The sequence below is a fragment of the Anolis sagrei genome, chromosome 4, assembly GCF_037176765.1.
Source record: "Anolis sagrei isolate rAnoSag1 chromosome 4, rAnoSag1.mat, whole genome shotgun sequence".
Taxonomy (NCBI): Eukaryota; Metazoa; Chordata; class Lepidosauria; order Squamata; family Dactyloidae; genus Anolis; species Anolis sagrei.
In genome coordinates this window covers 35,411,645-35,555,823 of record NC_090024.1, presented here as the reverse complement: position 1 = coordinate 35,555,823, position 144,179 = coordinate 35,411,645, and the positions used below count along the sequence as shown (strand labels likewise).

Sequence of the window (144,179 nt, the reverse complement as noted above, 5' to 3'; positions counted from 1 at the left end):
TGGAGTTAAATGATCAGAACAAATTAAATCACTGCAGGGGCAAACTTCGGGCAGAAAATGTTACTCCACGCATTCACTGTTATTGTACAGATGTAATCAGGTAGTTGCTGGTTTGTACATTAACCACAGACGTTCACTGAAAGTTTAGTACGTGCTGCCAAATATCTAGACATCTCTAAGTAAAATGTCCCAAGAGGAAGTAGCAGAAAGTTCCAAATTAACTTTTGCAGCTACAGTGGGAGATTAATTTCTATAGTCATCAAAAATCAAAGGCTTGGGATTACTGTATTAGCATTTTCTAATAATAAATAATCTAGCAGTTCTAGAGACATTACTACCTTATGCTTTTTATGTTCTGTAGCAAAGATGAACAGCCTCCAATTAGAGGATTCTTATCATATAATCTCAAATTAGCTAATATGACACAATATAAATATAGTTGATAAACTAGCATGCTGTTGTCTAGTCCAGGTACACTCCATGTGCTCTCTAGTAATGGTGAAGATCTTTTCTGGACAGTTTTGATTCTCTTTGGAACTCTCAGCTTTTAATGCAATAGAGGGTATATCTGCACTTTAGAATGTAGTTTCATTTAATGCTATGGAATTTGCAGTTTGCTGAGGTACTAGCACTCTTGCAGAAAAGGCTAAGCTGTTTGGACTTCTGGGAATTGCAAGCCAAAACATCTGGGGACCCACAGGTTGAGAACTACTGGGCTAAAGAAAACGACTTCATTAATTTTAGAATGTATGTGCACCCTTGGAAACATTGGTAAGTACTGGGATGTGCAGAGAGTAGAATAGAACAAAGGAGGGTGGTAAACAAAAATAGAGGGAGCCAGCAGTCTCTTTTAGACTGTGCTCAGATTCTTTTTAGCCACATAGCGATTGCTATATTTCTGAGTCCTTCATGTGCCACTCTGATGTCTATCCTCTGCCCACGTTCCTGTCTTTTCCTCTTAGTGTAAACTCTAAGTCTGGAGTGGAGTATCTGTGGCCTTCCAGGTGTTGTTAGGCTTCAGCTTCCACCAGTCCTACCCCATGAAATCCAAGTGGCCAGCTACTGGTCAAAGGACATTTAATCAACTACTAAGCTTGCAAACTTTGTGCTTTGTTTGTTAAAAAATGCAATACAACTGTTTGGTTTGCTCCTGACATGATAAATAAGTACACCATGGAAGTTGAAATTTAGCAATATTTGAAGGACCCATACTCCCTCTTAGTCCTCTGGAGAGGGGATGAATGTATTTTATTAAATGCCCCACCTCCCACACACACTTTTAGAACTAAATACATATGATTTATAGCCACAACTACTTCTGAACATGCACTTCAACAAAATGATTTGGGACTGTAACTGAAGCAACCTTAGAGGAAAGATTTCGGAGTGGTTAGAACTCTAAGAATCCAAAAACTGGAAACTGGTGTACAAGTATCATAATTAAATTCTGAGCGTAACAATGTGTTTTGGGAATCAAAACTTAGCAGATGTCACAGTCCTTTCCCACAAAAATCCACTCTTTGATACCACAAGCTTTCTTCATTCTATCATATCATAGGGAAGGAGAATTGAGCTATTTTGATGTTGTTGCTGGGAATCAGAAATCTTTGTCAATTTATTACAACTTATCCAGAGAGCTTGCAGTAGATCAATTTTTTTCTGTTGTACACTCAGTATAGGTTTGATGGGCTGGGGCTGCCACTGAAGTCATATTTCAGTGTCTGCACCTGTGTGTCCTGCCTTCCATGTTTCAGGTCTAAATAGCTCATGAGAACAAATAAAAGAGTGCATGGTGAAGTGGGCACAAAACATCGGCCATAACATATGCTTATCAGAATGTGAGAATATATGGAACAACCAACTGAAGTTTATAGACTCCCAGGATCTACGCGAGAACTGGTACAAGATGATGTACCGATGGTACATAACTCCAAGCAAACTATTCAAATGTTATAAGAACATGTCAGATAAATGTTGAAAGTGCCATTCGCAGGTGGGCTCCTTTTTTTTTCATCTCTGGTGGTCATGTAACAAGACAATTAAATTTTGGAAAAAAATTCGTCTGGCAATAGAAAAGATTATTGGACAACACATAACTAAAACCGAAATACTTCTTATTAGGCATGGTGAATTTTAACATGGATAAAAACAAGGAAAAACTATTCAGTTACTTGACCACAGCTGCAAGAATCTTTTACACGAAAAAATGAAAAGAGAGACACACCAAGCATTGAAGATTGGATATTGAAAGTGTCAGACATTATGAATATGGACTGCCTTACACAAAAACTCAGAAACAAACAAGGGAAAATAAAAGAGGAGACTGACTGGACTACAGTTACAAACTTTATAAAGGAAAGAATCCGATAGGAGAGAGTAAAGACACAGAGACAGAAAACAAAGAAAAAGACATGGGAACACACTCACCCAAAGGAAGAGAAAAGGAAGACCACAAGTGTCCCCCACTCACCAATCCTGCACCTTTGGTTTTAGACCTTTTTTTTTCTTCTCCCCTGCCCCGTCTTGATCTTATCACTTATGTTGTTATCAAAAACTTAATAAAAAATAGCTCATGAGAGATTTCATTTGAGCTTAGGCTCATTTTGGCTCAGTTTTTTTTAATCCGGCTTGCGATTAACACTGAATTACTGTGTTGTGAAACGATGCATGTCTTAAAAGTATGTCACCAACATGAAATGTTTGGAAATCTGAATTAAGTGATAGTCGAATACAAATACTTACTGACTGGCTACTTCAAACTAAACGAAACACCAAGTTATGTGTACCACCGCATTTAATTTTGCTAACTCCTGTGCAAGAATATAGTTTCCAAATGGCCACACATGTAATAATGGCAATATAAAGTTTTATAATAAAATGCAGCTTCAGAGGAAAGAAAGTACATGCTGTACAAGTCAATCTGGGCCCAAACTAGATTTTCCATGAAAATTAAAGCTATTTCTTAAGGTGCATCTACATTATAGAATCAATGCAATTTGACACCACTTAAACTTATATGGCTCAGTGGTATAGAATCTGGAGAGTTTTATTTTGGTGAGGCAACAGAACTCTTTAGCAGAGAAAGCCTTGATAAACTGGCAGGTAAAGTGATGTCAAACTATGTTAATTCTACTGTGCAGATACACATCAGTAACTGAACTGTTGACAAATTAACCCTTGCAGGTCTACCTTTTTTGGTGGTGTTTCCTAAAGACGTGATAAAAGTGGAAACAAGAGGTAAGGAACTAAAAAAGCCTTTCGTGGTTTTAAGTTAGTAATTGTTCAGGAGGCTTTACAATAAGGACAATAAGACCAAAGGCTAGATGTTTAACTGATTGTATGAATTAATATTGGTAACACAGTTATCTAAAGGAGGTATCCAGGTAACAAAGTTTTGCTTTGTTTGCTAGGTAGGGAGCAGCTATTTCATTATGCGGTGTCCAGGAAAGATGAAGCTTTTTATTGATAACGGTTGTTTTGTGATAATATACTAGTAAAGCTGATATTTAAGGGAATTTTGCTCAAGTACAATATTCTTTAATAAGCTCATTATGCCAGGTTATATTCACTTTGGGGAAGAACAAAGGAAAGTGACATCTTTATTGACTCCAGGTAGGACAGACGTATTTGGAACTCTCTTTCAAAAAGATATTCTAGGCGGCTATCAAGTACTATATAGCACTATGTATGTGTTGTGTTGTGGTGTGTGTGTATCAGCTTGTGTGTGTGTATCAGCTTTCTTACCGTAAGCCAAATATATTTTTTAATTCAGTTTTGTTTGCATGTGAGCAGGAATGAGTAAACTATTACATTTGGCAAGTTAATAGTGCCTTCAATTAGATTTGATGAATAGTGGCCCTGTCCTAGGAACTTAGTAAGATTTATCCAGAGGTTTGCTACTGCTTGCCTTTAAGGCTGAGAGTGTGTGACTTGTCCAAGTATAGGGTGCATCTACACAGTACGATTAATGCAGTTTGATACACTTTAATTTCAATAGCTCAATGCTTTGGAATAATGGAAATTGTAGTTTGGTGAAGCACCAATACTATTTGATAGAAAAAGGCTAAAGAAAACCTTGCAAATCTACAAGACACATAAATTCATTGCATTACGGCATGGAAGCTAAAGTGTCAATCTACATTAATTTTACAGTGTAGATGCACCCTCAGAGTTGTAATCTAAGACTCAAATCTGGATACTACACTGGCTGTCAAAAAAGTAGTACTTATTATTATTATTGCATAACATATCAACAATGACTTTCTTAAGTAATACCCTGTCTCCTTCTACACTTTCAGACAAAATCCAGAATATTTGCTTTGACCTGCATTATATGGCAATGTAGATTCATATGATCCAGTTCAGAGCAGATAATGTGGATTATCTGATTAGATAATCTGGATTATATAGCAGCATAGATCCAGCCCCAGATGTATTTCTCCGAAACAAAGTTGTGAAGCCTTGCATTTTTTAAAATTTGAAAATGTTTTGAATTGTCGAAGGCTTTCATGGCCGGAATCACTGGGTTCTGTAAGTTTTTCGGGCTGTATGGCCATGTTCCTGAAGCATTCTCTCCTGATGTTTTGCCTGCATCTATGGCAGGCGTCATCAGAGGTTGTGAAGTATGTTGGAAACTAGGAAAATTGGGTTTACGTATCTGTGGAATGTCCAGGGTGGGAGAAAGATCTCTTGTCTGTTCTTGTTTCCAACACACCTCACAACTTCTGATGACGCCTGCCATAGATGCAGGCAAAACATCAGGAGAGAATGGAACATGGCCACACAGCCTGAAAAACTTATAGCAACCCAATGTGTTGAATGTTTGTAGTTAGTGCAAAGATCGGTGGCCAGATTACTAACGAGCTGGTTATAGGGAGCACACAATGCCCCTATTAAAGCAGCACCATTGGCTGCTGGTGAGTTTCCGGACTCAACTCAAAGTGCAGGTTATTACTTCTAAAGCCCTATAAGCTTTGGATCTATCCTATCTTTGTGACCGCATCTCTTTCTACGAACCAGCACAGGCATTAAGATCTACTGGGGAGGCCCTCCTCTCGGTCTTGCCTCTGTCTCAAGTGTGGTTGGTGGGGACAAGAGAGAGTGGGCCTTCTCAGTGGTGGCCCCCCGTCTCTGGAATGCCTTGCCAAGAGAGATCAGATTAGCCCCCACTCTTCAAGCCTTCCATACACAATTGAAGATATAGTTTTTCCAACAAGCCTTCGGCCATATTTAGATTCCTTTAATGAATATATGTGAGGACACATAGATTTCACCAAACACTTTACATGACTGATTATTGTTGTTTTATACTTGCAGTCATTGCTGCATTTTACTGATTTTAACCAGGGGTTTTTGTGAAGTGAGATATTTATGTTGGCTGTTATTGTTTTGTTATTGTTTTCACAATTTTTGTAGTTTATGTGTTTGCACCTCTGAGTGCTTTGTAAACCACCCCGAGTCCCTCTGGGAGATGGTGGTGGGGTATAAATAAAGTTTATTTATTATTATTGAATGTTGGATTTGTAAGTGATATTTGTCTTTACTGTTCTAATGTCGCACATATCCTATGTAAAATTATACTATGTATTTTTGACATTAATATTGAAATCTGAAACATATACAACAAAGCTAGAAACAACATTAGCTGTTTCTAGCTTTGCTTTGGCTTTCTTCTCAGCAAATGCAGACGTGAGAGCAGAATGCAGAGCCTGGTAATCTATATAAATAAAAATGTAATGTTTGTGGGATTAACATAACTCAAAAAAGTACAGTAGACTTCCAGGCTGGATCTACACTGCCCTATGTCACAGGCTCTAATCCCAGATTATCAGTTTATCCCAGATGATTTGGCAGTGTAAATTTATATAATTCAGGTGAGCAGATAATCTGGGATCAGATCCGGGGATATAAGGCAGTGTAGATCCAGCCTAAGGTCGCTTCTACACTGCCATATAAAATCCAGATTATTTGATTTGAACTAGATTATATGGCAGTGTAGACTCATATAATCCAGTTCAAAGCAGACAATGTGAATTAACTGTTTTGGTAATCTGGAATATATGGTAGTGTAGAAGGGGACTCAGTTAATTGGCACCCATGAGGATTGGTAAAGATGCTGGATAAAATGTAGTTTCTGACCCCAAATTTGGACACAATAAACCTATCAGGCCAACAAGTGACCATCAGTCATAAATACACTGAAAAACACAGTGGAGGAGACTTAAAAAGCAAATGAATAAATACTTTACAATGCATGTGCAAAACCACATATATACACATAGATACACACCGAAAACACATCTACACAGACTGGGCCACAGCAACACGTGGCAGGGGATGGCTAGTAGGAAATAATGGGTAAGCCACAGGCAGATCTCTTTTTCAAACATGTCCAGGTTTTCTTATAAGGTCCACACTAGAGGAATTGGGTGGTCTGGTAGTAAAAGTACAGAGGAGGAGGAAAGGAAGCAAGCTAAGTTAAAGTAGGGCAAAGAGAGTCCTCAAGGCAACCAGACTCAGCCCTGTGTGGGTTACCAAAAGGACTCACCCGTTTCCATGGGTTGGACCACCATTCTCCACCATCTAGTGGTGTTGGTCCAGTAGAAACACCTCCTGCTGCTGTGATGCTGCCTAGCTGCAAGGGAGGTCTGTCTTGTGTCTGTTGGAATCACTCTGTTGAGAAATGTTACAACTGCCTGGTGCTTTATAGGATATTTCAAATGAGACTCATCATAGCAATCCGTAGTTCCAAGTAACCAGTTGGTAAGTATATCCTCTATTTTTGCTTTTCAAAATATGGTAACCACAATTGAGTAGGACATATAGCAACCATATTGCTGTAACTATCAAGGATTAGTAGCACTTCTTTATATTACTTAGAGCTATACCAGTGATGTTATATATCCCAGGCCCCTTCTCCACTGCCATATAAAACATCTGGGTTATATGCTTTGAACTGGATTATATGGCAATGTAGATTCAGATAATCCAGACCCTTTCCACTCAGCTGTATAAAGCCCTACATTATCAGCTTTCAACTAGAATATATGGCAGTGTGGACTCAGATATCCCAGTTTAAAGCAGATATTGTAGGGTTTTCTGCCTTGATATTCTGGCTGTATGGAGGGGATCCAGGTTCAAAGCAAATAATGTGGATTATCTGCTTTGATAATCTGGATTATGTGGCAGTGTAGAAGGGCCCCCAGTATCAGTTGCTAGGGCGCAGTACTAGGGAGTTGGCATTATGTTTACGGGCCTCATATAGGGTGCATCTTTACTGTAGAAATAATGCAGTTTTACATCACTTTAACTGCCTTGGCTCAGTGTTATGGAATCCTGGGAGGTGCAGTTTTAGAAGGGCTTTAGCTTTCTCTGCCAAAGAGTGCTGATGCCTCATCAAACTACGACTTCCAGGATTCAACATGGTAAAGTGGCATCCAGCTGCATTAGTTCTGCAGAGTAGAAAATGCATCTCTAGACATTTGATGGATTATTGGGGAAACCACAGTTCTGTACTATTAAGGCCTTTTGGTCTGATTTACCTTGGCTCTTGTGTTTCACATGGCCATTTGGGATGGTTGAAAGTGAAAACTGTTAAGGAAGAAATTTGGTAAAGCTGGGTACTTTTCACACAACAGAGTCATAACCCTTTGATTCTACTTTAACTGCCATGATTCCATCCTCTGGAATTCAGGTATTTTAAATTTCAAAAAGTACAATAGACTGTCCTATATCCCAGGATCTAATCCCAGATTATCTGTTTATCCCAGATTGTCTAGAAGTGTAGACTCATATAATCCAGTTCAAAGCAGATAATCTGGGATCAGATCCTTGAATACAAAGTAGTGTCGATCCAGCCTAAGACCCATTCTACACTGCCATATAAAATCCAGATTATTTGATTTGAACTAGATTATATGGCAGCGTAGACTCATATAATCCAGTTCAAAGCAGACAAAGTGAACTATCTGCTTTGGTAATCTGCAGTATAGGGCTGTGTAGATCCATCCTCAGGCCCTTTCTACACTGCCATATAAAATCCAGATTATGTGCTTTGACGTGGATTATATGGCAGTGTAGACTCATACAATCCAGTTCAAAGCAGATAATGAGGATTGGTAAATGCTGGAGAAAAAATAGTTTCTGGTTGCTTGAGAGTTACTATTAAAATAGGCCTAAACAATACTATAACATATTATACCATACATAAATCTTGGTATTAATATTGAAATACAGCAATTAAAAGCAAATTAAGACAAAATAATATAACACAGTTTTACTATATTACTAAAAACAGCTTTATGACTGTATTATGCATCATTTCGTCATTTTTAATGCAGGTTGATTGAAAGTTTTGTTGGCTGACGTTCGATTAACTGAGGCTGGATCTATACTGCAGATTATCAAAGCAGATAATCCACATTATCTGCTTTGAACTGGATTGTATGAGTCTCCACTGCCATATAATCCACTTCAAAGCAGGTTATGTGGATTTTATATGGCAGTGTAGAAAGGGCCTGTGGCTGGATCTACACTACCATATAATCCAGATTATCAAAGCAGATAATCCACATTAGCTACTTGGAACTGGATTGTATGAGTCTATACGCCCTCTCACTGCCATATAATCCAGTTCAAAGCAGATAATCTGGATTTTATATGTCAGTATAGAAGCGGCCTAAGTCTTTGTAGTTTGGTTCCTAGAAACCACAGCCAGCCTGAAGAGGAATTCTGGGATCTGAAGTCCAAAATAGCTAGAGGATAAATGTTTGGAAACTACAGCTCAAATAATAATAATAATAATAATTGATATTTACTTCTTACCTCCTCTCTTCCAAAGGAGGCTCAAAGTGGCTAACACTAAAAATCATGCAATATCCCCCCCCCCAAAAAAAAACACCAAAAAAAACAAAAAAACAAAACACAATCTAGGATTTCATTCATGGGATAGAGTCATTGTAGTTAGGGTGGAATCAAAGCAAGACAGTTGTATATTTCTTTTAACAAGGCTAACAGAGGCCCCTTCTACACTGCAATATAAAATCCAGATTATCTGCTTAGAACTGGATTATATGATAGTGTAGAACAGGGTTTCTCAACCTGGGGATCGGGACCCCTGTGGGGGTCGCAAGGGTGTATCAGAGGGGTCACCAAAGACCATTAGAAAATACAATATTTTCTGTTGGTCATGGGGGTTCTTTGTGGGAAGTTTGGCCCAATTCTATCATTGGTGGGGTTCAGAATGCTCTTTGATTGTAGGTGAACTATAAATCCCAGCAACTACAACTCCCACATGTCAAGGTCTATTTTTCCCCAAACTCCACCAGTGTTCACACTTGAGCATGTTGCGTATTCGTGCCAAGTTTGGTCCAGATCCATCATTGTTTGAGTCCACAGTGCTCTCTGAATGTAGGTGAACTACAACTCCAAAACTCAAGGTCAATGCCCACCAAACCCTTCCAATATTTTCTATTGGTCATGGGAGTTTTGTATGCCATGTTTGGTTCCATTTCATCATTGATAGAGTTCAGAATGCTCTTTGATTGTGGGTGGACTATGAAACCCTGCAACTACAACTCCCAAAATCAATTTGCCTGAACCCCACCAGTATTCAAATCTGGTTGTATTGGGTATTTGTGCCAAATTTGGTCCAGTGAATGAAAATACATCCTGTATATCAGATATTTATATTATGATTCATAACAGTAGCAACAAAAAAAATTATTGTTGGGGGTCACCACAACATGAGGAACTGTATTAAGGGGTCGCAGCATTAGGAAGGTTGAGAAACACTGGTGTAGACTCATATAATCCAGTTCAAAATAGGTAATGTTGGTTATCTGCTTTGATAATCTTGATCATATGGCAGTGTAGAAGGGACCAGAGTAACCCTATTTCCCGTCCTGTCACATGCTTATGGATAAGATTTAGAAATGAATATTATGCCTCCAAATGCAGATAGGATCTGAAGGACACCTGCCTCTTATGTCTAAATAATAGACATACACATCACATGGCTGTGATGGTGTAAAAATACAAATCAGAAGCCCAAACAAACAGGGAGATTAAGCAAGCAAGTCTTCATAACTCTCAAGGACAGGTCATGTACCAGTTCACAGGTCGGTCAAAGCTGGAGTTGTGTAGATAGGCAAAGTTCATGAGATCACAGGCAGACAACATAGCTCAAGATAGACTGGCTGCCACAATGCAGGAAGGTGAGTTAAGGCCCTTTCTACACTGTCATATAATCCAGATTAGCAATCAGATAATCCACATTATTTGCTTTGAACTGGATTATCTGAGTCTACACTGCCATATAATCCATTTAAAAGGAGATAATCTGGATTTTATATAGCAGTGCAGAAGGGGCCTTAGCCCACCTTCCTGCATTGTGTCAGCTAGTCTATCTTGAGCTATCTTGAGACACACCGATTGCAAGTTTAGCAGTAACTCTGGATGATAGTATGGTATTGTATTGGATGTTTATAGGACATAATGAATCCTGTTTGGTTTATTTGAATGAACTAACAGTATATGATCTGTGGGAGTCATCTGGCTGCATTAAAACCATACTGGAATCTAGCAGGCACTGATGGCTCATTCGATTGGTTCGCTGTGAAATCAAAAAACTGTTAGTCGGGAAAGGAAAAGTGCAGAAGGCCACCTGGTTTCTGACTACCTGTTCCACCTGAATTGGAATTCACAAATCAATGCAAATGTTATGAGGAGATAAAGCCTTCATTTTTCCATTTTTCTGAAACAAATGTGTGTGGGCTGTTTTCTTACCACGTAATAATTAACATGGGGCTATAGTCCCACTCTGTTCTATTTCACATTTGCAATTTGACGACACACATACATAGTCAACTGAGATCTAATATGAATAAATACACCACTCCAGAACCTTATCCCCAGCCTATGTGTGTGATCAAGATCTCCAAATTCACAGTGAAACTTCTTTTGTGACTTAAAGTAGTTTCCAACTTATGATTACTCTAAGGTAGTGGTTCTCAACCTGTCGGTCTCCATAAATTTTGGGCATCATCTCCCAGAAATCCTAACAGCTGGTAAACTGGCTGGGATTTCTAGGAGTTGTCGGCCAAAACACCTGGGGACCCACAGGTTGAGAATCACTGCCCTAAGGCTAATAGATAGGAGTTATTATTTTTTTTTTTGCAAGATATGTTCAGAGGGGGTTTGCTTTACCTTCCTCTGAGGCTGAGGGCCCCTCTATACAGCCCTATATCCCAGAATATCAAGGCAGAAAATTATCTGAGTGTGGACTCAGATAAACCAGTGTAGACTCAGATATTTCTGGGATTTTCTGCCTTGATATTCTGGGATATAGGGCTATGTGGAAGGGCCCTGAGAGAGAGTATGTCCAAAATCACCCAGTACATTTCTATGGTCAAGTGACAATTTGAACCCTAGTTGCAAGAAGCATAGTCCAGTGCTCAAACCACTGGCTCTCTATTGAGACGGACTTTATTTATATAAAACAGATGTAGCAAGGTTCTGGGGAATAGTACTTTAGAACAGTGGAAGTTCCCAAGTCAGACCACATATCTGCACAGCTGATGGCAAGCCACCTAGCCTTAGCTTCATTCTCTACCTGCAACATGAGGCAAGGTTGCTGGCCTACCGTTAGGATAGTTGTACAAAGATTACTGTTAATTATGTGAAGCAATTTGCCAAAGTGCAGTATAACATGCCAGCCCTTGAGGAAGCTCTGCTAGACAGTAGACATCATCTCACATTGCAGAATCCCACAGGATTGGTCCACTGTAGAAAGCTCACATACGGGACATTGTTGGGTTGGAGCAAGCAGCCATGACTTCCATTGAACATAATGGTTTGGGTGGCCAAGGTGTTTTGATGCCTGATTCAAAGGCCAAGATGGTGTCCTCTTCCATTCTATAGACCGAAAGTGACTGGACTGATAATCATACTTCAATGTTAGGACAGCATCTCACATTACATTATGGCAGCGGTCCTGCTTAGGGAATGTATCACACACCAAACTTGATATTTCCTTATCTGATCACGGGTCATTACCTCTGCATTTACCTTCTTCAAGTGGCTTGTCTCATGTAGTCTGATGGTAGGGTTGGCCCCGTTGAGGATCATGTGGAATAGATCACTCTTTAGGATTTTCTTAATATACATTGTGACTCAGTGAGTTGGGAAGAAAGGAAGCTATGTTGTGCCAATCCATGGCTGCAAGCAAAAGAAGAGCATTTCCTAGAGCAGTGGTTCCCAACCTTTGGGCCTTCAGGTGTTTTAGACTTCAGCTCCCACAGCTGGTAAGCTGGCTGGGATTTCTGGGAGCTGAAGTCCAAAACACCTGGAGGCCCAAAGGTTGAGAACCACTGTCTCAGAGGGTTTACAAAAATGTTCATGCTTAAACCCAAAGTATTTTTAAATCATATGCTTCCACCGAGAACTCAAAGAAGATATTTCTGAATCATATGCTCCGATCAAGCTAAAGAAATACCTAAGCATAACTTAGATGAGCATGCAACTTGTTGGGTTGGAAATCATTGGCACAAATTTGATGTAAATATATATCTGAGTACGTTTGCCGTCCCTGTGTATTGTACTGGTTTAAATGATCCATTTTGATGCACATTCCAGTATCCTTCCAGATTCTTAGTAGCTCCATGTGAACATCTTGTTTGTACAGGAATTAGTTGGACTGAGGGCATGAATAATTATAATCTAGTAATTTAGCAGTGGTGAAAGACTTTCCCGCATCATACCTTGGGGCATTTGGGCTGGGAACACCTTGTTTACTAGGATGGGATGTAGTTTCTTAGGTGTTTGGGTGAACCTGTCTCTCTTCTTCTAGTTTATATCATCAGCTTTCATGGAAAAGTTACCTAACATTATAATTTCTTTTAGGTTCTCTAAGGACATCTTGCATAATCTTCTCCCATTTTCTTGGAGTAGCATAAACTTTCCTTTGACTGGCTCTGCAACAATAACATGAGTCACTAGCTTCTTCTTTGTAGACATCAAACTCGAAGTCTCATTCTGTAGTGGTACATTGTGTAGCTTTGGAATGAAGTTAAGGTTGAAGAATTTTACTAATTGATAAAGCAGGATGCTCTCCCCTGCAATCCAAAAGAGAACAATCCGTAACTTTTCTGTAGAAACCACTGGATGTCACTGTTGCTTTGTATACCTCTAATGAAAATTATTTAAGTGCAGAAAATCTTTTGATAGAAGTTCACCTTAAAAAAATGAACCGGTTACACCAGTCCTTAATATTATATGGGGATATATCCTATTCATTGAACTGTTTATGTTTGGAACTGTAAATGATGCAGGCTTTGTATCAGCTTCAGAATTCTGAAGAGGCCTTTTTTTAGAACCGTTGGACTCTAGCATATAAAAGAATTGTTTCCTTGGTTAGAGCTGAACAAATAATTTTGCGATATAAGTATGTATCTATTATGTGTCCTTGTGATAAAATTTACCATATTAATGGAATGTGCTTGTGTACATTTTGATACCATTACTTAGCTTGTGCAAATAGCCCGTGATTCAGTGTTCTGTGTCTCATTTCACTGCGAAAAGAGCATATGACACACATACCTGCGTATGTGACTTCGTGGAAATGTTAGGTAAGTGTTTCTGATTAAAACGGAGACATAGATGTTTGGATTTTTTGATTTCCGGTTTCTCTATATCTGGTTTTAGTCTTGATATTTTTTGTCAGCAAATTAAGTTATTCTGGATTAGCCCATCACTAAAACATGGGTTACATTTCCTATGTAGTTGTTAGTATTACCTGAATTTTCGCTCATTTTCTCCATATATGAAGAGTAAACAAGTGTCTATGTTGCTGTTTCCTCCTTTAAAATAAATACAAAGTGAAGTTTTAGCTATTGGATATGTGGTCACATGTGTACTAAGAGAAAAACAAAGTTTTAGACACAGGATCGGGTATAGGCTATTTTGTATATATGATATGAAGGTGGGATGTATTACACTCTGATTAAGAATTATCAAAAGCTCATAAGTTTTGTATATTCTGTATGTATTGCGAATTTTTTGTTAATTAACTTACATTGTTGTTCTTGTCTGCCTTCAAGTCACTTCCTGTTTATGGGGACACTAAGGTGACCCTATCATGAGATTTTCTGGGGTCAAGAATGTGTACCTTGCTCAAAGTGGTACAATGGGTTTTCTTGGCCAAGTGAAGAATACTGCTACTCTTAAAAGAAAGACAGCTTTATTTCAGTTCATTGTTTCAGTTCTTTCTGTTCTTATGAGTTTTCAAAATGCCTGGGAATCATACACAAGCTTAACTGAAGTTCTTAAGAGAGAAAAATGACATCCAAGTGTAATATAAAAATAAATACATACATATGGTGTAGAGAATCGGTGAGGAAATCAGCAGGATAGATGCACCTGAAAAGTAATCAAAACATGGAAAAAGCAGTTAGAGGAGGTGCACTAGAGTTTGGGGATCTTCTCCCCTCTTGACCAATGGAACCACTAGTTCCTCTGTTGATTTCTACCTACAACATTCTTCCCTCCTTCTTCTCAAAAGCTTATTCAGTCTTTATCTTTCCTTTGTTAAAAAGAGATAATGTCACTGGAGGTCTTATTTCTATGTTGGCTGCTAACATTTGTGCATGCGTAGAAGCCAGTATAAGGGTGTTCTGTAGTGAAATCTAGAGTTTCTTTTCTTCCTGTACTATCTTTAAATGGATTTCCTGAAAGGATAGAATAAGGTTTCCTCCATCTCGTCTATTATGAGCACCCTATTGTTATTCTGCCAGGAGCTGACGATATAATTTCATTGGAGGACATAGAGATTCCTAGAGAGAACATTTTTACATATGTAACAGTCAAACCCAGGAATGTAAAATGTTGACTGTATATCAGGCATGGGCAAGCATTTTTGCTCTGGGACCACCTTGTGGGCCCAGTTGCAAGGGCTGGACCAGGAAGGAGCATGGGTGGGGCCAGAAGAGGAGGGCCATGGGCTAGAAGGGGCAGACATGGGTGAGAGGGTGGGACTGGGGCCTCAGAGGGGCTGGGCCCAGGAGAGAGGAGGGACGGATCTGTCTCCAGGGAGGCAAACACGCCACTGCTACTTGGCAATGGTGTGTTTCTCTCCTTGGCTCTTCTGGCCCCGGGAATGCAGTGGCCTACCTTTCCCGGGCCCAGAATAGCGAGACAAACATGCTGTTGCCAAGCGGTGGTGGTGTGTTTGTCTCCCCGGCTCTTCTCTGGGCCCCGGGAAGGCACAGTTCACCTTCCTCAGGCCTAGAGAAGAAAGAGAAACATGTCAGTGTCAAGTATGCTTGACAGATGCATGTTTATATCTCCGGCTCTTCTCTGGGCCCTGGAAAGGAAGTGGCCCACCTTCATTGGGCCCAGAAAAGGGAGAGAAACACACCAATGTCAATCATGCTTGGCAGCAGGTCTCCTCAGGTTTTCCCTGGGCACCAGCAAGGCAGTGGCCCACCTTCCCCTGGGCTCAGAGGAGGGAGACATGTATGCCGCTGCCAAGTGCTCTCCAAAGAATTCTTGGCAGAGGTGTGTCTCTGCCTTGGCCCTTCAATCTGGGGACGTAGGGGAACACTGCATCTACATACTGAAGGGGAGGTTGAAGTAGACAGGAGCTGGGACAAAGAGCCCAAAGGACCGCATCTGGCCCACAGGCCTGGTTTTGCCCATGCCTGCTGTATATAGTTCAGGGTCAAATAACTTAATGTCAGAAAAGAGCACCAGGATAGAGTAGAGGTGCTCTATCCTGAAATGAAAGACATATGTTTGTCACATACCATGTGATTTCCCTCATTTCATGTGTCATCTTTTTAATATACTTTGCTTTCTGTTTGGTTTTGAAATTGGAAACATGGCATAATATATATAAGACACATGCTTTGGTGAGGTACATACACCTTACCGTGTAATCATAGGAACCATGCATTTCTCTTAACATTTAGAGTAACCAACCCTGCAGAAAAAAAAATTCTGTTGTTAGGCTTATTTCACTGACTTTATGTGGAAATGTGACATTAATATAGTAGTCAAGCACTGACTGATTCGGAAAAAAGACTGCCACAAGAGATAAATGCCTATAACACTGAGCAGGTTAATACACAGCCCACAGACAACAAGTTAAACTTACACATCTGACTGAAAACATTTGGCTACAGTGAGAACTTACGTTGACCAGAACTTACGTTGTGTGAAGTGTGAGCTAGCACTTGTGCTTTTTTGCTGCAAAAACTGGCTGTGCCTTCAACTCCCTTTGCTGACGCAGCATTATTGGTCATATTTTGGTCATAGCCCGTATTTCAAATGTGGTTTTAAGAAGAGTGCTTGACAAAAACTGACTCATCAGATTGGGCAGCGGATGAGACAAAAAGGCTGTTTTCTGAAGCCTCAAACTGGCACAGAATCTGAAGTTTTGATAGGTGGCTTAACAACATTAGTAGTAAATGGTACAGCTGGGTTAGAAGCATTTCTGAGTGCAGTATTAATAAAAAAGACTCCTATTGCAGAAGTAAATTGGGTGCACCTACATTTCTGTCTCCTAAGAGCTCAGAGCAACTACATCTTCATTACTGCAATAACTTCTCCACTTTTCTCCCTCCTCTGGTAAGAAGAAGCAGTAGCAAGAGCTCATGAGGCAAGGGAGCTTTTTCATGGGTCCTAAGGGCAACAGAATATTTTCTGTCCAGTCCAGAAACAGACTGAAGTACATGTAAATTGCACATGACAGACATGTTAGATTGCTAAGATATCAGTCACAAGGTGGGCATGAAATGTTCCTCATGGTATGTAACCAACCCATGCCCTTCTTCAGCATTTCACAGATGAAAACTGGGACATGTTTGGCCAAGCAATATCTCAGTCTAGGTAAGAAGGCAAAAGTTATTAATGAGGAAGAACACATAAACTGCAACAGTTTCCTTTTCCCTGAGCCTACTGAGAAGGGCACAGTTCTGCCTCCCTCTTCTCTTCTACTTTTTCCTATTGAGTTAATTGAATCACACTATCTTTTCCAATGGAACTCATTTTGCAGCAATTTCAGTAAGCTGAGTTCAATGAAGGCAGAAGGAGAGATAAACAATTACATTTTAAAAGCTGCTGAAAAGTTGGATAGCAGAATTAATTGAGATTGTCCCTGCCAAATTGAGATAATTGGAGGTTATGCCAACCATTTGTAACATCTAAATATTAAAAGGTCTCTCGTGATGTCAGTTGAGACCTTGACATCAGAGCAGCTAAGCCAACAGCAGCCAGGAACGCTAGGAAAATATACAGATGGTTCACAAGGGTGTCTGTGATAGCAGAGATCATCCAAAAAGAAAACAGTCAGTAGATGCCACAGGAATGCTAGGAGGTTTTGTGCAACTCCAGATGAATTATAGTAGTTATAAGAGAGTGCGATCAAAGGGTACATCCATATAAGTCTTGTAATTTGTTATTGTCCTGCCTCTATGTGTGTGTGTGTGGCAATCTCAGCAAAAAATCCTTTTTATAACTCTTCTGTTGTATTCTACCTCTTCTTTCTTCTTTTTGTATTTCTATAAGTGATCCATAATGAGGGAAAAGCCAGTTGCGTGAAGCTGACGAACTCCACCTGGAATCCTGTTGGAAACCTACACCAGCATATGTATACTGATGCAGGCAATAAATGTAAGAGGTAGAAGGGCCCTGGTGCAGCAGCCATGAAGGCAAGACCTCATTGAGGTCATTGGGGCCCCGGAGCTCTTCTTAAAATAGGGATTCCTTTGTGTGCACATTTGTGCTATTCTAGGAGCAAAGGCCTAAAATTTAAAATGAGAAATAGACAACCACGTAAGTGCATGACAGTCCATTTTTAGCCCTGCCACTTTGATAAGACTGACAGCTGATGCCATGCATATGTTATTTAGTTACTCGTGTGACTTAACAAAAGGTTAATAGTAACAGAATCATTGGGCGATTTGAGAGTTGACTGGGGAAGATGCAACTTTCTTCTTCTTTTTTCCTTTAAACCATGGGTTCCTAGCTTGTGAATGGCCTGGTAGAGTTGCGCCAATTGAAACACTGATAATAATTTGATCCTGCATGAAGGGATTAAAGCATTAAAGAAATAGAACCACAGAGATGGAAGGGCCATCCAGTCCATGGAGGAACACCCAATCAGAGCACTCATGACAGATAGCTACTCAGCCTATGTTTAAAAACCTCTAAAGAAGGACACTCCACTACAATCCTAAGCAGTGTATTCCTGTTGAACAACTCTTACTATTCTTCCTCATGTTTAGGTGAAATCCCGTTTCCTGAAATTTGAATTCATTGCTCCGTGTCCTAGTCTCCAGAGCAGCAGAGCTAGAGATACCCAACTTCTAAGCCTCTGATCACAAGGCTTGCTTCACGGCATCATTTTGGACCTCCTGCTCTGGACAAGTTCCAGTTCAGGCTGGTTGGAGCTGGCATATTTTTCTTTCCATCTTCTACACCTTTCTTGCATCATAACATGACCTTGAGAAAAGTGTGACTGCTAGCAGAATGAACTAATGGAATTGTGACCTAGGGACCATCAGTCAGCTGAGTTCTATTATGCCTGCTAAAGTAATGTTAAAGCCAAACTTGTTTTAGCCTTGGGATGTTGGAAATTTCTTAGGACTAACTCTAACCTCTATCCTATTTTTGTGTCTACACAATGACGGTATCTATGGCCTTTTCCACACTATCTGCAGCTTTCAAACAGAAAACCGCTAAAATTACCTGGCACAAAGGGTTGTACCATGTACCTTCCAAGATTTCACAGCCAAGGAACATTTGAGTGACAAGATGACAAAATAAGAAAGAATACAGAAAGCTAAAATAGGCTGTAGCAGGGATGGGCAAGACTCCATCTTCTCCTCTCATCTTTCCCCACTGCATTAATTGAGGACAAACTAATTGTGTGTTTTGAACTCAGTTTTCACCATTGCAATAAGGCAAGGATAAAGGGGGAAAGTGAGAAGAGGAGTAAAAACTAAGAAATGTTAAATGCATTTATAAAGTGGTATAACAGAGAACCATAGTCTATTCCCTTCCTGCCCGATTTGGACATCTGGTGGGTATGGTGCCAGCATAAGGGCAGTTCATTTGACACAGAAGACTATCGCCTATTTCTACACAATGTCTTCAAGTTAGGATTTTTCTGCTTATTTCCATGCCATGGGCATTAAGTTCTTTCTCGCCTTCTGTGACAAAAACATAAGGCTCTGTGAAATTAGGTTTCTCCACTTCACTTCAGTGTTCTTTCGAAAAATCTTATACAACAAGTCAGCTGAATTCATGTAAATTTAGTTAAGAAACATAATCACATTTCTATTTGATTCTGGGACTGCGCATTGAACTCCACGAGGACTCCCCCCCCCCACCTTTCTACAGCAGCTTTTCCCATGTGTAATCTCAAAAATGATGGAATTTAGCAAATCTTTTATTCTTTCGTGCCCCCATTGTTCTTATTTCAGAAAAGGTGCCTAGTAAAAGCAAAACTGGCATTTACCTCCAAAATCTATCCCCCAGGACATTTGCGGTATAGGGAAAGTCCATAGAGCAGTGATTCTCAACCTGTGGGTCCCCAGGTGTTTTGGCCTACAACTCCCAGAAATCCCAGCCAGTTTATCAGTTGTTAGGATTTCTGGGAGTTGAAGCCCAAATCATCTGGGGACCCACAGGTTGAGAACCACTGCCATAGAGTGTAATGTTTGGCTAGAACAGTGGTTCTCAACTTGTGAGTCCCCAGAAGTTTTGGTCTTCAACTCCCAGAAATCCTAACAGCTCTTAAACTGGCTGGGATTTCTGGGAGTTATAGGCCAAAACACCTGGGGACCCACATGTTGAGATCCACTGGGCTAGACTATTTGAACAGGTGAGACCCAGTTTCCAGTTCTCAAGAACCTGTTGAACGCATTGGACAACATTGTAGCAGTTCCACACCACATTAACTGCCATGACTCAATTCTATGGAATTTATGGGTGTATAGTTTTGTGACAGAGCTCTAGTTCCACAACAAACTATAAATCCCTGGACAGTTAAAGTGGTGTCAATCTGCTATAATTCTCTCTATCTAATGACATAATTTTATATACTGTCTAATGACAGTATATAAAATAATAGTAACTGTCTGATAATGTAAGAATAATATTGGAACTAAGCACACATTTAAGATTATAAAGAGTTATGTCCTTATTCTGGATTATTTTTCTTAGTTATTTCTTCCCCCATGGTAATAGAAAAATAAATATTGTGGATTGAAAATGCATAGATAGGGTTATCAATGGAAAGCAGTATTTGTTGATACTTGAATTTCTTTACATAATTTCCACACTGAATTTAAGGAGATATTAAATGTCACCATCCTCCACTCATACCAACCACCACTACTTTTTCAATGGTTCTTCAATCTTTTGCCTTATTGTAGAAATGTGACAAGGGAAAGAAAAAAAGACCAAATAGCTTTATTGTACCTATTGTAAGAATAACCCTCCATTTGTAGATGTTAAATATTTGGACCTCCCCATCTCTAAACAGAGCAAGGAAATTGTATCCTAAAATCCTTGCATGGATGCAATGATTTTAAAATATTTTATGATTTTATGCTATACAGATTGCCACTTGTAACTATCATTTTTTGTGATTACAGGCTGAATGTGAATGTCCCATGCTTCGTTTTAGGAGGGAGAGTTCCTTGAACACATAAGACATTTCTTCACATAACCAGGTAACTCTGTTTTTCTAATCCAGGGATGGGATTCATGTGGTCTTCCTGATGTTGTTCAACTGCAATTCCCAGCATTCTTTACTATTGGGTGTGTTGGCTAGCAGGTTAATATGATTTCCAGCCCTCTAAAAACAATGCTAATCACAGGAAAACTGGCACTTTATACCTCCTTAGATGTACAATATATTTTAAAATGTTATTTATAGTTTACTTCTGTGCATGGAATCATGAATAGAGACTAGTGGGGTGACTTGAGTTCCCCAGATTCCTCAGGTGGGCTTACCCTAGGAATTTGTGGTCCTTAAGGTAAGACCCCGCCCCCACCGAAATAATTGAATACTAAGGATCCGGACCAACAAGACTCTTGCATTGTTGAGCCCTCTGAGGAATGCCCTAGGGCAGATCTACAGTAATCCATTATCTTGGGACCGATTTGGTATGGTGTATGCTGGATTGGTTTTCACAGTCTCCCCCTGGCTATTGCGGGGATGGGAAGGAGTCCAGATTGCTCAGTAGTGCTGAATAGCTGCACTTGCCATCCCTCCCCACTCTCTGTGTTACAGGCAGTCTCCAGGCACGACATGGGACCTTCTTGTCAGTTGTGGTGAGCAGTGGCATAAACCATGATCAGAGAAGGGAGGGGGTGAAGAGGAAAAACTCCATCCTTTCTTCCTCCCTTCTCTGATCATCCAATCACTTTGGTCATTGTCACTCCAGGTTATGACCAACTGGCTGGACTATGTTGCACCCAGAGACTGTCGCAACATGAACAATATAGAATGATTAGTGCCATCCCATATCACTGGGCCAACCAAGATCAGAAAACATGATATAGCTTCTTAGAAGTGGCCCAATTATTTATATAGGCACAAATCACTTGTTGTCTGAATTAAGAATATTCCATGTCTTTGGTTAATGTGGGTCAAAGATGTCTTTAAGGTGGTTTTGCCCTGTGTTAACCCAGATCCACTCGGTGTGGTATGGAATTGATCCAAGGCCCCTTCTCATTATATTGCCTAGGTAGATGTGTTCCTACTTGATAGTTATCTTTATACTGGATTTCACAGGTTCTTATGATATATTCCATGTATGTTTTAAACAATTTTACATTTCATTTATTATTTTTTCCTTGTCATAATAATCATGTTGATTTTTTAATATTATTATTTTGCATTATTTTAATTGACATATACATTTTTAATTGAAACAACATTTAAGGGCTAAAAAACCCCAACAAACATATTTACGCACCTAACAAAAAACAATAGTACATTTATCTACATCCACACACTATAGTGGACCTTAGGGAAGGCTGAGCGAAGGAAGATAGATGCTTTTGAGCTGTGGTGTTGGAGGAAAGTTCTGAGAGTGCCTTGGACTGCAAGACCAAGTCCATCCTCCAGGAAATAAAGCCCGACTGCTCATTGGAGGGAAGGATACTAGAGACAAAGCTGAAGTACTTTGGCCACATCATGAGGAGACAGCAAAGCCTAGAGAAGGCAATTATGCTGGGGAAAGTAGAAGGAAAAAGGAAGAGGGGCCGACCAAGGGCAAGATGGATGGATGGCATCCTTGAAGTGACTGGACTGACCTTGAAGGAGCTGGAGGTGGTGACGGCCGACAGGGAGCTCTGGCGTGGGCTGGTCCATGAGGTCACGAAGCGGAGATGACTGAACGAATGAACAACAACACACACTATATATCTAACACTAAACAAAACAAGGAGAGGTTAAATGTAACTTCCAACTTACCAGATCCTGATCAGTAAGCTAACTCTTCTTCCTCTACTAGGAAACTCTCCTTTTAAAACTTGTTTTAATGGTTGTAGTATTTTAATTAATATTTTCTAGGTTTTCAAATTGTATAGCTTTTGAGGCTGTGAGCTGTTTTAGGTCTCAGTCCTTGGGAGAAAAGCAGGGTATGAATATTCATAGTAATAACACCAATATTCTACTTTTAATCCTATGTATTGTTACATTCTACTTACTTTTTAATGAAAAACCTAGAGTTGATTTTGGCCCCTAATTCAATCTCATATAATGAATCACTAAGCTCCAGTTTTCTATAATTTTTTCACAGTTTTCTTTTTAATCAAAATTATTTGTTTGCCATCTCAGAAAAACCTTAGATTTTCATAATCTAGTCAGTCTGTGTTAGTGTTTTTCATTATTTCAATTTTTCCTCATAAAGCATCTTATGAAGCCGCAGTGGCACAATGGGTTAAACCCTTGTGCCGGCTGAACCGCTGACCTCAAAGTCAGTGGTTCGAATCTGTGAGATGGGGCGAGCTCTCGTCTGTCAGCTCCAGCTTCCCATGCGGGGACATGGCCGTCCCCTGGGCAATGTCCTTGCAGATGGCCAATTCTCTCACACCAGAAGTGACTTGCAGTTTCTTAAGCAGTTTCTGTCATAAAAAGCATCCTTGCTTCAATTATCATATACTGAAGAAATCGTCCTTGTTTCTTGTTATTCTGGTTCTTCAGCTTTTTAAGAATAAAAGGTTATGGTTTAAACTGGATTTTTATCTTCAATAGCTGTTCAGTTAGTATTGAATCCAAATCCAGTATTTTCTTGCTTTTTCACAAATCTATCAAAAAAGATAAGATGTCCCTTCTTTACATTTGCAGCATGTATTTGAAGAACCATAAAACATTTTGATATTTTCTCTGGTGCATTACCTACCTATATATCATTTTGATATTTTTTTCTGGTATCATCATCTTATAAAAGTTCTCTTTGAGTGAAGCATTTCCCACTGTGTGATCTGTGTACCTATTTTGTCACTCATTCAGTTACTAGTTCATTCTGCATTTCCCATTCTAATAACAATGTATATATTTTAGCTATCCCACCATAAGGTATCACATTTGATTCAGCCAATCCTTTTACCCAGTGGTTCTCAATGTGTCAGTCCACAGATGTTTTGGCCTTCAACTCCCAGAAATCCTAACAACTGGTAAATTGGCTGGGATTTCTGGGAGTTGTAGGCCAAAACAACTGGGAACCCACAGGTTGAGAACTACTGCTTAACCAAGCTGAATAATAAAGTTTCAGTTAGTCTAAGATCTCCTCTTTCCTTGTTATCTTGCAATAGTTAAATATTATTATTGATTTCCCTCCTTGTGAAATAAACTGAGACATATATTTCTGCCATTGTTTGAATGGTAAATCATTTGTCGAAACTGAAATTGTATGAAACAAACCTAACATTTTTGGGCAATGCATTCATTTTAATATCTGAGATTCTATCCAAAAATAATAGATTGACTTTCTTCATTTTCTGGAAGTCCAGTTTTACCTCATTCCATACTTTAACATAACTATTTTGAAACAATTTTGTGTTATTATTTAAAATAGTAACATCTTTAAATTTAACATTGTTTCTACTTTAAATCTTGTTTTTTTCCGTTAAAAGTTGCCCTTCTTCATTTTTCATATTTTCCAGTAACATTCTTCATATTTTTCAATAACATTCTTCATATTTTTCAATAACATTACTGTCTTATCTCTGTTTATTTTGGAACCTACTAGGTTTCCAAATTCTCTTTAAAACCTTCATCAGGTTTTCTGTATTTACCAATGGACCTTTCAATAGAAAAATCATTTAACCATCTGCAAAAGCAAGATTTGGGCTCTTTCTTCTCCCATCTTTCTTTAGCATTATTCAACACTTCCAAAACGTAAAGTAAAGGAGACAAAGGAGACAAAGGACTGTTTTGTCTATGGTATTTACATTGGAAATTGCTTTAGTTGGATATGATGATGACTGTATTGACTGTTTGTAGGACATGTGCAAAAGACGTATTTTTTTTTGTCAACATTGAACTTCCCGCCTTGAAAAACAATTCCCACATCCCTGAATTCCAGTTAATTTTGGCCTTACATTTTAAGTCTAGTGAATTTTAGTTTGTAAACCATTCTGAGTTTTACCTTTAGGGGAAAGTTGAGGTCTAATGACAATGATGAAAATGATATTAAAACTTCAACTAGTCCAGCGAGAAGCAGCCAGATTGCTCACCGGAGCGGCATACAGGGAGCACACCACCCCCCGTTGCGTCAGCTCCACTGGCTGCCGATCCAATTCCGAGCACAATTCAAAGTGCTGGTTTTGACCTACAAAACCCTATACGGTTCCGGCCCAGTGTATTTGTCCGAACGGATCTCCCTCTACATCCCACCTTGAAGTTTAAGATCTTCTGGGGAGGCCCTGCTCTCGACCCCGCCAGTGGCACAAGTGAGGCTGGCGGGGACGAGGAGCAGGGCCTTCTCAGTGGTGGCCCCCCACCTGTGGAACTCACTCCCCGGGGAGATCAGATCGACGACTTCCCTTCTAGCGTTTAGGAAAAAACTAAAGACCTGGATGTGGGACCAAGCTTTTGGCCATGCTGACAACTAACTAAAGGACCTGTCGATAGACAAGGACAATGGAATGGAATGGCTATATGGACTCTGATATATGGACTCTGACATGAGATAGTTTTTATGATTTTATTAGGTATTGATGTTTTATTTTAATTGTTGAATTGTTATATTTTGTATTGTTTGTTGTGTGATTTGGGCATCTAATTGTGCCTTCCCTGTAAGCCGCCCTGAGTCCCCCCCCGGGGTGAGAAGGGCGGGGTATAAGTAGATGAAATAATAAATATAATAATAATAATAATAATAATAATAATAATAATAATGGGGGAGAAGGAGGAGAAAGGAGAATTTATTATACCAACAGATGCTCAGAGGTGGATATTCAAAACTGGAGGTGGATATTCAAAACTGGATATTCAAAAATGGAGCTGAGCCCATCCTAAATTATGAAGCCATGAATTTCTGGTACTCATTCAGGATAAACAGATTATTTGGAATTCTAACAGGACCATTCCATATATCATTTCTCATCACTTGATTTCTCATTGCTTGGGCCTTTTATTGCACAGGGGATAAATCAAATGGCTTTGGTACAACACATTTTATTCCCTACCTGTTCTTGTTGGTTTGGATAATAGAAGAGCCCTCATGCCTATGCTCTTCTCTGTATTGAAATAATGATTTGTAAGTTGGCAGAGCCTTCCCTGCATTGTCTCTCCACTATTTCCTAGACAGAATAGCTGAAGAGAGTTTAAAGGTATGGATTAACTTTGCCAAAAACTTTGAAATAATATCAGAAGTTCTGTTTGCAGCATTTATTCATACTTGTTTCACAAATTTACAGAACCCACTGATAACCAAACGGATGGGTAGGTGGACTGAAGAGCCACACTGCCCCTCCATACAATCTTGCTGCACCACTTAGGAGTCATGGGAACAATGTTAACTTTTTAAACCCCCCCCCCTTTTTTTAACTTTAAAAGCCCCTATTCAGTGATAATAGAAAACATGTTTTGCTATATTTTGAACATGCCTATTTCAGTTTGAAGAGTGGCCTTTTTCTCAAAGGCAGGTATGAAAGAATTAGAAAGATCCTCAAATATACAGACATATAATTAAATAACAAAGGCAGAATCCTCTATGATATAGAGTTTCTAATGTCTTTGTAGGACTATGGAAGCTGAATAAAGAAGAAAACTAGTGGGAAAAATAATCTACTCATTTGAAAGTTGTGCTGGGGAAATGTTCTATGGACTGTCAAAAGAACAACAACAACAACAACAACAACAACAACAACAACGAAACAGGGCCAAGAATAAATCAATGCTCACTAGAAGTTTAAAATGGCTAGACTTATCTGAAACAACATAACTTATTGGAAAATATGAGGAAGATTGCATTACAGCTGGATTGATTCAATAAAAGAAGCCGTGGTCCTGAGAATCCAAAACCAGAGCAGAACTTTTAATGACTGGAACTCTTGGGGATCCCCTATTCATAGGGTCACTGTAAGTCAAAGTCAGGTTGATGGCTAGTAACAAGAACAAAAAATAAACTGGAAATCAATTTCTGGACCTTCAAATAAATAAGTGGCTAGCTGATTTTCTCACCATTAGACATTTTTTTAAAATATATAAAATATTCTAAGCATTTTTACAACATTTTTGAAGCTCTTGGTCACTTTGGGGACTACAGAGCAGGCTTGGGGTTAGGGTTAGGGTTAGACCATACTTTCTCAATTCTTCCTTTTCTGATAGGTGTTATTAAAATGAGAGTGTTGGTGGTTTACTTCCAATGAAACTAGCTGAAAACTGCTATGATATTGTCTATATTACAACACAGCTTAAAGCATGAATAAAGTCTCCACTTTTAATCTGCCCTCATCAGCATAATTGAAATTGCAATCCAGTAACATCTGAAAGGTCGCATCCTCTTTCCTTAACCCAAGGAATGCGCCCATGGTGGCGTAGTTGGTTAAATCCCTGTGCTGGCAGGACTGAAGACCGACAGGTCGCAGGTTCGAATCCGGGGAGAGGAGGATGAGCTCCCTCTATCAGCTCAAGCTCCTCATGCGGGAACATGAGAGAAGCCTCCCACAAGGATAAAAACATCAATTCATCCGGGTGTCCCCTGGGCATCGTCCTTGCAGACAGTCAATTCTCTCATACCAGAAGCGACCTGCAGTTTCTCAAGTCACTCCTGACACGACAACCCCCCCCCCCCAAAAAACCCAAGGAATATTTTTTAAAGTACTATTAAATTCTCTTGCAAGGATTGTTCATCAAATAAGATTATACATCATATTCAAAATGGTCGATAGGTCCCACTGGCAGACATGTGTGAAAGGGCACTCCAGATTTCCATTCCATACTCTTTTGTCTTTGACAGCCTTTACTTTTTGCATCCTTTAATGCAACCTTTTGCAACTTATGACATGAGATTTGAGCAGTCACTCTATTCACCTTTGGAGAGGTTTATTGTCGAAATGAGAAAACCCCATTCCAGAAAGAGACAAATGGCTCTGCTATGCCATGGAGATTAGCTAGAAAGTTATTCATTGCCCACTGAGATGGAAAAAAGCCCTCATAATGAGTTTTTATGCTGTGGATTACTTGACTAGCACCTTGTCACCTAATGGTTTCCATGATTTGTAAATGCCTAGTGTATATTTTTAACAGAAATGCCATTATTTCCCTGTTTCTTTGATGCTATTACAAAATGGATGTTATTTAAATACCTAGCCATTTATACTAGAGTCATGTATTCAGCAGGGTATCATCTAAGTACATGGAAGAAGAAATATGAGTTTGGGGACAATGAGATATCACCAGGCATTAAAGATATTTAGAGAATAATCTCCATAGAGAGCATATTAGATGTATCAACTGCCAATAGCGGTAGTCAGGAGAGGGCAGATTAAACAGCAATAAAATAAAACACGTTAGGCACAAACTGCAAATTATCAATTGTATAGATATTAAACTGCAGTTCTCCACCTAGATTAATCTTCATGCCAAATACTACAGCTCCTCAGTGATCTGCGTTATTGTGGTATGCTGCTCTTAGTTTTTCTGACTATCTCACTTTTGCAATGAGTTTCTTTAAAATTTGTGATAGCAATTTGTAATAGGGCTGAAAACCTATGGCATGTTTGAGGGCAGTATTCATATGGAGGGCAAACTAGGTTTTTGATCAACAGTTTGGGGGCTCAGTTTTCAAAGATAATTATTTAAAGTAAGGTGGAAATTGTGCAGCTAGCAGGCTGAAAGTGACCCACCATGTAGTCCCCAGATCTCCCCACTGCTGAAAAAGCAAATCATGCCCTGAGAAGATGCGCAAACCAATTGTGCAGATGTGGATGATTATGGAGGGAATTAATCTCAGGCCTCAATTGTGTATAAGAATATATTATAGAGGAGGCCAATTATTAGATGTAAATTAAGGTAACTGCCACCAACGTGAGGTATTTGAGGTATCACCGATGAGATCTGGCTCTACAGATGCAGGTTAGATGAGATGAGACGGTTTTTTAACAAAAGATAACAAGTTCATTGGGTACAAAGCGTATGGTTGCAGGCTGTTAAAATAACTTATAGAACTTTGAATATCACTTGGTTTTAATATAGTCCACTCTTTCAAATAACATAGCTCGTGGCCAACTTTTACTGAGGTGAAGCTCTTTAGTGAACAATGTTTCCCACTATAACTAGCCTTCCAATTTGATCTTTCCTTGATCAAATCTCTGATCTCTAGTCCTTCCTTGACTAGGGATCCTAACAGGCTTCCTTTAGTCTTTCTTGACTAAAGAAACTGGCCAGGTTTCTCTCTTCAGCCCTTCTAGACTGAAAAACCTCCAGCTGCTCTCACAGAGCTCTCTCCCCGGCTTTTTAAGCCTCCACACTCTCCCACACACTGGCCCTTTTCCAAAGATGCCTATAACTTTTCCTGCTTGGCTCCGCCCACTTCTCACTCTCCTGATCTAGCCTGCCTGGTCTCCTTGGCAACGCTCACTGTGGATTCAAACCAGATAACTCTAGTTTTAGCTACTGTTACAAACACAAATATATACTCTAACAGTTAAACACATACATAGTATCAATGACTTCTGCACAGCCCCTTATGCCTACAGAAGCCTCCTGGGGAGTTCACCTCTTCATTGCATGATTGGGAAGGCTCACAACTTTATATTCACAAAATTGCTGAGCAGCTGGGACTAAATACAGTGGGTTGGTTTGGCCCCTCTGCTCTTCATGATTGCCCAAACTGATAGAAAGTAGCCTATTGCCAACTCTTGCTTCCACAAATGGCAATTTCTCTAAATTTCAGCTATCCCTAATTGGTGACAAGCATTTTCCCTTCTTAAGGCAGTATACATGAAGATCTACAGAAAGTATGCCATCTAAATTTTGGCTGTTCCCAGTCCTGCTTAGCTTCAGCAAAGTCACTGCATGATGTGCTTTTGAACTATAGCTGTGGACACAATCTCTAGTGCCTCGGCAGCCAGTACAGAGTTCTCAACCTATGGGATTTAAAGCATCTAATCCTCCATGGATTGATCTCTGAAAATGCAAATTATTGATTTACTCAGGAAATGGGATAGAATTTCAGGTGATGCATGAGTGAACCCCATTCCAGAAAACCATGCCTCTGTTTAGAGCCACACTGCATTATTATGGTAATTTGATGCTACTTTTCGTGCCATGGTTCTGCTCTATGGCATCTGGATTTGTAGTGTGGTGGATGGATTTGCATTTTTCTGAACTGCTACACTATACTCCATTAGCAGATAAATATAAAATTCTCATAAAAGGACAAATTCCAGGGATTCCATAGTATGGAGCCATGACACTTAAACAGGCAATATCTCCTTAATTTGGTGAAAATAACTATATGTGGACATATGATGTGGCAACACTAGATGATCACCACCCATGAAATACACATCAGCACACTGTAAAATTTGTGGAAAGAATTATGTAACCTTCCAGATGTTGGACTGCAACTCCTAGCTAATGGTGAGAAGGCTGGAACCTGGAGTCCAGCAATATCTGGAGAGGCTTCATGAGTCCTAATTCTGTCTTAAGTGATGAAGCCTTTGCATACATATTTGTATGCCTGGAGGCCCAGCCAGATTCTGTGCAAGACTTCAGGGACCAGGAAAGCTTCTTTTAGTTCTTGGGCATTTGAAATGCCATTACATGTCACCATAATAATAGCCTGCTAGCTTTTAGATCAGATTGAAAATGCTGGCTATGTATTGGCCGCTCTAGTCGCACTCATGACCAGTTAATGATTTGTACCCCTACTTTAGTTTTGGATTTTCATTATTCCATTTGTTATTACATGTTAAAGATCCCTTATCCAAAATGCTCGGGACCAGAAGTGTTCCTTGTTTTTTTTTTTCTTTCAGATTTTGAAATACTTCCATATTATGTATTGAAATAACTTTGAAATGGGAGCCAAAATTCATTTATGTTTCATATCCATCATATATACTTAGTCTGAAGGTGATCAAATACACAATATTTTTCATAATTTTATGCAAAAACCAAAATTTGAATATATTGAAACATTAGAAACCAAATATGTTAGTCACTCACATGGACAGTTTTTTGGATTTTGGAATCTTTTGGATTTCAGAAGAATTATTTTAGAAGTGGATTTCAAAAGGAATACTCAACCTGTGCTGTATTTTTTCTGTCTTCGAAGAATACAGAGCAACAATTTAGAGATTTTTTCCCCTCAAGTGCTAAGATAACTTCACTCTTTGCACCATCTCTATTATTATTCTGCCTCAGGCAACAAAATGCCTAGGGACATTTTGGCAAACAAAATCTTGCCATGAATTCTCCATTGCCTTGATGGATTTATATTGCATCCTTTTGTTTACATCACACATAACCATACCCTTTACCTGTCCTTGACAGGGACAGTCCCAGTTAATCTCCTTTTGTCACACTTTTCAGATGCTTTTAAGATGTCGTGGTTTCTTTTTTTCCACTTTCCCCTTGTCCTTAGCTTGTCATTTTCCGGAACCTGTGGTCGAAGGACAAAAAAAATAGTTTGAACTCAACTCAGCAGCAGTGAGAGGAGAGGGCAAAATTTTGTTGTTTCCAATAGGAGAGCATTAGCAGTTTCTTAATAATGAACGGAAATGCTCCTGTTGGAACCACATTGTTTCAAGCATATTGCAAACTGTGTTTCTACTCATTTGGCTATATCTTTCAATGCATAGGAGAATCCAGTGAATAGTCTCCAGAAAGTGTTTTCCTCCAGTGTTTTCAGTGGTGTGGTAAACAGAAATACTGCTGCAATAAGTCTGGGAAATATGTTGTAGTCATGTTGTGGGTATCCCTTCATTTCCCTGTTCCCAAGATGCAGGCCATTCAACTTCTGGAGAGCAGACCGAGAGGACCTCAGACTGCAGAGCCATTACTTCCCATTTTTAACAAGTTTACTTCATTTTTAAAAATTCAGGGCAACTGAGTTATTTTGCAGGTTATTCCTGGCACGGTTAAAGATTTCCTTTGTTGTACAAATATTTCCTTATTGTAAAACTTCTAATATATGTTTCGCAAAAGTTTTTGTATTCACGGATATGCGAAAACATTGGGTTGTCGATTGCCTTTTGAATATCAATGCACAGCTTTAATTTTGAGGTTGTGCACTGTATTAAAATTAACTAAAATTATCATCTATAGGAACATTTGGAGTTTTGGGTTGTTGTAGGTTTTTCCGGGCTATATGGCCATGTTCTGGAGGCAATTTTTCTCCTGATGTTTCGCCTGCATCTATGGCAAGCATCCTCAGAGGTAGTGAGGTCTGTTGGAAGTAGGAAAAATGGGTTTATATATCTGTGGAATGACCAGGGTGAGACAAAGGACTTTTGTCTGCTGGGGCTAGCTGTGAATGTTTCAGCTGATCACCTTGATTTGCATTCAATGGCTTGGAAGTGCCTGGGGGGAATCTTTTGTTGAGAGTGATTTTTATGTGCCTGTTTGTTTCCCCTCTGTTGTTTTTCTGTTGTAATTTTTGAGTTTTTTAATACTGGTAGCCAGATTTTGTTCATTTTCATGGTCTCTTCCTTTCTGTTGAAATTGTCCACATGCTTGTGGATTTCAATGGCTTCTCTGTGTAGTCTGACATGGTGATTGTTGGTGTGGTCCAGCATTTCTGTGTTCTCAAATAATATACTGTGTCCAGGCTGGTTCATCAGGTGCTCTGCTATGGCTGACTTCTCTGGTTGGAGTAGTTTGCAGTGCCTTTCATGTTCCTTGATGCGTGTCTGGGCGCTGCGTTTGGTGGTCCCTATGTAGACTTGTCCACAGCTGCATGGTACACGGTAGACTCCTGCAGAGGTGAGAGGATCCCTCTTGTCCTTTGCTGAACGTAGCATTTGTTGGATTTTCTTGGTGGGTCTGTAAGTGGTTTGTATGTTTTGTTTCCTCATCAGCTTCCCTATGCGGTCAGTGGTTCCCTTAATATATGGCAAGAACACTTTTCCTCTGGGTGGATCTTCCTCTTTACTCTCGCGGCTTGTTCTCGGTTTTGCAGCTCTTCTGATGTCTGAGGTGGAGTATCCATTGGCCTGGAGAGCCCAGTTGAGGTGGTTCAGTTCATCTTGGAAAGGTGGGGTTTGCAGATTCTTTTTGCACGGTCTGCCAAGGCTTTAATTGTGCTTCTTTTTTTTACTTGGGTGATGGTTGGAGTTTTTATGTAGATATCTATCCGTGTGTGTGTGGGTTTTCTGTAAACGGTGTGACTCAATTGTTGATCTGGTTTGCGGATGACTAGAACATCTAGAAAAGGCAGTCTTCCTTCATTTTCTTTTTCCATGGTGAATTGGATATTTGGGTGGATGCTGTTAAGGTGTTCCAGGAACCTGTTGAGTTCTTCTTCCCCATGGCTCCAAATAGTGAAGGTGTCATCCACATATCTGAACCATATAGTGGGCTTTTTGGTTGCTGTTTCAAGGGCTTGTTTTTCAAAGTGTTCCATGTAGAAATTAGCTATGACCGGGCTGAGAGGGCTCCCTCAGTTTTGCTGGTCCCTGCACACCAAAACAAAGTTAGGCACTGATAAATACACCACCCCTTGGCAGAAAACACTAATGAGAAAAAGGCTTGAAACTGCAAAATCCATCTTTATTATGTCATCAATATTCATTACATTGGGAGACACAAAGAGATTCACTCAAGCTTGGAAATTGGAAGTGTGTTATCGTGAAACTGCAAAGTTGTGCATTAATGAAACCATAAAATGGTAGACTATCATAGGTATGACTCAAATCTTGAAATTGCACAGTTATTCCAAATAGCAGGCAGGAGGCATGACCAATAAGGGGCAATCCACAAGTTGGGGAGAGTTGTCTAAAAGCTGCTGCACCAAGCAGAAAGCACAAACCAGGCATGTTCTTGCTTTCTACATGGGTGGGTTTCCAGTGCCAGAAAATGGTTTTAGACTATCATGTTGTTCAGCAGTTGAACTCTCTGTCTCAGAGTGTGGTGGAAGCTCCTTCCTTGGAGACTTTTAAACAGAGGCTGTATGGTCACCTGTCTGGGGTGCTTTGATTGTGCTTTTCCTGCATGGAAGGGGTTGGACTAGGTGTCCCATATGGTCTCTTCCAACTCTATGATTCTATGCAGTAATCTCCTCAGACAAAAGCAAAGTTCTCTCTCAGCCTGTGTGTTCATCCTCATTAATAACTTTTCCACCTTGACTGCTCTCTGGTGTTTCTGGGCCACATGACTCAATTTTGATCTGAGAAATGGTGGAGAGTATGCATTACAAAGCAGCAACCCTGAATTTGCTACATAGCAGGATGCTCATCTGGGAGCAACAGATAACTAGGTTTTTGAAGATGCTATACTTGTTTCCATGAACCATATTTTTCTTGCATTCACTAAGTTTCTAGGAATGCTACATGAGCTGTGTAATATCTAAAAATAATTAATGTATATACACTTTCGAGTGTAGAGCAATAGAGCCATAACTAATTACGAGAGTAGCGGTTCTGTACAAAGAAGGTTTCAGGTTCAATCCCGATACCTCTAGTTAAAACCAGATAGAAGATAAGAAATCTCTCTGCCTATGAGCCTGAAAAGATTCTTCCAATCAGATTAGAAGTTGCTAGATTAGCTGGACAAAGAACCAGCTTAGTATGCTGTTGCTTCTTATGATTACTAGTATGTGTTTACACTAGCCAGTTTTCTCCTGAACAGAAATTCAGCTTCATTAAGCGCTTTCTTGGTGCTTTCACACTAGACAGTTATAGTAATCTTATTCTACTTTTACTGCCATGACAACATCCTATGGAATCCTGAAATTTGCAGTTTGTTGTGGTACCAGAGCAGCATTCCTCAACCTGGGGGTTGGGACCCTGGAGGGTCATGAGAGGGGTCACCAAAGACCATCAGAAAACACAGTATTTTCTGTTGGTTATGGGGGTTTGTGTGGAAAGTTTGGCCCAATTCTATTGTTGGTGGGGTTCAGAATGCTCTTTGATTTTAGGTGAACTATAAATCCCTACCATGCAACTACCATGGTCTATTTTCCCCAATCTCCATCAATATTCACATTTGGGCATATTGAGTATTTGTGCCAAGTTTGGTCCAGATCCATCATAGCTTGGGTTCCCAGTGCTCTCTGGATGTAGGTGAACTACAACTCCAAAACTCAAGGTCAAAGCCCACCAAACCCTTCCAGTTTTTTCTGTTGGTCATGGGAGTTCTGTGTATCAAGACTGGTTCAATTCCATCGCTGGTGGAGTCTGGTATGCTCTTTGATTATAGGTCATCTATAAATCCCAGCTGCTACACTCCCAAATGACAAAATTAACCCCCCCCCCAAAAAAAAAAAAAACATCAATAGTATTCAGATGTGAGTGTATCGGGTATCTGTGCCAAGTTTGGTCCAGTGAATGAAAATACATCCACCATATCAGATATTTTCATTATGATTCATAACAGTAGCAAAATTACATTTATGAAGTAGTAATGAAAATAATTTTATGGTTAATGAAAATAATTTTATGGAGGTCACCATCACATGAGAAACTGTATTAAGGGGTCATGGCTTTAGAAAGGTTGAGAAACACTGTACTAGAGCTTTGTGGAAGGCAGTTCTCTAAATGCTTAGTATGGCATTTACATTTGAAATCATAGAATCATAGAGTTGGAAGAGACTTCGTGGACCATCCAATCCAACCCCCTGCATTCCAAGCACCTGCATATTATAAATCATAGTTTTATAATTGTCTATATGAAATGTTCCTCTGTTAGCACATTTCCCTACCTGCTTTAGTCTTCTACATGGTGACCCCTTCTAGTAATAGTATTGGGGTGTTTGTACATGTCTTTCCTTGGCTATTTGGCATCTATGCATAGTGTGCTCCTTTGCCAGCTTACCTGAAAATACTTGCCTGTTTCTTTTTTACTTGATACAGTCAGTGCCAAGAGCGGGCAACCTAATTGTTCAACTTCTACTTCAAAAGGGAAGGTTTTAATTAAAGTCTCGCCTTACAGGGGAAAGAAGGAGGGGATCCACAGCAGTCAGATCTAGCCAAATGTTACAGAGCATGTTTTCTAGCATCAGGAAGACAGAGCACTATGCTCCGGTTAGGGAGAGATGAATTCTGTGCTGTTTCCTTCCTCTTTCACAGAAAGAAAATAATTCCTCTCCCTCTTTCTGTCATTCTCTCTCTCTCTCTGTCTCTTTCACTCTCTCCCTCTCTCCTCATTTTTGAAAAATACCGTAGTTGGCTGGGAGACTATGGACTAGCTGGGTACTTCCTGATTGTATTAGAATAGCCCATCCCACCTCAAACATACGCCCAGCACTACCTCATTTTAATGCTGGATCCAGGCCAAAAGTACAAGCACTTCACTGAATATAAGGAGAGGAATGACTGCAGAAAGAATCATAAACTGTCACATAAAGCTTAGGATCACATTCATATCTAGGGCAGAGAAATAAGAGGCTGCCTGTGAAGAGCCTTTAGATATTGTGATGGGTGACAGCAAACATCCTTAGCAAGCCTCTGACAAAGCAAAGACAGTCGAGGAAGAAAGCTGTGCCTGTCACATAGATCCAAAAGTACAACCTTGATAAAAGAAGTTGAAGTTCACAACTATTTGGTGCAATTCTGTAGAGGTGTTTTTCCCCCTCTTTCTTTTCATCTTCTCTCTTACAGAAGAAAGAGCAGTAGAAGAAAGACGGGGGAGAGTGGGAATAAAGCATGACAGGGACAAAGAGAGAAAAGAAAAATGCCATCTGGAGAAAGATCCATGCCCTTCGCTTCGAGGACGTCAAACGGTGGTGTGTCAGGAGGCTACCTGTGCTGGAGTGGGCACCAAATTACAACTGGAGAGCAGATCTCGTTCCCGATACGGTTTCTGGGATGATGCTGGCTGTTCAACAGGTGATACAAGGTACTGTATTGGAAACTGGCACTGATGTCTTGCATTGCATAAGCTGAACGGCTCTAGCCTCTTCCTCCTTGCTTGCTTCTTTGTAATGATTATTGATGGATATTGACATTTCCTCCCTTGGCAGATGCTGGACTAAATTATGTCGTCTGCATAATTATTTGGCAGTAAATCCTATTGCATTTAGTAGGACTTTCAGGAAAACATGCAGAAAATTTAAGACTTGCAGGGGGCAAAAAGAGAATTTGTTGTCTTGTTTATGTTAGAGTGCAGAGAGGAGAGGGACAATTTTACCATGTAACTAGACACTAGAACAAAACAATCTTGGCTTATGTGTGCATATTAAATTATTTTAAATTGTATATAAGAGAGGTTGATGCTTATTTTTATTTGCTCTTTTGAAAATATAGTTGTGCAGGACTTTCACCACCAAATTTGTTTTATGAAACAAAACTTAGAATACAAGCCTGTGTATGTTTACACAGAAGTAAATGGGCAGTGGGTTAAAGCGCTGAGCTGCTGAACTTGCTAACTGAAAGGTCGCAGAATCGAATCCAGTGAGTGGCACGAGCTCCCACTGTTAGCCCCAGCTTCTGCCAACCTTGCAGTTCGAAAACATGCAAATGTGAGTAGATCAATAGGTACTGCTCTGACGGGAAGGTAACAGCGTCCCATGCAGTCATGCCAGCCACATGACCTTGGAGGTGTCTACTGACAATGCTGGCTCTTCGGCTTAGACATTGAGATGAACACTAACCTCCAGAGTCAGACATGACTGGACTTGATGCCAGGGAAAAACCTATACCTTTAAGTAAATCTTTTTAGGTTCACTGAAGTGTGAAGTAAACCCTCATTTATTTAGTCATTCTTATCTGTGTTTGTTCTACACTGTGTGTACAACATCACATTGACCTGATCTGCCTTACAAGGTTGATGTGATGATGAATGCTATGAAGAACTGTATAAATGCTAAGGGGTAGATCTAATGTTAGTTTTAACTTCAGAAGTCCCACTGAATGAATGGGATTGGTTAGTCACAACTTATGTGAATCCTTCAGATTTCAGTGGTGCAAGATGTAAAATAAATAAAACAAAAACCAGTACTGTGCTTTAGTTATTGCTTTATCAAATTAAATTTGTTGTAGATCAACACAAGCATTAACATGATCCCCAGAGTTATAACTGTAACATCTGTGAAATCAGAAACTACCTAATATGATACAAGTTTGATGCACGAAAAGGGCTCCCATAAAGCTCTTAGTGCATGTAAGATTTTACTTGCTACAATCAGTCTTTCACTAGCATCCATATCTTCTGAAATGCATTGTTTGTTTGTCTCTCTTTCAAAGCTGTACTGTAAGGCAGGGTGGCATCCCAAGCCAGTCTCTCCATTACGGTCAGATGAGATGCACATTTGAGGAAAACCCTGCAGCTAAGTGCCTTGCAAAAATGCATTAATAGAGAAACAAACATTTCATTGAGAAACAAACATTTTATGACTCTTTTACAGAGTTATTTTTTAAAAAGATTCCCTAACAGCTAGCCTTAGTTTTCATTCATGCATTGACAATTATAAGTGCTCCTTTAATTGAATTATTGTGCAGCTGGAACCATCCAGTTTGTATAAGTATTTGTGCTTGTGGAGTAATTAGAAACATCTGCATTGGCATGATTTAACTTTAAAGACCTTAATAGTGTAGTACTGTAAAGGATCTTGTTTCACTGGTATACTCATAGACAATAATTGTAATTAAAATGCCGCTAATAATGGGATTTTAGAAGCCAAACAAAATATTGAATTAAGAAGTAAGCAACACTTGATAGTACTTCTCTTTAGTTTTGTTTTGTTTTATGGCATATTACTCTAGCAGTGGTTTGGGATAGGTTTTTTTCTCCTATTTACAGGTGTAAAAAAATCAGGTATCCCTGGTGCCTAAATCTTTAGGACTGAGGCCAGTGGCTCATGTCCCAACACACATGTTTCCTTGACTGGTTTGTATCTTGCACTGTGTATGGAATGATGGCTCTGGAGTCAAGTACTTCATGAAGGGGGTGCAACTGCCTTCACTTTCATAAGGGAAAATAGGACTCTCTCTAGTATCAGATGGTTGAAAGGGGAAAAGATGCTCAGAGTTGGGCATGGTGCTGGAGTGGAGTGGAACACAATAATAAGACTTCATGAAATGTTACCAGACTTCATTGTGAGATTCAAAGCATGGGATGAGTGAATTGCTTGAGCAAATGAAACAAATTAACTCATTTATAAGACTCTTCACAAAGCATTGAGAGCATGTGTCCATTCTGTAAGTATAGCAGTTTAACTGATTATGACTCTAGAAATCAGGGTTCAAAATGCCATTTGGCCATTGAAACTGACTGGGTGACCTTGGGCAAGTTTTAGAGGAAAGCAAAGGTACACAGAACAATGCTTGCCAAGAAAAACCCTTAGAGATGCCACAAGTCAAGAGGGCTTGAAGACACAAAACAACAACAACAGGTGTCTTTTTGGACACTTTCCAACTTTTTGCTGTCAGTAATGTTGGCATCAGTGGTGACTAGAAGTGAGATTTCTGGCCATCTTTCTCCTCTTTTTATGTTTTGGAATGCTCCCTGAAAACAACATTAACTGGCTAAAACAGGCTTCCTGGAATCTTCATCTGAAAGAAGTGGATAGAGTGGTACAAGAGCAGAAGCTAATCACTCCCCAAGAGCTTCATGCAACCTGCACTATTGCTACTCCTGGCTTAAATGATCAAATCTAGGATGGACTTTGGGGGTAAAAAAGATAATGGTGAAGTGCGCATGAGTGAAAGTAAAGTAAACATATTTTATGTACAGGTAATTAGTAGCTGATTCAAGGAAGATAAGTGTTTAAAGGAAAATATGAGAATTAAGGATGTTCAGCTTTGTATTGGTTGAACTTGCTAGCTAAGCAAAGAAATGGGGATCCTGTATGAGTTGTTCGTTCCTTTAAAATTGATTTTGATACCCTAGTGAAGATGTTCTGTGAGTAGGTTGGCTAGGCATTGGTCTGCCCATCAAGAAGTTTATGCTGATTGTCTCGGGCCAAAGGAGACATGTCACTTTAACCTGGCCAACATAAATTGGGCTCCTAGAAACACAGGTTTCTGCAGAACCAAAGATCAATTTACACAATACATTTAGCATAATTTTGTGGGGGTGCTCTCCTCAGTGTTGGAAAGACATCTGTTTGCCATAGCATATGATTTTGGTCCCACGTGTATCTTGTATTTAGCATGCTTTGTTTTGTGATTGGTCATTGGAAGCTCAACATGGTCTTAATTTGAAAGTCTGATTACTAAGGTACATGTGTCTGAAGAAATCCTGTTATGTGAGGGAAAACAGCCTGATCCAAGGCAATAACATTTTCCTTAATATCTAGTTGGACCATCAGCCATGTTCTTGTCATTATTCTGCAATTCTTCCCATCCATAGTACCACAGTATCCACCAATGGTTCAATTTCATCCTGGAAAGAAATGACTAGTGGAGTTCTGCAGGCTCCTGTTCTGGGACTAGTTCTGTTCAACAACTTTATTAATGACCTGGATGAAGGTTTAGAGGGCAAACTGATCAAGTCTGCAGATGACACCAAATTGGGAATGATAGTTAATACTCCAGAAGACAGGATCAGAATTCAAAATGACCTTAACAGATTAAAGAGCTGGGCCAAAACTAACAAAATGAATTTCTACAAGGAGAAATGTTCCCATCCTGTGGTCTGCTAGAATGAAAATATGGTCCGTGGCCTCACCATTACTACACTGTAGTCTTGAAACCATGCAGCAATGAGAGCGACTGGTTTCGCAAAACCCTCTTATAGCACCTAGGCAATTGGGATGTTGGGAGGGGAGAGGTTGACTACCCATGAAATATTACTACTACTACATCAGCTCTAGATTATTAAATATGGTTTTCTGTGGGCAAGCAGATGGTAACTACTGGATGGCATATGTTCTTTATCAGAAACTAGAGCTGATGTGGTCTATCCAGTAAAATTTTCTGAATCAGCACCCCAAATAACCAAACCAAATGTAAAGTTGATCAAGAACTGATTCGTAACCCTTTTTGGTACTAATGTTGGAGAGTGGTCCTTGGTCAAAGTGGTCCTTGGTCAAGTGGTCCCTAGACAAAAAAAGGTTGGGAATAGAAGAATAGCTGACCCTATAAGAAATATCCTAAATATAATTAATCATGCTACCAGGGAAAAAGAGAAACTTTTGTTACTAAAACTAGACGTGTATAAAGCATTTGATACGGTCAACCATCAATATTTGCATAAAGTTTGTGAAGACTTTAATTTGGGAAAACAATTCTGCGAAATAATAAAGGAACTCTCGTAACCCTTTTTGGTACTAATGTTGGAGAGTGGTCCTTGGTCAAAGTGGTCCTTGGTCAAGTGGTCCCTAGACAAAAAAAGGTTGGGAACCACTCCTTCAGATTTTCTTCACAATGTCAGTGCTGCTAAACAAAACAAAACAAAGCCTCCGAGGTAGACAGATAAAAGGGGCTGTGCCTTTGTGAAAAGGAACTTCTTTGTGAGAGGCTTTGTCCATTGACATGTACCTGTATATTTTTATCCTGATAGGCTGGATTGCTCTGGTCTGGGTTGTTGCAAATAAACCATCATCCACTGGCCTCTCCATCCACTGAGGTTTTTTAATTGCTTTTAAATTGCCTTATATTTGTGTAATGCTTTTCTAAAAACAAGTTTACATCTGATTTCCTATGACTTTTAATGCACAAGATTCCTTTGTATATCACTAAGCTATTAACTTTAAGGAAAGCCACTCTCATAAGGTGTCTTGTTCTTTCTGTCCCAAGTCATTTTTTTAACTCAAGTAATGTCAAAATTTTAATGTAAAACTTTGATATAAAGTAGAGAAAAGAAATTAAGATAGCCTGAATATTATACCTAGAGGACATGTACAAAAACATTCATAAAGGCATGTGAAATTAAATGGAATTTGAGGCAAAACTATGCCCCATACACATGAGGACGCCAAAAGTTCATACTTGGAGTTTTCAGCTTTCTACTAAAACAGGTGATTTTGATAGAAAGACCAATGGCTACTTACTGAATTTGTCTCTTCTTATCCATTATCCTCCTACTTTTTTGTGAAAGAGAGTCCACCACCATAGTACCTTTGACAGTTGAATGGGCTACTTCTGGAAGTGCGGGACTCTTATTCAGACTGGATTACCACCAGTAAGGAATGCTTTAGCTCTGGATTGTTAAACTTTAAGGTGTGTGTGTGTGTGTGTGTGCGTGGGTGGGGAGGGGATGACTCTTGGGGTTCCTTAAAATTATGCAATTTTGTGATTCCATGGCCTGATAAATATCTGCTCACTGACTGCCCATACATCTCCATTCTCTTCTATCTGGTCCTTAAGCTCCTCCTAGCTGTTTGTGCTCCTTATTAAAATCCCCCTCCAGCATGCTAACGATTGTCCTCTAAAATCTTTTTATACACCAAAACAGTTGTCTTTGCTAATTGTCATCCTAAACAACATTACCATCAAAATTGTCTTCTTCTCTCCTGACCCCGGACTACCACCACTATTGTCACCATCTTTCTCTCTTGGCCAAAAGATGTTGTCACATGGTCAACAGCATACTTCCTGCAGTCTTTAGGACTTGAGTTGCCAATATTAATGGTTGTTAAAGAGTTTGATCCCTAAGACATGCAGCTGTGGACTTTGAGAGATCAGCTCCTTTATTTCTTAGGCTTAAAGATGCTTCATTCATATGTGTGAAGTGAGCTAAGATTGTTGTTGGGCTCCTCAAAAGGGCCGTTGTATTATGCTTTTGTCAAAGCTACTATAGAAGCCTTGGAGGGGCAGATACACAATCTGATGTCCAAATAGCTCATGATGCACAACTAAACACCTACTTTATGTATTTATATTTTAAAAGCATTTTCTCTTTGTCTTTCAGTCTCTACCCCTCTTCCCAGCTCTCCCAAAACAGCTTATAAATACCAGAATGGGATTTGATATCTTACCCATGTAAATGATACCTTGTTTCTCCAAAACGGTCTGTGTACTAACTGTATAATCAACTCAGACAAGCATATTATTAAAGTAATCCTGTGGTGGTCCATATAGATGGATTAACCCAGAAAAGAACCATTCTGACTTGAATGCAGAATTCACCAGAATCAGAGGCAGAGATGATTTCATCAGTTGTATGGATGAATTGACATATTACCTGACTTGCTCTTATCTATTTCAATTGGTGTTTCATATCTCAACCTCTGAGTTGGTATAGTTCTCATGTGTGTATAACCTATGTCCTACTGCACATTTAGGTTAGGTCTTTACTGTTCTTGTTAAGAGGCTTTTTTCCTAAAATATTTTTTATCTATGTCACATCCCTTCTCCATCTGTCAGTTTTTAGGTGTACATTACAAAAACAAAGATTTGTAGTCAAATCTAACGCACTCTTTCCCTTCCCTGTCAGCTGAGAGGCAAGGAGAAGGGACCCTGAACTTGCCAGCCTGCCTGATGGAGGAGTGGTGGCTTCCCAACTCACCTCATTTAGGCCATTAATGAGGCCAGTTAGGAAGCCGTGCCTCATTGTTCTTTCAGCTGAGAGGCAAGGAGAAGGCCTGAATGAGGCCAGTTGGGAAGCTGCCGCTCCTCCATCAAGCTGAGACTGGCAAGTTCACTAGCCTCAGCATGATGGAGGGCACAAGCAGGTTTAAGTGCGTGATTCTAATGTGCCATTGTATTAATGTGCACCTCCATTTTGGCTAAACAATTAAGCCCAAATAGTTGTGCATTACATTTAAATAAATACAGTTCTACCATGCATCTGGATGCAGCAGAGGGAAGTACAGTGATGATGATGATGATGAATCTTTATTTGTATCCTGCCACCATCTCCCGAAAGGAACTCGGCACGGCTCACTGAAGCACTCCAAGTGCCGCATACAGACAACAATACATAAGTATTAATACAAAGACATAAGTACCGTCAACATATGACTGGTGATTTTCCTGCTTCTCTTCCAACTCTATGATTCTATGATTATTCAAAGACATATCCGTATTAGCCTGAGATATCGGTATGCCAGCTGACTGCATAAGAATGCTTCTCAGGCTTTTAGAAGGACAGTGCAATCTCGCCCTCTCTAGAAAAAGAGTTTCAAAGTCTGAGAGCACCAAGAGAGAAGGGCTTTCCTGAAAATCCTTGAGCTTTAATGAGCTCATAAAGAAATATATGGTCCTTCAAATAGCCTGGAACCCAATCTATAATTGTTGTTAACTAGTATCAAGTCCACTTTGATTTATGGCCACCCTATAAATGAGAGACCTCCAAGTCCCCCTATCATCAACTGTTCTACTCAAGTCTTGCAAACTCTGGAACGTGGCTTCCTTGATTGAGTCTATCTGTCCAGTATAACAAATCCATATGATAAAATTAATCCATATAGTAAAGCAGAAAGCAGAGATTTTCCACCAGCAGAGTTGACCAAGTGCTTGCCTTTCTTTTTCTCTCTTCCCATTTCCTTTTTCCGTATGTATTTTAGGGTGCAACCATGTGAGTAAAGGTTAGTTTTATGGATTTTATTAGATTGATTGAAGATTGAGATCAGTAAAGTATTGGTCATATTTGGTTGCAAAGATCTGTAAAGAGAAAATATGGCAAAAATCATCTTGTTTTCATTTGAACCCAGGTGATGCAATGGCAGTAATACTTTCATTTCACATCTCCTAATGAGAAAATATAGCCACGCTAAGCAACACCTTACATATGTAGGGGCCTATATTAGCAGTAACTTAAAATCACCATGCTTAAAAACAGAGGACAATTTGCAGAGCATAAGCCCCAGGTAGGCTATTTCTGCTACTGATGCCTGTATCACATTTCCATTTGGATGAAATGAGTTATCTGAACTGGTGTTAATCTGGTTAAATAATGGAAACTACAGAAGGGAGAAATTTCATCCTGTTGATTTTCCTGGACCACTTAAAGACATTTGATATTTTTCTGCATAACCTGCTATAATTTGAATGAGAGAGCAATGTATTGTGATGGTTCTACCCTTACCCAACAGATACGCTGTAGAAGGCTCTGTCAGAGGATACATGTTCTTTCTGACCCAAAGAAATCTGTCTGTGTGCTATCCAAGGGATCTCTCATAGCTTCCAATGTCAAGTCCTGCAATTATTCAAAGTGAGGTCATTACTAATTGACAGACTAAACTGAATTCTTTGTGGCATGGGTTCTGACTTGTGGTGTCTGAACGAAGTGACTTCCACCCAGTATACTGGAATATTTATTTATTTACCTTATTTATACCTCACCTTTCTCAACCCTGTAGGGGACCCAAGGTGGCTTGCATATATATAGGCAACAATTTGATGCCGTGTAAACATATATACATAGTAAAATAAACATACACATTAAAACAGAAATTAAAACAAATTAAACCTTAAAACACTGATTAAAAATCATGTTATCCAATATCATAATCCATGGCTGTTCCAAATTGTCATTGCACTATTTCATATTCTCTAGTAGGTTAATAATTGTAAATAGAATTCACTTGCTAGCCTTCTTCACTTTGGACATAGGATGAAGTGGCACATACATTCCAACTGTCCCAATTTGTCAAAGAAAGTCCTGATTACGCCGCACATCCAAATACACCAGACAGACAAGCAGTGTTAATGCAGTCTCTACGGCTGTAACTGAGGCATCTGTCAGTCATGGTTTGATGGATTCCTTTCAACTTATTCAGCCTGAGGACAAGATTTTGGGAAGAACGAAGGTGACCACTTGTTCTTTAGACCCTTGCCTGTCCTGGCTAATTAAATTGGCTAGTGCGAGGGGACTGGCAGAGTGGGTGAAGGTGCTGGTGAATGCCTCTCTGACTCAAGACATAATGTCAACTAGTTTCAGGGAGGCAGTAGTAAGACCTCTATTAAAGAAACCAGCATTGTATTCCACTCAATTGATTAATTATTGGCTAGTATCAAATCTCTCCTTTTTGGGCAATGTTCTAGAGAAGGTGATGGCTTCACAACTCCAAAGTTTCTTGGATGAAACCTATTGTCTGGATCTATTTCAATTTGGTTTCAGGCCTGCCTATGGGACAGAGACAGCATTGGCTGCCTTGGTGATCTACAAAGAGAGCTAGACAGGGGAAATGTGTTCCTACTAGTTCTCCTGAACTTATCAGAGGCGTTCAATACCATCAACCAAGGTATCCTTCTGAGCAGCCTCTCTGGGATGGCATTGGGAGGCACTGTTTTACAGTGGCTCCAATCCTTCCTGTTGGAGTGGACCCAGATGGTGGTGCTGAGGGACACCTGTTTGATACCCTGACTCCCCACCCCCGGCATGTGGTTTTTGGGGTCCCCCAGGGCTCCATCATGTCCTCCATGTTGTTTAATATCTACATGAAACTGTTGGGAGAGATCATCTGGAGTTTTGGAGGTCGGTGTCAAGTTTATGCTGATGACACCCAACTCTATAACTCCTTTCCATCGAAAGCCAAGAATGCCATCCTACCCCTTAACCAGTGCCTGTCATCAGTAATGGACTGAATGAGGGCTAATAAATTGAAAGTAAATCCAGACAAAACATAGGTACTACTGGTCAGTCAAAAGACTCACTAGGGTGTGGGGTTACAGCCTGTGTTGGATGGAGTCACACTGCCCCTGAAGACACAGGTTCGCAGTCTGGGGGTGCTCCTGAACTCAGCCATGACCCTAGAACCCCAGGTGTTGGTGGTGGCCAGAAGCTCCTTTGCACAATTAAAACTTGTGCATCAGCTGCACCCATAATCTTGAGTCGCCAGATATGGTCATTAGTTACATCCCATCTAGACTACTGCAATGCTGTCTATGTGGGGCTGCATTTGAAGATAGTTCAGAAGCTGCAACTGGTCCAAAGATCGAAGCCAGGTCACTATCTGGAACGCCATACAGGGAGAGAACTACTCCCATGTTATGGCATCTTCACTGGCTTCTGGGCTAAAAACAAAGTGCTGGTAATTACCTATAAGACCCTAAACAGTTTGGGCCCAGACTATCTGTAAAACCACATCTCGGAATTCAAAATGATTTTAACAGATTAGAGAGAAGGGCCAAAACTAATATAATGAAATTCAACGGTGACAAATGCAAGATACCCCACTTAGGCAGAAAAAATGAAATGCAAAGATACAGGATGGGGGAGGCCTGGCTCGAGAGCAGTACATGTGAAAAAGATGTTGGAGTCCTCATGGACAACAAGTTAAACATGAGCCAACAATATGATGTGGCGGCAAAAAAGCCAATGGGATTTTGGCCTGCATCAATAGGAGTCTGTCGGGGGTGTTTTGAATGCAGTTTTCCTGCTTCTTGGCAGGGGGTTGGACTGCATGGCCCATGAGGTTTCTTCCAACTCTATAATTCTACAATTCTAATCTTTAAAGAAGTGGTGTTAAATTTTACAATTTTTCTTCCTTCATCAAAATGTGATGGGAATTTATAGTGTGTTTGGTCCACTTCCACTTTGGCTATGGCATTTGCAGTATGTTGTGAGTTCATCTGATCAATATGGCCTTGTTACTGCTAATTTCTTTCCATGCATGGATAACCTGCAGTCTGTGTAAATCGCCACACTTGACATTTCTTTTCAGTGGGAGTTCCTTTTTTGACCGTTTGACCCTTCCCAAATTAGATACAGTAGGAAATTTCTTTTGAAAAATAAAAGTATTTTACACATCACTAAAGGTATATCTTCTTTGTAGAATTAATGCAGTTTGACACTACTTTTATTATCATGGCCCAATGCCATGGAGGCTCCTTCTTTGGAGGCTTTTAAGCAGAGGCTGGGTGGCCATCTGTCAGGGGTGCTTTTAATGTGATTTTCCTGCTTCTTGACAGGGGGTTGGACTGGATGGCCCACAAGGTCTCTTCCAACTCTATGATTCTATTATTACAGTCAGCCTTCCACATTTTGTGAGACTGACTTTTGCAGATTCATTTATTCACATATTTGATTAAAATAATCTCACTAGGAATTTCTTGGTCCTCCATTGCAACCCTATGGTCAATTTCTGAAAGTTTGTCATACAGTTTTGCTGGGGGACCTAAAGATTCCTCTCTAGGAGACTTTAGGTCCACCAGTGTGACTCTATGGCCAACTCCTGGCAACAGTTGGCAAAAATCACACTTGGCACAGAGGGAGATAAGAGGTGGCACAGTGAGAAATCCTTCACAAACTCCATAGCCTTTTCATATTAGTAGCATTGAAGACTGCTCTCTGTTTCTTGTTTTGTCAAACTTTTGTTTAATTAATTATTTGTACGAGTTTGTTCATTGAAGTTTGCAGCTGTACTTATAATTCATTGATGAGTCACCAAACAGCCATCTGACCAGATGTTCTGGCTGAGGACAGAGAGGTTTTATGATGAACCTGTGTGTTCCAAGTTTTCCTCCGCTTATATCAAAACCACCTTTTCTCCAAGACTTTGGCCACAATCACCAGGTAGAAAAATTGGCCATAATCCTTCAGTTCCCATGATGCTGACAATTTTTAAAAAATGATATAGCTTTCACTGGCTCCTTTCCTCACGCCTCCAAGCCATAAAAATACCCCTTTAACTATAGCTATACATATAATTGTAAAGAATAATGAAAAGAATAATGCTTTTAAAACAAAGTTAGCTAGCGAGGGATCCATGCCATGGATGGTGGGACAAAGCCCATCTGTTACCTAAGGTAGCTCTAAATCTTTTTCTTGGCTTATGGGATTCTCAGAAAGCCAAGGAAATTAAGACTTCATGAGTTGGCAAAATCCCCTAGAATTTGGCAATCTTTCTTAGGCCGCTGGTGTGCATGCTTCAGACTTGTCCTTAAAAACCAGAAGAGCGGCTCATGTGTCTCCATGAGAATTGTATCCAGCAGCTTCTGAAACTCTAGAAGTCTAAGCATGCCAATTAAAGTCTGGAGATACTCATGCTTGTGTTCAATGTGAGAGATTTCTAATCCTATAGCGCATCACCCAAAGAGAGTGAGAGATCTTTATATCTCTCTGAAATAGATAGAAATGCATTGTTAAGTAACAATGTGATCCTAGGCTTGTTTACACAGAAGTAAATCTCATTCTTTAATTGGACTTCCTCCCAATAGGTTTGAAACCTATAAAGGTACTTAAAACTTAATTTTATTTTAGCAATGTTCATAATTTTGACATACTATCTTAACCAAGATGCTCAGCGGAAAAAAAAAAGACATTGAGCACTCTTACCATCCCTAACTAGAGTTACTCTTCCTTAGCTTCAGAGATAACGTTTTTGATAGTACAAGTCTTTCAGATTATTTTGGGGCACAGAAAATTGCCTGCATTTTTGAGGCTTCTAATAATGAAAATTACGTTTTTTGGGCTCTTGCCAAATTATAAAATATGTGGGCTATACTTTTTTAAAAAGGTGAACTACAGATGAAAAATAGATAGAAGGAAACAAAGAGGAAAGAAGAAATGGATCACTCTTTAAGTGTTAATTAAGCACAGAGTCAGATACTATTGCTGCTTTGGGGCAATAATATTTTAATCCACCATAGGCTTCCTCTTTAAAAGTAGTATAAGTAGTTTAGAAATGAACCCATGGTTCAGTGAGACTGCATCATTACATCATCTCAAGTTGCATTATCACCATTTGAGCATGTAAAGAGATAATCGATTCATATTACATAAATCAGTTTAGAACAGTTTCACTTTGGTCTTATGTTTTCATCTCAAAATATGACAGTTTTGTGATCTAGGTATTGTAGACACTTTGAATTATTATTATTATTATTATTATTATTATTATTATTAATACTATTAGACCTTCAAAACCTAAATTTAGAGGACCAACAACCTCATCAGGCGGGGGAATTTGAGTGGCAACACCAGTTCCTTTTTAGTTGTGTGACAGAGCTCACTGGCTCTCATCCCATGATGTACAGATACATAACCTGTAGGGCTCCATCACAAAACTAAAGAGAACCTGCCACAGCGACAACACAGGAAGCTTCTCATGTTATATTGGGATCAATGGGGGAAAGCTGGGAGGCGGACGCTTCGCCCCATGGAATGAGATAGGGGGAAGCCTGGTGATGAGGGGTGCGGGCTGTTGTCCCATGCTGGGCATCACCGGATTTGCCACAATCTGTGGAAATTCCAGCTGCACTTATGATGAGGTCATAAGTAACCTGAATCTTATCTTGGCTCTCAGGATCATAATGTAGAATTTGTGAAAACCGAAACTTCTTCTCCAAAGTATGGAGTTCAACTGGGGGTGTGTTGTGATCTCTATAAGCATATTTTTATTGTTTGCATCCCAGGTGTACTTTATAGTTTGCTGCATTTGCTATTTGCACCCAATATTAGTGCCAGAAGTCATTTTCTTTCCATACCATGTGATTTAGTACAGCAGTTGATAGCAGCAATATTCCTAAAGGAACAAAAACAAAAAAGTATTCTTATGATCTATATACATGTGCTGCCTTTTAATGATATTATATCATTATGCTGTATTGTTTCCATTGTATTTGTGTGATTGCAAGAGTAAGGGGCACATAGATCCACAGTGCCTCTGATGTAAAAATCACAAAGATTCAAAAATGCCAGAGATGAAGGCACCTCATACTAGGAAGGCATGGTATATCTTTTTCTTCTTAAAGGATTTTCTCTGATAAGAAGAAAGATGGACAAAGCAGTGTTGCAACCAAGGAATGTAAACACTGCAGCATGCAAAGCCCTATTAAAATGTAATGTATGAGATAGCCTCATTTGAAATTACCCAGAGTTTCTGGGGAATATCATAGCCCTAAGTGAAGATGTTCTTTTTGGATTAAGATATCCTAGATGTCTAATTTCTGTCAAGAAATGTAGATGAGGCCACAGGGTTGTTTTCATATTTAATGATGAATAAACTATTTATGTGGATCAGTTTAGATAAAGTATTTCAATGAGTTATGATACAGAAATTTCATTAGTGATCACGATGACTGCAATTCTTTTTCTCTGTGTCTTAAAATAAGACTACCATTGTTGACTCATTATAAACATATAAGCCTAAATCCAATTGATAGTTTCATTTAGAGTAGACTCATTCAGTTAATAGAGTATGTATCTTGATTTACCCATTTCCCATAGATTCAATGACTAACACAATTATGTCTTTGAACTGATTCAGTGAGTTTGCTCTAGTTTGGAGAAACAGCTCTCTTCATTGATTTGCTTTTGGATAGAATGTGCTGGTGCTTACCATTTTAAAACTCAGTAAGGTTTGGTGGAGTGTAGAGTCTGAATATCCTAAAGGAACCAAATTCTGTTTGTTCTTGGATGCTAAGCAGAATTGGCCTTGGTTACTACTGAATGGGAGATCACCAACGAAGAGAGGATGCTTCAAACTATACTCATATTTCAGAGATAATAACTGGCAAAAACCATCCCTGAGGATTCCTTGCCTAAGAAAGCATTATGAAATTTATGGAGTTATCATAGGTTGACAGGAAGGGTGAAGGCACACCATTTTGGGGGGGGGGGGGAATCACATGCAGGAGAATCCCTTCCTATTTATGTTGTGAAAACTAAGGAAGGCAACTCTTTTATGGCACTATAATTGTGAAATACTCCCGCTGTATAGGTTTGCATAAAAAGTAGCCTCAGCCCATTTTGAGAGTTCCAATAACTCCCGTTAGCACTTTCATGACTCCCAATTTACTTGTTGGTTTTTCCTGGACTCAAGAAAGACCCACAGAAGGGAAAAACGGCAAAATCACTCCTTCAGTATTTAGGAACATTTTGTATTTTTATTAAGAGGGATTGGCGGCGGTGGCAGTAGTAGGGCATGTGGGTGGACAGTGTGGCCCCCCAAAGACTCTCACTTACTTGCTCCTGCTGTAGAACTATACTTGACTACCACAAATCTTATAAACATTTAGGTTCCAAGTCAAAACCTCCCTGAGTGCTTGACCTCTTGCAATTTTACTCCTTTTGCCATTGTATTTTATGGTTTCTAACTGCATTTCTGTGGTAATATGGCTGGGTTTGGGTCACATTTATTGTTCACTGCCTTAATCCTTCAACAAAAGATGGTTTTTAAATAACCAAACTGATCTTGGCAATTGAAATCATTGGGCTTTCAAAGGGCTTAGATTTGACTGGATTGTGACCTTGACTTGTGGGTTTAGGGCCAGTGGCCAGGTTGTTCCTCCTTGTTAATAATTCACTCATTTTCCCTCATGTGATATTGACGTTGGGAAGAAAATGACTTTTGAATCTGTTTGAAAAATTGGTTCTGAATAAGCCCAACGTTTCTGAGATTAGTAAACCTATACACCACATGGAATTTGAAAATGCTCTGTGAAGAAGGATAGTACCTCATTTAGCAGGGCACATATTTTGCAATTGGAAGGATATTAGCTTCATCTCTTAGCATCTTCAGCCTTTTTGCCGTCTGTCTTAGAAAACTAGTTATGACATAGGGCTTCCTGAGATTCTGGAAAGCCAGCACCAGTCAGAATAGACTGGTATAAAAAAGCTGGCAGCTCTCAAGCTGAGTTGGAGGATGTTCATATGTCACTTAACGTTCCAGGCTCTGCTCCTACCACACAACTTGCACTCCTTTATAATTTCAAACAAAATCTGTCTTGTTGCTAAGCCTTAGTTTTTGGTTCTCCTTCCCTCCTGGCTGGTGTGCAACTATCCTTGAGCAAGAATGAAAACACTCTCAGTCCGATTACATTTGCCAGCTGCCCATAGAATCATAAACTTTTAGAAGGAATCACAAGGACCATCTAGTTCAACTCCTCTGCCATTCAGGAATACCTACCCAAAGCACTCCTGAAAGATGCCTACCCAGCTTCTGTTCAAAGACATCCAACTGTCGAGACGTCACTACCCTTTAAGTCAATCTATTTAACCATCAAAGAAACCCTTACCATAATAATGTTTTGGTGGAACCTCTTGCATTTTTTTCATTCATTGGTTGTGTTGTAATCTCAGGAGTAACAGAAAATAAGCTGGTAAGCCCCCCCCCCCCCCAAAGTTTTCTATTCTTCGAACTAAATACTCCCAACTTCTTAAGTCGTTCCTCATGGGGCTTGGTTTTCAGACCTTTTATCATCTTGATCACCCTTCCAGCTTGTCAATATCCTTTTTCAATTGTGGTGCCTAGGCACAATATATCAGATGAGGTCTGACCAAAGGCCAGTACTGTGGCACAACTACTCCCCTTGATCAAGACAGTGTTGGTTTGTCAGTGTAGCTGGGTTGTATGGGCTTGTTTGCATGTTGCAACACACCGTTGGTTCGGGTTCACTTATGTTTACTATCATGGAAAGCAACTCATTTTGACCCATTTGTCTTTCTGAAGGTACCAGATTATTCTCCTTTTCTTCTAGCATGGATCAACCGATTGGAGTCTGGGGGAATCTGTGTCAGGGACAGGTGCTTCCAAATCTTGTGTTGAGTTGGACTACAACATGCATCATCTCACCTTGTAAAAATAGGGATTGGTTGAGGATAACGGGATTATGTATACCTGAATGGCTGAGGACTGGACTAGATGACCCTTGGCATCTCTTCTCAAATCTATCATTATAATAGCCCCATATTGTAGTTGGGTGCTTATACTGAAGTTTAGAGGGAGTGGCTGATCTATTGCTCTCTAATAGAGTGGGCACAATGCAGGCTTCTGGGATTTGTTTATTTATTATGCAAGAACCCCGTGACTCACCAATAAAAAATATAGGTCATGCAGGCAAAATGATATTAAAAATTAAGGAGCTAATTGTAGCTAAATGTTGTTTTATTTTGTTTTTATGCTGTTGTTTATGTATTTTAGTGCATTACCTTTTAACTATGCTGATCGGGCTCGTCTCCATGTAAGCTGCCCCAAGTCCCTCCAGGGAGATGAAGGGGGGTACAAAAATAAAGTTGTTGTTGTTATCTATCAAAGTATGTGCTTACACTGCTTAGTGCAGAGATTAGAGAATAGTATGAAATTAATGGGTTTGTCATTACATTGATAGGCAACTTGAAGACACATCAGAACCAAACTCATACATCCTTTCATATACAAATCATACACACCTTTGGCTCTTTCCTTCCCTTTTTTCTTTACTTTTTATTACATTTTAACATTTGGCTTTTTTCCCCTCAACACTTGAGACTCAATGGGATTCTCAACCTGGTTAAAAAAACAAGCATCCTTTTTCAGCAACCCAATGGTAGTGAATTTTGTTCATGTGTTATTTTTTAAGTTGATACTATTGCTAGGCAACTGAGTATCAGAAATCCAGTGTAACCTATTGCAAATCGCCCTAAAGTTTGCCCATGGATCTCAATCCAACTTCTGATCATCACATTCTAGTGAGAATTCGCCACAAATGTGAGGGTGAATAGGTCTCTTAGGCCCCTTACACACAGCTGAATAAAATCCCACATTATCTGCTTTGAACTGGGATATATGGCAGTGTGAACTCAGATAATCCAGTTCAAAGCAGATATTGTGAGTTATTCTGCCTTGATGCTGTGTGGAAGAGCACTAAGTTTAGAGTTGCCATCATCCCCAACATTGTCCGCACTCAGATAATGTGGGATTTTCTGCCTTGATATTCTGGGATATAGGGCTGTGTGGAAAGGCCCTGAGAGAGAGTTACCGACGCTACATAAACAAATAGTCTATCTAAGTAGAAAACTGAGAAATCTATCACTATATATTACGCTAGATGACTTTTTAAAATGGGCATAGCATGGGACTCCAATTGCGACTTATGCCCGATAATTACGTGAAATATAATACGACTCATAATTCCACTCTGTCTTCTCTACAGGGCTTGCCTTTGCTGTTCTCTCTTCAGTGCATCCTGTTTTTGGATTATATGGCGCGCTCTTCCCAGCTGTTATTTATGCCATGTTTGGAATGGGCAGACATGTTGCCACAGGTAAGTGCTTCTAAATCCTTGCAGACCAAATCTGAAAATACAACAGATGCATTTGTCTACCTATTTTAAGAACCTGTACCGCTTTGTTATAAAATATGACTTATCATATACAATGAGTTTAAAAGAATAACTGGTCCAAAAGAAGAACAACTGGTCTGTTTTCTGATGGAGGAACACTGAGTACCTTAATTTATTTCCATTATGTTTTGTGAAAGATGAACTGAACCCTCAGGCACAAGTCAAGCAGACAAGCATTATAATCATTTGTCGGAGGTTCAACAGCAGTGAATGGAGCATGGTTTGTTTGTGTGTGTGTGTCAGGAGTGACTTGAGAAACTGCATTAAACAAAACAGTGTTTAATGTGTTGTACCTTCATTGGCTGTGTTCGTAAAGCCATTCGCTCAATGACCATTATATTTAGTTGAGCTGTTTTGAAGGTAATGTTCCAGACTTGCAACTTGTAGGACGTGGGAACTAAAAGAACTACATGAATGTGTATGCTGATGTGTGCAGATTGCTATACTTCCTCTGCAACTACACCCTCCTCCCCATTTAAGAAATAATGGGGCCTAAGTACTCTAATGGCACCATACCCCATCTGCTTGTGGAAGCTAAACTGTGTCAGCCCTGGATAGTATTTGGATGGGAGACATCATCACAAGGCCAGATGATGTAGGCTATATTTCACAGAAAGGAACAGGCAGGACCCACCTCTGAATATTTCTTGTTTAAGAGAATGGGATGAAGTTCATGTAATTGCCATAAGCCAAGAGGTGACTTGAAGGCACAAACACACTTCAGAAAGTTAGTTTAAGTTTGTATAAATCAGTGTTTCTCAACTTTTCTAATGCCACAACTGTTTAATACAGTTCTTCATGTTGTAGTGAACTCCCCAAACGTAAAATCACTTTTATTGCTACTTAACTGTAATTTTGCTACTGTTATTAATCGTAATGTAAATATCTGATAAGCAGGATGTATTTTCATTCACTGGACCAAATTTGGCAGAAATACGCAATACGCCCAAATTTGCTGAGGTTGGGAGGGGGATTGATTTTGTCACCTAGGAGTTGTAGTTGCTAGGATTTATAGTTCGCCTAAAATCAAAGAGCATTTTGAAGTCCATCAACGATTGAATTGTACCGTTCTTGGCACATAGAACTCCCATGACCAACAGAAAATACTGAAAGGGTTTGGTGAACATTGATCTTGAGTTTTGGAGTTGTAGTTCACCTACCTCCAGAGAGTACTGTGGCTCAAACAATGATGGATCTGGACCAAACTTGGCACGGATACTCAATATGCCCAAATTTGAACACTGGTGGAGTTTGGGGAAAATAGACCTTGATATTTGGGAGTTGTAGGTGCTGGGATTTATGGTTCACCTGCAATCAAAGAGCCCCTTGAACCCCACCAACAGTAGAATTGGGCCAAACTTCCCATGACCACAGAAGTCCCATGACCAACAGAAAATACTGGAGGGATTTGGGAGGAATTGATGGTGATTTAGGGAGATGTAGTTCACCTACATTCAGAGAGCACTGTGAACCTAAACAACAATGGATCTGGACCAAATTTGGCACAAATACCTGATATGCCAAAATTTGAATACCATTGGGTTTGGAGGGTGAGGATTGATTTTGTCATTTGCAAGTTGTAATTGCTGGGATTGATAGTTAACCTCTCCCCTCGTTGCTTGGAGTCTCAGAAACAGCCCTCCCCTTGGCTGAGAGGCCAGCTGAGAGGCTGGCCAATCACAGCGGAGGAGGATTTGCCATCTGTTTCCAAAAAGGAAGAGAAGGACGGGAGGAGAGATCTTCAGCCTTCTCTGCCAAAGGGGTTCCAAAGACCATCAGAAATATGGCGATCTCTCTGAAACTCCCAGATGACCCCCACCATGAGTCCTGGCCCCCAGGTTGAGAAATGCTGGTATAAAGCATAATTATGATTTATTGCTTGTATTTGCATCTTTAATACTACATCAAGATTTTTTCTCTGCCAAACAAGTGTTCAAATGGCTTTTATTATCAGGCTGATCTTACATCTTGCTGTCAAGTAGAGACAGAAAGAATATTTGAAAATATTCAAAAATATAATTTCTGAGTTGTCAGACTATTTGAGATTTCTTTACAAAAATGGCACATAGTATTTTTGTGCAAAAATACCCCAATATTTTCTTCACAGAAAATAGCAAAACAAAAACTCCATACACAAATTCTGCATACAGTAAGTGCCAAGATGCAAATCATCTTTGAAAACGGTGTGGCTTTTGACATCTTTCTTGCTCTGGGAAGAAAATTGCCAAAAATTACTTGTGGCTTAGCAATTAGCAGTGAATTATGTCCTTATTGTGAAGAGCCAATACTAATGGAAAAACATCAAAGAGAGCCCTTCACTATCAAACAAATTATTAGATTAACTAGTCCAGCATAATGTTTCCAGAATCCTGTGAGCCAACCGAATGCTCATCTGAAACTTAAAAAGAATACAAGCGAGCTGCAGCCCTTTCCCATTGTCTTTTGGAAATATGTGTACAACAAATTGCTGCCTATGATTCTGAAGATAACATACAGTGATTCTGCTAGCAACAATATATGGCTTACTCATGTGAGCAAGCGTGAGGAGAAAACTCGTCTTAGATGTAAATTGGGTGAAAATCAAAGCGCAAGCCCATATTACTAATAATAGAGAAACCACATTTATATCAAATCATGCACATTGAATATCCATTGTTACTTGCTGTAGATACAGTTTCTATTTTCCTTGAATAAGTAAATTTCCAATGGCTGTTTCCAGTTAATCATTTATCGGGTTTATGCAGATGACTCTCACTGCATAAGATCAGAATGACCTTAACAGATCAGAGAGCTGACTCAAACACAACCAAGTGAATTTCCAATAGAGAGAAATGTAGGTTACTGTACTCAAGCAGAAAAAATAAATAAATGCACAGATATAGGAAGGGTTGTAATAACAATACACGTGAAAGGGGTCTAGAAGTCTCATTACACCACAAACAGTCAACAGTGTGATGCAGCAGCTAAAAAGCCAATGTGATTCTAGGCTACATGCATATGTATTGTATATAGCTGGCATCTAATGGTTGCCTTTTGTAAGCTGCCCTGAGTCCCCCTCCAAGGGTGAGAAAGACAGGATATAAATACTAAACAAAATCAATCAGTAAATACATCAGTTGAGTTATAGTGTCAAGAGCAAGGGAAGTAATAGTGCCACTCTGTTCTGCTTTAGTCAGACCTCACCTGAAATACTGTGTTCAGTTTTGGGCATCACAGTTCAAGAAGGATAGTGATAAGCTGGAACATGCCCAGAGAAGGGCCATCTAAATGATAAAAGATCTGGATGCCAATTTCTATGAGGAAAGGCTTAGGAACTAGACACATTTTATCTGGAGAAGACAAAGTTAGAAGGTGACAACGAGGGATCGCCTAAGTAAGTAAGTAAGAAAGAAGGTGACATGATAGCCTTGTATAAACTATTTGAAAGAATGCCATATTGAAGATGGAGCAACCATGTTTTCTGCTCCTGCAGAGACTCAGATACAAAGCAATGGATTCAAATTGAAGGAAAAGAGATTCCACCTAAACATTAGAAAAAACATCCTGATAGTAAGTGCTGTTTGACAGTACAATATGGTACTTTGGAAGGTGGCGCATCTCCTCTGGAGATGTTTAAACAGAGGTTGGATGGACAACAGTCAGAAGTGTCTTGGACATGTTTTCTGAATGGCTGGGAATTGGATTGGATGGCTTTTGTGGTCTCTTTCAACTCTATCATTTCTGAACTTATCTAAATGACCAGAAACTAATTCCCTTGAGATTGTGTGGCTGGAGAATGAAAAGTTATCTCTGTTATATTTATAGAAAATGAAGATATCAAGTGAGAAGGCTGGATTATTTCATCCATACAGTAACAGTTTGATGTGAGGGAGAATTTAGACATCTTTATGGTCTACCATCAAGAGCCACCCAGAACTTTGAGAACTGGGAGGAGTGCCTTCTTCAAATATCATACTCCACACTTTGTTGCCTTCACTCCTTCCCCTGGGCTGGAAGTTTTTACCTTACTATGGTAGGCTTGAAGACTTTGATTTGGAGTAGGTTGCCATTGAACATCAATCTTGATCATTCACATTTTTCATTTCATAAATTGGTTGAACTAATAAATTTCATTAGTTCAACCAAGCTCTTGTATTTTCCTCTTTATTTCCTTTCTCTCTTTGCAAATATTATTTTTGGGACAGAAGATAATGCACTTGGAGACTTGTTCTGCACAAAGCTTTAGCAAAAAGAGCAGCATTGTCTGCATATAAAACAGCATTTTCTATGCAAAAAACAATATTTTGGTCAAGAAACATTCTTTTCTGCATATGCAACAATATGCAAATTCTTCTTGTAGAAATTGGTTTTAAAATGCCACCCCTAGTAAAAAGTCTAAGTTTAGCAAATCTAAGGAAAAAAATCCAGATCCAGGAAAGGTGGTTGCATCCTAGTGATTGCTGTTTCATCGTAGTGTCTGTTTGAATCCATTTATGTCAAGGGTTTTGGTCTGATATAACATATCCTTCTTTATCTCCATCTCCCTTTGTAATGTAGACTAAGGGCCCTTCCACATAGCCCTATATCTCAGAATATAAAGGCAGAAAATCCCACAATATCTGCTTTGAACTGGGTTATCTGAGTCCACACTCAGATAATGTGGGATTTCCTGCTTTGATATTCTGGGATATAGGGCTGTGTGGAAGGGCCCTATGAAATTCTAGTGGTGGAGAGAGTGCTGTGTACATTGATAGCAGTACCCATATAAATGACACCACTAGTTTCATTGGTCATAGTACAGCAAATTGATTTGCAAGATTCTGTCCCATTGCTACAAGGAATCTACCACCATCTGTATTCACGTTACTGTTGGAGTTCAATGAACCTAGATTATAATTTATAACTTCTGATGGACATCCCAATTAGGAACAAAGGAAGGCTCCCCCTCTCAAGATAATAATTTGAGGCAATGACCTCCCAGAACGAGAAGCAGAGGACGCTTCCCCCTAAAAAAGAGACCATCTGGTCCCAGTTGCAGAAAACAATGGAGTGGGGTATGGGGGTCATTGCTTCTCTTTAGTTAAAAGAGTCTGGAAAGGATGAAGGAAGAGAAAGAACTGTGGGAGTCTTTCAGATATTGGGGAGGGGTGTTTTGCCTTGGAAATTCATAGCTCCATGGAACCACACACAAAGCTAACCCCTCAGGGTTTGAAAAGCCCAAGTATATGCACATTCCGGTTGGTTGTTATTATGCTTTCTAAGGAGCAATCATTGTCTTTTGAGTAATTGCGTGGTTTCTCCAAAAACGGTCTGTATGCCAAAACGTGCATTCAGTGCTACGTTTAACAGCTCTGTAGGAGCCATGTGGTCTACTGGGAAAGCAACTTTCTGTCCAAAGTACATAGAATTTGCATTGAAACGTATGCAAAGCATATTGTCAAAGGCCCCTTGCAACTCACTGGCAAGTTGGATTTGAATTTTGTGGCAAGTTCCTTGGAAGCTATGATAACTCTGAATCAGCAAAGTAGACATTACGTAGTTATTTCATTTTTAGTGAAATAATTGCCCAACTGGGACAAGCTTGGTTTCTTCATGAAAGGCACTTAAGCCATCTGGTACTTTGGAAAAATGTTGTTATGTGGTTGGATTTTCATTTTTTTAGGTGAGCAGTACAATTGACACACAATCTCCTCTGTCTAGCTCACCTTTAGATGAAATAAACATTTCCAAAAGGAAAGTGTTGTTCATCAGCAAATTCTGATAGGTGAAGGAGTTATATTGTCCATTGAATGTAACTTTGGAGATGCTATATTTGTTTGTTTGTTTTTTGTCTCTGAAGTACAATTTCTAATCCTTGTAAGTCTGAGTGATTTTATGATTCTTTAATGAAGGGAATGTGTATCCCTCCAGATGCTCCTGGACAGCAACTCCCATCATCCCTCAAACTACTGGTTTTTCTGCCTAACTATGATGGGAGTTACAGTTTAATCTCTGGAGTGATATACATTTTCCATCCCTGGTTTCACAGATCAGTGAGAGCTATCATATTGTTTTATTATGTTTCCTTTAAAGAGTAATGCAGTCAACCTTCCCCATTTGCTGGGGTTAGGAGTGCAAGCCTCCGTGTAAATGGAAAATCTGGGAATTAAAAAATGCTCTTCTTTACCCAAGAAAACACCTCTCTAGGAACCTCTATGTTCTCCAGCATGGATCTAGAGTTAGATATACACTGGAAAACCTAGAGATTCCTAGGGATAACATATAAATCAAATATGTGACTAATCAAATCCACAAAACTCAAACATGCAAATCTGGAAGGATAACTATTCTTTTATGAAATGGTGAAAATAAATTAAATATAGTTGAATGACTATAATCCTAAATTGGCCTAATAAAAAGGAGAAAGCTCTACTGGATGCATTGGGCTTTTTTGCAAATAAACAGGACAGAATTTCACTGAATGAAAATGCATAGCAAAGACATCTCTGTTTGATGATTTGCCTTGGCCATATTTGCATCTGTAGATAGACAGCCAACTCTAAGTACCCTTCCCTAAACTGGTAATCACAGGATTCCATGGGATTTTTTTTTTTTTGTGTCGGGAGCAACTTGTAAAACATGCTTCTGGTGTGAGAGAATTGGTCATCTGCAAGGGTGGCACAATGGGTTAAACCCTTGTGCCAGCAGGATTGCTGGCTGATAAGTCAGAGGTTCAAATCCGGGAAGAGCAGGTTGAGCTCCCTCTGTCAGTTCCAGTCCCCATGTGGGGGCATGAGAGAAGCCTCCCACAAGGATGGTAAAACATAAAAACATCTGGGTGTCCCATGGACAATGTCCTTGTATTCCACAGGATGAAACCATGACACTTAACAAGTGGAGATATAGCAGGGTTATTTTGTAATGTAAAAGGGCAAAAAGTCTTTGTTGCAGACCTCTCTTTTGAACAGTGCTAGCTGTGGCCTCTGTCAATGGGGCGGTGAATCCACTGCAGCCTTTAATCTGAATTTTAGAAGAACAGTCCATGGTGCCGAACCTTGTTTGAAGATTGGCTTCAGCATCTTTCAGAACTCCATTAAAGTTTTAATTCACCATTTTTAATGAATTCACATCAGTTGCCACCACTACTGTTAGGTGGAAGCTTGTCATACTACTGTGCTGTCCAAATCTGTATAAATTTCAAGTGTAATACAGATTACACCACAGGTATGCAGCTGCATACAGGCAGAAAGGTTGTTTTTATAATTATTTGCATTGTGTGTGCATGGGCTTGGAATAAGCAAATGCATTTTCATGGCAAGGAGCAAACACCTAAAAGTAATGTGCTGAGGAAACAGAATATATACTTAGAGCAATGCAGATGTAGTTGTAGGTTTGTTCCTGAACCCCAAACTGACAGTTTAAGCAAAATGTTTTGGACATAATATTTACACATTTCAATGCTACTTCCCTCTTAGGATCACAACAGGAGACATCTTGAAGTGGAAATTAAATTATTTATCTTCTTCTTTCACAGGAACTTTTGCTTTGACTTCCTTGATATCTGCCAATGCTGTTGAGCGTCTTGTTCCACCTGTGAGGAACAATTTCACAACAAACAATACCTCCGCAGTCTTGGGTTTGTCTGATTATGAGATGCAGAGGATTGGAGTTGCCGCAGCAGTTTCATTATTAGGAGGGCTCATTCAAGTAAGTGTAACATGATTCCACCAATGTTGACTATATCATTCCAAGTCTACTCAAACTGATGGAAATCCTATCACAGGGCTTTCTTGACAAGAATTATTCTGAGAAGGTGTGTCATTGCCTTCACTCAAAACTGAGTGTGACTTGCTTAAAGTCAGCCAGTGAGTTTCTGTTTCTGGAGTCCTAGCCAAACACTTACCATGCCGGCTCTAATTCCTTCAGTACATCAGTGTAATATCAGATAAGCAGTGTAATATCAGATAAGCAGTAAATTAAAGTTCCTCCTTTTGCTGCTGGTCCCAGGGGACACTATGAAGTCCTCTCAGATGATCTGAGGTATAAAATTATGTAAGCAGTATGAAAAGAGAACCTATTGCTACATCTCCAATACCACAAAAACTAAGAATGAAAGAAGCTTTGTTCCTTCATGTAATTTTACAAATAAAATCGGCACAACATCTCTAGTATTTCAGTTGAGCTGATTCCTGCTTAGATTTTGGGAAATGGCTCTGCTTGATCCACCAAGTTATTGCTGAACCCAGCAGCTATTGCTGTTCCCCATCTTTCCTCCAATTACCTAATGTTCTTTTTGCTCCCCATGTTAGCCACATGACAACCATGGGAAGTAGGTCAGGCAGAAAAAAGTGGGTTTCATGTCTCAGTGGGTCCAGAAACCAGTTCTTCCAAACCCACTCCAGCTCTTTAATCACTACACCACATTGGCTCCGCACCATGTGTAAGACCACACATTCTAATTCCCAAGGAGGCACCTACAAAGAATAAATGGTGGTTGATTCAGATGATAGCCCTATGAAGATGGAAGAAGCTGGTGTATCATGCTGCGTAGACAACAGTTTCTTTATTCGTAGGAAAGTTTATTGCAAATATCACATGCTGTGGTACACCCTATTGCTTCGTAAGACTCTTCCCAGGTTACGGTCCATTTGACCAATTTAACAAGGAGATCTGAGCCTTTCACTGTCTTAATCTATTTGGTGCACTTTTCTATAAAACATAACTGAAGATGAATCTTGAGCTTGTTTGGAAGGGTTCTGTAATTTCACATAAAACAGCCAGTAGGTCCAATCGACCTGCTTAACATCCTTTGCAAATTGAGAATACTGATGATAGCATCTTTTTAACAGGAGGCATAGTGCATGCCACATTTACATCACCAAGGGGCTAATAAATAATTATCTTTTTCAGATACTGAGGTATGAACATTGTAGATGGTTTCACATATAATAGTGACTTATCTTTATCAAAGAAGAATATGAATACAGTTCATAAAGATATTCTTAACAACCAGGATATCTTGGGGCGGTGAAATCAGAACTGGTGTTTCTATAGACTCTGGACTCTATAAAAGGCCTCCTGGAAGTCTGTCGAGGGTGCTTTGAATGATGACCCACAAGGTCTCTTCCAGTGCTATGATTCTAGAGTGTTGGTTTATCAGCTAGTGGCTGAACAAACCAATGTCAAAGATACTTACTCCAAATGGTGAGCTTCTATGTGTACTTATGAATTTGTGCAGTATTGTTTACAGCTGACAAAAGATACATTATATCAAATGTATATTGCTTGTGTAGATGTGAGTTATATCCAAAATATATTTTTAAGAAATGGACAAAGCTATTTTAGTTTTTTATGAATGAAATTTCATCATTCTCTGTCATGTACAAGTCACCCTTCAAATAATTCATTCAACACCACATATGCACACAAGTGCACACACTGCTATATGAAAATGTTGGATACATAACTACATAATAGGCTGTGAATGGTCTACACCATTGATTCTCAATCTATGGGTCCCCAGGTGTTTTGACCTACATCTCTCAGAAATCCCAGCCAGTCTACCAGCTGTTAGGATTTCTGGGAGTTGAAAGCCAAAACATCAGGCTGAAAACCACTCGTCTACACAAATTCTTTTACGGCAAAAATGCACAACTTGGTGGACTGTTTTGTTGCACAGAAATAATTTCCACCACTTCTAACACATGCACAATTTTATGTCTACCACAAATGGGCTGAACCACACACTGGACTCTTGTGGTTCTCTAAAGAAAGATTTTTTTGGGTCATGTTTTGTAGGAGCCTGGAAATCAAGAGCTTGTGTGTTTTTCTATGGACATTTTACATTGTTGTGTATATGAAACTGGCTTAGTCTTTTTGTTTTTGTTGTTCTAAATTAGCTTCTCCACACAGACTCTTGTAAACAGCCCTATGTTCAAAATACTTTGTTATTAGCTACTGATAGACTGTATCGGAAAGAAAACATCTTTTGTTCTCATTCAGCCTGGCAACAAGAGCTAATCAGGCTATTCTGTTGTAATCACTATTTATCTAATGGCAAAGTAAGGAATGCTTTTGAACTAATACTCAATAGCTGGTGAACTGTGGGAAAATGTGTGCCGTTTTTCTCCAAAATTTTTCTTCACTAAATCTCTGAACAGCAGAGGCAGGATTGCTGCCTTTTGTCATTTTCAGCTTTATGTGTTTTCTCTCCTATTTCCTTTCCAATTAACACTTTACCTCACCAGCATCAGACCCTATTTTTTTCTGGGCAAGTGTGAATGTCAGCAGTTTCTTGCACAATCATAAGCAAACCACACAAGATGTTGGGTGACTAAAACCACAACTTTATTTGGTTACAGCTAATCAGGGTTGGCACACCCATTGGGTCATGGATTTCCTTTCTGTTCCTGGACCTCCTGGGCAAATTGCAGTGTTTGAGCCTAAAATGAAAACCTCTGCTGAATAAGTTTTACTAAGAAACCCTTAGGATAGGGTCATCATAGGGCAGAGTTGACTTGAAGGCAAATAACAATACATTTCAGTGGAGCCCTGAAATTCTCCAAATGCTGACTGATTTTAGCGTGCTTGGTTATTACTGAGAAGACCTATCTCTGCAGTACAGAGATTTAATTGGATCTGACTTAGAACTTGGAAAAATTACTTTTGGAAGATGGCTCTCAAAATCCCTCCACTCCTGTGGTCATGCTGGCAGAGATATTGTAGGAACAAAACCCAAAGGAATTCTGCTACTTCCCCTTCTAGGTCAGTGCTATCCCTTTGTTATTTTGTGGTGTTATATGCCACTTGCATTATACAAACTAATGAATCTGTTGGACCCATTCAACAATCCAGTTCTGATTTGTTTCCGGCCCAAATATAATGGTGGCCACAACACATTTTTCATATACCCCGACCTATTATCCTGAATAAGAGACCTATTTGTGCCCACTTTAAAGTCCATTTCTATTGAGCAGGCTTGCCAAAAGTGAGTGACGCCCTACTAAAACACAATGTATTTTCATACTATTAGCTTACCCTTTCTTTTTTGTGATGACTGATGGCCAGCAGTTCATCTAAACAAGGTATCTCTTTTTCACATTGCTGATGTTGGAAGGGCACAGTTATTTTCCTGTGTCCATTTGTCCTTGAAGTTGTTCTTTTTAATTTTTAATTTTACAGTAGTTCAGTTTTTCTGGGGGCAACAGTGTTAGGATTTATGCAATGAACATTTGTAAAATGGTTTAACTGTTGGCTTAGCAGTGATGAGAGATTACCACAATCCAACTGAGTTCAGCCTTTTTAAAAAAAGCTAATTGATGAACAGTGGCCAGTGGATCCAATCAGTAACATTAATAAAATGAAATATACACCTTCTCCCAGATTTTAAATGTGGATATTGGACATCCATAGCATCTCTTTCTACAACATTTCCTCCATTCAACCCTTCTTGGTATAGTGTTCTTGGGTTGGCCCAACATGTTTATGGTAGCAATTAGTACAAAGTTGACAGCTGCAAGAACTAGCCCAAGATTAATTCTTCCCATGCTTTGCTGGATTGCAGGGTGGGAAATCGGTAGGGTCCAGCGACGAATAGTCCTCCATGGGTCACATCACCAATACAAACTCAAAATACCCCTGTTTTATTCTGTAATCGCTTCCAAAATGACAGTAGGGAAAGAGGTACTTTCTCTTCTTTTTTGCATCTGTAAAGGAAAAAAGATTTATTTCTTCTGCAGATATTCTCAAAATGGAGACAGGAAGTGAAGGCCAATCCCTTTGAGTTTTCTTAGCATTTAGCACCTTAATGAACTTAACTAAGTCTTCTGAAAAATGTTTTGTTATCTTGAAGTTCACCAATTCCATTAAACTAACTTTTGAAAAATATGTAGAATAAAAATGTCCTTCTTTGCCCAGGTGCCTCCAATATATTGCAGGGTTATGTTATCTGTTTGGTCTCATAGAATCATAGGATCATACAATCTTAAGGTTAGTAGAGCCATCTAGGGCTTTGAATTCCAAAGGCCTCACCCAAAATTACATTTCCCAGAATTCTGCAGGAGCTAGAAGATGCCAAGGAAGCAGGGGTGCATGAATTACAACGCTAGTCTAATGAAGCCCCTAGTCTAACCCAGGAATACACAACTAAGCCACTCATGAAAAATGCCTGACCTCACCATACTCCAATGCTCTTGGAGGACTCATCTACATTAGCATTATAACCTGAACTCACTCTGAGATCACTTCTGGAAGTCCCCATGATGGACCTCTGAAGCAAACCTTTGGTTTCAGGACAGTTATGGGCAGCAGATTGGGAACTGATTTAGACTGGTCTACTTTCCACAGAGCCACTGCCATCTCCTCTTTATCAGGCAGGGTCTGTTTAATCATTGAGAGTGTGGAGACTGGCCTACTTTTTCTTCCTGGTTGCATAGGTACCTCTGCCAAATAAAGCACAGGAAGCCTGTGATGGATCCAAGCTCATATGGAGCACTATGGTCATCTGGGAGCAGCAACAGTACTTGGATGGTCCACCAGGGCTGATGTGATTTTGGTTTGGCTGGATTATGCAGACTCTGACACACCACTGTAGTGTGTTTGTGAGGGTGCATGTGGCCACCTTTGTGGTCAGTCTAGAGCAGTGGTTCTCAACCTGTGGGTCCCCAGGTGTTTTTGCCTACAACTCCAGAAATGCCAGCAAGTTTACCAACTGTTAGGGTTTCTGGGAGTTGACGGCCATCTGGAACCCACAGGTTGAGAACCACTGGTCAAGAGCATTTCTGGCTACACTTGGCTACAGATTTACCAATAAATGCACAACCTAAAGAAGTCAAACCTAAAGAAGCTCTTACAGTCAGGAAGTTCCACCTAATGTTTAGGTAAAATCTATTTTCTTGTAATGTGAATCAATTGGTTCATGTTTCGGTTTCTGGAGCAGCAGAAAACAAACTTCTGTTCACTTATTTAAACACAGGCATTACGTCCCAACTCCCAGTCTTCTCCAAGCTAAACCTAGAGATGCCTAGAGAGGTATTAAAAATGTTTTTTAAATTTGTTTTCCCACTTACCGTATTTGGAAGTCCTGCACCCCTCAACCCCATGAAGGTGGAGGGCCTACTATAAAAATGCTTTTGTCCACAGGGCAGTTTTTGGTGTGCAATACACACCATTAAAATGCCCTGAGCCAGAAAACATACTGTCACATAAGATAGAACATTTCTTTGGAGAAGTTGTGTATTGTTTTTGTTTGTAAAAAATGTAACCACTACAAGTAAAACAGATTTTTCTTGGGTAATTTATTGCTCAACTGGAAACAAATTCTGTTTGTCAGAGGGCTGTAAACTGACAACACTGTAGGCCATAAAATATCTACCTTGTATATCTAGTTTGGTGTGAATTTGTCAAGAAAATCTTTTAATGAAGCAAGAGCTGGAAGAAGTTATTAAAATATAGAAAAGTATAATAAAGTAAAATTAAATAGTGGCAATAGCTCTAATTAACTATACAGTTTAAAGACAAAAAAAAAAAAAAAGCTAAAGCCACAACTGAGACCATACAAAACTGCTAAAAGCTAAGAGTGACTCTCAGTAAAAATGTAGGCTTGCAGTAATTAAAAATAAAACAAATGAAAATCCTTAAGCTCCCTTTATATTCAAAGAATGGAGAAATAATGGAGGACTCACTGAACAAGTTCAGCAGTTTACCGAAATTCAATCGAGTGCAGCTACTTGGAACAATTAAAACAATTCAGAAAAAGAAAAGAAAAAAAGACACAAGGAGCAGTGGAGCTCAGAACAAAATAACTTTTCATGGCACAATTTTGTTCATCTTCCCCCTTGCCAAGAAAATGTAATTTTGGGGCATGGATGGGGATTGAGTTGAATCGGGCTACCGTACTCAGGGTGGCTTACTTTTCTTCTCTAGTATTCTGTATAGTTTTAGATGTTGGTGTAACTGAGAAAACAACAGTGTAAGCCAATATTCAAAGAAGTCACTTCACTGAATACATATTGGCAGAACCAGCTGTTATTCTAACTAATCTCAACACAGAGCCTGGTAAACCAGTGATATTAAAGAGATAGCATTTAGTAAATGTATGGAAGTGGACATGTGTTGAACATTTGCCTGTGGTCTATGCAATGCGTAATTCAACAACTTTACTGTTTGACTAGCTCATGGAGCTATCTCACCCCCCCCCCTCTTTTTTTGTTTTTTTTAAGTGGATGGATATATTGCTTTATTGAATTAGTACCAGTAACTATGTCCTTGTGTAACCACTGCTATATATTTTTGGTTTCTTAGGTAGCAATGTTTGTGCTGCACTTGGGCAGTGCCACCTTCTTGCTCACGGAGCCAGTGATAAGTGCAATGACAACGGGAGCAGCGACGCATGTCGTGACTTCACAAGTGAAGCACCTATTGGGAATGAAAATGCCGTATATCTCAGGACCCCTGGGATTTTTTTATGTGAGTTTATATGTAAAGCCTTGCTCCCCCCCCCCACATCTTTGCATTTCAGCTTAAATTGTAAGATCCAGTCACAGTACCAATCTTTCCTCATGTGAAAACACACAAAAATATCTTGAGAACTCTGTACTACTCCCAACCACCTCTGTTTTCCCCCATATTCTCTCGCAAAACGGTGACAGGAGACTAGACAATGCCACTTCTTGTCACTATTTTGAGAAGGACTGCAAAGGAAAATACAAATACTTGAGTTTGGCATGTGTGTGCATGTGTCCAATAGGAGGAAATCTGAAGGAAATGTCCACTCAACCACACACAGTTGCCCATCCCTGTCTGAGTGCAAGGTTACACTGGCCGGTAAATTTGTGGCCAGCTTGGAGCAGCAATTGCGAGAGGTGGGAGGTAGCCAGACACACTCTCCAATACCTGAAGCAGTAGTGTCTATATCAGTGGTTCTCAACCTGTGCGTCCCTAGATGTTTTAGCTTTCAACTCCCAGAAATCCTAACATCTGGTAAACTGGCTGGGATTTCTGGGAATTCAAGACCGAAACACCTGAGGACCCACAGATTGAGAACCACTGGTCTATATGGTCCAGCCGGGCCAAGTCCACAGCAGTCTTGCTGGACCATCATGCTACTGTTCATGTTTCCGGTTTCAGGTGACCAAAGAGTTCCAAGAAGAATGGAGGACTAAGTTTCTCCACCTTCTTCTTGTTCTTTTAGACACTTTTGTGACCATTTGAGAATAGTGGTGGCTGCAACACCACATTAAGTTGGTTTTAGATGTCTGGTTTGTTCTGGGTTTATTGTATTTGTGTCTGTGGTCATATCAAAGCATCAAATGTTTGCCTTTTTTTACCCATTGGAATCTGCCCTGGATCCCCTCGGGGAGATAGGGCAAAATATAAATAAAATTTGTATTATTATTTTTTATAACATAGGCACAATTTGTTCCCTTTTCCCTGTGCTGATGAGTAATCTGGTTTCATAAGTCTTGAATCCCACAATTGTTCAGTGTAGGTAAAATTATGTGGATAGAAGGATTCTAGCTGCTGAATAAGTGCTGAGGAATTACAGATTATAAAGACAAATTATAATGTCAGGCAGTCATAAGGAATGCAGATAAGTGATATTTTTGGCTTGATGGTATAGTAACATGATACATACTTTTATAAAGTAACATTTTGGTTTTGATTTCACTGAGTAATGACAGTGGGTCATTTCTCAAAAGATTGCTTTGAGTAACAAATTATTTTTTGAAAGTAATGTACTAAACTTTTTGTTAGTTTGAATTGCTACCAGAAACATGACTCCTAAACCACATTGTTATATCTCTAACAATTACTCTGGTATTAGCGATTCATATTCAGGATCCAAAGAATTGTGTTTCTTCAACTCATGCCATATCACTTTTGAGAGCAAGAGGGTTTTCCATAGCATACTATGATGCCTGGGTCTGATGCATGGAGAAAAACACAATATAAATAAAATAAGTAAATGATTTGGGGTGTGGGAATGTATCAACTTTACAAAAATTAAATATCCCATTGATCCTAGTTTCTTAGCTGAATGTCTAAGATGGATCCCTCATGTTTGCATATTTACATATGCTCTTTTTCCCACTTGTGTTATCACTTCTTACAATTTCTAGTTACTGCTTCTCTTTTATCTGCACGTTATAATAATCACATAAGTGATACAATAGGTTTCTTTATTTCACTTTACTTTTTTGAAAACAAAAACAGAATCATGAACTGCAATACCTAACTTCCTAATAGTTTGTTCTAATTTCCAACAATTTTGTTTTGTCTTGACTAGCCTTTGTTTCTTGTGTAGCTTGTTGTTTATTTGTTCAGTTGCTTCTGACTCTTTGTGAACTTATGGACCAGCCCACGCCAGAGCTCCCTGTCAGCCGTCGCCACCCCCAGCTCCTTCAAGGTCAAGCCAGTCACTTCAAGGATAACATCCATCCATCTTGCCCTTGGTTGGCCCCTCTTCCTTTTTCCTTCCATTTTCCTCGGCATCATTGTCTTCTTCAAACTTTCCTGTCTCATTATGTGGCCAAAGTACTTCTTCTTTGCCTCTAATATCCTTCCATCCTGTGAGCAGTTGGGCATTATTTCCTGGAGTATGGACTGGTTTGATCTTTTTGCGGTCCAAGGCACTCTCAGAATTTTCCTCCAGCACCACATTCAAAAGCATCTCTCTTTCTTCGCTCAGCCTTCCTTATGGTCCAGCTCTCACATTGATAGGTTACTACGGGGAATACCATTGCTTTAACTATGCACATCTTCGTTACCAGTGTGATGTCACTACTCTTCACTGTTTTATCAAGATTGGTCATTGCTCTCCATTGCTCTAACAGCAACCCAGCTTTTGTACTTTCTTCTTTCTTCTTGGTTAGAAGGCTCCTCAGCTCCTCCCCCCTTTCAGTCATCAAAGTGGTATCACCTGCATACCTAAGGTTGTTAATGCTTTTTTCAACAATTTTAACTCCAGCTTTGGATTCATCAATCCCCGCATGGCGCATGATGTGTTCTGCATACAAGTTGAATAGGTAGGGTGAGAGTATACAGCCCTGCCATACTCCTTTCCCATTCTTGAACCTGTCTGTTATTCTTTAGTTTGCTCTTACTGTTGTTACTTGGTCTTGGGTAGCTGGGTATGTCAAAAATAATGAACTGTGTGACTTAGCACACAAAATCTCATGGAAGCCCTATAATGATGACTAAGGTGAAACAAGTTTTTCACCACTGCTTTGGCAACAAGAAAATTAATTATAGTATCTCAGTTTTTATTTATAGTAAAACTAATAGCCAGGCTAAAGGAAGTACTAAAAGAAAGAATACACAAAGACCAGACAGGATTTCTGCCGGGACGACATATTAAGGACAACACAAGAATAATATTAAATGCTATAGAGTATTATGGAAAACATAATCAAAAAGAGGTGGGCTTTTTGTTTTTAGATGCTGAAAAAGTCTTTGACAAGGTTAATTGGAGTTTTATAGTGGAATTGATAAAAGAAATGGACATGGGGTATCACTTTATTGATGCTATTAAAGCAATTTACACTCACCAATCAGCAAGAATTATAATAAATGGACAATTAACAACAGAATTTAAAATAAATAAGGGGACAAGGCAGGGGTGCCCTCTATCCCTGCTGATCTTTATTATGACATTAGAAATTTTATTAGTGGCCATAAGAAGCAACCAAGAGTTAAAAGGGCTAAGTGTGAAACTAAATAAATATAAGACATGTACGTTCGCGGACGACATAGTCTGTATAATGGAGGACCCAATAGACCAATGGACTAAATGGTGGAGAGTTATAGAAACATTTGGAGAGGTGGCGGGATTAAAGATTAACAAAGAAAAAACTAAATTTCTCACAAAAAAATATACAAAAAAAGAGAAAAGAAGAATTGCAAGAAAAATTGGGGATAAAAGTAGAAACAAAAATAAAATATTTGGGAGTTCAAATCACAGGCAGTAATGCTCAATGACTAAAAAAACTATGAAAAAAAATGGCGTGAAATCAAAGAAAAAATGACAAGATGGCAAAGACTAAATCTTTCACTGATGGGAAGAATATTGGTAGTGAAGATGAATAAGCTTAAAGATAGTTTCTGTAAGTGAGAATTTGACATACGAAAGCATCCCATCTGGAGCTCTCCAGATATTTGAGACTGCATCTCCTATTAGGCTCAGCCAGCATGGTCAAGGGTTAAGAATGGTGAGGTTTGTAGGAAAAATGTCTAAGGGTTTGAGGGATTTCCATCCATCGGTTAATTTTATTTTCAACTTTTAAAAGATCACAATTTGATGTGTCCTTTTCAAAATAACTAAACAACTCAACAGTGCAGATACATAATTAAAACACAATATAAGATTTTTTTTTATCATGTCAGAAGTGACTTGAGAAACTTCCAGTTGCTTCCGGAGTGAGAGAATTGGCTGTCTGCAAAGACATTGCTCAAGGGACACCTGGATGTGTTACCATCCTGTTGGAGACTTCTCTCATGTCCCCACATGGGAAGCTGGAGTTGGCAGACAGGAGCTCATTTCATCTCATGGATTTGAACTGCCAACCTTCAATTCAGCAGTTCAGCTGGCACAAGGTTTTAACCCATTGCGCCACCGTGGCTCCATGTTGTTGTTCATTAGTTCAGTCGTCTCCGACTCTTCGTGACCTCATGGACCACCCCACACCCCACACCAGAGCTCCCTGTCGGCCGTCACCACCCCCAGCTCCTTCAAGGTCAGTCCAGTCACTTGCCCATCCATCTTGCCCTTGGTCGGCCCCTCTTCCTTTTACCTTCCACTTTCCCCAGCATAATTGTCTTCTCTAGGCTTTCCTGTCTCCTCATGATGTGGCCAAAGTACTTCAACTTTGTCTCTAGTATCCTTCCCTCCAATGAACAGTCGGGCTTTATTTCCTGGAGGATGGACTGGTTGGATCTTCTCGCAGTCCAAGGCACTCTCAGCACTTTCCTCCAACACCACAGTTCAAAAGCATCTATCTTCCTTTGCTCAGCCTTCCATAAGGTCCAGCTCTCACATCCGTAAGTGACTACAGGGAATACCATGGCTTTGACTATGCAATGGATCTTTGTTGCCAGTGTGATGTCTCTACTCTTTACTATTTTATCGAGACTGGACATTGCTCTCCTCCCAAGAAGTAAACGTCTTCTGATTTCCTGGCTACAGTCTGCATCTGCAGTAATCTTTGCGCCTAGAAATACAAAGTCTGTCACGGCCTCCACATTTTCTCCCTCTATTTCCCAGTTGTCAATCACCGTGGCTCCATACAATATAACATTTAAGTCAAGACACCAGGAAGCTCGAAATAAACATAGCATCAGAAAAAATAGTTTCAAAGTGTCAATGGATGAAGCTCATTAGAAAAAATGAGCTATTTGTTCAAAGTGATATTTAGAAAGAATGAATTTAAGAAAAAGAACTTTCCATTCATTTTTGGACTTCATAGATACAATCTGTATGTTAAATATCCCTTGATAAACTATTAATATGAAGCAACTTTTCATCTCAATTTTAAGAAAAAAAATTATGCCACCTGCTGGTGGTTATTGATATTTAAATTCAGTGTTGATGCTGGAATGCATACTTTGATATAAAGAATAAATAACTGTGGATTGCTGTGAGTTTTCTGGGCTGCATGGACAAGAGATCATGACTCGGTATTTTATATGGTTTTAATCTGTTTGATTGATTGATATGTATTTTAATTGCTTATATATTTAGATTGTTTATATTTTGATGAGATGTGTTTTATTGTTTACCTGTGCGGCATTGAATTTTTGTGAAATTTGTAAGCAGCCTTGAGTCCTCTTCGGGGTTGAGAAAGGCGGGGTAGAAATGAAGTAAATAAATAAATAATAAGAAATAAATATGGCCAAGTTCCAGAATAAATAACTATACCTATAGTATGGAAGTGCTGTTAAAACCCCTGTTATTCAGGTTTGCCTATGTTTAGAACTTTTCTTGTGCTTATAACACTATGTAACAAAATTTGAAACATTTTCTGTTCTCAGTTTGAAGGTGTTATTTCCTGTTAATTTTATGGTACTTACTTTGAATGTCATCGTTATCCTCCAGAAACTTCATTTTTGTGGCTGCCACAAACTATGTTGAATTGGTTGAGACTCTATATGAGATATTCATTGAAAAATGATAGCAAAATGTACTGCAAGGTGTCCCACAAAAACAAAGTCTTTGCAGTTTAATAAGTATTTCTGTGTTTTAATGACAGAACCAATTAGGAAAGGACATTTTAAACCCAGGAACAAAAACCATGTTACATAGTGTAATTAACTCCCAGTTTTTCCAAATTCTTTTTGTTTTCTGTTCTTTGCTTTATGAACTTGCACATCCAACCTTCTTCTGCATCTTTATACTACAGGAGAAGATTGGTCATGATAGATAAAATCCTTTTACATTACATAAATATAGCACTGTGATTCCATTTTAACTGTTACAGCAACATGCTATGGATATCCAGGATTTGTAATTTGAGGAGGCACCTTGGGCTCTCTGGCTGAAATTTTTAAACATCTCTGGAAATTGTAGATGCTGTATTATGAAAGAGCCCAAACAGGGTTGCTGTGAGTTTTCCAGGTTGAATGGCATAGTTCCAGAAGCATTCTCTCCTGATGTTTCGCCCACATCTGTGGCAGGCTGTGAGGTCAGTTGGAAACTAAGCAAGTGAGGTTTATTTATCTGTGGAATGTCCAGGGTGGGGGAAAGAACTCTTGCCTGCTTGAGGCAGTAACCAGCCAGGCCTTGAAGCTACAAGGCCATTAAATGTTAATCAAGGTGGCCAATTGCAATATTCACACTTGCCTCAAGCATAGATGCAGGTGAAACGTCAGGAGAGAATGTTTCTAGAACATGGCCATATAGCCCAAAACACCTACAACAACCTAGTGATTCTAGCCATGAAAGCCTTGGACAATACAAACAAGAATTCTTTCTCCCACCCTGGACATTCCAGAGAGATATAATTCTCTCTTTCCAACTGACCTCACAACCTCTGAAGATGTCTGCCATAGACGTGAGCAAAACATCAGGAGAGAATGCTTCTGGAACATGGCCATACAGCCCGGAAAACTCACAGCAATCCAGAGATTCTGGCCATGAAAGCCTTTAACAATACAGAACCTAAACTGCCTTTTCTGGACATGTTGGTGCCAGGCCAAATTTTCAAATGATTGAATCTAAGATACAGCAACACAACATGAAAAATTTACTTCTTCGGACTGCAGTTTCTAGAATTTCTCAAACAAATGAGGAATATGGAGCTGAAAAAGATAACTTCCCCCATGTTCTGGGTTGAAGTTAGAAAACGTACTTTTAGTCACTTGCATATTCAGTCTTTTTTCTTCTGGTTGCAAATGGTGAAAAAATGGTCTTCACAGAATTTCTTTTAAGGGACAATACTTTTTTCTTTAAAAAAGATTTATTATTTAGTTTTATAGGTGACATATTTGTTTAAAGGGGTCACTTTATTTTTGTTAAGGGGCTGTTACAAATTAGACACAAATTCCATTTACACGTCTCTACATATGGGTTGATTTGGAAGGGTTCCAGTCAGATCCCCATCCAGAAGACTGTGCAATAAATCTGATAATTTGAGTTGCCATGGTACTAGTTTTATATGAAAAATAGAGTTAAGTAATTATGTGTAGTTCAGCAGGCACAAGTGCATGGCAAAAGGCAAATTTGGCAACCATGTCATTGTTCTGTGCTCCCCCCCCCCCCCAAGAAAAAATAGCTTCGTAATTTTTAGCGTGTTGCCCAATTCTTTTGTTTTATGTTCCCTTTCACAATCTGCAATTATTGAAGCCTTTCTCTCTCTTTTTCTTTTTGGCTTGAACAACCTGAGAGCTCCAAAGCAGCACTCAAGACTGTTAATAAAGTGGAGTAAGAGAGTCATAAGAAAAACAATCCAGTAAAATGTTTTATTTTATAGAATGAGATCATAATTCAAGTCTGAGCAAATGAGATGTATATGGAGAGAACCAACCTGTTCAGAAGATCCCATGGGATCCATAAGTATCACAAATACATTGCAAATCATAACCTGATATCACACCACAATTGGGTTCAATAAAATCTTCTCACATATAAGATTCCGTTTAACTGTACCATGTCCTTTTACATGAATAGAGAACCTGTTTCACTCACTGGTGATAGTGGAATGAAACAGAGTGTTTGAGGATTGGGAAATCTGTAGGGATACCAAGGTGCTTGTTTATAAAGCTTTTGTCCTCCCAACCCTGCTATATGCCTGCGAAACGTGGACTGTCTACAGTCGCACTCAACTCCTGAAACAATTCCATCAGCGTTTCCTCCAAAAAATCCTGCAAATCTCTTGGGAAGACAGGCAAACAAATGTCAGCGTGCTAGAAGAAGCAAAGGCCCTAACATTGAAGTGAGGCTCCTACACCATCAACTCCGCTGGCCTTACCACATTGTCCGAATGCCCAATCACCATCTCCCAAAGCAGCAACTCTACTCCCAACTCAAGAACAGAAAATGTAATGTTGGTGGACAGAAAAAGAGATTTAAAGATGGGCTTAAAGTCAGCCTTAAAAACTGTGGCATAGACACTGAGAACTGGGAAGTCCTGGCCTTTGAGCATTTGAACTGGAGGTCAGCTATGACCAGCAGTGCTGCAGAATTCGAGGAGGCACAGATGGAGGGTGAAAGGGAGAAAAGTGCCAAGAGGAAAGCACATCAAGCCAACCCTGACCGGGACCGCCTTCCACCTGGAAACCATGTCTTCACTATGGAAGAACATGCGGATTAAGAATAGGTCTCCACAGCCACCTACGTATCCACCACCAAGACACTACACTTGCAGGGCCATCATCCTTGGATTATGAGGGATTACCTAAGTAAGTAAATAGAAGTAAGATGGTGTCCTGCATCTATGTGGATTCCAGATATTTCATACACTCTTAGCTTGCTTTTGTCAGACCTCACCTGGAATACTGAATCCAGTTCTGGGCACCTTAATACAAGAATGATATTGACAAGCTGAAAAGGAGAAGGAAAACCAAAATAACAAAAGATCTGGAAAGCATGTTCTGTGAGAAGCACCTTAGGGAGTTGGGTATATTTAATCTGGAAAAGAGAGGTTAAAAGGTGACATGATAGCTATGGTTAAACATTTCAAATGATGACATACTGAAAATAGAGTAAACTTATTTCCTTCTGCTCTAGAGAGCAAGACACAGATTACATGAAATGAGACTCCATCTATACATTAGGAAAAAAATTCCTGATGGTAAGAACTGTTTAACAGTGGAATATGTTGCCTTGAAGTGTGGGGGATTTTTTTTTTTTTAGGTTTTTAAACCAAAGCTGAGTGGCCATATGTCAGGAATGTATTGGTTAGATTGCATGACTCTTGTGGTCTCTTCCAGTTCTATCATTATATGATGCAGTAGGTAGGAAGGGTGAAGATGGTCAGTGGATAAAATATGGTCTGTGGTATCTGAATGAATGCACTGCCAAGTCTATAGTAAATAACAATGGCATATTGTAGTTGGGCATTTGGCTCCCAGGTGTCTGTACTCAGTTCTTACTGATAGCTTGCAACTACATTCAGTATTACGCTATTCCTCAAATCTAATGCACCCCCCCTTTCAACAATTTTGCATAGGCAAAATTAAAGTGTGCATTAGATTTTATGGTCTCATTCACAAGGCCTTCAAAACCGAGGGGGAGTTTTGGAAGGAGCCGCAAATAATGCCAGTTGGGAATTGTTTGAGGCATGAGAGAGAGCATGGCATCTTCTTACCTGCCTGCCTCCCTAATGACAGGTCCAACAGCGCAGGCAAGATCGCATCAGAGAGACAGGCAGCAGATTTGCCAGCCTCGTGCCATTCCCAACTGCCTGCCTCCCTAATGCGACTTTGCCTGTGCATTATATTTGGCAGCAGGTTTTTCTTTTGGTAATGTGCACCTCAGAACTGAGGTGTGGATTACATTCGATGGTGCACTATACTCGAATAAACACAAGAGATAGAACTGGGGGTTCATTGCAGCATAGGACATTGTTATATACTGTGTTGGGGTGTTGATTCATCTCTGCATTTTCTGCAGTTTTCACGAGGGACAGGCAGCTGCAGAGAATGCCAGAGACACTGTTTATCCCCATAGCAGGCTCCATGCTCAAAATCAGCCAAAATCAAAACTGGAAATAATACCTTTATCTTTTCAGATATGTTTAATGGTTTAGGGTGCCGGATGTTGGGTGGTATATTTCAGTTATAAGTTCTATTAGAATCGGTTTCCCAATTTTTGCTAAGTTTTCGCCAAGTTTGTATATGATGCAGAGGTTTTGACGATCTGACGGTTGGCTACATTGGAATTGTAGCCCCAAAAGTAATTTTCCAAATCTTTGCTCCCATCACCCAATGTCAAACTAAAGTGGTGGCGGCTCTTTCTTGTCCTTTGCTTCTGGCAGCAAAATAATTGGATCAAGGTCTGAGAACAAAATAGAAGTGTAATCTAGGATGTTGTAGGACTTCATTCCATTCTTCATAATGGTGTAAGTGATGGCTTTGCTATCCCCTCCAAAACTTCTAAAGGATACTGACCTCCTCTGATGGCAGGATAACGTCACATATATTTGTTAAAGTGGCTACTTTAGGTTGGCCTTAGTTCTCTGCAGAGCCTTGAAAATTCCAGCAAATGAAGCATTACCAATAAATCATCCAATTTCCAACCATACTTTTCAGGACAAGGGATGGCAGGATGCCGCCTGTGAGCTGGAATGCTGTGTTGCAAATTTTCTGAAAATAAAACTATTTTAAAAATTTTAAATATTAATACTAAGTGTTCATGGTTAGGATCTAGTCTCTTAATTTTTATGAACGACTTTTGGAATGAGATTTCAGACCTAAATTGTTTTTGAAAAGCAACTTTATTCCCAAATCTATGTTGTATTTGGCTACCAAAAGTTGAACAGAAGCATTTTAAAGCAATATAATGGAGAGGCTTTTGCCTGTAAAAGTGGATTGATGTTAGAGTAGGCTCTAAAAACTAAATTATTTGCTTTCATAGCTTCCCCCATTTGGAGAGCTAGCTTTAACGGTTTGTCTCTACCCCATTATATTTGCTGACATGCCAGTATCACCCGACCTTATTCTTTGTTGGCAGTGCCCTGCTCTATTATAAAACTGTAATTTGATAGGTTTTGGTAGACCAGTGTGATTCAGTACACCAAATAGTGGATCTGAGTCTCATTTCTTCTGTTTCAGAGAACTTTTTGCCTAAGCAATCCTGTTGTGCTCATTCAACAGGTCAAACCGCCACAGGGCCCACTGTGCAGCCTGGAGGGCTGCTAAGTCCCATTTTCAGATACTGTGGAGGGCCATGTGGTGCATTTGTGACTTCTTTTTTGGGTGACTGATAGTAATGGTGCATCTGTTCTAGTAGCCTTTCAGTATGGTTTTACTGCTGGGGGGAAATGGTGTTTCATGGTGGAGACCTTCTCTCTCCTAAACAACATTTATAACATTGAAAAGAGCTTTTAAATACTCCTTTAATGTGTTTCATGGATTTCTTTTTGTAAGTGTGTGGCTTGGTGGAGGTCCCATGGTGCTCTGAATTGAACAAAAATACACACAAAGGGTAGGATGCAATGTGGGCTTCACAATTCCCATCTCAGAAAGAGTATAGGGGAAATTACATTGTAGAACTACAACTACCAGCATCTATCATATTTAGCTATGTTGACAAGATGTGATTGGAATTACAGTTCAGCAACATCTGGAGGTACATATGTTCTTATTCCTACTGTAGAGAATGGGGCATATGCCACTTGATTGTGAAGAACTCTGTGGTCTCAGAATGCTTCAAAATGCCACAAGACCAAAGGGCAAGAATTGGTTGAGGTATTGCTGAATTGCAACTCCAACTGTTACTTCCAACATTGGGTTAACATAGCCAAGAGTAGCAGTTTTAGGAGTTGAAGGCCACAATGGTCAATCCCCAAAGTAAAAGGTTGTTTTTGAAACAGAGTATTGTTCCCTGTGAAGTGTATTGGGCTCAATCCGAAAAGCGGGATATAAACTGACTGACTAACTAGATACATGTCTACTATAGTTCTTACTATATAATTTGTACTAAAGAAACCTTATATCTGGCTATTTTTTCAGGCCTTCGGGAAATGTGTCTTTCTGTCCAGTAGAATAGCTTTGTCACGGGCTGCTGAAATGATGCCATATAGAGATGCAATATAAAATGTAATATAATTAAAACATAATATAATTAAATCATAAAGAGATCAACATCAAAAGGGAAGTAAACTATCAATATTAAAATTCTAGTTGACAATCGGGCTGCAGATCTTTGTACCAACTGAAATTTCCAAGCACTCTTTGGAGGCACCCACACAGAGAGAACATGACAGTATTCCAAACAGGATGTAACTAAAGCATATGTTACTGTGGTCAGATCAGATGTCTGTGGAAGTAGTTGGTGCACTAGTTTTAAGTTACAAAATCAACCCAGGACACAGTAGAAACCTGGGTCTCCAGGCTCAAAGCTGAGTGAAGGAATATGCCCAAAATGCTTGCCTGTGACTCTAGGGGAATGCAGCCCAACCAGGCATAGGCTAAATCATATATCTTTTGACTCACCAGAATCAATACTGTTTTCAGATAATTTCCTCTGAATATAGTGTATTTATATATGGATTCAATGGTGATGATGCTTTTGAGTTAGTTGGTGGTTGGACTGGATGGTGTAGTTCAGACTACACTACTTTAGACTGAGTTGCTTTATTTCTTCATGCCTTTAAAGCTCGAACTAAAACGTAGAGTGAATTCATCACCTCACTGGCATTGAAGAGATCAGCTACTGCTGTGTAGATCAGACATGGTAGTTGGATAATGCCACCAGCCAAAAGTAAGATGTTGTATATGTGCGTATTGCATTCTCAGCAGGTTATAACTCAGCCCAATTAATTTCCATGGGGAATTTATGAATGTTATCTTCACTGAAATTAATAAATGTTAATAGAAGCTCCTTATTTGGAGGTTTTTAAACACAGGCTGGAAGGCCTTCTGTTGGGGGATGCTTTGATTGTGCTTTTCTTGCATGGCAGGGGGTTGGACTAGATAGCCCATGTGGACTAGATAGCCCATGTGGTCTCTTCCAACTTTATTATTCTAGGATTTCATTATTCCCTTTGTTTATCTTGCCTTATTAAAGTAGAAAAATAGTTGCATCAATCATTTTTAACTGAATGGGTATGTGTGCCAGCTGTTATTTAAAGTTTCTAATGTATTACAGAATTAGAATCTGGAAGAATTTCTGAATGCAGGAGGCATGTTCAGAAGTGAATTGTTTTCTTTTGGATCTACAGAATTATATGCTGCTTTGTCTTTGATACAATGTGTGATGGTTGAAATAATTCCTAGTATTCATTTTGAGATAAGAGCACACAGCTGAAATATAAGATTTAAATTTATGGTAGCAGTGGGTAGCAGTTCTTGCTCATTACAGATTGAAAAATCCAGTAATTCAGCCAGGTGCTGTGATAATCTTTTGTGTCACCAGAGTAAAACAATGAAACTCCAAATCGGTCAGACTGGAGTGCACCGCTTCTCAGGCTTTGCCCTTAGGGTGGATTTGCCACCCCATCAAAGCTTAGTAGCATTTCTTTTGTGCACTACAACTCACAGAATCTTACCTAGTCATGTTTCTTGTGGAATTCCTGGAGTTATAGTCCAAGTGGCTTTTAATATATCTATTCTTGCACTAAAGAGGACACAAAGGACAAAAATGCCTCATGGGAAATGAGGCCTTTCGTGTGGGAGTGCTACAACTCTTGCTCTCTCATGTTGGTCCTATGAGGTTATTTACTATAGAAAGCCCACACAGCTTGTTAAGAAAATTAAAGTACTAAACAATGATAAAAGGGGGTCTGCTGAGGGGGTACAAATACCAAAATCGTTGCAGAGTGGATGATGACAGCATTCCTCAAAACTGTTGACTTTAGGATCCCAAAGTAACCATTATTTCAGGATTCCTAAATCCTTGGAAACATTTTGTCTCCAAATGGGCTGATAAATGTGGCCTGCCTTCAACAAGAGCCATATGTTTGAAATAAGTCTTTGATTATGTCATCTTTTAATAATTGATGGTGGGACCTAGTCAAACTCTGCTTTGTTTCTTGCTTACTCACTGCTTTTTGGATCTTCATCTCAGTAGCTTCTGAGTTGCTGTCAACTTTGCCAATGGTCTTACATGGCATTCCAAGTTTCTGTCTTTTGTCCTGGTTGGTTGCTGCTCCCGATGGGGCACTGAGCCTAACCCACACACCCTCTATAACATGTATTTCTGCACAACTGTGTTATTCTAGCCGCCAAGTCCCAAGCTGTCTCATATAACATCTTCATTGTTTGATTACATATAGGCAACATGTGGCTAGAAGTTGTGGTTTCATTGACCACACATCCAAATGTCTGCCTTATCCACAAAATGGACCCTCCCCCCCAATTTTACACCAAGCGTGAAAAAGAGGTGTCCCCATGGTTATGTGAAATCTCTCCATATGAAATAATCTTGACTAGGTTAACCTGACCTTGGCATAGAGTGGCTGCCCGGATTAGTGGGACCATGGTATTATGCAAGTTTTTGTTTAAATATGTATTCGACATCTTTTTACATCACTCTCTATTAGAAAATAAAAATCATATAAGCTCTAACCACATTACAAATATGGTGGCTCTTGGGTTCTAAAGGGAACAAAATTCTCTGCTCCCAAAGGAAGGATTGTGTCTCTCCATCCTTCTCCTGACCTTGGCATTTTAAATATATACTAGACTTTGGTATAAATACCCTAAATTGCTTTTATTTCTGCTTTATTTTTCTGGTTCTTTGCTTGTATATATATATATATGTGTACATACACATCCCTTTATTATCCAGACATAAATGGAGATGCATGAAGCTTTGTGAAACTTAACATAGTCTTCTGTAATTCTCCATGACTTAATACCAATATTTTTAAATACATGTGTATAATTCCATTATAAATGGCATCCACATGTGACTCAGAAGAGACTAGGACGTGCTTGTGAACAACTGTGGTCATTCCACAGATATATAAACCTTTTTTCCAAGTTCCAACAGACCTCACTACCTCTGAGGATGCTTGCCATAGATGCAGGTGAAATGTCAGGAGAGAATGCCTTTAGACCATGGCCATGCAGCCTGAAAAAACCTACAACAACCCAACTTTACTTTAGCTGACAATTTTGTTTACTCACTTCCCCAATTCCTCTACATTTGACAGAAGCTTCTTCCGAATGCTTTATCAGTGCACAATATTTATATGAAGGACACTAAAGTCACGATAACACTGATTAGAAGAGCATGCTGCTGGCAGATTGCTACATTTTTTGGCCTCTTTCATGCACTGTAAAATATATATATCTTTGGGTTGGATCCAGTCAACCCATGAATAGAATGCTGCTTGTAGGTTCTGTGTCATAGGAAAAAGCAACAAGCCAAAGCTGCCAAATTATTTTACCCTCTTCACTCCCAATTAGCACATGAAAAGCTATTCCAGAAGATGGGAGAGAGATCTTCTCGAAAAGGACATTAGGTTGCACCAGAGCTTTGAAAAAAATGTGTGTGTGTCTTTAACTGCGATCTTCAGAATCTCATAGCCTACATGGCTATCTCTAAGGCATTCTGGAAATTGTAGTGGTACGTCAAAACTGCATCCAACCTGTTGTTTCCATTGTTGGAGAATGTGACATACTGGGATGTGACATACCATAGTTGTCATTTATGGATGACATTTTGCCTTCGCTTTTTCCACAATAGATTTATGCCTACATCTTTGAAAACATCAAATCCATTCAGCTGGAAGCCCTTCTGCTGTCGGTGCTGAGCATTGCAGTCCTTGTTCTTGTGAAAGAGTTGAATGAGAAGTTTAAAAATAAAATTAAAGTGGTTCTTCCTATTGATTTGGTTTGGGTAAGTAAATTCAAAATTAAGGTTTGTTATACTGCTGGAACTGGTGTTTTCTGCTGATTAACACAGAGCAAATCTATGTGGTTTAGATAAATGCAGGTACTACTATATATTAGTTCCCATCAGAAACCTGTGCCTGAAATGTTATAAGTTGGGGCATGACAAATCAAGACTTATCAGTACTATGTTATTCAGGTCAGCATTAATTACAATGATGATGATGAACTTTAGGCTGTTATTCTCCCCCCCCCCCCTTAAAACTAGGACTCAAAGTAGCCATTTATTATTATTTTTTTCTAGTTAATTTCTCTTGTTGCTTGATCAATAGATAATTGCTTCTTCTGTTGCCTCCTATTCTGCTGATTTGAAAAGCAATTATGGCTTGAAGGTTGTGGGACATATTCCAGAAGGGTAAGGCATTTTTATATGTGTATTAAAGGTATAAGTCTTTGCATATTTTGTTCTTGCATGAAAGAATAAGTAATGTTAAATGTTTTCTTCCTGTCACATGGATCATTGGGTTGCTCTGAGTTTTCCAGGCTGTATGGCCATGTTCCAGAGGCATTCTCTCCTGATGTTTCACCCACATCTATGGCAGGCATCCTCAGAGGTTGAGGGGTCTGTTGGAAACTTGGAAAATGGGGTTTATATATCTGTGGAATGTCCAGGGTGAGAGAAAGAACTCTTGCCTGCTTGAGGCAGGTGTGTATGTTGCAGTTAGCTACCTTGATTAGCATTTAATGACCTTGCAGCTTCAATGCCTGTCTGGTTGCTGCCTGGGGAAATTTTGTTAGATCACTTGAGTTTTCATGCATTTCTGAATATATTTTTCTTTAAAATTCTACCAAGTGACTTAATACCTGATTACAGATTATTGTAATGATTGTTTCTTGTGTAAAAGATTATTTTGCAAAAGAAAAAAAGCCCTTCTTGAGATTTAACTATCTCACAGTGATTGATTGATGCTTATAGATACCCTTTTAAATCAGGAATAGGGAAAATTGAGAGTATCCTTTACACTCCTAAGTTATATGTGTCTTTAGTATAAGTTATATTTTGCTGCTGATTTTAACAGATTTCCTAACAATTTATTTATTTATTATAGTTATTATACTATTTGTAAACTGTTTTTTTCTTTTAGAGACTCAAAGCAGTGAACAGTGGTAAAAACGATACAATACAATGTAAAAACCTAAAGATTATAAACATTAAAATAGAATTAAACTTAGAACTATCTAATATGAATAGCTATAATTATTAAAACCACTGAAATAGTTTAAAATATATTTCTGCTTAAAGGTTCCATAGAGATTGAAGTGTTCTGATATAGACAAGCCCTCTGCAAGCCCATGACTTCCAAATGGGTTGAGCTACAACTCTTATTCCCAGAAAGCACAGCTCACAACTGTCCAACGACAGTGGTTCTCAACCTGTAGGTCCCCTTATGCTTTGGCCTTCAACTCCCAGAAATCCTAACAGCTGGTAAACTGGCTGGGATTTCTGGGAGTTGTAGGCCAAAACACTTGGGGACCCATAGGTTGAGAACCACTGATCCAACCCATTTTGAGAACAGTAGTTTGGGAAGGGCTGGTGTGGCAAATTATTCCCAAATCATAACTCTTTGCCCCAAACTGTAAATGCTACTCAGGATCAAAAAGAATTACTTGTGGCATGTCTAAACAAGGGCTTTGATATGTAGAGTAAAATTTTAAAGAATTTAGATAACAGCACAGCAGATCACTGTTCCATATTGCAAGTTGCTTTTGAAAGTCTCTTCCATTTCATAAGCCATTTTTATATGTCTGTTTGGGAAACAAATCCAAACCTGCCTTTGGTGTGTGAATGAGTTGCACATTTATCTGTACTTCAGTCAGTGAAAAAAAAAACCATGTTATTTTCCAGGCATGTCACGTAACCAAGTAGTTTCTAAGCAATTAATGATACTAGATATCAAGTCTCAACTTAAGTAAGGACTGGAACAATCAAAAAGAAAAGAAATGCAAATATTCATGAAGCACTTTTCTTAGGAGCCAGACATCAGGTGAAAAGATTAGTGAGTAAATAGGGCTCTGAAGGTAACACAAGGTTCTGAGTATGATCTGTAAAAGTATAGTTTAAATCCAGTTCAGCCATTCATTCTAACAATCAAGCATTGAACTCTTTGGTCTCATCCACACTGCACAGTTATAGCACTTTGATTTCACTTAACCCCCATGGCTTAATCCTATGCAATTCTGAAAATTATAGTTTAGTGAGGCACTAGAGTGTTATGACAGGAAAGAGTGAATACCCCATGAAGGTACAAACGCATCAATTCCGTAGGAAGTTGCCATGACAGATAAACTTGGATCAAATGCTATAGTATATAAAGGGCTGCAGTGGCGCAATGGGTTAAACCCTTGTGCTGCTGAACTGCTGACCTGAAGGTGATAGTTTGAATCTGTGGGACGGGGTGAGCTCCTGCTGTTAGCCCTAGCTCCTGTCAAATTAGCAGTTTGAAAACATGATAATGATGTTGGTTTTTATTGTTCCTATTGTGGTTTTATATTGTTTTAATGCTTAATCTGTATTTTGCTATTGTGTGTTCTAAGTTGTTGCAAACTGCCTTGAGTTGCCAATAGGCTGAGAAAGGCGGTATACAAGTATAGTAAATAAATAAATACAAATAAATAAATAAACGTGAGTAGATAAATAAGTACCGCTTCGGTGGGAAAAGGCAAAAGGTGCTCCAAGCAATCTTGCCAGTCACATGACCAGGAGGTAACAATGCAGGGTCCTTGGCTTGAAAATGGAGAAAAATACCTCCCCTAGAGCCATTGCTGAGCATCGCCCTCAGAAGTCAGAAATGAAAAAGGAGAATCCTTTGCCTTGTCTGTGTCTCATTGTACGTGACTGTAAGGCACTGAAGGTTTGCCTATGTCTGCCGTAAAATGCTGTAATCTGCTCTGAGTCCCCTACAGGAGAAAGGGCGAATATAAATAAAGTATAATAATAATAATAATAATTATTATTATTATTATTATTGACACAAAAACACAGTAGGTCACAGCAAATAAGATATATATGCTGGATTTCGTATCACAAAATCACAAGTCCAACACTTCCCAAGCGCCTAGGAGTGTGTTGTTGTTCTTGTTGTTGTTATTATTATTATTATTATTATTATTATTATTATTATTATTATTATAGTTGTGTTCAGTTAAAAAGACCTATGTCACAGCCACTTCTAACACCTAGAAAAATTAATGTATAAAAATTCTCATATTTTTGCCCTAGATTGAAAACAAAAGTAGCAAAGATTTATAATCTCGTCCTTCAAACCATGTGGCACATTGCACAGAAATATTACCTTACATTGTATGGAAATAATTACTGTGTGTGTCATGCATGCGGGAATGCAGGGTATTAAACAGACAAACAAACAAACAATTAAATTTATAATGCATCACATGACCATGCTAGCTAGGGATTTGTTTCCAAAAATGTAGGTATTCCAGGCATAGGCTTTGTTACAGAACCATAATGCAGTAAATTCTTGATCTCATGAATATGACTGCTCTGCTCAAAAACTTGCATGAGATTTAAAAATTGGTCCTTAAGGTGCTCCAAAACCTTTCATTGTTTATAATACTATGAATGTGATCCAAGCAGGATTGGCCCCTAGACGTTCCTTATATGGAGTTTACTTCCTTGTAAATCAGTATAGCTTTTCAGCCAATATATCACTTTTGTTGTTGCATGCCTCCAAGTCATATCTGTTTTATTGTGACCCTAAGGTGAACCTATCATAGAGTTTTCTTGGCAAGATTTGTTCAAAGAAGGTCATGTAAATATGCATATGTTCTCTCCTAGTGACCACGCAAAAGGGATAGTTTGTAGGGGTATAGATTATTCGCAAGCGAATTGTCAGTCCCAGTTCTTCTTTTTCATATCGCCAGGATTTTGACTGATGAGAATGATAGTTATTGGGAATAAGGGAATATTTGATATTGTAAGAACAATACTGAGATTTTCTCTAAGCCTTAGAGTTTCAGGCAAAAATCTCCAAGATGTATTGCAATTATTTTGGTATATTAGTGCAGATTTATTCAGTAAAAGCAGGTAAGATGGCACATTTTTATATTTGGCAGACATAGCCCTGAAAAATGTAAATATTGCCAGAAATTATCCTTCTTAAACTTAAGTTTAAAGTCACCACCAGGGACTCCAAAAAAAGTGTGATGATCCATTTCCTTAAAACAAGATCTACTGTGGCTTTTGCATTTTCAATTCTAGCACTGGAAGTGCTTTGTAAAGTTAAGATAGTAAACCTTTGCCGCTTGGGCACAGTTGCCTTCTTATTCTAACTCGTAACATCCTCCGCCACATAGGACTGTACTTATTTTTACAGCATACCACCTCCGCAGCCTCCACCCATGAACATCCTTCCTGAAGTAGTTACAGAGGCATTTGGTGTTGCACTAGTCGGCTATGTTGCATCGCTAGCACTTGCCCGCTCTTCAGCCAAAAAGTTCAACTACTCTGTGGATGATAACCAGGTAAAGGTTTTTGCTCATTGTTTCTGCTGCTACCAATTTTTTTAAAAAAAATGTCTATCAGTTACATTTATATTCCACTTTTCTTCAAATGAGCTCAAGGCAAGATGAATGGCACCTTCTCTGCCTCAGTTTAGCCTCGTACTTAGAATATGCTTGCACAATAGCTTGCTATCTGAGAAGTTGCAATCCTTCCACGGTTTTATGGAAGCAGTGAAAGTAGGCAGAGAAAGTTATTACACAATAGTGAGGACCAAGCTGCTGGAACCAAGCAACCCATTTCTTCAGGTTCTGCCTTCTACACAGAGCACTTGGAGTCAGGTGGTTCAGAGTGTTTGGCTGGATCAATTGCACATTGAAGCCAGCCTTTTCAGAGTATTCAGGCTCAAGGATTCCCCTTTCAGAGTACTTATGTTTCATTACAAGGTAATTAGCAGCCTTCCCTTTCCAATTGGACTGCATGGCTTCAAAGGTCTCTTCCAACTCTAACTGCAAGTTTGTCTACCTTCGTTAGCTGATCCCTTTTCCCACTGGCTTTCCCCCATTCTGCCACTTCCACAACACCAGCAATGCCAGCATAATAACTAAATAAGATTTCAACTCCACATACTCAGGTCTCTAAGTTCTCAGGCTGTAGGAGACTGAATCAGTGATTTTCTTGGCTCTGTAGAACAATCTGGATCACTCAAATCCCAGGTCAACATGCTAATCTCACTGCTTATGTCATCATCTTACAATTAGTCTAGGGATGTTAATAAAGATTGATGAAAAAATAGTCCAAAATAATTTAAAGCAGGGGTTCTCAAACTGGGGCTTAATAAACGATAGTGAGGGGCTCCACGGAGCCATGCGGCTTCCTTCCTCCTCCTCCTGAGAAATGCAGGAAAATTAAAGTTTGGGGCTGCTGAAAGAACAGCAGCAGCAATCTCCCAGGGCCCTGACTCTTTCTCCCCTGCCTCCCTCGTTGCCAGGCTCTTTTTCTCGCTGTCCCCCTTCCATGGCCTTCTTTGCTTCCAAAACCCCATTTCCCTCCCATCACTCAGGGGGTGCTTTTATTGTGCTCTTCTTGCATGGCAGAAGGGAGTTGAACTGGATGGCTCCTGGGGTCTTCTACTGAAATACTAATAAGTTTATGTTGGGTAAAATTGCTCTTCATTTTAAATATTGGTTTTTTTTTCTTTTTGTACTATGAACAAGATACGTGCAGTGTGCATAGGAATTTGTTCATGTCTCTTTCAATTAGTTCACACAAACACTCTCCACCCATCTGCCACTGGCCTGGCCCGTATGTCAAATTTTAAACAGAATACGGCCCCTGTGTCCAAAAGTTTGCCCATGTCTGATATAATATATAAAAATGTATTGGGACTCCATGAGAAACGTTTGCTTCAAAAATGGCTCCGCATCTGAAAATGTTTGAGAACTTCTGATTTAAAGTCCAACATGTATTTGAGGGTAGTGGCATCAAGAGGATTGCCTCCTCCGGAGAACTTGGATAAGTTCATAAGAAGATATGGTCTTTCAGATAGCCTGGACCTGGGCCATGTAAGGGTCTATAACTCATAACTAGCACTTTGAATTGTTCTTGAAAACATTATATGCTCCATGTAGCCAGTACGCAAAGAGATTTTTGTAGCACCTTTGAAATTGAGAGAAAAAAAGTTAGGACATAAGCTTTTGTAGACTTGTTTTTATTCACCTAAAGAAGTAGACATAGTCATTGTGGCCAAAAGCACTCTTGGGTATGATCTGATTGCTACACAGCTATAGATGGGACAGCCTATTCTATTCCACTTGTCATCTTCATCACTTCTGAAAGCTCTATTCTACTTCTTAGAGGCCATAGAGACAGCCATGTATTCATTGTAAGGAACTCCAAAGGGAGGGTTCTGCAGTATCCTGATGACAGGAAAAGACTTTTTTTTGTTTTAAAAAGGCATTTGGGAACTGTTGGGTTATGGTTTTGATTGTGTACTGCCTTGTCTCTATTTGTTACTGTGTAATGGATCTGTTTTTAATTTTTTTTTTAAAAAAATCTATTGATAGTTTAATCATATCTTAGATTTTGCATGCTTTCAATAATGTGAACTTCTAACTGTGTATGTTTTCACTTTTGTAGTTCCCAGGACTGGGGAAAAGACAGAAAATAATTAATAATAAGAAGTGTGGATATATTATAACATATCACATATTTATGATTTATAATATAATAATATGAGGAAGGCCATAGTAGAATACCTCTGCTTGTCTTGATAGATGAAATTTCAATAAGGTGAACCGTTTGCAGATGGAGGCTGAAGCTGACAAAACAATCAGGATAATCCAATGGGATAAATTCATGTATTAGCCCCAACTAGAGTAGGGTAGAGTAATAAGGGCTATTTAGGAGGCCACTGGAAGGAAGAGGAAGTATTTGAAAGAATGATGCCAGGTAATATGGAAAAAATGGATTGAAGTCATTTTTCTCTCCTCTTTTCTGACCCTGGAACTTTTTCAGGGTATGCCTAATTCACTTAGAATCATTCATTGGTGTATAAAATTGTGATGGCTGTTGAATGATTTGAAAAGAGGATGAGATGAATGAAAGATGGGTATGTTTATATGTTGGCTCTGTGGTGCTCTGTGTCCAGAGGCAGAAATGACAGGAAATCCTGGTTGCTAAAAGGCACCATGGCAGAGGAATAGAGCTAAACTCGAGAAAGACATCAGTTTGTTGCTGTCCATAACTGATAATTTTGTAATGACCTCCTGACCTCTAAATAACTTATGTCCAGGGAACCCTGTAGGCCTATTGAATCTATAGAATTTTCACTAAGTGTTGATGTATCATTCAGCAATTGATTCAGTGGGTTTACTCAAGTTGGGACTGGCTTTTGGATTTAGATTTTGAATTGCAATTTCAAGAATCCCGCAATTTCCTGGCCAGAGAATTCTGGGACATATTGTCTAAAAGTTAACATTTTTTAAGGTCAGAGAAGGCCATGATCTTCAGTTGCTTCATGAAAATCCGTACTGCAATAAGAAATATTGGAGCAGATGAGCTTTTGGTTTCATCCAACAAGATTTCCTTAGTTCTTGTCTTTTTTTTAAAACAACTTTCCAGGAATTATTGGCTCATGGCCTCAGCAATGTCATCCCTTCATTTTTCTTTTGCATCCCGAGTGCAGCAGCCATGGGGCGGACTATACTTCTCTACAGCACCGGAGCAAGAACTCAGGTAAGTTATGAAAAACTTATAGGAGATAGACAGAGTAATAGGAGAAAGAGAAAAAGTGAATAAATATAATTATCCCAAGGTGCTTTAAAATAAAATGTCTACCACACACAAAAAAGCAAGACATTTTGGTGTCTAAAACTGGGGACAAGATAGTGTTCCCTCACCCACTGGATAGCCAATTGACTCATACATCAATAGTGGCAATGGAATTGCATTTGTCATCATACCTGAGGTCAGCAGGTATTATGAGAATGGGTTCTTCATCAAAGAGAAGTGAAGAGCTGAACAGGAACAACCTGGAAACTCCTGCTTCCTAGTATCTGCCACCTGAAGCAGGGACCTCACTCTTCTCAATGGTAGGGTGGTCCGGCATTAACAGTCCCACAAATAAAAGATGTATCACAAGTTGTTCTATACTGAATAAAGGTCAGTTTATCCCAGAAATATGCCCATCAAAGAGCTCTTCCAACACTCTTCAACGCCAACTTCCAATAAAGATAGATTAATGAGGAAGTGTAATGTAATGAGTAGATACCCACAAATCTGACCCAAATTAGACTAGTCCATGTTTCCCTATTTTCTGCTTCAAAGCTTTCACAACCAAGGTGAAATGAAATAAATCATGATACCTAAGCAATACAATGATATGCGGAAAATATGTAAATATGATTCCTCTTTATAATTGTAAAGATAATGCCATTAACTGAATGACATTCAAAAAGTTTGGTCCATTAGAATGATGACTGCTGGGTAGTGAAAATCTACTGAAGACACCACAGTATACTGGGTTGAGTGTTGGGTTAGGACTCTTAGAAAGCAGTATTCAAATCTCCACTGGATCACAGAATGTCACTTTCTCTTAGAAAAAGGCAATGGCAAACCCTCTCTGAACAAGTATTACCAAGAAAATGCAATAAACGGTTCTGGCCCAGTTTACCTGTTTGAACATATCTTCCCCTATGAACCGTCTTGGAGATTAAGATCATCTGGAGAGACCCTGCTCTTGGTCCCGCTTCCTTCGAAGGCGCAATCGGTAGGAACAAGAGACAGGGCCTTCTCAGTGGTGGACCCTCGGCTGTGGAACTCTCTCCCCAGTATTATTAGATCAGCCCCTTCCCTCCTGGCCTTCAGAAAGAGAGTGAAAATGTATAGCATTTCCCATGTTCTTAATATTTTGTATTTTCAGTGGCTTCTCTACAAGCTGATACTGCTACTACACATTAACCATGTCACTATGTTGTACTGGCATGATAAACCTGTCAAACTGACATAGTGAAGAGCAAAAAAAAAAATGCTTTGCTAATGCTGTGTTTCATGGAGCTAGTCCTTGGAATAAATAATTTTATAAACCCAGATATTGTGTATTGTTACTTGGTACTTTTATATCATTTTGTCCCTGTGTCACTATGTGCTGTCTGAGTTCTAGGCTGATTTACTCCCATTCTTCAGATTACACCAGGGTTGTTTACATTTGATTTCTAGCCACAGAGGTTTATTTAATTATGAAGAACATGTCCTTGGACAGAATAATTCCAGAGTTTGAGATGGTAAAGGATGTGAGTCAGTAATAATTCAGCCACTTGCAAAGTTCTTGGTTCCCTATTTGGGGCAAAGTTGTCCTAGCTCTTAATTGCATTTCATGCTGCTCAGTATTTTAATTCCCAGATCCTATCTCATGTAGCATCTGGTTCCTTACTGCAATAATGTTTACCATGGATTCAAATGCCAAAAAGAATTTTTTAAAACAAGCAAAATATACTTTTTGAATAACTCCCAAAATTGCACAATTGTTTTGGCATAGGGATTCGGGAAACTGTAGTCCAAAAAAGTAACACATTCAAGATCTTCAATTAATTTATGTTTGAACATCATTAACGATAATCGAGGCAGTCATTATTTAACCTTCTCGAATACATAATAGGTGTGAAATTGAAGTCTCAGTGTGTATGTATTAATTTACTCATGAAATTTAGGGTGCTGAAAGCAGTGCAGTCCTCTGCTTGTCTACTCAGAAGCAAACCCCATAGGATTCGGTTGGATTTATTCTCAGACCTCAGTATATGGGATTATGCTCCCAGCAACTGACATTTTTTCTATTGTGTTTCTATTCAGAATAATTGAGAATCATTTTGAACCCCTTAATGGAAAAAGTTGGAGTTTAAGAGTTTAGTGGATTGGTTTTGTCATTTCGGAAATTCTGATCTGCAGTATTGATCTCATTAATATGTTCAATATGTTTCATATGTTTTGGTCAGAGCTTGTTGAGAATACATTTCTGGACAACAACTCTCAAATATCTCTTTTGCCAATATGGCCAGTCTTGATGGGTCCTGCAAGGTGGAAGTACAAAAAAAAACATTGTTTCCAAGCTCTGAGTTTGGCAAACTAGTAGAGAAGAACAGCATTCATGGAGCTGGCTTCGTGAAGTAAGATCATCATATCTCAGGAAAAAAAATGGGAGCCCATTTTTAATTGGATGCGCTATATTCCCATTGTTAGGAAAACTAGTACCTTTTGATTCTTGATTTAGGATGTTGATATTTTCTTCATCTGGCTGAAGGCAACTCAATCTTCTTTATCTTCCTTAGAAGCTTTAGGTGCTCTTACTGTCTATTACAGTACAGTAAGCTGATTCCTAATCCATCTAAAACACAGATGTGTGCTTTTCACCTTAAGAACAGGCAGGCATCCTGAGCTCAGGATTAGATGGGAAGAAATCCCACTGGAGCATTGCAGCACACCAAAATACTTGGGAATTACCTGGACCATGCTTTGACTTACAAGAAGCACTGCTTGACTATCAAGCAAAAAGTGGGTGCTAGAAATAATATCATATGAATCTGACTGGTACAACCTGGGGATCACAACCAGGCACAGTGAAGACAGCTGCCCATGTGCTTTGCTACTGAATACACATGCCCAGTGTTGAACACATTTCACCACATTCAGACAGTGGATGTGGCTCTTAATGAGACATGTTGTATTATCACAGGATGTCTATGCACCACACCACTTGAGAAATTGTACTGTTCAGCCGGTATTGCACCACCTGACAACCGCCAGAAAATAGCAGCCAACAATGAAAGGAGCAAGGTAGTGACATCTCCGGCCCATCCTCTGTTCAGATATCAGCCAGCACACCAACACCTTAAATCAAGAAATAGTTTTCTAAGTTCTACAGAGATAATCTCAGGAACATCTCAGTGAGCAAGAGCCCAAAAGTGGCAGGCTAAAATCTGGAACCTCAAGCCATGGCTGATACCGAATGAGAGACTCCCTCCTGGGCTCACAGAAGAGTGGGTGATTTGGGAGGCATTGAACAGACTGCGCTCTGGCACCATGAGATACAGAGCCAATCTTAAGAAATGGGGCTATAAAATGGAGTCCACAACATGCGGGTTTGGAGAATTGCAAACCACAGACCACCTACTGCAATGCAATCTGAATCCTGCCACATGCACAGTGGAGGAGCTTCTTGCAGCAGTACCAGAGGCACTCCAAGTGGCCAGCTTCTGGTCAAAAGAAATTTAGTATAATGCCTAGTTTTTAACTTCGTTTGTGTATTTAAATACATTACAACTGTACCCTCGATTTGCTTCTGACACGATAAATAAATAAATTTTCTGATTTGTTTTTTCTATGTCTGTTAGTGAAAAAATGGATCATAAATGAAGGCCAGTCACTGTAGCTGTGTTCACAATAGAGAAGGTCAACTAAAAAGAGCAAAAACAACTATGGCTTTGTGATCCTAGAGGCCAGACAGAGAGACAAAGCATGTTTAAAAAACAAAATAGGACAGCTGACAAACCAAACAGTCCTCTGTCTTGGCAAGGAAAGCTGATCCATTTACCTTCCACAAGTTGAATCCAGTCATGCTATTCATTCCAGCTATCATAAAACAAACAGAACTAATGAACAAAGGAAGACAAAGGGAGCTGTCCCCATCAAGGAGAGAATTGCTTATACAAAATAACTGAAGTACTTTTTACTGAGCATATTAAAAACCCTGCAAGCCTTGACCAGATTATATTATTATTATTATTATTATTATTATTATTATTGTTATTATTATTATTATTATTATTTTATCTGTATCCAGTGACCGGAGTCACACATCTCCCTTTAAATGGCCCATGGCCATACTAGCTGGGGAATCTTGGAAGAAATAGTTAAAAATTAATTTGCCAAACTCTCATCAAGATATAAATAAAAACACAGTGGTTAATTTTTATTTGCCATTAATGCAGTTTGGACATCATTTTAAGTGTCATGGCACAATACTATGAAATCATGGGACTTGTAGTTTTATAAGGTCTTTAGCCTTGTCTGCCAAATAGAGCTGGTGCTTCACCAAACTACAACTCCAAAGATTCCATACCACTGAGCTATGGCAGTTAAAGTGATGTCAAACTACATTCATTTTTCAGAGTAGTATGAATAAAAGCCTGACAGTTGCTTTGAGAGGGGGATTTGGAGGAGTGGAAAGATGGGAAAGTCACAGGCTTTCTCTGCCTGTCATCCTTCTATTCAATTCCTCATCCAGGAAATGTGACTGATTTTGTGACGTACATTTCCATTTAATATGTAGCCCCACTCTATGTCTCATTGCTTGCAGCTGGGCATACATCTCTTTTGATTGGAATGGTTAGGTAAACGCAAGCTGAAACTGAGCACACATTGTTTAAACTAGCCATACATACGCCATCCCTGAATGTTTTCCAGTTCAGAAGTTGAACTTCAGCGGTTTCTGCCTGTATCTGTGATCAGAAAAGTGAATCTTTGTGTTTGCCTATAATTTTTTGTATATTGTGTCTATTGGTATTTGATCCTGGTATTTCTCCTTTTGGTGGACTAAGAGCAGCCCACCACAGGTCAAATCTTAAATTATCTTCAGATGCTTTCAATCTACACTCCATGTGAGAGCCAAAATCCCCTTTCCTGGCTCCTTGAATTTTTATGTGTCTGCAATGTTTTGTTATGCTCAGCAGTTTTGTCAAACCAAACACTTTAATCTCATTTTAGACATGCTTCAGAATTTGAATAATGTGATTATTTATGCTTTTCCTTTCCAATTGTTTTTTAGGTGGCTTGTCTAATATCTTGCATGTTGGTGCTTGTGGTCATCTATGCAATAGGACCGATGTTGTGTTGGTTACCCATGGTATGGCTTTTTTCTTTTTTAATTAGTTTTTTTTTGCTGCACATATTTTCTTAGACCAAACTGTGCTTTTTGAAAATGACGGCTCCACCTTTCATTATGATTCCATGATTATTAATGTTGCAGAAGGGAGAGAACATACCAAAAATTGTGCCAAGAACAATTTTTTAAATAAAACTCATTTTATTTTGTTTGGACAAGAACAGGATCGCCTGTTTTCTATGGAACTTATTGCAGAAGTTCAGAATCTTTGCACCTAGTATATAATTTTGCAATAGGTTATTGGACTGGGTTGGAGTCAGGGCTTCTAACATCAGAGCTGGGATACAATTTTCTTTTGTTTTTTGTTTTATATGGGGAGCGTTCTACATAAGGAGGGATCATTTGAGAAGCAAAAGCAAGGCTTCTAAAAGGCAGATTGTCTAACACAGTGGCTCCCAACCTTTTTTGACCAGAGACCGCATTGACCAGGGACCACTCTCCAACATTAGTACCAAAAGGCTTACGAATCAGGTTTTGGTCAACTTTAGATTTGGTTTGTTTTTTGGGGTGCATTGTATAGACCACATCAGCTCTAGTTTCTGATACAGAACATATGCCATCCAATAGTCACCATCTGCTTACCCACAGAAAACCATATTTAATAATCTAGAGCTGATGTGGTGGTAGTAGAAATATTTTGTGGGTAGTCAGCCTCTCCCCTCTTCATGAGACAAGTCACTCTTGTTGCTGCATGGTTTTGAGGCAACAGTGCAGTTATAGTGAGGCCACGGACCATATTTTCATTCTTGCAGACCACTGGGGGTCCACAGAGCACAGGTTGGTAACCACTCATTTACCAGCACTAATGCCATGTCAGATTCCCCCTCCACAGTACAAAAGGCAAACATGCAGCATACTTTGCTTTTGCTTTACTCTGTTACCCTTTTTATAGGACTTAGGAGTTCACCGCTACTATAAAGTGACACTTCATATATGAATATACCTTTGTTAAGTAACAATATAATTTATCAGTTGAACTAGGACTCTGGGATATCAGGTTTCAAATCCTCACTTGACCATGGAAACCCATTGCATGACTCAGCTCCAGAAGAAGGCAATGGAAAGCCTCCTCTGAACAAATATTTCCCAGAATAGTTTGTGATATGTTCACTGGATGGTCACCATAAGTAGAAAATGACTTGAAGGCACACAACATCAGTTATCTTTAGTATGGCACTGCCCAAATTGGTGCCTCTCCAAAGTCAGTGTTCTCCCTTAAATACACAAATAACCCCTGAAATACTTTTTGAGACGGGTTTTGGCATGCTGTATCTCCAATGAATAATATGTGCTTAATTCTACAAAGCCACAATTTTTACAGCTTGTCAGTTGACAGTTTTTTAAACGGTATGGTATTCACCAAAGTGTACTTTCTGTATCCTTAAAATGGAGAAAAGGGGTTGTTCAGAGGGATGTAGAAAAGCAAGAGAAATGGAAGTAAGATCTAATGATTTCTATAAACTATGCTGTGGACTCCAAAAGCCTTGCTCCAATGCCATTTACAATACAACTCTAAATGGAATCAAGTCTCAATAATGGATTGAGTGGAGTTTACTTTAATCAAAGTGTGCATAATACTATTTTATTCAGAGAATATTTGTATCAATGGCTATCAGTGGTGTAAGAACAGAAACAGTAACTCTGATATTCAGGGTTAGTGCACCCTGATGTTCAAAGGCTTGAGTCAAAGAAAGGAAAGTGATTATCTTAATTTTGATCTGTTTTAGAGTTTGCCAGAGCTTGGAAGTCTTTCTTTTTTACTGCAACATGTAGAATTTATCAGGTTGTACTTCGAGAGAGATGAGGGGGGCAAATTCTGAAAGTTGCAGTTATTTTCCAATTTTTAAGCCTTTTCCATTGGTTGCAGAAGGAAGAGTGAAAGACTATGTTTAAGCTGAGGCTAGGAGCTCCAGTGGCGCAGTGGGTTAAACCCTTGTGCTGGCAGGACTGAAGACCAACAGGTTGGAGGTTTGAATTGGGGAGAGCGCAGATGAGCTCCCTCTGTCAGCTCCAGTTCCCCATGTGGGGACATCAAAGAAGCCTCCCACAAGGATGGTAAAACATCAAAAAACATCCAGGCATCCCCTGGGCAATGACGTTGCAGACAGCCAATTCTCTCACATCAGAAGCAACTTGTAATTTCTAAACTCACTCCTGACACACACTCACACACAACAAAAACCTGAAGCTGGTGCTATATGATACTGCTGGTTGGTTTGTTTCCATATTACAGACAATATAGATATACTTTTCTTGTCTTGAGAAGATGTTGCTTTAGCTGTCATGACATTAATGGCTTACATTGCCAGAAACAGCCTTTTGTTTGATGTTGTTTATATCTCATTTTTACCACTATGATGTCCAATGTGATGTACAACAAGGTGAAAACAAGGTAGAGCCAAAAAACTGGTGGTAAAAAAGTTACGATGTAATTAAACAAGCTGTTGAATTAAAACATCATTAATCTAGAAAATATAGAGTTCTTTAAAATAGTAAAAAAAAAATCAGCATATACTCCATAAACATACTATTCTGCAAAAAGAATCACTAATTAACTAACAAGAAGTATTTTCTTGCTGGTAGAAAGGGAATAGAAAGCTTGGCTTCTCGTGAAAGGCAATTCTATAGCTTAAGAGCAGAAAGTGACAAAGTTCTCCTGCATATTCTTACCCAACATATTAGTGACAAGTGTGCATCCAAGATGCACATCCAAGTGTGCATCTTAACCTTCCTTTAAGAAGGTTAAGAACCCAAGTGGGCACATTGCCATATTGGCTGCAGTGTTGACTGGTGATTCCCATGTCATTGGAGCAGTGAATCTCCTCCACATTAATCTGGATGTTGAAGGAGCTCTCCAAGGTGCTAAAACAATTTTGTGGAAAGAGTTCCCCTGAAGTGAGAGGTAGATCGGGGCATATGGTGGCTGCTGGTTAAGTATACTACACTCCTTTATCTGAGTACTTGATATCCACTTGAGATCCTCCTGGAAGTGCTTGTGGGCATCTCTCTATACTCCAGTGCTATTTCTATGGCATGCTTCTGGCTCAACTAAAGTAAAAATATAGGGGTTACTAGTACCTGTAGTTTCAGGTTGCCACAAAGGGGATCTTGAAATGTATCTCATGAGTTCAAAAAATTCTGGTTTCATAAGTGTTTCCCTAGACTTTTTTTTTTTAGGCAGGGCGGCATTACATATGCATTAATATACAGAAACAGAGCTGCTTTGTTGGACTACAACTTCTAGAATTGTCTAGCCGGCATGATTCTGCCAGCTTGGTTTCTGTGAGTTGTACCATTATTCCAAGCTCTGGGTGTCTCAATTCCCCCAAAGATTTAGCTTTATAAATGCAGGAGGCTTTTCAGATTGAAAAAATAATGGCAGGATCGTGTAACTGGGTATTTTTGTCTAATGTTTAGTTAATGTTTAATGCTCACAACGAATAGCTGCTTGTATGCAACTTTATGTAGAAGGAAGCCCTGTTGTTTTCAGTCTGATTTAACTACATGCTCCTTTACTTGGGTGAAAGTTGCCTTCAATTTAGTGGTTTTCCTTTTGAATAAATATTTTATTGAGAACATTGATATCCTGCCTAATAATTATGTTAATAAAGCATTAAAATATAGTTAGAGTCACTGAACAGTGAAAACAGAGGGCAATTTCTGGCTTAAAATCTTGGAACAAAATTTTAGCACTTCAAAGAAATCGAATACATAAAGAAATACAAAGGGCCAAACAGCAGAAAGAAATATACCTTGTCACTATATATGTAACTGATATTTATGTATAAGTATCTGAATTTTAACCATTGTTAAGTATGGTGAGTATGCTTACAATCAGTATTTTGTAAGAATCAGAAGCATAATATTTTTGAAGGTAACATTTTTTACATTTATTATTATTTACAATGGGTTAATGGGTCAGTGTGTATTTAAAACCATTTTATTAGATTTTATTACAGTAACAAAATGGAAATACAAAAACACACATACACAACTATCATAGATACCAAATGAGGTATACATATACATAGATACAAGTTAAAGATTTCATTGCACATTTGGACGCAATGTCTGGCGGCGAATAGATTCCACATCTATGTGATTGTGAAATAATAACCGAGTTCTCAATCTGACCATAATTTATACAAGGCCAAAGGCCTGTCTAAAGAGCCATGTTTTTAAACTAGCATGAAAGGCTTGGAGAGTGGGAGCTAACCTAATCTTTCTAGGGAGCGTATTCCAAAGCCAGGGAACCACCACTGAGAAGGCCCTTTCTCTTGTACCCACCAACCATACTTGAGACAGTGGTGGGACCCAGAGAAGAGCATCCCTGACAGATCTCAGAGCCCGTGTCAGGTCATAGAAGGAGATGCAGTCTTGAAGAAGATAGGTTGGACCCGATGCATATAGGGCTTTATAGGGGATAACATCCATTTTTCATTGGGTCCAGAAAGTTACCAGGTGCCAGTGGAACTGCTTTAATAGGGGCGTGGTGTGCTCCCTATAGCTAGCCCCAGTTAGTAATCTATTATTACTTATTATCTGGTATAATCAAAATGTTGTTCAAATTTATCCTTGTACTTGGCATCGACATGTCATATTCATTATCCTGGCCTCTATGATATGGTCTGCAAAAGTCACATATGTAGTTCTTCTGGATTTTTGCATTATTCATATTTAGGGATATTAATATCTGTAACAGAGAAGTGTCTGCAGGCGGCCTGGAAACCTGCCATGTCTTTTGCCAAAATATTTTCTCCTACACATTTGGAGAAAATAGCTGAGCTCACCTTCTAACAAATGCTTCTTTCATTGCAGTGTGTTCTTGCAAGTATCATTGTAGTGGGGCTGAAGGGGATGCTGATGCAGTTCCGTGACTTAAAGAAGTATTGGAATGTGGATAAAATAGACTGGGTAAGTGAGATTCAACTTGAGAGTTTTCGTCCAAGTGTCCTTTGGTTCATGAAATAATTTCCCTTGTGCCACCTGAAAAATCACACTTCTTTTTACCACCAGGGAAGAAAACCCAATACTGAGAATCAATAATAGAATCCATTATTTCTTTTCTTCTTTCTTTCTTTCTTTCTTTCTTTCTTTCTTTCTTTCTTTCTTTCTTTCTTTCTGCTTTGGGAACATTTCAGACACAGATTATTGAAGAAAAATCAGTTTTTGTATTCTGACTATGAAAAGTAGATTAATTTTCTCCAGAATCCAAAATATTAGGAGGATGTGAGATCACTCAAGGAAGACAGACCAGCTTAGGACTGGATTGATCTGAAATGACTAGTTTTATAGATTCAAAAGACCAGTCTATCCTCCTAACTCCCCAAATGTATGAGAAGGTATCACTTCTTAATGGAGTAGCCGCAGTGGTGCAGTCGGTTAAATCCTTGTGGTGGCTGAACTACTGACCTGAAGACCTTAAAGTTGATGGTTCAAATCTGCGAGATGGAGTGAGCTCCTGTCTGTCAGCCCCAGCTTCCCATGTGGGGAAGCTGGGGCTGACATGATAGAAACCTCCCACAGGATGGTAACACATCCGGGCATCTCCTGGGCAACATCCTTGCAGACGGCAAATGCTTTCACACTAGAAGCAACTTGCAGTATATTCTCACAATAAAAAAAAACTTCTTTATGTAATAGGAACTCAAGCATTGGAACCTAATGAGTTCCACATTTGATTTGATAGATATTTTGAGGCAAATTTTCACAAATGAATATTTGTGGGGATGTTTTCTAATAAAAATTATAATGTTAAAAGACTGGTCTGAAAAAAAGAGAGGAAGGAATGAAGGTGAAATGCCTTTAGGTACGAGACACAGGCTCATTTTCTATGTAAAATATGAACTACCGAATCCACTTGTCTGACTCGGAGGAGTGGTGCTCATCTCAATTTCTAAGCCAAAGAACTGGCGTTGTCAATGGACACCTCCAAGGTCATGTGGCAAGCATGACTGCATGAAGTGCCTTTACCTTCCCGCAGAAGTGTTATCTATTGATCTACTCACATTGGCATGTTTTCAAACTGCTAGGTTGGCAGAAGCTGGGCCTGACAGAGGGAGTTCACCCTGCTCCCCAGATTCGAACCGCCAACCTTTTGGTCAGCAAGTTCAGCAGCTCAGTGGTTTAACCCCTGCATCACCAGGGGGCTCACAGCTTAGATATTAATGATTTTATAGCAGGGAATGAAATCAAGATGGTTGCTCTTTTAAAGACATTGGAAATAGTTTGTTGTGTTTTTAAAAAATGTATATAAATAAGGAACACGGGAGAGCATGTACTTTAAATAACCAAAAATCAAGCTTAGTATCTTCATTGCTTTGGGAAGTAAAAGTTTAGCTATTCATTATTATCTTTTAATGTCAAGTTATTATTGTAGAAAGGAGTGTGTTTTGATTACGGTAGTGGCGGCAGCATTGATACTAAAATGTGAAATTGTTCCTATCTGACTCACTGTCTTCTTGTGAGAGCATTATTAGAGAGGTTTTTTTTAAATGTGTATTTTGAGTCTTGTTATGTCCCATGATTTTCTGTTATGGTTCAGACATCAATGAAATTTCTTTGTTCTGCGTCAGATCAGGACAGAATCATGACTTACTTTTTAACAAAGAGATCTGGCTGAAGGCCATAGTCAACTCCAAAAGGGCGATTCAGAGATGAGGATATGGTTATTTTGGCCAGCCTTACCAGGCATTTGCGTGTCATGTTATGATTAAAATGAAGATGTCCCATTGCCAAAGGAGAAATCTTTAAGGCGCTAAGCAACTTTTTCGAAGTAAATATTGGTCTGGTGTTTTACGTAGTTTCAAACTTGACTGAGGACTCACAGAGGAAGAATCACAAAAGCTAGTAAAACGAGAATGAATACAGGGAAAACATTTTGCTAATCTTATAAACAAAACATTCTTGTATTCCATCCTTAAGCGTGTTGGAGACTTTATTTGTCAATAGCCCTGATTGATGCTAAAGTGGACAAAGAACCACAATACAGTTGCTATTGGTGATAACTGTTGTTATCACCACTACTTGCTTATGTATCCTTCTCCCTGGAAGCAGAAAGAGTTGGAAGAGACCTCGTGGGGCATCCAGTCCAACCCCCTTCCAAGAAGCAGGAAGATCGCATTCAAAGCACACCGACAGATGGCCATCCAGCCTCTGTTTAAAAGCCTCCAAAGAAGGAGCCACCACGACAGTCTGGGCAGAGAGTTCCACTGCTGAACAGCTCTCACAGTCAGGAAGTTCTTTCTAATATTCAGATGGAATCCCCTAGACAATGATGGAAAAGCTAAAATGCAGATCTTTGGCTCACTGTAGCGATCCAGTATCTGCTATTGTTGACATGAGTTCATAGAATTGTTGTGTTTGCAGGACATTGGAATGAGTATTCTAGGCAGACCTGAAAATTATTCAGGTGCAAACCTCATTGTTGAGAAAATGCCAGCTTTGTTTGCATTGAACGTATAATAATTCTCTTCTTGTCTTGTTTCCTATTGTGTAAGATTTCTAGAAAGGAATGGCTTGCCACTATTCTTTCTCTGTCTGCTTGTCCTATCCTTGGAATCCAAAGACATAGTTTTGAAAAGCAAATGCTGAGCCAGCTGTTTTCACTAGACTGTACAGTTCAGTGCTTGTACAAAGAAACTGATGTATTCCAGATAAGACGGCAATTTCATTTTGGCTAATTCATTCTGTGGGATGTGAATTGTGATATGATTTATGTAGAAGTATATCCGTTAGGAAAGAGACCTGGAACAATCAGATTGCTTCATCCAGGTACCAATTTGTTATCAGAGGAAAATACTCTACCGTTTTGGCATCCTTGAAATGCAGAAGGCAACAATAAAGCAGCCTTTTTCATCTGTTTTCTGCCAATATGTAAATATTATATTTGTTTTACTGCTTGCAATTTAGATTTTTTTTCATTGATCTCTCTTTGCCATTCAATTTGCAATATAAATCTTGGGTTTTTATGAGGAGCAAAACAGCACTATTGTGCCATGGCTGAGAATAATAAGCAGCACTATGAAATTCAATAAAATTGAACTGAAAAGCAATTGAAACTTTCTGCAGAAATGAGCAGATTTTAATTTCAAATCTGTAAAAAGAAAACTTTCATGCTTTCCCTTTCCCACACTTCAACACTATGGATCAAGCTAGTAAAAATCAAGGATTGAATTTTATGGATCTTTTAGGCTGGCAACATTGCTTAATGGTTTTTAACTGGGAATTAAAAAAAAATTCCTGTTTATATTTAATCTTGTCTTAATGTTCGTATATATGTATATTTTAAATAATTATATTGATGCTTTTATATTAAACCACTTCGGGAGAGATAAAGTAGGGTATTAATAATAGTAATAATAATGAGCAAAGGAAGCTGGCATTGGCTAGAACAATACATAAAACATATTCTTCTGAATTAAACACTTCCTTCAGAATTAGTTCTAGAAACTGCTATACTACAAACTCTCAAACATTTGGATTGTAGTAGATGCAAAAATGGGGTCACCTATGGGACTTGTGATTCATGGATCTTGGATCAGTCACTGTCTCTTGCCTTGGGGTTGGGAACTATCCTGCAAGACTTATGTGGTCTTCCATTACTGTTCTTGTGATCCCTGAAATCCATTCACTGGCTTTCCAGAACTTTTGAAAAACAAAAATAGACAGTCACCACTTCTGGGTTTTTCTGGAGGATGCAATACATTCTCATAGTAAACAAGGTACGCTGTTCCACACAAACCTTGTTTCAAGTTCAAAAGTGCTTGCCTTAAAATTGGAAATGATTTTCTGTAGAGATCCAGTGAGAGGAATAGGGCAGCTGTGGTCCTGAACAATCTCATGTCTGAAATACTCTGAGCTACATGAAAGGTTGCTGGGAGAATAAAACTGCAAACTTCTTAGCTTCTGCCAGGAAGGATAAGGAAATCCTTTATTTAATAGAATGGAACACCTTTTAAAAATGGGTGTTGTGCCCATGACTTACTTATCATGGTTCAATCTTGAAGAATGTTTCATTCCTGATCCACAATTACTCTTGATCTTACTTATTTTTCCTACATGCCTTTTTCAAAATGCACTTATATTTACAGCTTCTCCACAGCACTATTAGTTGGGTCTGCCAAAGGTGTAACTATGAGGGACAGGAGACAAAATGAGGACATTAGCTCCTCAAATAAGAATTCTGCCCCCTAAAATGAACTTTTCCTTCAGTCTTCAATTTTTTTAACATTGCAGAGTGTGATAGTGAAAGTTGTTCATACCTAGAACTGTTATGTTTGTGATGTTCGTGTTCCCTTGCTGGATTTATTTGCACCTTTTCTTTGGATAGCTAAACATTTAAATACTCAACTGAATATTTAAGTTACAACAAAGCTAGACATTTGAAGCCAGAAGGAAAATGTCATGGGGGAAGGAAAAAACCTTATTTTTTCACACACACACACACACACCAACTGAGATCAATTGAAAACACATCAGTATCATTTAAGTGGAATCAGACTATCTTAAAATGTCAGAATTGCTGTTTACTCAAAGAGTTGTAGTGTTGGATTTCTATACTATCAAAGAGCAAGAAATTCTAGGTATTTTTGGAGCCACCCAGGCAGGTTACTTCACAGAGGACTTCACGTGGCAATATAAAGTGGTAGCTGTCCATGGTACTAACACCTTATACACCATCTGAAGACCCATCTACATGAGCCATGTTCTCCGGGGCTGGTCTGAAGTGACAATATGCTGGATTGACCCCAAGGGTGGCTACACTGCCTGACTCCATTCGCTGCAGCAGCGAGGCCGAGTCGACTGCCAAGAAGTGCTGAATCTGGTTTGATCCCTCTGGATGGCCACTATTACCTGTGTTCTGTTGTCCTCAATATAGTAGTAGTGTGGCCACAAATCTCCAAAGAGCTCCTAGCTATCTCTAGGCACCTTTGCCTAGAGAAGCAAAAGCACACATGCAATTCAGAGAGGAGGGGAATAAGGAGGAAATGATCCCCCTCTCCTCTTCACGTAATGTGAGCATTTTTGCTTAAGTTATTGAAAGCACTTAGAGATGGTCAGGAATTCTTCGGAGCTCTATGGCCACTACAGTGGTAACAACATGACACAGGTAAGAGCATGGAGGAAACAGGATGGTGGCACTGACCCGTATGAACAGTAGGGCTGACTGTGAATCAGAACCAGCCTAACTGTTCACATTACGTCAAAATGTGGGGCTGCTCCAGAACTTTTAGGAAGTTTGAGAACATTCCCCAATTTTCTATAACAGGAACACAACCCCCTAAAGTGTCTGTGGCTTGCCTTAGGGCAAGATGGCTCCAAGCATCATGTAAATGCTGCAGAGTGAATTCTTACACACTTTTAGGTATAGTGCCCATGTGGATATGCTTTGAGATAAGAATAACATAGGTCCTCTCTTTATAGGTAAATCTAAATTGCCAGGAGAAACCTACTATGTAACTTACTGCAAGTAGTCTTTAAATATGGTAGTCTACATGCGTTCATGTTTTGTGTTCAGGACAATTTAATACTCCTTTCTTTTGCCAGTTTAATAATCCATCATGTCTACTGCAATAAGAAGTCAAAATATTGCATCTTAAATCTCAAACCTAATGAAATTACTCTGTGTTCTAATTACAATTAGAATGATAGTGTGAATAAAATGTATAATAGGAAGTAGGAATCGTTTTTTAAAAAGCTAACACCTTTTTTGTTCCTTACAGAGTATATGGGTTAGTACCTACGTGTTTACAATTTGCTTTGCTGCTAATGTTGGACTGTTGTACGGTGTAGTCTGCACTATACTGATAGTGGTTTTCCGCTTCCCAAGGTGAGACGCTCCTGCAGATATTGAAATCATGTTATTTTATCTACTTTAAAAAAATATTTCAATCTACTTCATTAAATGGAAAATCTGTGCTACCTACTTAAATGCCATTTTCGGTAATTTCATAATTTTTACAGTTTTTACTGGGTTTTTACATGTATTGTTGTTTTTATACTTACGTCATATATTTATACTTGTTTATTTATGTATTGTGTATTGTGGTTTATTTCTGGCATTGTAGTGCTTCTGTGAGCTGCCCTGAGTCCCCCTGGGTAGATGGTGGGGGGGGGGGGTACAAATAAAGATTTATTATATAGAATTATAATGCCAGTTTAGTTGTCATGCCTTTCTCCAGAGTCCAGGTTTTTCCAGAAGGTTGATAATTTTGTTCCCCAGAATGCATTCCGATGCATATTCATTCATGAAATTAGTAATCTGTTGTATTTCACATTGAAATTGTCAGAGACCACAAGGAAACTGTTAATTTTATAAAAGACATTTACATCCAAGGTGAACACAGCTTTATTTTTACCCCTTTTATGCACATGTTACAGAGCAACAACACTGAGCCTGAAACAGATGAAAGAAGCAGAATGCAGATTCAAAACAGAAACAGATAGCGTAAGCTCAGTTTTCTTATTCTCCTTTATATCCTAAGAAAGAGAATGTTCAGCTTTGGAGAATGTGCTTGTCTTTTCTGGAAACACGGGAATTTCAACTCTCTGGAGAGAACAACACGTAGAGACATTTTTCTCATGTATAACCTTCAATGAAAACCTCATTAACCAGGCAATAGTTGGCATGCAACTGGCATCCCTTGGCATTCAAGATAATACTGGACATCTGTCAGGTCCCCATCCACAAATCACCTCTTCTTTCAATTTTCACACCTCATACTCAGTTCTTCCAGGGTTTCTTTCAATTCACGATTTATATTTATTTGCATGCTGTTGTGTTTTGCTACTGCATATTATGTGTCTTCAAGTCATTTTCAATGTATGGCTACCCAAAGGCTATTCTACCAAGTTTGGGTTTTTTGGGAGGCAAGTTTGACTCAGTGGGAGGTTGACATTGGCTCCCCCCTTAAATTGAAAGACAGTGACTTGCCCAAGGTTCCCACGGCTGAACAAGGACTTTGAGTTCAGTACTCAAACTATTGCACCATGCTGCCTTTCCCTTAAGGATTCCATAAACTGTATCTACCTCATGAGAATTGATTCCTTTCACACAAAATGTAGTATGTCTTGGGTGATATAAACATGTTTGGAAAACATGCAGATTGCAGAAAATGCTTTCACATTTCTGTAATTTTCATGTAGTCAGTTTAAACCCCTTGCTCCATTATGCTTTTCTGCAACTGCTGGATGATGTAGTAGTTTTCAATAAAGCCATGTTCGATTGGTTTTCTTCAAATGCCATTCTTTTTTTTTTCTATTCCAAAGGAGTCTTCACAACAAGTCAAAATAGTTTCTGTAAATAATCCATTAGTGTTTTTGAATGCCAAGAAGTTTCACATGGATGTATCAAAACTAATCCAGAAGGAGATCACATGCATATATCTACCTGAAGATATGAACAAGGTAGGGCACAGAGGTTGGAAAAATAACACTGTTCCAGAACCCCACAGCCAGAATGACCAGCATGACATCTGGTAAAGTATGCTTGCTGATGGAGTACATTTTTTTTTTTGGCATTTCCATTATACAGTTGTAGACCATGTTTTTCATCTATATGATGAACTAGAGAACCATCTTATACTTTAAAATTACATAGAATGGTGCTCTAGAATAGCAATTTCTATATCTTAGAAGTTATTGCATTTGGCCTTTTGGCGGAATTGCCATGACTCAAGAGTAGAAAACAAACCAGAGAAGACAGGAGAATGGAAACCTGTTAGATTACTGACCCACCTCACTAACCTTTGTTTCTACCAGGTGCAGCCTATAGATTGTGTGAATAAAATGACTTTTTGTACCCTTAGAGGGGATTTTGGGGATAATCTTTTCACATGGGGAGTGTATCAGAGAATGTGGCCCAGCATTATGTCCCCCAGACCTTAGCAGTTTTCCAACACTGCTCTACACTAACTGGCAGCTGCCCTCCAAAACATACCTGGATATGGCTAGAATTGACCCTGAGATCTTCTGCACACAAAATATAAGGTCGTTGCCATATTCTATCTGTGGGATTTGTAGTAAAAGAGTGTATTATTTATTTATTTATTTATTTATTTGCTATACTTGTATACCGCCGTTTCTCAGCCTAGCCGGCGACTCAACGCGGTTTACAACAACTTATAACAAACAACAGTATACAGTTTTAAAAGCATAAAAACATAATCCACAATACATATATCAATAAACAATCCAATACATCTCTTGACTAAAAACGTGATCCAGTTTCGTCGTCCAAATTGCCAGTCCTTCAATCATTACACTTATTGCACTGGATTAACCGAACGCCTGCTCGAACATCCAGGTTTTTAGTCTTTTCCGGAATACCATCAATGAGGGGGCTGATCTTACCTCCATGGGAAGGGCGTTCCAAAGCCGCGGGGCCACCACAGAAAAGGCCCTGTCTCTCGTCCCCGCCAGCCGCACCTGTGAAGCAGGCGGGATAGAGAGCAGCCCCCCCCCCAGAAGATCTTAGGGTCCTGGTGGGCTGATAGGCCGAGATACGTTCGGATAGGTAAGTTGGGCCAGAACCGTTTAGGGCTTTAAAGGCCAACGCCAGCACTTTGAATTGAGCCCGGTAGCAGATCGGCAGCCAGTGGAGCTGGTGCAGCAGAGGAGTTGTATGCTCCCTGCGCTCCGCTCCTGTTAGTATCATGGCTGCCGAGCGTTGGACTAATTGGAGCTTCCGGGCCGTCTTCAAAGGCAACCCCACGTAGAGAGCATTGCAGTAGTCTAAACGGGATGTAACCAGAGCGTGGACTACCGTGGCCAAGTCAGACTTCCCAAGGTACGGGCGCAGTTGGCACACGAGTTTTAACTGTGCGAATGCTCCCCTGGTCACCGCCGAAACCTGGGGTTCCAGGCTCAACGATGAGTCCAGGATCACACCCAAACTGCAAACCTGCGTCTTCAGGGGGAGTGCGACCCCATCCAACACAGGCTGTAACCCTATACCCTGTTCGGCCTTGCGACTGACCAGGAGTACCTCTGTCTTGTCTGGATTCAATTTCAATTTGTTCGCCCCCATCCAGACCGTCACAGCAGCCAAGCACCGGTTCAGGACCTCAACAGCCTCCTTAGTAGCAGGTGGAAAGGAGTGACAGAGTTGGACATCATCCGCGTACAGATGGCATCGCACTCCGAAACTCCGGATGATCTCACCCAGCGGCTTCATGTAGATGTTAAACAACATGGGAGACAGTATTGAACCCTGAGGAACCCCACAAGACAAAGGTTGTGGGGTAGAACAGGAGTCTCCCAGTAACACCTTCTGAGACCGGCCCTCGAGGAATGAGTGGAGCCACTGTAAAACAGTCCCTCCAAGACCCATTCCCGCGAGGCGTCCCAGAAGGATACCGTGGTCGACGGTATCGAAGGCCGCTGAGAGGTCCAGCAGCACCAACAGGGACACACTCCCCCTGTCGAGCTCCCGGCGCAGATCATCCACTAAGGCGACCAAGGCTGTCTCGGTACCATGCCCCGGCCTAAAGCCAGACTGTGCCGGGTCCAGATAATCCGTGTCTACCAAGAATGCCTGGAGTTGTGAGGCCACCACACGTTCCAGGACTTTGCCCAAAAAGGGGAGATTGGAAACAGGCCGAAAGTTGACGAATTGAGTGGGGTCCAGTGATGGTTTTTTCAACAGCGGTTTTATTACAGCTTGCTTTAAGCTGGCTGGAATTTTGCCTTCCCGAAGGGAGGCATTAACCACCACCTTCACCCACTCGGCCAATCCCCCTCTGGCCTCCTTCAGAAGCCAGGATGGGCAGGGGTCTAGGATGCATGTGGTAGCTCTCATTCCTCCAAGCACCTTGTCCACATCCTCGGATTGAACCAATTGAAATGAATCCATCAAAACCGGACAAGCAGATGCTCGTGTTACATCCTCAGAGACTGCCGTTAATATGGTATCCAGACCAGAGCGGATCAAAGCGACTTTGTCTGCAAAGAACTGAGCAAAGGCTTCACAGCGAACTGCCGAGTCATCAGGGCACCCATCCTGCATGGTGGGTTTTAAAAGGCCTCTGACAACCCGGAACAGTTCAGCCGGACGGTTCTTTGCAGACGCAATAGTAGCCGCAAAGAAAGTCTTCTTTGCGGCTTTTATTGCCGCGGCATATGCCCTTAAAAAGGACACAAACCGTGTTCGATTTGGCTCGCTCGGATTCGAACGCCACACGCTCTCTAGTTCCCTCTTCTTTCGCTTCAACGCTGCCAGCTCCTCAGTGAACCAAGGAGCTTGTTTAGCTCGGCTACTTGAGAGGGGACGTTCTGGAGCGATTGTGTCTATTGCCCTAGCCATCTCCCCATTCCAGAGAGCGACCAGGGCATCGACAGGGTCACCAACCGAGGCGGCGGGAAATTCCCCAAGAGCCGTCAGGAATCCATCCGGATCCATAAGCCTCCTGGGGCGGACCAACTTAATGGGTCCTCCACCTCTGCAGAGGTTAGGGGGTGCAGTTAGTCTAAAGCTGACCAGGTGGTGGTCGGTCCATGGCAACAGAGAGATGGATAACTCCTCAACACCGCCACCTTCCTCCCATCCCTGGCAGAAAACCAAGTCCAATGTGTGTCCAGCACTGTGGGTGGGGCCAGATACCTGTTGGGACAGCCCCATGGTTGCCATGGCAGACATGAAGTCCTGAGCCGCTCCCAGTAAGGCGGCCTCGGCGTGGACATTGAAGTCCCCCAGCACAAGCAGCCGCTGAGACTCCAATGCCAGGTCCGAGACCACCCCCGCTAGCTCAGTCAGGGAGACTGTAGTGCAGCGAGGTGGACGGTACACTAACAGAATCCCTAATCTGTCCCGGTCACCCACCCTCAGGTGGACGCATTCAAAATTTGTTGACTGCGGGATGGGGGCCCTGGTCAGAAGAATGGAATCTCTATAGACCACTGCAACCCCGCCTCCCCGCCCTCCGGATCTTGGCTGGTGCTACACAGAGAAACCTGGCGGGCAAAGCTGGGTCAAATTCACACCTCCAGCTTCGTCCAGCCAGGTCTCCGTGATGCACGCCAGATCTGCCCGTTCATCCAGGATTAAATCCTGGATGAAGGCTGTTTTGCCATTGACAGATCTGGCGTTCAACAGCACCACCTTCAATCCGGGCGGACCGCCATCCTGGTTACACCAATTTACCGTATCAGGAGACCGATTTGGAATTACTAACGTTGTTGTACAGTCCCTAGGCCGAATTCGAGGTCTCCTTTTCCCGTATCTCCCCCTCCCCACCACGACTTCTATGGGGGCTCCCCGACTAACGGAACACCCTCCCTCCTCCATGACGCAATTCACATCCATAATTTCACCCCATGCTTCGCTGTTGGTTATCTGATTTGTTACCGATACAATTCGTTCTAGTTTTCCCTTCCATTCATTTCTTACCCGGACTTTGCTATTTCCAGAAATCTCCGATTCACTCCCCTCCTTACCTTTAAATTGTTGTTGGCAAATACGTAGGATTGAATAGATAGATAGATACGTTTTATTGATTGGCCTATTGGCCGTATCAAAACATTTAACACATAACACAATTAACACATAGTCATACATACAACCCTCGGTATAAAAGGAATTAAAATAAAAAAGCTGTCAACAGGATCTCGTTCAGATCAAATGTCTGCGTCACCTCCACAGTTTACCCCAATTGATTCTAAATGTGCAATTCTCAGCTGTGTTGCTTTGAATAGAAAAAGGGCTGTTTTGTGTGTTATTTTAGGGTTCTGTCCGGCCAACAAAAATGAGGTTTTAATATATGGGTCCCAGTGTGTTTTTTGAATAATGTATGGTCCAAGACAATGGTCTCTCTCTTTCTTATACAGCTCACAGTTGAACAATACATGTGTGATATCCTCCACCTCTGGTGCTCCACAAATACAAAATCGTTCGTTGTATGGGACTACGTAGGATTGAATAGAACATTTATTAACAGGTTTCAATAAAAAAGGGGCGAGTGACCTCTCAGATTTAGTTGGCTGCAACTCAATTTCTTCATTTTCAAAAGGTGATATACACTAAAGAATTAATGTAATTTTGACACCACTTTAACAGCCATTGCACAATGCTATGGGTTCATGGAAGTTGTTGTTTGGTGAGGCACCAGCATTCTTTGGCAGAGTAGGCTAAAGACCTTCTTAAACTTCAACTGTATTATTCCATAGCATTGCCCCATGGCAGTTAAAGTGGGGTAATTCTACAGTGTAGATACACAGTGTGAGCAGCATTGCAATCCAAAAGCATCCAGTGAGCTCCAAGTTTCACCCTTTCTGCAAAGAAAGAGACACCTTGTAGTAAACATGATTTGGAAATTAGTGTAGGGCACCTTATCTTGTTATTTAAAGCTTCCCATAAGTTTGGGACTGATCGAGCATGTTAACCTGGAACGTTCACGTCTGGACAAATCAGGCAGATCAATTCAGCCATTTTGTCATCTTGCATTCATTGTAAAACCTTTTCACAGTGTGAGTGTAGGTTCTGGGCCAAGAGACTTACATGCCTACTTGCTCCCTTACTGTTTAGCCTATGATCTGTTTATTTTCAAATAAGGAGGTCTTGCCAGTAGTGGGCAATGAGGTGGTTTTCTCCTCTGTTGCAGAAGAATGTGAGCAGAAAGGAAAGGTCTGTCCTAACCTGAAATATTTAGAAGGCAGTGATGTGGGCCGTGGGTGTCTTAATTTGCACTCAGCAAGTGTCTGGTTGCTTTACCTCTTTCAAGGAATCTGACCCCCTAAAGTTTCCCTGGAAACTCTCACAGCTCAGACAACTGGGAACTATTTATTTCCCCCCTGCATAGTAAGTGTGTGTGATTTGGCAAAATTCAAGCCAAATTCCATTGCTGCAGAGGCAGAATACTTATGTTGATTTTGGTTAGGTATGGCTGAAGGTGCAAGAGCTTGATTTTCAGAGCAGTCACTCTAAACAAGGCCCTTGATTATGTGCAATTATATGCGAAACTCCTTTGGAAATTTATGTTTGAGGCTATGGGAATTGATCCAGATTTAGGAATCTAGGAGCATGCTTTAAAGTATGCCTAAGAAAACAATGACCTGGCTAGAGCTAAGAAGCCAGGAGCCCAGAAACTGGTGATAGATAAGATAAAAAAGACTCAATTTATACAAATAAATAAATACATCCACAAATACATATTAATACAAGTCATTCTGACATTTAGCATGCACATAGCCCAAAAGTGGAAAAAATGATTTTTGGTCTACATCGCTGATATTCTCCAACCAGCATGGGCTTGAAAAAAAGAAACCCTTTCAAGCTCTGACACACCTACACACACTTTTCCTTCTTGTCAAAACTTTACACAAATACATAGCAAATCAACAACCCAGGAAGAATGATATACAAGGAGATGTGTTGAATTTTGCCAAATTACACACACTTTTGGGGGGAATAGCTCCACGTTATCTGAACTGTGGGATTTTCCAAAATAAGTTTGCCTAGTTCATAGAATCATAGAGTTGGAAGAGACCTTGTGGGCCATCCAGTCCAACCCCCTGCCAAGAAGCAGGGAAATCACATTCAAACACCAACAGATGGCCACCCAGCCTCTACTTAAAAGCCTCCAAAGAAGGAGCCTCCATCACAGTTCATATAAACTATCCATAAACCTCCATATGGAAAACAGTAGCTATTTTTGGAGAATAGAAAGGAGAGGATTGCCTTTCATCAACGAACTGTTTATTTTTTCTTTTTGCTTCAGTTTGAACAGAACACATTGCTCAGCCCAGTATCTAATGGAAATTGTCATGGTGAGTTTACTGTTTACAACTTACCCTTAATTTTCTATTTCATCTTCAGTGTCAAATGGTTAATGTTTAATCCAGAATCAAACCTAGCATAGCATTCCTAATCTTTCTTATCTGCCACAGTGATGAGTAAAAATCCTGGAGCCAAAAGTTTACAAAGAATGACATGGGAAGTGAGGGAAAGGGTCAGTTTTGTCCCCTTGGACCCTGCTTCAGGTCTCAATCCCCCTCCCACATGATCAAATTTTGATGGCAAAGTGTAAAGTACTATTAAAACAGGAAATGGGATTGCTCCTCTCAAAAGGAACCGATTTTGAAGATGGAAATACTAATAAAAATACTTGCATCTGTAAATAAAGCCATAAAAGCAGCAGAATCAACTTTGTTTGACATCTTGGTATAGCAAGTACAGCGTAGTTATCTGAATGTTGGACTATTACTCTGGAGACCAAGATTTGAGTCCTTACTCAGCCATGGAAACCCACTGAATGCCTTTGGGTGAGTCATACACTCTGAACCCCAGAAGATCCCATGGCAGGTGGGCCTTAGTGTCATGAGAAGTTGGACTTGATTTTCAAGCACACAACAAGGGCATGATGTCTCAGAACATGTTGTTGTGTGCCTTCAAGACACTAAGGTCAACCTGCTATGGGGCTTTCTTGGCAAAAGTTCTTCATATTAGGTTTTCTTCCTCTTTCTTCTAAGTATGAGAAAGTGTGACTTGCCCAAGTTTACTCGGTGATCTTCCACGGCCAAGGAGAGGGCTGACTCCTGGTCTTCAGAGCCATATTCCAACACTCAAACCACCACACCAGAACTAGGGATGTGTAGAACTTCCTGATTCTGATTTTCTCCATTTTCTTCTCACCCTTGTTTTGTATCAGATTGAATGTCTTTGTGATAACTTCTTGAAGTGAAATTTCCACACATTTTTGTAACACATTTCCTGAATTTTGCACAATCTTACTATCATCTACACAACACCACCCTCTCAATTGAAGCCTATTTTTGCATCCTTTTTTAAAGTTATGTGTTCCAGCCATTACCATTTTGAAATGTGCACTTTGTTTTTGTTTAAACTCCCTTGGAAATGCCTAGTTAAGCCCCTTTCAAATGTGTGTATGTCTGACACAAGGTGCACATTTCCTTGCAACAAATCTTAGGAGTATTGTCAAAGGCTTTCATGGCCGGAATCACTCAGTTCTTGTGGGTTTTTTCGGGCTATATGGCCATGTTCTAGAGGCATTTCTCCTGACGTTTCGCCTGCATCTATGGCAGGCTTCCTCAGAGGACCTCTGAGGAAGCCTGCCATAGATGCAGGCGAAACGTCAGGAGAAATGCCTCTAGAACATGGCCATATAGCCCGAAAAAACCCACAAGAACTGAGAAATCTTAGGAGGTATAAGAATGACACTTCCATTGGCACTGTTGAGTGCACACACATTTCTTTTCATTCCTACTCATGAAACTAGCATATCTGCTAATACCAAAATGAATCATTCTAATTCATGTCCCCTGCTTTATTTCATTATTATGTCAAAAGTTTAAGGGAGAACTGTTTTGAGAATGGGAAGAATCTGAACTTTAAAACATAACCGAGGCCAATGTATTTTGTTGCCAATGCAAGCAGCCATCAGTTTCCTTGCCCAAAGATGCCCAAAATACAAGCACGCTTTTTTGAACTCTGTATAACATTAAAAAGCATAACATTTGATAGAACTGTTCATCATCTTGGAGGTCTTGAAATGTCAACACTGTCCTTTCTCCCTTTTGTTTAAGCAAATCAATAACCACAAAAAACCCCAAAACAAATATGGAATTATCAAAGCTTTTGATTTCCTCTTCCATCATTGCTGGTATTTTATTATCTCAGAGTGTCAGAGATTTCCTTTTTCTCTTGGACATTTTTGAGTTAGTTTTAGAGAGGATTGCAATTCCCTTAAGTCTATTCTTGGTTACGGTCACTCTGGAGTTTCCTTTTTTTATATATTCCTTTCTGTTTTGTCTCCTTGAAGTATATTTATGCATATACAATTAAGTAAGCCTATAAACCTCTGGAGCTGCAAACTCAAAAGGCATTTGGATTTTGAGTACTTTTTCTGAAAAGGATTTGGTGCCATTATAAATCCACGTACAGTGCTGGCACTTAAGTCCCTCGAATAATTTCAAATCTCTTTATATTCTTTGTCAGAACTGTTTAGTTTAAACCATTTCATATTTAACCTCTAGTCTTTTATTCAGAGCTATGTACTTTATAATATCTAAAAGGTTCATTCACATGCACTTCTGCAAGAACCCCAGAACTTTTAGGGTGAGTGGATGGGTTGCAAGGTTAATAGGCAGATAGTTATTAATTTTACCTATTTGGAGCACCTTGAAAGGAAAGGGATTATGACTTTTCCCATCCATTATCATTGAAGTACCCTTAAAATGTACTCTTACAAGCGCATTGTGTATGATTAAATGCTTACTCTGAAGTAAATGTGGAGAGAACAGATCTCTGCCAGACTTTATTATTCCTGGCAGAACACAATGGCAATCACCGTATTAATATTTCTTAGTGCTTCATCATTTCTGACGTTTCTGGTATTCCAGCATGGCATTTTTGTCCCCTTAGGTCTAAGAGAAGCCTGAAAGTAGGAACTAAACTTTCTCCTGATCCTATAACTGCCTACTGAAAGAAAGGAGGCAAAATATAGCAAAATTAATCTCACTGGACTGGTACAAAGCCTGTTGCGATAGAGACTGCACATTTTCAGAATCAACACAATCATTGTGTTAGTTGCACAGGTTACTGTACAAATGTTGTGCAAGCAAGATACCAGTAGTTGTGCAAGTAGCTGAACACTCTCTTGTACAACTGCTTTTTCAATGGTGCAATTCTGTGCAAATGTACTAGCAGTACCTTATGTTATATTGGATGTTGACTAAGGAGATGATATGTAGTTGTTTATTATGTCTTTATACAGTGATGGGCCTCCAGATGTTTGGGACTGCAACTCCCAGATACCCTGGCCAGCTTGTCCAATGGTCAGGAATTCTGGAAGTTGAAGTCAAAACACCCAGAGGACCAAAGGCTGGATAGCACTGCTTTACAATAATGATGGGTCTGTCCTGCAGCTGAAAATGGTGGGATGGGTATTTTCTCACTGAAGAACCCTATCACTGGTGGCTTCAGCATCACTGGTGATTTCAATGAAATACTGAAGTTCTCCAGAGCTTCGGAGAAATGGGATAATGCAATTTATACTGTCCAGGGGGTTCAGACAATCCATAGCATGGTTTGGTGAGCTGAAGTCCAAAAACATGTGAAAGGCCATAATTGTTGCATATGTTTATGGAATCGTGAGACTGATAATCTTAGAAATGCCTCTTTCCATAATAATAACAATAATATGATGATGATGTGTTTCAACTATCCATATAGGAGAGTCCTCATTACAGCAGCGCACTGTTGAAAGGCAGACTTTAATATTTGATTGCAGTGGTCTGACACTCTTTGACTACACTGGAATCGCTGTACTTACTCAGGTGTGTATAATCTTCCATATGCATTTTATTGCGCCCAGGGACAGCTGGTGGCTTGGAGGCAGTAAATCAACTGTGGGTTGTGTCTGAAATGGAAAAGAGCTATCCAAGGTGCTGAATCTATTTTAGTATCCTAGAGATGTCCTTTAAAGTTTGATCTAAAATCCAAACTATGTTCACTGCCTCCCTGACATAGAAGCCACCACCAGCCATTGATGGTTCCCACCGTTATATATGGTTTTTTGTGGGGTGGGGGGAATGCACTGTGATCCCACAGAATTTGAACAACCGGGCTGATCAGGATCTCATGTTTGTCCTCTGATGAAAATAATTGAATCAGTGAAACTGGATTCTGAAATTCTCCCTCCCCATATAGCCTCCTATTTTCCAATGTTTACCCTTTAATAGTTTAGTCGCCCCACAAAATAAGCTAATACTGTATAACTGTTTATGGGAGTCTTCTCTCAACCTGGAAAGATACATCTGGTATCCCCCCCCCCCCCCCCTCATATACAATTTCTTGTTTTCCTTGCCTTTTCCCTCCTTTGGGATGTAGAATACTTGAAGATCTTGTTCAATCCCTATTTTGAAATGAACAAACCTCATTCTGGGCTAATGTGGAAATCACATCCTATGGACTTTGCACTTCTGTGAATTTTGTAATACAGTTCTCATCTAAAAAAAACTTTAACAAAATGAGTACAAAATGCATATTTGGGACAAAATGTGTTAACTAATCTATGTTTACAGAGAAAATACATTATGAGGTGCATATTTTATGTGCACATGTGTTCACGAATGCATATTGAAACATTCATTTCAACATAATTTTTATAGTTTTTTCTGGAAAAAAGTGTTTTTAAATATGGGACAGAATAGATGAATACATACTAGAAGAGCTTAATAAACACAAATAAATCTAAATTGGACCAAAAATAGACTGATATCTCCATTCCTGCTGGGAGGTTTTTCCTTTGGTTGGTTTTTCTTTTTGATCAAGTTCAGTTTCTCCCCTTTTCACCTTCTTTGCTAGTCTTTCCCTTTTTGCTTTCCCATAAAATGACCTATCCAAATCCTTTGGCAGCCTTCCTCTGTTATGATTGGATACCTAGCGATTGAGTGAATTACAATGTAGTAAAAGAAACAGTTCAAATCTCATGAGTCAAACATGCAAGTATTATTACTCAGTAAGTTGATGAGAGAGGGAAAAAGGGTCAAAGAGTCAAACCAATCATAAGGTACCTTCACTCCACACTCTTACATTGCTTTTCTGTAGGCATTTGCTGTTGTGGAAATTATTTGTCAGGCAGAAGCTGGCAGGATTTATCCTGAAGCAATGCTTGGCAGCTTCTGGAGGCAGCTGCAGTTATTACCCAAAAGCATCAAAAAGGAATATCAAGAGGTGACTCACAAATCTTTACTGCAAAGTTCCAGTTAACTTTCAAAATGGCAACTCGCAGATCATCCCATCAGCCACCCTGACTTTATGGAGTGATTCAAGAGTTTTTGAATGTACCTTTTAGTCATAGGACAGTGCTATCTTTGCGAGGATCAACAGAAGGTTGTGGGTTTTTGAGTTTCCTAGAACTACCTGAGGTTTATTTATTTATTTACAGTATTTATATTCCACCCTTCTCACCCTGTAGGGGACTCAGGGCGGATTGCAATGCACTTATACATGGCAAACATTCAATGCCATTTTGACATACAAGGTATATAGACAAACACAGACACAATTTAACATTCCAGCTTTTTTTTCCGGCTTCATAAGGTTATGTTCGGTTGCAGCCACAGGGAAAGCTGCCACTTGTGACACTGGGTCTTTTGATGGAGTACTTCCTCATTCTTCTGCATGCTGCTGGAAGGTTTTATGGCATTGTAAATTCGTTAAATTAACTCCCCCACATAAAGTGGTAGCTAAATTTCCTACTTGACAGATGCACTGTCTTTCGGGCTGCATAGGTCAACAGCAGGCTAGATTATTAATGGTCAGGAGCATACTCCGACCTGGGCTGGCTTTGAACTCATGACCTCTTGGTCAGTAGTAATTTAATGCAGCTGGCTACTAACTAGCTGTGCCACAAAGGATGCTAAGCAATATATAGACAAACACATGTTAGCAGTCAACATTTGGACAGGATTTAGGTATTTACTCTGTTATGACTTTTGGATTGTTTTCTACTATGCCTACTGACATAGCAATAAACTCGCAATAGAAAGCCTGTATTATAGATTCTATAAGGAGGACAGAACGAGCAAGGATCAGCATTATAATCAGGGCTCAAAAGGTCTGTGCACCAAGAGCCTTTTTACAGAACACAACGGTAGCATTTTGGTTCCACTTTAACTGCTATAGTTCCATTCTGTGGATTTGCTTTTTAGAGAGGGGTTTGTGGAATTCTTAGCCTATGGGAGTTGTAGTGTCTCAGCAGACCACATCCTACAGGATTCGATGGGATGGAACCATGGCAGTTGAAGTGGAACCATAGTGCCATAATTGTGTAGTGTCAAAGGATCTCAGGCCTTTTTGATAAGAAATAACAATGGCATTGTCTTCTTGAACCAACTCCTCTAGCTTCCTTCTTTTCTTCAGGTTCAATCAGAACCCTCACTGAATCTGACAGGGAGGGACTCCCAGTTTCCCAGCCACAATATAAAGCATGTTTCCAAATGATGGACTTGACTTGAAATTGCTATATCTCTGCAACAACAAATCACCCATGCATAAAACATTTACCACTTTAAAAGGTGGTGCATAGAGTTTCAAATGATTACCGCTATATGCCTCTTCCCAGTGCACAAATAGCCCTTAGCCATAGTTATTTGCAAGATGGTTACTCTGCAATGTAAGGCATATTAAGGCTTATATTATACAGTTTAGTGAGACAGAATAAGTAATATTAGTGCAGTGTGCATTTGAATGGCATCCAGTCATGCTGGCCACATGACCTTGGAGGTGTCTACGAACAATGCCAGCACTTCAGCTTAGAAATGGAGATGATAACCCCCCCCCCCCCCCCCCCCCCAGAATCGGACATGACTAGACTTAATGTCAGGGGAAACCTTCACTTTTATCTTTGGCATTGATCCACCAGTACCAAAGAGCATATCAACAATTTGAGGAAAGAGGCTATTTATGTAGTTGGAAGAGCACATCATTCAACACCCTGTACGATTTGCAAATAGATATGGATCAACATAGCTGCCTCCACATTTGGATGTTGCTCGGAGGAACAGCATCACTGAACAAGATGTGCTTATGAGCATCACCCTTCTATTGCATTTCCATGGCCACTTTCTCACAGCCTGCCTCCTCTTGTTGCTGGTGAAGATGGACAGTGAAAAGCCTACTGCGTTTGCCTTTTTCTCCCCATATAGCTTGTAACCCAATCACTCAGGATCTTACATTGAATAGAAGGGCTTCTTGGAGTGAAGTAGGAACTGAAGCATTAAGTGCCACTCAGCTTAAGAGCTTGAAGGGTAGCTCCGAAGAACAAGGGAAAATAGGGCACTTTCCACAGTGGGATAATAAAGTTTTATGGATGAAGTGTACCTTTGAAGATGCTCAAGAAACAAATCCAGTCTATGCATTGCTCTCTGTATATTTTACATTGGTATTATTGGGCAAGCTCAACATTTCAGCGGAAAACCTCATAAAATTAAGAACAGTATGACGCTTGTATGGGGGAATGCATTCCTAGACTCACAGGAGATACTTGAAACCATGAATAATAGTGCACCTTGTATATAAACCACTTTCCTGAAACTTTGATCCTCCAGATCTTTGGATTTTAACTCCTAGAATCCCAAGAAAGATTATCCAATGGTCAGGAATTCTGTGAACTGAAGGCCAAAATAAACCAAAGTTGGGGAACCACGAATTGCAACTGTACTTGAGCTAGAAGCATAGCACAGAGTCATACATTTCTGGGGGGAGATAATAATTTATAGTTCAGGGGAGAGTGAAGCTATAGATAAAGGGGTTGTACTGTACCAGTTCTGGAGAACATGAGGAACAGCATGGGACACAGCAATTCCTTTCGTGGCTTCCTTGGGAGGCACCTTCTTAACCACTGAGGGAAAGAGGATTCTAGAGTAGATATTAGGTTATTAGAAGAGCTTGCTTGAATGAGAGGGGCCTTAATCTGTACATGATAACATTTTAATCTTATCACTGTATGCCTTGAAAAGATCATAGGCTCTGCAGGACATTTATATTATAGAACAGCGCCCTCTGGTGGTCACTTGCAGTGTAGCAAGACTCCCCCCTCCCCCCCCCCCCAAATAAAATAATTGAGAGTGTATTAGCAGGAATTGGGCCTTTGCAAATATGGAATTATAAAACCAAATTGTTCATTTCAAAACAGTTTGCTCCAACTCTAGATCAAATCAGTCTGGCTCATTCTGGATTAGACTGGTACAGTCTGAAGTTATTTGGACTGAACCACACACTTAAATATCAATAATAAGTTGTGGGGCGGGGGGTGATGTGACATGTATGAAAGACATCAGAATAATGAGTGTAATGCAGAGGAGCCTGCATTCTGTACAAGCCTCTCTCTAGCATTTTTCAGGCACAATAATTATGAGAAACTATCTAAGATTACTGAAGTTATAGTCAATTATTACCTCCTTTTCACTCTTATGGGGATTTATTTATTTACTGTATTTGTATACAGCCCTTCTCAGCCCTCAGGCAACTCAGGGTGGTTTACAGAGGCAACGATTCGATGCCCAATACACCATAAGACATTTAAAAGCAAGAACACATAATATAAAACCATAACAATAGTATTGAAAACACACATCAATTATGCCTCCTAATAAAAACATTGTCCAATCTCATCATCCAGTAGTTCCAATTCCTATGTCATTTACCTTGCATTTTCAAATGATTGTTCAAACAACCAAGTCTTGACTCTTTTCCAAAATGTTTAGAGGGAGGGGGGCGATCTAATGTCCCCAGGAAGGGCGTTCCATAGCCAAGGGGCCACCACTGAGAAGGCTCTTTCTCTCATTCCCATCAAACGTGTTTGTGATGCAGGCGGGATCGAGAGCAGGGCCTCCCTGGACAATCTTAACGTCCTAACAGGTTCATAAGGAATGATGCGTTTGGACAGGTAGATTGGGCCAGAACCGTTTAGGGATTGGGTGACATCACTGAAATTACGTAATTTTGTCTTGCACATCTTCATTCTTTTACTAGTTTTAGGAATTACTAGCAAACTGAAAAGAACTGGGGTGTACATTTGGGCATCCATCTAGTGACTGTCTTCTGAATGTTGTCTCCTAAAAGCCATTATCATGTAATTTCCCCTTATTTCATCAAGAGCCTAGCTCTTTCCCTTGTTTGCCTTTTAGTTAATTTGAGTAGTAATGAGCTCGTGAGTTTTATGTATCCTGCTCCTCAACTGATTCTAGTTGTTGCTAGGTGTCTGATGTGTTTCTCTCTCTCTACTATTAGTCTTTTCTGGTTCTTCTAACTGTGTCCTCTCTGTTATTTTAGTTTGCCAGTAAGCACATTTATTTAATTTGCAAGGCACATATATTATTATTTTAATCACATGTTTAATTTATGTTATGAAAGAAGCAAAACATTGTGATTTATTATGTCTTGATTTCAGCAAGTAAACTACTAGATTTGATTTCCATTAGATTTCTCAATTAGTTTAACTTCTATATGATTTACAGTTTAAACAGTTATTATTATTTCTATGTCTGATCATTAGTTCAACGTAATTACAAGGCATCACTGGAGCAGCAACACAAATCTACATTGTGTCTGTAGGGACCGAGGATGACAAATTGGTTTGCTATCTTTCCCAAAAGATTCTTACAGGAAAGTAGTGTTGGTACTAGTGAAACCAAGTCTGTTTCCACTATCAAAAAGGCTTTACTTGAGCTGGGAGATCAGAAGGAGGGAGGAGGTGGCTCAGTAGCAGCACCATCATAGGGAAAGCTTATGAGATGGCATACCTGTCCTGATTTGACAAGTACAATCCCAGTTAGTTCTTTGTCATTCCACCTTTTAATCTGATTTTAAAATGAGCTATTTTCTTTCTTCTTTCCAATTTTCCCCTTCACCCTCTGCTTACTTCAGTTGTTGCAAGTGGAGTTCAAAATGCAAAAGTCAGAATTAATGCAGAATCATAGAATCAAAGAGTTGGAAGAGACCTCTTGGGCCATCCAGTCCCCTGCCAAGAAGTAGTAAAATCACATTCAAATCACCCCCAACAGATGGCCATACAGCCTCTGTTTAAAAGCCTCCAAAGAAGGAGCCTCCACCATAGTCCGGGGCAGAGAGTTCTGCTGCTGAACAACTCTCACAGTCAGGTTCTTCCTAATGTTCAGATGGAATCTCCTTTCTTGTAGTTTGAAGCTATTGTTCTGCATCCTAGATCTCCAGGGCAGCAGAAAAGAAGCTTGCTCCCTCCTCCCAATGACTTCCCCTCACGTATTTATACCTGTCTCCTCTCAGTCTTCTCTTCTTCAGGCTAATCAGGCTCAGCTCTTTAAGCCACTCCTCAAAGGGCTTGTTCTCCGGATCCTTGATCATTTTAGTCACCCTCCTCTGGACACATTCCAGCTTGTTAACATCTCCCTTCAATTGTGGTGCCCAGAATTGGACACAGTATTCCAGATGTGGTCTAACCAAGGCAGAATAGAGGGGTACCATGACTTCCCTGAATCTAGACACTAGACTCCTATTTATGCAGGCCAAAATCCCATTGGCTTTTTTTTGCCACCGCATTGTTGGCTCATGCTTAACTTGATGAGGACTCCAAGATCTTTTCCATACGTACTGCTCTCAAGCCACATGTCCTCCATTCTGTATTTTTGCATTTCATTTTTTCTACCTAGGTGGAGTGTCTCGCATTTGTCACTATTTAACTTCATTTTGTTGGTTTTGGCCCATCTCTCTAATCTGTAAAGATAATTTTGAATTCTGCTCCTGTCTTCTGGAGTATTGGCTATCCCTCCCAATTTGGTGTAGTCTCCAAACTTGAGGATCATGCCTTCTTATCTTTCATCTAAGTCATTAATAAAGATGTTGAACAGGACCCAGAAGTGTGAGTGGAAAGAGTAAGAAGAAGAGGAGAGGAATATTGATGTTCGCAGAGGATCAGGAAAAAGCAGACTGTTGCAGCCTTTCTTCTAGGATGTATGTTCTTACCCATTAATATTTTTGTGTCATCTACATCATGCATGGGCCAGATTTGGCCCTCCAGGTGTTTTGGACTTCAACTACAATTCCTAACAGCCGGTAGGCTGTGTGAGTTGAAGTCCAAAACACCTGGAGGGCCAAAGTTTGCTCATGCATGGTCTAGAACATACGCTGATATTTCTTGGCCACATGTGTCCCAGCTGTGAACTATATGAGATTGAAGAAAAGACATTATCATTTGGAAATCAGAATGAAAGTGGATCCTAAGATTAATGGCTATTAGTGTCATTTGGAATCGCTTTAGCATGGGAGTGGGTCCCAAGATTACTGGCCAATGGACAAGGGTAGGTTGTGAGGCATAAACAACTTAAGAAACAGCAGCAGCAGAGCCTTGCTGCTTAAAGAGAGGCAGAAAACATTCGAGTAAACAAATAGTGAAGGAAAATCATAGAATAGGAGCAAAGTGTTGCACTCTTGAGGCACATCTAATGAAATCAACGGGGTACAACTAATGAAGTCTGACAACACTTTAACTGCCATGGCTCAATGCTATGGATTCATGGGATTTGTAGTTTTGTAAAGTCTTTACGAGAGTAAAAACAACTTTAGTTGAGCAGTCAACTTACATGTTAACTTGCCTTCCCCAAAAGTTACAAGTGCCTGACACAAACAACCCTGAAACTATCTGTTTGCAATTTGGCTGGTTTAATACACTGTTAGTCCTCAATAATATACCATAGCTATTTTGGTTTCCCAAAAGGGGAGGGCCGACAATCCAGATTTCTGAATATCAGTACAGGATCATCTTCACAAACTGGATTCTGGACTAAATAGAGTCTCTGTACATAGTCCTAATAAGAAGGGCATGTATTAGAATGGCATAGCGAGTCTTGCACATTTGCACAGGTTAATTAACACAAATCTGTAAAAATCTGAATAATATGTATTATTTAATCAGCTACTTTAATGTTTTTTTTTCTCTTTTAGATCTACACAGATTCCAAAAAAAGAAATATTGATGTTCTGTTGGCAAATTGCAAAGGTATGTATTAATTGTTTTCAAATTATTTAAAAGTCATATTTCCTTGACCAGTATGCTTTGCCATTCTCATGTAAAATGTCATGTTCATGTCTTCTTGTAGCTTCCTTGATAAAGGCACTGAAGCTCAACAGTAGACTAGAATCAGACAATGCTGTCTTCTTTGAATCTGTTTCTTCAGCTGTCGGTGCTATTCAGTTCAACAGGGTGAGTCTCAATTTGGGATGTGAAAATCTCTCTGTCTCAATTTTGCTGCACCTCTCCAAATTTAACTTGTATTTTCTTGGGGGTCACAGCCTCTGAGGATGCCTGCCATAGATGGAGGCAAAACATTAGGAGAGAATGCTTCCAGAACATGGCCATACAACCTGACAAACCTACAACAACCCAATTTCTGTATTTTCTTAATAATCAATTTCCTCAAATTGGCTCTTTGCAATATTTTTCTTTATGTATACATTTTTGTAGATAGTGCAACATATTTTTATTCTGCTAATATACATATTTTGAGTCATATGCTATTATTTGCACATAATTTGAGAAGAAAAGAAAAGGAGATTACTATTTGCAGTTTCTTTCCAATTATGTGTCACTTTTCATGGCATGGATAGGAGATCTCTCCTATTCCACATGCAAACATTGGTTGAATTGGTACTGGAATCATGAGTATTTTTTCCTAGGCAATATTAAAAAAGAAAAGCTGTATACTTCAAAATTGTCCTGATTTGGCAATCCTGATTCATATGTTGTCCCACTTTTTAAGCTGCTTTTTAATGGCCCGGTTTCTCTTTCCTTATTCCCTTTCCCCTCTTTGTTCTTGGCTTATATCTATTGCTGTAAACCAGTGGTTCTCAACCTGTGTGTCTCCAGGTGTTTTGGCCTACAGCTCCCAGGAATCGCAGCCAGTTTACCAGCTGTTAGGATTTCTGGGAGTTGAAGGCCAAAACATCTGGGGATCCACAGGTTGAGAACCACTGCTCTAAATGGAGTAAAAACTACAAAAAAAAAATTACTCGGCAGTGAGGAGAGGAAGGGGTGGGTGGGTGAAGAAAGGATCTTGTCCTTCCTAGTAGGCTTCAGCAAATGCTAGCTTTTGTATTCTTTCATGTAAATAACCTCTGTCACCTTGACTACACTCTGATATTGCTTGGTTACATGGATCCAGTTTTCAACTGTGAAAGGGTATGCAGTATTAGCCTTCATAATGAAATTTATGGGTGAATTGTGAACTATGAGTTATATGATATTAACCAAAAACAAACAAACCCCAAACCTATCATATTTTTAACTGATAAATTCCTGGGATGTCCTGAAATAATACATGTTGGGTCATGTTTTTCCCTTTCCATTCTGTCAATGCAGTAATGCTCACATTCTTACAAATCTACATCAGCTTGGCAGCCCTGTGTTTTCCAGATGTCTGGGGCTATGTAATTCCCATTATCTCCATTCATTGTTCATTAATGGTAGCCCGGCACATCTAGAAAACACGTAGGAAGGCTATCTATACCATGCATCCCTGAACTGCTCTAAAGTCATACCTTTGCCTAAACTGTTCAGCCCCATGCCATCCTCAAAATACTGGTGTGCCCCCTTTAAGGTCCTTCCTTCCATAGATCATTATTTTCAACAGGGTGCATTCCATGTCATGGTATCACTTTGTTAGAAGTTCCTGCTCATAGAAGTAACCTGTTCTTGAGCTACAGGCAGTCAGACTAAAAACTGAAGAGGGTTCCTATATCTTTACTGGTTGTATAGAAGTGGGCATTTCAATAGGTGTTGTGTGCCAAAAGACTCCTATATCGTCACCTTTGTGATGTTTTAGGCCACCCATTCACTTGTGCAATCGTCCAAGAGCTGAATGGCCCTCAAAGTGGCCAAAATGGTGATTTTACTTCCAGTTTCTTGGTGTGGCCTCTGGGGATGGGAGAAAAATTGCCCCATCCTTCCACACACAGCTATCTAGAAAAGGCAATCTATACTTACTCCTGTCTTAATAACGCCATACACCTGTCTAATGATAAATCCACCCCTGGGCTTCCACGGATCTCTTAAGAAAGTACTATTTCAGTTGGAACCAATTTTCTTATATAAACACTGTTCCCACATTCTTAGTGTCTTAAGGCACCACCTTGCTTTACAATGTAAACTCCTGTAAGCCTCTTTGCTGTAACTGTTATTAAACCAAATGCTCAGGCAGTGTATGGAGTTCTGCTTTTTCATTGTTTTATGCATGACTGCACATTTGGCCACGGTCCAAGACAGAGTCCCCTCCAAGACAGATTAAAGCTAAATTTGCAATGAGTTGTTGCTTTCTGTTTCTCTTCTCCCTTGCCATACCATGAACAGGCACTTTCTGGTAATTAAATAAGAAAAATCTTCTTCCTTTTCCACCAAAATCACTTTAATCTGATTGAGCGAAGTAAACCAAACTGATGGTATTTGTTTACATGGATTGACTAGTGGAAGAAATGCAGGGACATATCTATTTGAAACTTATGTTCTCTAAGATTTTTTTAAACTCTTATGATCTAAACTTTACCCATTTTTATCCCAATCTTTACGGCTACCACATGATGTGAGGTGAGGTGAACCCCAATTTTTATTTTGACTTCTGTAGCCAAACTGCTATGTGCAAATTGGAGCTTGGCAATAACATGTCACCCAACAATTTTTTAGATTGAAAACTGTGTGGCCAGGCAACATCAGACAAGGTCAAAGTGGCAAAGTTGTTAATGAGAAAGTTTAGAAATGTTAGTCAAAAAATCAACCTGAAAAACAGGGTTGACTTGTCCATAGACCAAAGTGAGTACTTTGTCTTAACTCTGATAAAAAAGAAACCATCCCCTTCTCAGAGGAAAGTGGTGAAAAGCAAGAGCTTAGTCCATCCCAGGAGAACTTAACCCCTCCTATTCTCTTTGCCATGGCACCACTTTTGACCTTTGTGAATGTCTGGGTAGGGAAATGGCGCAGCGGCCAAGGGCATTGGTTTTCCCCTCTCCACAAAATGACCCTTGGCTTATCCATGGGTCATATGAAAATCCATAATTTTGGCTTCCAAGCTTCCCCTCAACTTATTAATGAGGTCAATGCATAGATAAGGTAGCTTCCCTCTGGGGTCCATGGCCATGTGCAGCCTCCCTTTGCACTTTTGCAGTCTCACAAACCCAAAAAACGAATTGCACAAAATTTACTTTAGGCCAAAAACCGTTTGCTGTGTTTTGGTCACCTGTGCCATGTATGACTTGCTTTCAAAAGTGGACACAAGTAGCCTTTCCCATGTTGCTTTACAAGAAAGCCTCTCCTGATGGATGCTGGTAGGCACTTTGCATGTATGGATGGAAGTGGGGCATTCCCTTAATATATTTGGGCTGTAGTTGTTATTTATTTATTTTGTACCCTGCCTTTCTCCAAGAAGGGGACTCAAGGTGTCTTACAACCACATACTTTGATCAATTTAAAACAAAGCAGTTACAAAAATAAAAAAAATTATACAGTACTGTGTGTTAGATTAAAAATTCAGTTAAAGTGCAATAAATATAATTAAAATACATTTTTAAACACACAAACCCCCATCCCCAAATCCCGCCCACAACCTCCCTAGCAATGCACCCTTTATCCTTCACCAAATGTCTGCTTGCAGAAAAAAAGTCTTGACCTGCTTGTGGATCATTCCTATGTTTTATCGTGATAGCAACCTTCTTATTAAAGCAGGATATTAGATATGTGCATTTGGGGTAAACCTTGTCCCATTTCATATCCCGGCTTTTGTGGGGGGGCCTGATCCATTTTTGTAAGCAGGCTTTCATGTCGAGCAGATTTTCATGTGGGAAGAGGGCTTCCCTTTTCATGCTTCTGAAGAAATGGAAGACACAAAAGAAATGGTAGAAATGGTAGAAATGGTAGAAAAAAAATTGTGCACATGTCCACATATGTGTCTGTCTTCTGTAGATTTCCATTCAAGCCATGGATCAAAGTGCTTTAGTCTTATGTTTATGGGCACTTTTCAAAGAGAATTCAAAAGACAATGAGTGGTATCACTGTGTGACTGTTATTCCAGAATGTATTATTTTCAGATACAATGTTTTTGTTTCTTCCATTTTAGAATTTCTGCAAGCTTAATGAACACACTGAAGTCTGATGCCAGCCTGTGTTTATATATGATCTGTTGAACTGTTCATCTGCAAAAGGAACTATGCCAAAGTATTTCTTCAGATGTTTAAACATGGAAAGTTGAGGGTGATAATTTATATGCCAAGTGTATACCAATAGCAACAGTGTTTATTTTTATTGCTCCTGGATCTTCTCTGAGTTCCCATCAAGGACAAGTTTCTTTTTAAAAAAAATAATAACCTTGATTTTTCTTTGATGGTTTCATATTTTTGTATGCATTTAGATTTTAAAAAGAAAAAAAACCTAGAAAGTAATTTAGAATATTACCATAATGTATATTGTTTTAGCTCTGGCCTAATTGTAACTTAATTGTATCATTTTGTGCACTAGAGAATACAACATTATTGAATTTTGTAGTGGAATTGATGGTATCCAGTTCAAGATCTGTGCCTTAATAAATGCAAACAGAAACTGTAATACAAGATCATTTCTCCCCCTGAAATCCCCAGGACACACATTGGAACAATCACTCCATGACTCTTTCACATTTCAACCCCAAGTGTGGGTTTTTTGAATGTTGCCTCTATATTGCACTGTATCGTACATTTTTAATTAATTTAGAAAGCTGTCTCCACCAAAAATGACCAAGACCATATGATGTCTCCTCTGTTGGAGAAGTTGGACAACTTACTTTTTGGCTACAGCTAAAGACTATGGGGACTTGCACTCTGAAGGAACATCTCCTATAGGCTCTGCTCTATTGTTCTAAATCAGTAGCATGGATTTCAACCATTCTAAGCTTTGTTCTATCCTGGGTGGGAAATAAATCCACAAAGTTCTGTAAAGTCCAATACCATGGTTCTTGCGCACTGTTGTTGCCATGCGACCAAGACTTAGTTTATTCACACCTTTAAGAGGGAAATAACTGGATTCACATTGGAATGCAGCTGCATGTGGGAGGTTGCATATTTTAGCATGCATTTTTTCCCTGTGTCAGAAGCGACTTGAGAAACTGCAAGTCGCTTCTGGTGTGAGAGAATTGGCTGTCTGCAATGATGTTGTCCAGGGAACGCCCAGATGTTTTGAAGTTTTACCATCCTTGTGGGAAGCTTCTCTCATGTCTCCGCATGGGGAGCAGGAGCTGACAGAGGGAGCTCATCCATGCTCTCCCCAAATTTGAACCTGGGACCTGTCGGTCTTCAGTCCTGCTGGCACAAGGGGGCTCCAGCATGCAATACCTGGTCTCAATTTTCAATTTACACGAAAGGGATACAGATGGCCAAAACCACAATCTTTGAATCACACAACCCCCCTCCCATTTTTCTGTTCCAGTGTAACTATAAGGATTTGAAGTAAATGTAAAAAGATGCAGTTTTCTGAACAAGTCCAAACTGACTTCTGGTTTATGATCCTGGCATCTTTAGCTAATCCATTGTTAAAATAAACTGCAGTTTCTGGTTCAGATGAAACAACAAGCTGTAGTTAGTTTAAATAAAAATAGACACTTTCAGTCTTTTAATGTTCAGATTTCATCCACATGCAGCCAAATATTTTCTGCATATAGTGAGTTGAAACCAAATTCTGCAATGTTTTGTGCAACATTTTGGCCTGTGCTGAAAAATAGCTTTCCTCTCAAAGTTGTTTGTTTAGTTTTTTTTAATTGGTCTCACATGATCTCAGTGATGCTTTTATTTAGCTTAATCTTATTGGACACATTCTGTCTAAATGATCAGCCAAGAAGGAAAAGCAGCAACAACAGGAAAACTAATCTGAATTTCATGGCAGCAAAGTATTATGACATTAATATCTTGAAACATTTTTACATCAAAAATAGTTTCAATCTGAAAACTAAAGAAGGATATTATCCCTAAAATAAAGTATTCAACACTCATCAGTGCTACGCCCAAAATTTGTATTCCTTGATGAGGAAATCCAGTTTCAATTGTTAGCAGCATTTTCTTTTTAAAAATGACGATTGCAGACTTGGTAAAAAATCAGAGTCACATCCAAATTCTTTCCAGCTACGTCTCTGCCACTTACATGTCCCATTCCCAATATTGTGTTTATTGTCAATTTGTGAGTAATTCAGTTGCTTATAATTAGTTATTTATGAGTAATTGGGTTGCTCACATTATTATGAGAAGGCCAATAACGCAATATTTCCAAAGTGATATAATGAGTAAGACCAAAGTCAATTCATTAGTATAATGTGCAATAGTTCCTGGTTTCTTTAGAGGTCACTTTCAATGGGAATATTCCAAATTTATTTCATTTCCTTATCTGTCCCAGTGTGTTTTAATTCTTCTACAAGTAATAGAAAGTAATGGACAGTACTGCGTAGTATAACAAGTAATACAAGTTACTTTTTCAGTCACTGCAATGAGTAATGACAATGTCCTATCTATAATACTGTAACATAACAAGGTGAATTATTGTTACAAAACATAGCCTTACATTGCACTGATCATTAGCCCTGGAAGAAGATCCCCTTACCCTTTTCAATATGCAAAGCAAAAGAGTAATTGGAAATGTACTGTTCCTAGCAAATCATAATGGCAACTTATACTGACACGATGGATGGAAGAGAAAATGGCACTATAAGAAGAAAATAGGCATGAGGAAAAAGTCATTGAAAAGAATGGGGAAGTATCTGACTCCATCACACCTTCTATAATATAATTGAAAGTTTGAATTCCAGGTTAAACTGAATCTATTTTCCCCTGGAAACTATTTTCCCCGTGCACTAAAGCCCACTTCCATGGTCGATTTGGGAAAAGATTCCCATCATTAATTTTCAGTAGATTTTAGTGCCTGTGGGTTGCATCTAAAGATGAATCCATATTAGACTGCTTGCAAATTAGTCTGAGAGGAATATCAAATTGAGCTTCAGACCAAATCGTGTGGGTCTGTACACACCTCTGCTAATGAACTTCAGACGCTGCATTGGGTTTTACTGTTGATTAAGCATGCATACAGCTGGAGTGAAATGAAGGCAAAATAACTATTTTTGATTGTTGCATATTTAATGCTCAGTATTACATTGGCACAACACATCTGCAGCAACAAAGCTTTAACTGGTATATAAGCTTAGCTTTTAGTTTAAGATCCTCTCATTAATGCAAATCAAGATCATATTTTTGGGGTGAAGGTATGAAGTAAAGTATCTAGTGATTTATTTGAAGGAGCATTTCAACATTGCAATTAGCTTTCCACATTTGCTGGGGTTTGGGGCATGGAACCACACATGAATCTGTAGGTCTTCCACAATGACCAGAAGTAATTGACCATGGAGTCACACTGGAGGGAGTACAGATTTCTAGAGAGAACACCCAAATCTGTGAATAATCAAATTTGCAAGAGTCAGAAACACATGGAGGGAGAAGTGTATTTCTTTTCCCTACAATCACCAAAAAAAAAAAAAAAAGGAAAAAAAAGAAAAAGAAATTTCCACTGTTTCATATAGTTCTTGATTTCTCATCTTTTACACATGTACTCTCTAAGCAGAGTGTTTCCAACCTGAGTAAATTGCAACCGAGGCTTCCATTGTTTCACCTGTTTGGTATGACAATACACAAATGGCCACTTTATTAAAAATGTTTCCAAATAGATATACATATGTTCTCTGTTGTATTAGAGGAGAGCCAACTTCTTATTTGGATAATTAGAGGCAAGGCAAAAGATCTTGAAGTTTTTGCAAAACAAAAAATATATCAAGGTTTATTGCAAGCATAGCATAATGTCTATTAGTCATATTGATTTAATTATTTCAGTAATAGGATATGGAGAGATATTAAATTGAAGTGAGCAACAGAAATGTGCTCTGTAGACAAAACATATACTGAATATGTAGAACGTGCAAAATTTTGCACTCCGTTCTACTACAAATTGCATGTTCGACACTTCAAGTTTGGGGCACAGTTGTACATGATATCATATAGTACAGATCTAAATAATTATTACTGCATGTCATACTTCATCCTTTGTTTTAATGGACAGCACTTGCATTCAACAAAACTATAAATTAATGCAGGTTTGTACCATTATTATATCACATTCAAACTGTCATAGGAAGTATGAAGTAACCGTATAAATGATTTCAAGTCAGAATCATTATTACCATAGTCTTTTGATGATGGCATATGAATCCTGGCTTGTTTGGATGCAGTTGGCAAAGAGGTTCAGATATGAGATATCCTTCTTGTTCATAGAAAGGAGGCATAAGAGGACTGAACAAGATGCCACCAGAATGCAACCAGTATGCTAGGAGAATCCAGAAATTCTGGTTTGCAGTTTATGTGTAAACACTGCTCTTGTGTTCAAAACAGACTTATGATACAATAGACACTTGCCTGCAACATCACATACATTGCTTTTTTGTTTCTAGCTGTTAGCTACAGGGTAGATATTTGCAGTATTTCTAATAGTGTTTTATTCTGGGATTCAAAAAAAGGAAGGAGGAATGAAACAAATTGAGTGGCAAGTCTGTATGAGACCCACATGGTTCACAAAGTTTTATAGAATATAAAGAGTTTAATAAGCTTGTTGAATCAGCACAAAAAGAGGGAGGCACACTAATCCCATTACCTTCCATCCCCAGTTTTTCACTTTCCTTACGCATAGAGAGTGACAAATCTGAATAGTGGTTTCCACTATCTTCACAAAATTGGGAACCTAGAAGGTGGAGGGAGGGGTTGACGTGCCCCCTTTTGCTTAACTAAAAGCCTGAGCAGGGCTAAATGCCATGGTTTGATCATTCTTCACAGTGCAGTCCTGTCATTTTCTGCTGATAGTGCTCATTGTGGTTGTGATTTGTTTATTTGCAAAATAAAGCAGGGATTTTGTGCTGAGTCCAGAGAGCTCCAAGCAATCACACTTAAATAATAGCCTCATGTTATGCTGGTCTATGCTGATTGTTTACAACAAATGTCTGAAGAACACCGAATTCATTTCTTAAACCATTTGGTCATGGAAAGAAATAGGTTTGAAAAGAGTAAATCATAGATCTGTATAACTTTTGCAAAATGTCAGGACAGCTGTTAAATTCTGAGCTCAGCTATACTGGTTGTTATTGTGAGACCAGTCTGGAGCAGAAATGCTCAGAACTTGCCTCCGTCACACGCTCTGTTCCTATCCAAAGAGGCAATGGGGCAGAAGCTAGATGGTCCAGTTTGGCCTGGCTGGGCCATTGAATTCCCGTCTCTGTTGGCATCATGGCTGTAAATAGCCACGGAGCTCCAGGAGTTTCTGGCAGTCACTGGTACCCCATGGGGACATCAGCAGAGACACTACTGTGACCAGGAGGACATGGGCCTAATCTGTCCCCCTTTCTCTCCTCTCATCAGGGCAGGGAAAAGGGTATTGTTGTGAATGGCCTCTATGAGAAGCGGATTAGTCCACATTGGACCTGGTGGAATTGTCCACATTGTGTCCAAACTGTGAGGATGCTCGGGTGTATCGCCAAATTCTGGAGCATGCTTCACCTTCCCTTGGTGCATGGCTAAATAGTTTAACCCAGTTTTCACTCAATGCAGGTTATTAAGCCTGTGTAAATGAGCCATTGGTCAGCTACATACTCGTTTCTTCCATTCTTGGGGAGGCAAAAGATGTTTGGAGACCAATTGAGGGGAAGATAACTTCTGAGGGAGAAGAAGGAAAGAAGCAAGGGAATAGCTGATCAAAGGAAAATTCTCCAAGCCACTTTGACAAATGTGTGCACATCCATGTTTTGGCAAGCAGAAAGAAATTACTATATACATCCATGACATGGATAAAAATAAAAACAGCTATTGAGAAGAAGAGAGCTAAAATAGGATTTAGTGATGATCCGAGTTCTAAAATCTCCAAAATGTTACAAATCCACAATAGACCAAGGATGTATTCATAAATGTCTGTGCACATGCGTGTGTTTTAATGTAATTTAATCCTGTGTTAAGAATAAATGTTGCTGAACATGATAAATTGGGCATAAATATGAAATAAGAAAGACATGCTAAAATCAATGTGATGCATATTAAATATTCCTAATGTTCATCCGGTGGCTTTCTTTTTAAAGGTTATTTTCTCCCAAATCCCTATATTGAGATCTGCAAAAATATGAGCTAAGCTACCTTGTTATAATTTATTGGACACTGGGACTGAGTAGGATGGTATAAATCTTCCATGTAATATACCTTTCGTGTTTAATGAAAACCTTAATGCGACAGAAAGCATTTGTGAATATTGTTTGACATTTACCAGCAGGAAAATTTACTAATGAGTTGTTTGGAAAAGCACACGCTCCCTGGGACTGCACACCCCCTTTTCTCTCTCAAATACACAACTAAAATGTTTTTCATAAATAAATGCAGTTTCAAACTGGATAATAAATGGTGCTTTCATCCCTTCAGATGGATTTTCAATAGCAAGGATCAGACAATCTGCTCGTTTTCTGTATGTTTAACAATGCATTCCATTTGTTTGTTTTTCTGTTTGTTATCAGCATATGTAACAATAAATTTATATGGAAATAAATTGGAATGTGAGATAATTTCCCTCTTAAAGGAAGCATGGTTTGTTTTCTCTGGGATTATGCTGTGTTACAGTTTGTTGATCTCATGTGCTAAATAGCCCATGTTTCTCCCCCTCCAAACTGAATACATTACATTTTAGTGACAACATCACACTGGGTTTCTTCTACTACTTGCAGAACCCAATTAGGTGGATTTGTCTGTCAAAATCCATCAGGTGAATCTTGCCTGCAGAGCTGAAGCCAGACTTTCTTTTTAGATTGGGCTGTCATATTTTCAGGGAGGGATGTTCAAGAAATAGATGGAAAGGCAGCAATGGCTATCCTCAGCCTAAATATCTGCATCAAGAGTGAACAACTACCATTAATAGGACACACAGCTGCTGCCCAATTGAGATGAGTGGGAATTAAAATGTGGGTTCTTGGTTTCCAAACACAGTACAATCTCTGTATCCACAGGGGATATATTACTGAATTTAGCTTGAAAATGGAAAAGTGTAGATAATACTGAACCATATTGAAATCAATGACTTACCATGGATGTTACCCTATATTTATTTATTTACTGTATTTGTATACCGCCTTTATCAGCCCGCAGGGGACTCAAGACGGTTGGATGACCTAGAGAAGTATGTAGGAATTTGCCATTTTCTCCAGGGTGAATCTGTAGTAATTTTCAATGGAATCATGACATAAAATTGCCATGAGAACTTGGAAAATTCCCGAAGAGGACATATTTTGTTGGATGTAGGTACATGAAATCACAACTACCAGTCCCAAGGATATGAAAGGTATATAGTATAATCTCTTTTTCCCCCCCTTTCAAATCCTGAGAAATCAAATTGGATTTCTAGAACTTTTTCAGATGCATAGGTTGTTTATACTAGTGTTTCTTCTGCTCTGTTTTATCTCATTCACTTTCTTAATGACTCCAGAGTGGTGTACAAGACAATCACATGCCTCTAGAACATGGCCATATAGCCCGAAAAAACCTACAACAACCCAATCAATCATATTGCCTTGCTACGTCCTCATCCTCATGCTTCTTCTCTGAGAACCAGATTAAGAAGCCTTGGTAAAAGGAATTAGAGACTGAATTGGAGGCTCCTGCTTCTCTGGGAACAATGTGCAAGATCATGCATCTTCCTTTAAGAGCGGAGAGTTGATACAGACAGAGATGCAACTGAGCTCCCAAGAGAGGTGGTGTTGGAAAAGGGACTATAATCCAGCTGTGATGAAACTACAATTCGGGAGATCTTGACTTACCAGACTCTGGCCTAAATCCCGAAGAGCCATTAAATCACTTGGCTTTATTGGTGTGTGACTCACAGTTAATTGGTTGAATGAACCTATTCTGATTTGGGCTAACCTAATCGGAATAGGTTCACTCAATCAACTATTGAAATACAGTTACAGATAAGCAACCTGCCCTTTCTTTCCACCTTTAAGCATAAAGAAGTCTCAGTACTTTCAAGTATCAGATGCTTCTACATTATTTTATAAAAGTTTTCCTTCAAATCACAACTCAGTGTAAACTTGCTCTGTGTATGAAAGTCTGCTAAATTATACAAAAGGGAAATGAGTACAGAGGCATATGCAACGCTGTAGTATTCTCTCCAAGGGTAAATTACATTTGTATCATAAATGCACCAAAACAGAGACTTCTTTACATTTCTTAGATGAAAAAAAAAATCAATATTTCCAGATGGCATTTGTATATCTTCACATTATTTCTGATTTGTGGTAACCCTAAGGTGAACCTATCAAAAGGTTTTCCTAACAAGATTTGTTTTAAAAGTGGTTTACTTTTATCTTCCTTTGAGGTCAAGAGTGTGACTTGGCTTAGGTTGCCCAGTGGATTTCCATGACTGAGCAGAGATTTGAACTCTAGTTTTCAGACTCAGTTGAATGTTCAAACCACTGCACAGGCAGGTTTTCCAATCCCCTGCCAAACCCCACATTCAGTGCTTTTGCAGCATTCTTAAAGACGAGAGAGCCAGGTAAAACAATTCATCCTGAACTTTGTGGTATTGGAAGGTTTAAAAGACAGTCCCCTAACATTACTTTAACATAGATTTTTATGTGCAAATTAGCAGCTAAATTCATTATGAAAACCCATTTACCAAAGGGCTGACACCAGAGAAAAGCCGGAGGCAGCTATGGAACTCTGGGATATAACATCTGTTCCATAAAATTTAACTCAGCCATTCCAAGCATTTGTCTGTTCATTGCTGCTTTATAGTTTCTCAAAACAGCTCCTTTTCTCCTCAGGACATACAAGTTCTGACACAGATCCACAAAGGCCAAATGCCTCTCCAGTTCCACAGGGCATATAGGAAACAAGAATGATAAAGATGTCAACCACAGCTCTGGTATTTAAAGAAAAGGCTTCTTGTCCATTTGTATGTGTGCGTATTTAATAAAAAGATGTGTTTTGTCTTTTTTTAAATCCCTCCAGCTTGCCCCCCTCCCAACCTGTGCTGAATTCTGCTTATTTCTGTAGGTCTTCTGTCTACATGATGAGCCTTGATGTTTTATGCATGCCAGTTAGCAATTTAGCGGATGTGCAAATGGCTCTGGTTACTAATTGGGGATGCTTCCCATGGCATTTCAGAAACTGAGGCAGAAAGCAGCATATGCTGCTATTGCCCAAGATCGATCAGCCACATCACAAGGATCCATAGGCTGAATTTCCCATTAGTCTCTAAAGCATCAAATTATACTGTTTGTCTCAATAAAAAGGGGGAAAATGTTAGTAGCAGCATCTTTTCTGCATATCTTGAGATCCTTTTACCATTGCTTCAAGGGCTCTTCTGGTAGGTCTTTGTGAAATAATGATTCTTTATGGAATCGTAAAGATTTGACTGAGATTTTGCTGTGAATATGTGTGTATGTTGGGGTAAGCATTTGGTAGGTAATATTATGTCTAATATTCAATAATGCTTCAGTGTAATATAAGTATCTGCTGGTGATATTGCATCACGGAACACCTATAAGAAGCTGCATTGTAGTATGACATTCGTTACTCTGTGGTCAGCGAATGTAACTCAATGGTCACTGAGAAAACATTGCACAGTTGCCTGTTGACAATGGCAAGGAATCTGGTAGTTGCAGTAAAATAATATTTGAAGGTTGAATGACTCCAAATTCCCTTTCTCCATGGCTGGCTTCTAATCAATTTACATCTTTTAGGAATGGCACCAGGAAGGCACAGCTGAACACAATTTGATGCATGGTACCCAAAGTCAGACAATTTATTTTCTCCTCATCCTTGGCAGTAAAAACATAACAACATATGTAACTAACAATATTGCAAACTCCTGCTTGATTGTAGGGTCAGATCTGGCATATGGGATGACACTGCTTAATGAGGAATGTAGCTTGCCTTTCTTTAATCTGTAATAATAAAAGATTATGGTGTAGTAGTTTGAAGCTTCAACTAGAATTGCAGGAGTCCAGGGTCTGAATCCCAGCCATGGAAACCTAAAGGGCATCTTTGAACAAATCACACTTTCATTAGTCCAGAAGAGGACAATGGCAAAACTAGTCTGAATAAAGCTTGCCCAGACGACCCTAGGATAAAATTATCTTAATTTGATTTGAAGATACATAACAGTAAGAAAAAGAAGTAAAACGTGTCCATAGGATGTGACGAATATTCAGAAGTGCTCCCATGTTTTTATGAAAAAGGACTTGATACATTGTGTTATGCCATTGAAAACTGCCCAGTGCAATGCATGCATATTTATTCCCATGCACAAGCAATTCTTCATATATATTTTTAAAAGGAGTTTGATAATTTGGAAAACATCAAAAATGCACACGTGTCCATAACCTTGCCTAGCAGGGAGAAACTTTCTTAAATATTTCATTCCGTATACAAGCTGTAAGCTAAATTTTAGGGGAAGGAAGTGGCAAAAAAGCTCATGAGTATGAGTTGCTGTGAGTTTTCTGGGTTGTATGGCTATGCTCCAGAAGCATTCTTTCCTGCCATTTCACCCACATCTATGGTAGGCATCCTCAGAGGTTGTGAGGTCTGTTGGAAACTAGGCAAGTGAGGTTTATATATCTGTGGAATATCCAGGGTGGGAGACCATCTACAGACCCACTAAGAAAATCCAACATATGCTATGTTCAGCAAAGGACAAGAGGGATCCTCTCACCTCTGCAGGAGTCTACCGTATACCATGCAGATGTGGACAAGTCTACATAGGGACCACCAAATGCTGCACTGCCAAAACAGGAATCAGGGAACATGAAATTCACTGCAGTCTATTTCAACCAGAGAGTCAGTCATAGCAGAGCACTTGATGAACCAATTTGGACACAACAAATTATTTGAGAACACAGAAATGCTGGACCATTCTAACAACCATCATGTCAGGCTACACAGAGAAGCCACTGAAATCCACAAGCATGTGGACAATTTCAACAGAAAGGAGGAAACTATGAAAATGAACAAAATCTGGCTACCAGTATTAAAAAACTCTAAAATCAGGACAGTAAACAAAGAGCAACACTCAAAAAATTGGGGAATTCCAGACAGGAAACAATCAGGGCCAGCCAACATCTCCTAACAAAGGAATCCCCAGGCAAGAAGAAGCCTGGCTTTGAAGCTGCAATGCCATTCAATGCAAATCAAGGTGGCCTATTACAACATTCACACTTGCCTCAAACAGACAAAAGTTCTTTCTTCCACCCTGGACACTCCACAGATATATAAACCTCACTTGCCTTTTTCCAACAGACCTCACAACCTCTGAGGATGCCTGCCATAGAGAATGCTTCTGGAACATGGCCATACAGCCTGTAAAACTCACAACAACCGAGTTATTCCAGCCATGAAAACCTTCAACAACTCATGAGTATTATTTGCCTAAGAAAACCCCATAGAATTCAGGGGTTTCTGGAAACTGGCAGCAACTTGAAGGTATAGACACACAAGTACATCAAAGAACAAAATAACTAATGTTAACATCCATGTATGTCTACAAAACCCTAGACATCCAAACCTTTACTACTAATTAAAAACCAGAAGGTTATATCCAGGGGTTCTGGGAAACCCCAGTAATGGCAGTCCACAGCCCACACAATTTCCACCACTGTTCACATTTTCTAAAATATGATACAATCAATTTTCTGTAGCCAAACTAGTCAAAGTTGAGAATTTAATACTTTCTTACGTTCAATGGCTGAAAAAGAGTGAGATGTATACATATTATATAAATAATAAATATAATACCAGGACTACTTTCTTTCAGGAAGGCTTATTATGCTGTTCCTTGACTAAGGAAGTCTTTGCAACTTTCTAAGGAATTCAGGGTGGAATACACTTTGATAAACCAATGACCTAAGCAGTACTTTCCTGTTTGCAGTGTTTGACCATTTCCCAGTTAACAAACATTGGTGGTGGTTTTATTCATCTGCATCCAACCTTTTCTTCTTTCAAATAAAGCCAAAGCTAATGATTTCTTTTTGTCCTTCTTTTGCCAGCTCCCTTCATTGGTTCAACTTGCATCATCAGTGATGTCAATGCATCCCTGGGGACAGGGCTCATTAGCTCACAAGTGTCCTCTCCCTTGACTGATTGGCTCTGTGGAGCATAAA

The 144,179-nt window shown here is 39.5% G+C and overlaps 1 protein-coding gene across 1 annotated transcript; it reads left to right on the top strand.

The window, feature by feature from the left end:
• The first annotated feature begins 35,905 nt into the window (after nucleotides 1-35,905).
• Nucleotides 35,906-133,800, top strand: SLC26A7 (solute carrier family 26 member 7). The gene is made up of 18 exons (XM_060775588.2): nucleotides 35,906-36,523; nucleotides 54,370-54,480; nucleotides 62,051-62,223; nucleotides 68,818-68,982; nucleotides 84,362-84,514; nucleotides 84,840-84,922; nucleotides 88,902-89,049; nucleotides 92,150-92,263; nucleotides 97,347-97,424; nucleotides 102,282-102,377; nucleotides 108,188-108,294; nucleotides 108,846-108,912; nucleotides 109,734-109,871; nucleotides 116,177-116,225; nucleotides 119,650-119,753; nucleotides 127,903-127,957; nucleotides 128,058-128,161; nucleotides 132,060-133,800. The coding sequence occupies exons 1-18, from the start codon at nucleotides 36,331-36,333 to the stop codon at nucleotides 132,093-132,095; spliced, it is 1,974 nt and encodes a 657-aa protein (XP_060631571.2). The 5' UTR covers nucleotides 35,906-36,330; the 3' UTR covers nucleotides 132,096-133,800.
• The last annotated feature ends 10,379 nt before the right edge of the window (nucleotides 133,801-144,179 follow it).

Excerpts from the sequence above, each read along its gene's own strand:
- SLC26A7 (XM_060775588.2), top strand. The coding sequence starts at position 36,331 with ATGACAGGGACAAAGAGAGAAAAGAAAAATGCCATCTGGAGAAAGATC. Across the intron at positions 89,050-92,149 it reads ACTCTGTGGATGATAACCAG|GAATTATTGGCTCATGGCCT; the intron begins GTAAAGGTTTTT and ends ACAACTTTCCAG. Across the intron at positions 102,378-108,187 it reads ATGTGGATAAAATAGACTGG|AGTATATGGGTTAGTACCTA; the intron begins GTAAGTGAGATT and ends TGTTCCTTACAG.